The sequence below is a fragment of the Xiphophorus maculatus genome, chromosome 8 (genome assembly GCF_002775205.1).
Source record: "Xiphophorus maculatus strain JP 163 A chromosome 8, X_maculatus-5.0-male, whole genome shotgun sequence".
Lineage (NCBI taxonomy): Eukaryota > Metazoa > Chordata > Actinopteri > Cyprinodontiformes > Poeciliidae > Xiphophorus > Xiphophorus maculatus.
The window spans coordinates 26,089,733-26,231,633 of NC_036450.1; the positions used below are offsets into that span (position 1 = coordinate 26,089,733).

A 141,901-nucleotide genomic window follows, 5' to 3' on the forward strand; every position below is an offset into this window, starting at 1 on the left:
GGAGATCTCTGTGTGGTTCAGGAACCAGTTTGAAGGGATGAAAAACACAGATGGCCGATAAACTTTGGTCTCGCTTCCTTGAGTAAAATGTTTCTGTATGAAATGAACACATCTACTGTTGGTGCCCTGGGAAAGTAAGCAGGGAGGACAGCTTGGACAGTGGATAGATTCATCCCTTGGTCTTGGTAACGCCTGCATGGCGTGCAAACAGCAACACGTCATTATGGGCTGTTTGAGTCCACCTCTAAACTGTATGTTAGAACGCATCAGACAGGAGAAACACACATTGATATAAAAGTAATTGAGCTATAACAGCTGGTCAGATCAGTGGGGTGGAACTGTCTTCACTGCCACACTGGTCTCCGAAGGCGCTTCTTTGTATTTTTTTATTTTTCTAAGGTAATTTCTTCTTTGTGGCTTTAGTTTCTGCTGATTATGTTGAGATGTTGATGTGATTTTATGCATTTGATTGTTTGAATAAATTCTGGTTGATTGTGAAGTTGAACATTGTTGTCCTTGTGGTTTCACTTTTACACACGACATTAATGGACCTGATGAGACGAGAAAACGAGCAACAGGTAGCAATTATCTCGCTTTCTCAACAGGGGCGGTGGCAGCAGCAGGGAACACACAACCTTCACTGATCAGCATTTTTCCTTTTTAAAAAAATAAAGGATTGCAACCTGGATATGGGGCTGCACAGTTGGTAGAGCTGTTGCCTTGCAGCAAGAAGGTTCGATTCCCAGCCTGGGGTCTCCCTGTGCATGTGTGGGTTCTCTCAGGGTACTCCAGCTTCCTCCCACAGTCCAAAAGCATGACTGTTGGGTAAATTGGTCTCTCTAAATTCTCCCTCTGTGTGTGTGTGTGTGTGTGGTCTCTCTGTGTTGCCCTGTGACAGACTGGGTGACCCCACCTCTCGCCCGGAAAATTAGCTGGAGATAGACACCAGCACCTCCTGACCCCACTAGGGACAAGGGTGTACAGAAGATGGATGGATGGATGGAACCTTAAGTGATCGCTGCCCATGAGTGATCATGTCCTGTCACTGATTTAATACATTTTAAATGACAATTAAGTTGGGCTATTATTAAGTTATTAAGTTGGGACGATTTTTGCTTCAGTGTCATTAAAAATGTCTTTAGCAAGTTAGATTTCTAGAATGCAGATTTGTCCTCCCGACCACACGGTGGCAGCGATGCTCCAAGAAACCGGCAGCAACAGAACAAAGCAGAGGAAGAGCAGCGGTTTGTTTGTTTACATCGGTGAAGCTAATGCTAATGACGCAGCTATAGTTCCAGCTACAGCGGCTGCCTCGCTCTACCTGTCGCCTGAAAGCTGGACACTGTAGCGGTCTGTGTCTCCTGTTCCGGTTTGTCCAGCGGTTGTGAATAAAGTGCGGAGGATTACAGCAGCCATGGCTCAGCAGAGAGGAGTCAACAGCCTCCAGTTCAACCAGGACCAAAGTAAGCTTCACCCTGGTGCCACTTTAGTAAAAAAAAAAAAAAAAACTTCGTCAGTAAAGCGAAATTTTACAATCACACAAAAATATCCCGACTGCCGCAACTTCTGGACGTTTTCCAGTAGGAGAGCAGAATAAGAGAAACCACCGCAGACGAGGCTGCTGCTGTTTTACTCTCTACTTTAGCAGTTTTGGTTACATTGGAGCTGTCGGTGTTTGGAGGTTATTCATCGAATTGACACATTTTGATTCTGAAAATGAAAATATGCAATGTCCTTCCTGATTTTATTTGTTGGTCCAGCAAACGAGAGCAAGCACTAATGTCCACCTTCTATATTCCTTCTGATATTTGTTCTCCCATGATAGATCGTAAGGTAGTATTCCTTTCTGTTCATTTTTATTTATATAGCACCAACTTATAAATGTCTCAGGTGCTTTATAAGACAGACAGGTTTGATATAAATGACATACTTGACACTTTGAGCCATGAGAACTTTCTGTGGATAAGGAAAAAGTTCACAAAGCTAAAGAGAGCAATAGTTAAAGTAGTTTCTATAAGAGGGGAAATGCAGTAAAACATCAAATCTCTGAGCCACTGGTTTATCTGGAAATCAGACAAAAACAGACACTGATGAATAAAGGATCACTGAGCCACGTGCGTATTCTATTGAGAGGAAAATAAATATTTAAACTGTAATCCATAACAGAAGGAAATGTCCAATCAAGTTGGTATAATTAAACTTTATTTAAATATGTTTGTATTTTCTGGACTGAAATCTGACTTTTAGGGCTTAATGAGATTTATGTGAAAATGTTAAAAACCACATTATTTTTTACTGGATCTACCCAGCTTACCGTAGTTTTCCTTTTTAATCACAAAGATGAAAAGTGTTTGCAATAATAACAGCCAAGTCTTTGGGTAGTGCTCTCAGGTAAATAAAATATTTTTGCTGAACAAAACAATCTGTCTTCCTAAACATAATTTATCGTTCAGCAAAATTTCTTATTGTGACAGATCTACTAATTCATATACCTAAACAATGAATTTCTGTTTTTTTGTTAAGTTTTTTTGATGTATTGTGGATATAATCACAAATATTCTCAAACCTAAGGTGTAATTTAACTTAGCTGTATATATGTATATATTTTTTGAAGATTATATGTTACATTCTTCTGATCTAAATTAAAACTGTTATATGCAACATTAATGGACAATTCACACAAATGTCCATGTTTACGTCAAACCACTTCACATCAAGCCAGTGCCAATGTTATGTGATAAGTTGCCTATTTTTGACTCTCTTTACCTTCCGTAGAGGTCAACTCAGTTTGCTTTTGAATGATGTTGAGTGTTTAGAAACAGTATCAGCTTCAACATTTAATGGATCCATTGTGTGGACAGCTGAAGGCGCTCCCGACAGAAAACATGCAGCACTCACAAACAGATGAAGTTTGAGCTGTTTGTCGCCTGCAGGCTGTTTCTGCTGTGCGATGGAGACGGGGGTGAAAATCTACAACGTGGAGCCACTGATGGAGAAGGGCCACCTGGGTGAGTCCTGGTGGAGGCGGCCGATGAGCCGCCTGCCGTCACTGCGCCGCTTTAATGAGTTTTTAATCATCAAATCAACAAACCTCTGGAATGTTAGTGACTGGACATAAATGCTTTGCAGTAGATGTGGGCGACACGGCCTGGTCTGTATCACTGATGCTGATACTGATACTTTTTATTACTTAAGTTTGATATATCAGAGTTCTGACATTTAGCCATTTTTATGGTTTATCAATTTATTTTCCAGCAAAATTTATGACAGGCCTACATATTAACAACATAAACAAAAACAATAGAAAACCAAAACAAATTTGTCTACATTGTTTCCTAAATAAAGTACAAAAATATAGAATTTGAGAGACAAACACTTTTTTTTCTGCGTTAGAGTTGAGGAACTACAACATAGAAAGATGAAAGTTTGTAAGTGAATCTGTAACTAAAGTAAACATTTTTTTCCACAACATACTGTATCAATGTTTTGGATGGCTCCGCCCACCTCTGGCTTCCAGCTCAATGAAAATGTGATGCTGAACGCATGCCCGTGAGATGAAGACCTCTGTCGTCATGACAACTGTCCCAACACTGTTGCAAATCAGTGTATCGGCGCACATTGGTTTGTCCTGTTTGAGTGTTTGTGTTGTTGCAGACCATGAGCAGGTGGGCAGCGTGGCGCTGTGCTCCATGCTGCATCGCTCCAACCTGCTGGCCTTGGTTGGAGGAGGAGTCAATCCCAGATTCTCTGAAATCTCCGGTGCGTCGGCTTCTCCAGAATGTTCTTTTATTTTTTTATAATCAGCCTGACCTGTCTTTGTTTATATTGTACCTGCTGTAGATATTTAGAATATTTATTTGTTTGTAAAGGATCCGCACTAGTCCCTGCTGTAGCAGAGATTATTCTTCTTGGTTTCCACACCAAACATTACAATAATTACTGCACAAACTATTTCAGCCGTCCACCCATTATCAGACACCCTTGTGGGATCACCTGAAGCCTATCGGTCAATGGATGACGGTCATGTTTTTGGACTGTGGGAGTACCCGCACAGGGAGAACATGCAAACTCCATGCAGGAAGACCAGGGCTAGGAATCGAACCCACGGCCTTCTTGCTCCAAGGCAGCAGTGCTACCAACTCTGCCACTGTGCATTTTGATATGGCTACATCAGTCATATCAAAACTAAATAAAAAAACAAAGATAAAAATAAAAATATAGCAGACTGAAAACAGATTGAGGCATTCCATCAATTTCATGTTAATTTATTCTCTATTAAAATTTACATAATCAGCCATCAGTGTATTTTCAGAAGGCAAGATATTCTTTCAGTGTTGGTTCGAGGCAGAGGCACTGTAAGAGTACTGACAGAGTTGTGTCTGGTATTAAAAGCATGTCTGTTGTAGGTGGGTCACACCTACAGTGAGTATAGAACATGTGTTTCTCATTCATTAAATTCTTGAGCATCACCTGGATTTGCTCTCCTCTGGTTTAAGTTCTGATCTGGGACGATGCTCGAGAGTCCAGAGACCCCAAGGATAAGCTGGTGCTGGAGTTCACCTTCACCAAACCGGTTCTGGCCGTTCGCATGAGGCACGACAAGTGAGTTTCCTCTGACCACTGTTACCCGTCCAGCCGCACAGATCCACTGATCACGAGATCGCCTGTTGTCATAGGATCATCATCGTGTTGAAGAACAAGATCTTCGTTTACAGTTTCCCAGACAATCCCGTCAAGCTTTTTGAATTCGACACCAGAGACAACCCTAAAGGTGAAACTCTTTCTTATTCTGTAGCTTCTTTGTCTCTCCTCTTATTGTCTTACTTCTCTCTGTCCTGCAGGTATCTGTGATCTGTGTCCCAGTCTGGAGAAACAGCTGTTGGTATTCCCAGGTCACAAATGCGGCAGCTTGCAGCTGGTTGTAAGTTCCAAACTCGTGGGAGGACGAGTGCGTCTGGCTCTGTTGTTTTGGCCAACAAGCTGGCACGTCTTATCTCTTTCAGGACTTGTCCAACACCAAGCCCGGCACGTCGTCGGCGCCGTTTACCATCAACGCCCACCAGAGCGAGATCGCCTGCGTGGCGCTGAACCAGCCAGGCAGCGTTGCGGCGTCGGCGTCCCGCAAAGGAACCCTGATCCGACTGTTCGACACCACAACCAGAGACAAGCTGGTGGAGCTGCGTAGAGGCACCGACCCGGCCACGCTCTACTGGTGCTTACTGCAGCACACATCAGATCACATCACAACAGATCAGAGTGGATCTGGACCAAAGACCCAAAGTTTGGGTCTTTGGTCCAGATCTTCATTTAGTATTTTTACAGTCAGTGTCCTTCTGGAAGGAAACCCAAAACTTGGGTCAAAACGTTTGAACCAAAAATAATTCTGGTTAAAGAAAGAAACAAGAAATGCTTGGTTTGATTTATCTTCAGACAGTGAGATAAAGAAAATGTGTGTGTATTTATTGGATGTATGTAAATATCTGGTTTCAACTGTATCAACCATTTTCCTGTCCCTGTTGAAGAAAAGTATGATGCATGATGCTTCCACCATATTTCACAGGGGAGATGGTGTGTTCAGGGTCATTTCTGCCAGGACATTAAGAACACAAAAATCTAATTCGTTACAAGGTCTTATTCAATTCTAAACTGCTGGATTTGTCCAAAAGGGAAACAAAGTGGTATAACTCTTATCATTTAAATACCTTAAGAGTTATTGTTAGTTTTGCAATGAATCTGGAGAAGTTTCTGATTGACAGTTTGTCAACTTATATTAGGGCCATTGCAGACAGAAAAAATAAAGTAAATTTCTGCCAAAAAATTCTGAAATGTTGAGAATTTCACACATTTTCTAGAAAAAACACGGAGATGACTGAGTTTGAAAAGTTTTTTCCTGGAAAAAGTATGAGATTAATCTCAAAATTTCTAAGTTATTTCTAGCAATTTGTCCACCTTCTAAGCTCAGAAATGTCCTTGCTTTTTTTCCTCTAGAAAATTTATAAGACAAAATGAAAGTTTTTTGGTGGAAATTTGCTCTTTTTTTTTTAGAGATAATCATATTAGTCTCTAAAATGCACCATCGTACAAAGTAGGATTTTTTTTAGATTGTTAGGCAATTTTTGCAAAAGTAAACAACTCTGCGTTCAACGTAAAGTTAAGACGTATTAGCCATTGAAGCGTTTTCCCTCTTTCAGCATCAACTTCAGCCACGACTCGTCCTTCCTGTGTGCCTCCAGCGACAAAGGCACCGTCCACATCTTTGCTCTGAAGGACACCAAACTCAACCGACGCTCGGCGTAAGACCTCCGCCTGCTCACGTCCTCTCACTGCTGCTGCTGCTGCGAGCTTGAACGCGTCTCTCTCTCCCCTGCAGCCTGGCCCGTGTCGGGAAGGTGGGCCCTGTGATTGGTCAGTACGTGGACAGCCAGTGGTCGCTGGCCAGCTTCACCGTGCCTGCTGAGTGCGCCTGCATATGCGCTTTTGGAAAAAACACGTCCAAGAACGTGAACTCGGTCATCGGTGAGGAAACCTGCTGTTGTGCTTTGGCTGCATGTCAGGACGTTCGTAGACGCGGCGTTTCCTGCATGTTACATGATGCAGAGAAGCTGGAATGAAGCTCAGTAAATGTTATTGACAAAAATGGAGCAGTGTTGTAATAAGAAGATATACAATAAAATCTTTGTCGGTAGGATCTTATTTATATCAATCAGGGCTGCAGCTAACGATTATATTAGTAATGGAATTATTCTATTGATTATTCAGATGATTAATTGGTTAAAAAATTAGCCACGTTCTGTAGATTTTTTTATTTGACCATTTCAGCCTTTTTTATACAATATTAAAAATGCGTTAAAATATGTACATATAAAAATAATAGAATTTTAAGAAAATTAAAGATTTTATTGTCTAAAGTGCAATAACATAGCATTCCCTTAGTGGACACTTGATCACTTACAAAAATCGCGATTAATTTTTGTATTAACAACTAATAATTAGATGGCAAGAGGAGGCTAATAGATTTTGTTTTACACAATTTGAATCCGGTGAAGCTAAAACTATGACTTCATGAGTTCTGGGAAGAACATATTTGCAGACGAAGGATTTTTTTTTTTATTATCTTGAATGCAAATTTTACATATTTTTGTACAGTTTTGGCCTTATTACCACTCTGAGTGTGTTGTTCTTTCAGCAAATGTTCTTTTTTTGAGTCTGTATAATCCAGTGAAAGATTTATCAATTACTAAATGAGTAGAAGATTATTTCAATAATCGATTAATCACAATTAACCATTTCAGCCCTAATACAAATACTCCTATCCAGTAACCTGGAGCTTTTTACGCTTGGCATTAGTGAGCCTGACAGGGAGGAGGCGCTGTAACCTAATGCGGTCGCCATCTTTAAACACTTCTAGCAAAAGCCAGTCATCTTAGCTTTAGCGTCATCATCCTGTACTTCAGCTTCACTTCTACATCCTGACAGAAAAAACATGTATTACAAGTCCGTTTACTTCCTTCTCTAAGGTTATATTTCTCCAATAATTTTGAGCGTCACTATAGTTTTCTATCCTTGCCTTCTCGTGCCGTCTGTAAAGCCACCTCTCTGTTCTACAGCCATCTGTGTAGATGGGACCTTCCACAAGTACGTCTTCACACCGGATGGAAACTGCAATCGAGAAGCCTTCGACGTGTACCTGGACATCTGTGATGACGATGACTTCTGAGAGGAAGGCAGAGGGACGAGGCTGACCTGTAGAGACCGCTGTGGTCTGGAGATGGAAAAGATCACCGCACACCAACCAACTCAGCTGCAGCCTGTTTTATCAAGAGCCGCGTTTTAATCAGTTGTATTTACAGTGTGCAGCCCAGTCGGTCAAATGCAGCCCAACTTACCTGGATGATGAGTAACACATAACTAATGTACAGGATTTATGGAAGCCGACAGTGGAGTCTGTCTAAAATTAGAAATGTTTTATAAAAACTCTGTTTCTTTTATTGTAAGTAATAAATAGACCTTTTCTTTATATGTTGCTGCATAAGTTGCTGTTTATCATTTGGCATTTATGTTAAGATTTCGGGGTATATTTTGCATCTTTAATGCATCCCTTAGTTGCGGTGTATCAGAGGAATATTTTTGGATTTGTCAAAGTAAGGTTCTGTAGTATTTCCATACTATATTTCCACCAGAAAAGAAAAACTAAAACCCAGAAAGTCATAATTATGAGAATGAAAGCCATAACTTTGACTTTCTGAGTCCTACTTATGAGAAAAGTGTGACCTTGAAATTCACAATTATAACTCTTGTTATTATAATAACTTGTAATTATGACTTCCTTTTGGGCTTTTTTTTTCTTTCATGGCAGAAATGGGCTTCCGTACCATAGAGACCTTGTAGTAGCTAGCATGTTCCTGTGCAGGAAATGACCCTCCAGAGTCACAATCTCACCTGTAGTTTAAGTAAAAGGGCATAAAATGACTTTGAGCTTTACCTCATGCTACAATGTTATTCCCTCAGCAAAAACATACCTGAAGTGTTGCCTTGATTATTTCTTGCATGTTTGAGAAATCCTAAAATCTCCCATGGCAACCATTCGGTCTTACTGAGTTTCTCCTTTTCTACAAAGATCCTCCTCCAGCCGCGCCTCAGCGTCACAGAGCAGCCCGGCCCCACTCAGCTCCTTCAGACTAGCCAGCAGCAATTAGCAAATACCTACATTTACACAAACAGGTTTACAGCTCAAAACTTTGACATCAATAATGCAACAATCAGTAAAACATGAATGTAAGAATAACTACTGGTCAGAATCTATATCTAGCAGTGCAGTAGGTTACTTAGTTATAGCTTGTTCAGTTGTATTCATTAATCTGTTATATTTTCAAGAGTTAATGAGTCAAATGGTTTAGAGCCCCAAAGAACTGGAAAACGATATAAAGTCTTCAGATAAAACATCTTTAAAGGGGCAGTGTTATGTTTTTTCCAGGTATATAGTTAACTTCAGTTGGTATAAAAATGCTACATACGTATATATTAAACATGAAAAAATAAAAGCTGCCTGCGCAATTTGACACCTTGAAATCTTCTCTTTAATGAAGATTTTTATGTACAAAGTAATAGCAAAACAACATACAGAGAGGACTTTTACTACGACGTTTTATTAGAAAGAATGAAGCAGATAGATTAAGGTGACTCATTGTGTGGCAGAAAACGTGACAAACACTATGCAAGTCCATGTAAATATATTAAACCAAGAAAGATTTCAAACACATCGCCTCGCTTAAGTCTTATCATTATACATACAACTCACATTGTTGTTTTGATTACCTGAATTAGTGCTGCAGGGACAAGGAGACAACATAAAATCGACTTAGTCTGATTACTGTAAATGATAAATGTGGTGTTTTAGATATAAATAACAAGCAACTCAAAAAAATATTTGACCCAACCAAATTCATTCAAACTTACTTTCTTTACTGTGTAACTTCCTGCGGAATTTCACAAAAATATGCTGAACACAATCAGTTCAGAAGAGCACTACAATGAGCAAGAAATATCCAGAATATAGCGATTAATGTACAGGCGTCTGAATATGAAAAGATCCTAAAGTGGTTTCTTAACTGCAGTCTGCTGGAGCTGTTGTAAAGAACTGAAAGGCACGTCACATTTATCAAAGCTGATATTTAAACCAGATGTCCTTAAAACGAACAGAGTGTTTGACATGGTACACCGCATCAGCTTCAGAACCCTTCATGTCTTCATGCGTCGCCGTTGGAAACGTGGTCAGCTTAAGGCCACACTGCTCCTGTTCCAAGATGTCAGCTCAGTGACTGACATGGCAACTCCAGTCAGCTACAGACGTTCTCACTGGCACGATGCCAGCAAAAGCAAAACTGCAATAATCCTGCACTTTTACACATTTACATACATTACAAAAGATATCGATGTTATTTTGGTTACTAAAATGTTTGTTTCTCTGCTTTCTTAGTCATCGTCATTTTGGCTTCATCGAAGTTTTTTTTTTTTTTTTTTTGAAAGAGGCGCTGATCCATTTTTAGCCATTAGTAACTTCACTTCAGTTCTTAGCCGACCTCCGGCTCCATTAGTTTGTGTGTGTGTGTGTGTGTGAAGTTCTAGAGGAGGACTTGAATGATGAGGAAGAAACGGGTGAAGACAACATGCTTTGGTCCGTAAACGATCTTTCTTGGCAGTTATATATTTTAGAGAACGTGGCGGTAGCTCACAGACCAAACGTCCACAGTGTGACCTCTCCGTTTTACTAACCATTCTCCTTCCATAGAACTAAGTGAATGCTATGGTCGGGCATGCTGGTGGCAAATACCAGTCCAGAGTCATTGCCCCCATCCAGGCCGTTCAGCCAGGAGGTGACGCCTGCCAGGAAGCTGGATCCTCGTTTGGATTTCCTGTAGGCTGGAAGAGGCCAGTGGCCTGAGATAGACTCTGTCCTCAGGTCCATGACATACAGGAAGTGGTTGTCAAAAAGGAGAGCGAACACCTCACCGAAGCTTAGCAGGGACAGGTTGGCTGGGTCCTCCATCTTTATTACTCTGAGAAAAGGAGAACACAGTTGTAAGGATTAGTGACATCGGCTGAGTGTCCATTAACCACAGAGCTGAACAAGTTGAAAATAAATTTGCTTAAAGAAAATACACTAATTTGGAAAAAAACTCACAGTTTTCAATTAAGTTTTTGCGTTAGATTGAGGTGGTTTTCCAGCCGAATCGAAATACAAATATTCAGCAAAACTGCAATGAAAGCACTTTTTTTTTCCGTGTCACACGAGCTACATCATCAACAGCCAGATGTTACTACCAGCAAAAACGAAGAAGACAACATGGGTCAATGTGCTCCACCAGAGCTCTCACAGCATCACAGTTCATAAAAAGTTGTGCGTCATTCCAACATCTTGAGTCCAAAACTTTTCTGGAAAATCGCAGTCCACAATTTCCCCAAAAGTGTGGATACATAGCATGTACAGGCTTGACACTCCAACACCAAGGATTGGAACAACTTGCAAAAAAAACCCCACTAACACTCAGTACGCTAACTTTAATATCAACCATTATAAACTTAGTAATAACCATAGTACATGACTGATGTACCTGCTTTTAAACACTACTGACTAGGCATGAGTATTGCAGTATATTTAATCAGTGTGACTACTGTTATACATATTTTTCTGTTTTATGATATTCTTCTGTTTTTTGCTGTATGATATTCTGTTGTAAAATGTTTTAATGTTTTCTAAACAGGTCTCTGTTGAAAATGAGAATTTGTTCTCAATCAATTTAGCTGGATGAGTAAAGGTAGTCTTGAACTAACGTGATGGTCTGAACATTTTACCTCAGAATTTCAAAACTGGCAAAATCCCACTGATAGACCCCGAGGTCAGAGCTGCAGACGATGTAACGTCCATCAAACTGCAGGCGAGGCTGCAGGCTGATGCTGCGGTCCTCCGACACCGACAGCGTCTTCAAACACATGCAGTTGATTTCTCTTCCTAAAGGCCAAACCTGCAGAGCGAGCAAAACATTCAGTTTCATCCTGTGGAGCACTTCTCACGAGGATGAGAAAACCTCCAATGAAAAAATGATTTCTAGTAGGGTGAGAACTTTACCTTGATTTCATACTTATCAGCACTTAGCAGGATATAATCTCCAGGACTGTGTACCATGGATTCTACTTCACTCCTCTGCAATATCACCTGATGGGAGACCACACCAGGGAGAGAGCAAACAGTGAGAGTCGGCGTTACCAACCAAAAAACACCATCTGTCAGCATGCTGATCTCACCTTAGTGACCCACTCGGTGTGTCCAGTGAGAGTGTTGAGGCAGGCACCGGCAGACAGAGACCAGACCTTTACCGTGAAGTCTGCAGAACCGCTGACCAGCACATCCAGTTCATCATTGTAGTCCACACTAAAGACTGTACACACACACACACACACACATACAGAGACAGTAACCATGGTTGTGCATCACCCTGAGTCTCTTATACGTCAATGTAGTAAAAAAACGTGGAACATAATTGATCTACGTCAATGTCAGGGCAGGAGAGGTTTCCAAATCACTCAAACATTTTGTAGTTTCAGCATTTGTTCACATCAGCCATGTTTAGTCCACTTTAATCCAACTCCAGTCAGTTTGCCTAGAAAGTTCAGTTCATTTGCAGAAGTGCGATTGTGCAAATTCTCAAGTTTCTATTGCATTTTTTGAAGTAGTTATTTTCCCCCTCAATCACCTCAAAAGTATAAAACTAAACTAATGTCTAAGGCGTTGCAAACTCCAGATGGACATTTGGTCAGCCTTCATACTGACCTGCTCCAGTGTGGCCCCGGAACTGCTGGATTTTAGCTCCGGTGCTCCATTCCCAGCATGCAATAGTGTTATCAAAGGACCCAGTCACTAGCTTCTGTTCATCGAATTTCACTGTGGCACATGTGTGTGTCTGAATTCCATAAATACACTGTCCAGTTCGCACATCCCATAATTTGGCAGAGAGGTCATCAGAGCCTGCAAACAGAAGGAGACAAACATGACGACAGCAGGCAAGAGTCACGTTCTCCACAGAGTCACAGAGGAACTAACACAGTCAGAGTCAGAGCCAATGAAAAGTACCTGTGCAGAGCAGGCCGTCCTTGTAGTACAGGGCATAGACTCGGGCACTGTGGCCAATCAGGGACGACGTCTCAAAGGCCTCCTGGTCCTTCAGCTGCATCATACGCAGTTTAGCTTTTAGGTAGACACCCTTCCAGTGGGCTGCATCCTGAATGGATTCATCGATTCGCCAGCCTAGCTCCCGACACGCACTCTGCCATACCTCTGTGCACGAGCTGATCACCTACACACACACACACACACACCTAAATAGCTTTAATATTTGCTACTGGGAGTTAACTTGCTTCACAGAGAATTCAGCTAGTAAGATTCATGACAGATTTCATTACAGTTCTATGTAAATATTAACTTTGTATTGTTATCACCTGATGTTGAGTGACCCAGCACAAAGTAATGCAAGTTTCTGATCTGGCCAATTACCGATTTTGGAATTGATTAATTTTTATTTTTCTATTAATCAATTTATATTGACGAATAGTCCAGGAAGAAAAATGGCATATTCTGTAGATTTTTCATTAAACCCTTTTTGTACAATATTAGAAAGGATGCAAATAATTCGATTCCTTTAAATAAGAAAACATTTTATTGCCGAATCAGCTTTACTGCAGCTAAAAACAATCCTAACATCAACTTGTGAAAAGCTGAGCCCTTTCTGCTGGACTGAACATCAGTATGGTGTAGAGGTGATGTGTAGGTTATTTTTAGGACTAAATTAATAATAATTAGAGAGCAAAAGCTGGTTAGTAGACGACAATTATTGACTTTCTAATTTTTATTTTTTACAGAATTTGAAACCAATAAAGCTAAAACTGCCACTTGAGGAGCTTTGGGTAGGACAGATTTATAGGCAAAGAAATGTTGTTAACACTTTATTTGACGGGTTGTGAATAAGACTGTCATAACACCTGCCATGAACATGAGTATGTCTTCATGAATATTTATGATTGTTGTCATAAAGTGTCATTCGGTAAATCATGACACTTTTAATACAAAGTCGACATTATTCAAAATGTCTTTGTTATGACAACTTGACATTTACCAAGAATCCTGATCTGACATAGATTTGTTATAAAAATATTACTGATTAAACTTTAAAAATTATGTAGCTTTATGTAGTAATATGTTATTGCTCTGCCATTTTGTTTAGTCTTAAATTTCTTAATTTAATTGATCCTACAGTTTTACAGCAAGATGTCTACAAAGCACTTATGAACTTTGCATTTGAAACATTATTTAAGGCTGTTTTAAGTAGTGCAATACACCATCTCCACCAGTGAGTGGCAGCAGCGCACAAACAGGCGTGCAGTGTGTTGGTGAAGAAGAAATCTTCCATCTTGTGGAAAGTCTTTATTATTTATTATTAATTCTGGCATTACTGGAACCGTAAAATATACATTCCCTCACATAAGAACATACCTTTTCATTTTCTTAAGGAAGTAGAGCTAATTAAATGAGACAAACAAGACCTGAAAGTGATTCCAGTTTCACTTGATGGCCAACCTGTTGAAACTGTGGCAAATTTTAAATTCCTTGGGTCATTCCTGGACAGTCAGCTCAACTTTGCTGAAAACACTGTATCTTTAAGAACTGTAAACTCGATCTAGTGATCTTGAGGTACCCAACCTGAGGTTGTGTAACCCTCTACTTGACAACCTCTAGTTAGGTAGAGATTGTCAAGTTAAAATGTTAAAACTTAACATTCTAACTAGTTTTAACTCAACTCAAGTTAAAACAACATTTTAACTCAAGTTTTAACTTGTCATCTCTTCAGCTGGTTTGGTCACATGAGCTGCAGACTAACAGACAATCTTTTAAGAATACTTTCAATGGTGGGTAATAACAGCAGGTAAATAGTGGTGAAACCAAAAACAACTCTGTCTCAACTGTTTGCTGAAAGAACATGAAAGACGGAAAGACATATTTTAGCAGATAACATCCATCCTCGTTTTTGTCAGTTTGAACCTCTGAGCTCATGAAGGCGTTACTGTGGCAACTCTATTAGAAGTCATTTATTGACAGTGCAATAATTATTCTTAACCAAACTAAATGATAACATTTACCTGTAGCTTGCTAAGTGTATTTATGACATATGATTATTCAATGTATATTACAACTCAATGTTATTGCGGGCTGCGCAGTGGCGCAGCTGGTACCACTGTGGCAAGAAGGTCCTGGGTTCGATTCCCGGCCTGGGGTCTTTCTGCATGAAGTTTGCATGTTCTCCCTGTGCATGTGTGGGTTTTCTCCGGGTACTCCGGCTTCCTCCCACAGTCAAAAAACATTAGGTCTCTCTAAATTCTCCCTAGGTGTGAGTGTGTGTGTGCATGGTTTTTGTCCTGTATGTCTCTGTGTTGCCCTGCGACAGACTGGAGACCTGTCCAGGGTGTACCCCGCCTCTCGCCCAGAACGTTAGCTGGACATAGGCACCAGCAACCCTCCTGACCCCACTAGGGACAAGGGTATACAGAAAATGGATGGCTGTTATTGCTCCATTTACTGTGTTGGATTGCAGCCTGCCTGTTGTATTATGTTACACTAAATGAGCTCAGGACCTTTACCTTATTCCACTGTTTGCAGACCAAGCAGCAGGTGAGCAGGGTCTGAGGATCCAGCCACTGCAGCAGGTAGAAGGCCAGCTCGAGGGGAAGGAGGCGCAGGAAATCTCGTTTCAGCAGCGTCTCCAGGCCATTGGACAGGTGACGGAGCTGGGCGGCGCCGCTCAGAGAAATGAGCTGATCCAGACACTGGTTACGCTGCTGGTCACTAAGAGAAAGGAAGGTGGCAGAGACCGACTCCAGCCACCCCTCAAAGGCCGTTTTGTCCATGGGCACATGACCAGCAACACCTGCAAGAGCAAGGAGTCCAAAGCATGGCTTTCAGTTATGCGTTTAGTGAATTAAGGACTTAATTTGGCTCATGTGGAAAAAGCAGATACGTATGACTTTCTTTAGTAATTAAACTGAAACCAACAAGAGGACAGAATCTGAAATGTAAATGTTCAGTGTTGGAGCCGAGTTCTCAAACCCTCAGTTCACTGAGCCAGGTTCTGCTGGAGGTTTCTTCCTGTTAAAGGACAGCTTTTTCTTTCCACTGTTGCTACATGCAGGCTCAGTATGATTATGAAAAAATATCCTTATCCTTTCAACTTACTCTAATATTGTCAAAATACAACCACCACAACATTCAGATTTCAGGTTATCAACCAACACACACAAAAACAACAACTATGAACTGGGAGGAAAGTAGTACTTGGCTTTCCAAATGACAAATAAGAAATCTGAATAGTGTGGTGTGCACTTTTATTCAGTCGTGTTTACTCCAATAACACTAAATAAGGCATTTTAATGCAGTCGATTCCCTTCATAATTCACCCAATTAGTAAACAGAGTACATTTCAGTGGAAGAGCAGCAGTTCTCTGAAGGCCTCGGAGGTGAAGCTTTGCGCTGGGAGGATGCCACATCCAGTCCTGATCCAACATCCCCAGCGTTTTCTCTCAGCCGTCTCCCAGATTATTTGACATTTTCTATTCACTTCATATTCCAGCAGCAACTCTACGTTTTTGTTTGCAAGCAGAACATTTAAACTGCTGGATATCATAGCGTTTGCATCCAAATACATGAATAAAAACGACCAACTTCAGAGAAAATATTAAAGGAACCGGGGACTTCCCCTTTAAGCGTCTCCGTGGATACGAGGCGAGAGTAAAGCCGTTTTAAAAGATGTTAGCTGGTAAAGTTCAAATGTTTCTCTGCGGTTTTGTGTTCTGAGAAAGCCTGTCACAAGAAGCAATAAATCAATTCATCGCATAATAAATTAAAAGGAGCTTGATCATTTTCATTTGCACGATTGTTATTCTCCTGTTTCTCTCTTTCTACCAAAGTCTGGATGAGAAAGGCTTCAGTCGGCTCAACTAAACCTGCTAAGAAGGACAATGTTGACAGAGACAACAGTTTATCAGCTGGATACCTGGAGTGTCCAACAGAACTACACCAATAGTGCAAAAAATGTTAAAAAGGTTGTGACCTCTTAACATTAGTTCAACAAACCATGTGATCTTTCTCCTTCACTTTGCATAAACATGTATTCTTTCTTTATGTGACAGAATGGACATTAGGAATAATTACACCCTCTCCCTTTTTCTTACTGTATTTAAAGACTGTTGACTATACTCATAAGCTGCACTTTCCCTTGAACTGAGATGCATTAAACTGCAGTTACAGCAGTTCGCCACCAGTTGGCACATACAGCACGGTGAGAACTCCTGACTCAGCGAGCCAATTGCAATTTAGCGCAGTAACGGCTGGTTAGCGGAGGCGCTCACTGTCGCTCTTGTATGTTAACAGGTAAATATCAATTAGCGCTACTATTTATATAAATTCTCTTATAGGGGAAGTGAGCTAGAGTAAAGTAACGAGATATTTGGGTGTAAGTTTTGAATGAGTATTTGTTTGACCTATATTGTAAATATTTATCGACTCAGCGAGCCAACTGCAATTTAGCGCAGTAACGGCTGGTTAGCGGAGGCGCTCACTGTCAAGAGCTACAGTGAACGCTGTTAATAAACAAGAGCCTTTGTTAACAGCGTTCAACGAATAAAAGAACCTGCGAAAACCACTCTGACCAAATGTGTGCAACATTTAGGTAAAGGGAATGTTTTTCTCCTTTTTTCTAAATCCACAAAATAGAACCAATCATTATGTTTCTGTATTCTCCAGAAACATAATGATCCAAAATTAAAATAAAAATGTGCTTCAAAAGTTGCTCCAAAACAAATTAAAATGCTCTGCCAAAAAGAAAGTCAGACAGACAACAAAGTCACGGAGTAATAGTTTAGATAAGAGGAATTATCCTGTATGATATTTGACCTTGTTTGAGCTAGATTAGCCGAACGAGATCATCGATTTTTCAAAAGCTGTACAAGTTGTGAGGTCAACACTTTTATCAAAGAAGGACGGCTACAAAATAGCATGATCTTCCAATGACAGGTGTATCTGCGTTTAGCTTTAAATGTGTAAAGTGACGGCCAAGAAAGCCAAGAAGGTTCCGTAAAGTCCTGCCCATACAACGACATCTATTGTCATCACAGACAATAAATTAGATTATATTTCGCACAAACTGGGTTCTAAAGCAGCTTGCAGGAGACAGACTGCTGCAGCTGACAGGCTGGTCTCCTGGCAGGTAGCAGTGGAAGCTTAACGTAACTTCATTTCTGAATAAAATGCTCCTGGCACCGTCAGAGGAGCAAATTTACTCACCTTGACTGTCATGAAGGTGCATCGATACACTCAGTTTGTTCGGATTCTGCACCTGAAAAAACTTTATTGTCCATAAACGTTCTCAGCAACACTACACAAATAGCAACTTAGCAATGTCTGTTGCCGTCTTGCTCCTGTTATGTGCAAAATAATTATCATGGGTCGAATTGTCACTACAGTCAGTTTAATTACAACACGCAAAGGTTTAACATTTCCACCAACCTGTAAGTTGCAGGAAGCTTTTCTTCGCCTCTTTCCTTGTTTAGTCAGTAGCAGCGTTAGCTTCCATAAGCTAACCTGCCTAACTAATTACAGTGTCCACGTAACATAGCCTACCTTCTTCTGAGAGCTAGCCACCATACACAGTGCATTTGATTGTTTAATGCTTAAATGCAACGTTTTTGACCTAAACGTCTTATTCGCATTTTGAAAGCAAGAAAACCAGCAGGGAGTAGACAAGGATATCAGTATTTGACAGCATGAAAACCAGCCGATAATAGAAACGCATCATCCTGTCCAAAGTATTTATAGTGCCCTGCGCATTGTCTCAAAGGATGTATCTGAAGCAAACTACTCTCTAATAACAGAAATTAGATTGTAGTTTGTTAATTTTTTTGTACACTTTCATTTTATTTTTCATGGTCTAGTAAGAAACAATAGTAGCATTTCATTTTCTTGTATATTATTTGCCTGTACGACAAAACAACGGACATAATATAACATAGTTCGCAGGTCTCTGACTTCCGGTGTTACACAAATAGTGTAACGGAGTGAAATGTGGATGAAAAACATGACCGAAGTCCTTTTGTTAGGCTCCCACAAGTTGCTTTCTGTTGTGAGACAATCGATGCTTGATTAGAAAAGGCCTGTATAGGAACAGGGTACAGATATTTCTGACAACAGCCGCGTAGATACTATGTTTAAAAAAATCTTGATCTGAAAACTATTGCAGCAGGGCCGAGCACAATTTGAGCTTCATGTCTCAAAATGTGGGGGCTCACACCAGTCCAGAAATTGTTGAATGACACCTGCATTATTTTAAAGTTATTCAAAATTCAATTAAGTCAGTGCGTTTTTTCCAGTCCTCTGTCTCAACTAGAGGTTTTGAATGAATGTGGAATAAAAAGCACACACACTTTTCATTTGATTCTGCTGTAAAAATAAATAAACACAACAAAAAAGTAAATTGCTTGTGCTTGTATAACACTTTATCAAATCCGTAGGACTCCAAAGCATTTCATACCACAGTCAGTCATTCAGCAGTTTACATGCCAAAGGTGCCATAGGCTACTGGATAGTAGCCATAGCTGCCCTTGGAAAACCAGCAAGGAGTAGACAATGGGCAGCCTGACAGAGTTGAGGCTGTAATGAACCAGCGCCACCAGTCTTGTCTTGGCCAAGGACACACTGACAAAGGTGGATAGAGCGGGAATTGAACCGATATTCCACCAATCGAGGGATGAACTTCTACCGTCACCACCATTGTCCCAAACATAAAAGAACAAGAACAATTTAGAGTATGACAGGAAAAGTTATTTGGTAAATTAGATGTTGAGAATAGTTTTTGTAATATTTTAAAATAGCTAAATAATATATTTAAATATTTTTTTAGATCTGAATTTCTGCTTGACAGTCTTCTTTTTAACTAAGAGAAATCTGTTTCCCAGTCTAATTATTTTCTAAGTTGATATTGGTCTTTTTTTTACTATCAAATTTAAATATCCTGAAAACAAATTCATTTATTTTATGTTTTTGTGTCATTAGCCATGTGCCATATTCAGACTTCTATTTTTGCTTTCATGTTAGTTAAATGTTTCAGATCATCAAAAAATGTCAATATCAGACAAAGACAACCTGTACGCATACAAAACGCAACTTTCCAAATTATTTCACTAATCCATTAACCCATTCATTAATCTACAACTTATAGCAATCATTGGGCAAGAGGTACACCCTCACAACACAGAAAGACAACAGTCTCTCTCACACACACACACACGCACACACTCCTAAGGGCAATGTAGAGAAACCAGTTGACCTGAAGACGTTTTGTCTTTGGACTGTAGGAGCTAGCATGATTTCATTAAGGGGCTTAACAAGTTTCTAAGCAGATTTGTTTAATTGTTTCTCTTAAAAGAGGGTTTTTGAAGAATTTTTTTAGATATATAAATCTCAGAATGTATATTGTGATTTATGAAACTAGGCAGATTTTAGGACAACATTGTTGGTAGCAGTTATTACATATCTAGGAAGTGGGTGGACCTATCATGAAAAAAGTACAGAACTGGGTGTTGTTTTGATGTTTTGATGATCTAGTCACAAACCAGGAATAAATTATCTTATATCTTAAATTATCTAATGTCTTATTATAAAAGATTTCAGTAAGAATGACATTGTAGTGTGATACAATAAAGCGCTTTAGAAAATTCATTGAAACTGCTCATCTTACTTAAAGTGTTGTCTTTGTAGATGTCTGTGAATAACATTTTGATTTGTTGGCAAATACAATTTATGTGAGATTATGATGTCAGAACACATCTGCAGAGAACACGCAGACCCTGAGGTGTCAGGTCCAGATTGTGCAGACAAACGTTTCTGAGCACCTGCTGGTGGTGGAGGAAGGGAGACTGAGCAAGTGATAGATACCTGCTAATCTCTGTGGTGTAGGCAAGCCACTTAAACTTCTGTGGACACTAATGAGCTTGGAAGTAAATCCTGGCCCGGACTCACTGGAACGTATAAATTTATTATGTAGTAGTTGTTTGGCTACTTCATGCCAAACAGTCCAGCCTCTGGACAGAGTACAACATACTGGAGTGAGCTGCTTTTTATCCATATCTTCTATAATCCGTTAGCATTTTCTAGTGGGGGAACAGAAGATATTAAAAAAAAAAAAAGGAAGAAACAACTTTTTAAGACTGATTTTAAGTAAGCGACCAGATTGGTGGAATTTGAATATCAGTTGGACTAAAAATATCAACATATCTAAGTTTTATACATATGAAAAGGTTTTTCATTAGTGGGGCGTCACATGAGACACACCTGATGATGGCTGAAACACAAAGAGCTCTCAACCTCTTTGTGTTTTCAAACCATACTGATATCATTTTCGCAGAAATCAGCTGTAGCCAGATGCTCCTCACCAGGTTTCCAAAAGAGTCAAATGAATAACCTGAAGAGATGTCCAAGAGTCAAAGATCACAAACTGAGAGCTTCAGAAAGACATTTTTGTAGGTAGACATTTTTCCATTCAAATAATAAGTACCGGTAATCCACTCATCGGCATTGGGTTCTTTGCACATTTAATTCACAATGTTCCACTGCTGAAGAAAAAAAATCAGTTTTCTTCAGAACAATTGGGCAAGCCAAGAAAATACTGGTTTAAAAGGGATCTGGTCAACATGTCCAATATTGAACTTTTTGGGTGAAATTGCACAAATCATGTTTGGAGAAGAAATAGCGCTGCACTTCACCCCTAATTATTTGAGGATGTCTTCAGGGTTTCCCCCAGAGTTTTATAAGCCTGGCAGGCCACCAGGCTTGACTTATGCTCCCACCAGGCTAAGAATTGTTCTAACCACTGCCGATCTTTAGTGGTCTACATGCTAAGAACTTCAGCAAATAAAGTGACAAGTCACAAATAAGGGATAAACACATTTTGGAGACTTTAATTAGGATGAAATGACTGAAACAACAGTTTTTTTGTTTGCCTTTTTAAGACTCCACAGTTGGTGTTTAGTGCTAATAATATCTTCCAACAACACATAATTAACTAGTCATATTTTCAAATTTCCTGTCAACTTTAAAAAAAAAAAAAAGTAACTCAAAAACAAGGTGGGCAGCAGGATGACTACCACTGGGCTTAGCAAGTTTTCTGTGGGAAACCCTGTGTCATACTCATATGTGTGAATTTTACATTAATTTTTTTATTTTTTTTTTTTAAAAGATAGCTCCTTTAATTCCAAAAGTCCAATGAGAGAGTTCGTAGCAGCTCTTGCACAGGAGCAGGTGTTAGTCCACCTCATGTTTTCCTGACAGCTCTCTCTCTCTCTGATGGCTGATCGCTCTCCTTGTGACCAGGGGAGGCTGTCTATGGCCAGGCATGGAGGGTGGCTGTGGAGAAAGCCAGCCTCTAGACTGAGGCCAGCCAGGAGCAACATGTCGGGACTTTAACACTTGCCTTTTTACTTTGTTATTCTGATTTTTTTTTTTTTTTTCTTGAATGGACCTACATCTCCAGCTTTAGCATGGAGCTGGGAAAAGTTCATTTGAATTTAAAGACACTTCTGCTGACAATGATGATGTTCAAGTGGGGTGAGTGGAAGCTTTTAATCCTTCTGTTTAATGTGAAAGTCCCGATGGGAAACTTCAATAAAGAAAATCAACACAAAACAACTAAATTAAATAATACAGATTTACGTTAATCATTGTTCTACATGTAACATTTGTAGGAGTGAAAGTCTGTCAGAGAAGTGTTGTATGGGAAGGAATGTTATTGTGCCTCTTGATGATGGTGCTTCCCAAACAAGTGGCTGTCACAAAGTTCTGTGATGTAAGACCTCTTCTGAGCCTCAGCTATGTATAAAGAAGATGAAGCAATAAGGAGATGTTGTGTTTTGTCACCCTTAACAATTATTTTGAACTTTAATCGTATCCAGTAAAACTGAACAACAGTGAAAAGACCACAGGCACGATGAGGACAAATCATTTCAATCACCAACGTTGGAAACTTTCTCAGACTAATAACGTAAAGAGAGCGTTCTGAACTGGTGGGAGTTGAGTTAATCTGTGTCTGATTTGACACATGACTGACTCAGAATGAGACCACTCAGTCATGCAGACTCAAATCAGAGCAAACAATGGAGGAGTAGAGAAAGTTGGTTCATATCTTTCCATGCTTGAACGAAGCTGCAGAATGAGGTCACGTAATGTCCCGTTAGGTTATTTCATTTTCCACAAAGTTCTGGTTTATAACATTATGGTTGTCTACTGTGTCCCCAACCCAAAATAAGATCTGTTGTTTAAAGGTTCTGCATGAATGCTTATAGTGAACTCACAACCATGTCAAGGTCTTTACAGCAGAAAACTGACCAGCAAAAAAACCCTGTAATGTTAATGATGCAGTTTTTCTATATGCAACTTTGACATATTATTACTAACTAAGCATTTATCCTGTACATCTGTATATATATTTGTAACACATGGTTACATAAAATGACTTTAAAGACTTGAACTTGAAGTCCACCAAACATTTTTACAGGCTTTTTACCTCTAAAGTTTATTTTTATTATTTTATTACCATATTATTATTTCAAACTGTTTGTGGTGTTCTACAATGTATGCAAGTTCAAATAAGATCAATAAAATAAAAGCAGCTGCTGTTTTTCCTAACTAAAAAAGATGAATATAGATTTATACATGCTAACAGAACATTTTATAGCTATAAGTAACAAATAGGTGTACTAATTAACTAAACATAGAAACAATTAAACAATAAAAAAGTATATTTCTGCTATAATATTCATACAGCTCCTTTTTTTTCAGAAACTAATTAGTGTATAAATGTCCTTTGGCATGTATGAATTTAAACTGTGTAAAATGGCTTGTGGCAGATGACATCACAAAGATATGAAATAGTAGATGGCTTGTACTTGTATAGAACTTTATGAAAGGACCCCAAAGCAATTCACACTACACTCAGTCATTCACCTATTCACACACACACATATGCTGATGGTGGCAAGCTACTGGATAGAAGCGAGGTTCCTATGCAGGCCTCGGACCCCCACCAGCAGGCAAGGTGGGCGAAGGGTTTTGCCCAAGGACACAACAACAGAAGCGGGTGGAGCAAAGATCGACTCAGCAACCCAGCAGCTACCAAATAGGCTCTAAAATCAGATTTTATTGACTTTTATTTTTATTTTTATTAGGAAATGAGAAAGACATGTTATTGAAGCTGTGTTCCAATTGATTACACCACATCATAAGGATCCTTTGTTGTGTTTGTAATTACTGAGCTGATATAACAGGAAAGATTGCGTTAGGATGTATTTTAGCCCTTAATCACTAAGAAAACTTTTCCAACACTCCCCTGCCACTCTGGAGCAGCTTAGGCCAGGACTCAGGACACTTCTCATTCAGATTTGAGGCGGATTGTAATGTCACAGACACAGACCAGACTACAATGATCATACCTCCTTATATTTATCTCTAAACACCCAAAGAGTCACAACTCACAAAAGACAAAGGTGAACAGGAAGGATAGACGAAAGAATGAAGATTGAATCTTCTGGACTTAATCTGTCCAGGTATCGTGCCAGGAGATTAGAGGAGCAAGGGGGATTGTCCTCAAGATGCCAAAGGGATTACAACATGGGGAGGTTGGGGAGGTCAGGGTGGCTCTCAGAGCTGAGGTGAAGGAAAGAAGGATGATTTAAAAAGGGGATATGGAACATATCATAATACAGCATAAAAGAAAGTCAAATCAAATAATTTTTCCTGGTTGAAGAAATACCTCAACTCTGCTGGAAATAATGTTATTTTCTGAAAGAAATAACTTTGTCACAAAACAGTAAAATAATAATAAGAATAATATAGGCTAAACATTAGCTAAGTACATTTTAATGTATTTGGAAATAGAAATATATTTATTGTACTTAAAGAGCAGAATTTTAACAGGAAAAACACTTTCTCACTCGTTCATTACTTAAATTATCATTAATTATCAAATTTGTACACAAATTGTATAGTAATTATATATATATATATATATATATATATATATATATATATATATATATATATATATATATATATATATATATATATATATATATATATATATATATATATATATATATATATATATTAAATCAGTGATGGCATAGTTACTTTGAAAAAGTAACTTTAATTGGATTACTGATTACTCCTTGAAAAAGTAACTTAGTTAGATTACTGACTACTTGGTTTGGAAAGTAACTAAGTTACGTTAAAAGTAACTATTTTAGTTACTTTCAGCAGCTGCTAACAACAACACTGTGAAAATTACATTGAGCTTTGCCAATACTTAATTATAAGCTATTTTATAATGGAATCAACAATGTGTCTCCACTTATAAGGTTGAACTGAAGAGGAGATTCTTTAATGGTTACAATAGTACAAATAAAAAAACGTGATTAATTTGTTTTCCACTGTTGTCTGGAAACTCTAAGAAGGATTTTAAAGCCCCCATATTTCCCCCCAGCCTCCGAGTTCTGCGTTACGGCCCTGCGTTTGGTGTCAAAGCGCAGCGCACAGAGCTCCTCCTGCAGCTTCACAACTCAGATGGCTGCACAGATTTGTGACACTTATCTTAATATTAATAATTATAATCGCGTTAAGTTTACATTATAATTATTGGCAACTACGGACACGTTTATTCGTGGCTGTTTTCACGTTTATTTGTTCAAATTAGTCTCGATATTTGCAGTTTTCTGGAGCGCAACGCGAAGCTCGACGTCATTCAGAGGTAATATATTAACTTGACATTAACAAAGACACAGCGGGGCGGATCATCCGGGAAATGATGGACAGGGAGAGCCTGACTAAAACTACCTTAATGACGGACAAATTCTGGGATTTATTATGAGTCTCTGCTTATTTCCAAGCCCAACTTCACGTTCAAAAACGAGCCCAAAAAGGCTCAACCCGCCACTCATTACATTTGCTAGCGACTTAAAAAAAAAAAAAAATCCCAAAGCCGATTATAATAATCGGACTTGGCGACAGAAACTCAAAATAGTTCCAGATTTTCCACCAACAAAATGCGCATCTCCCTCCATTGTTTGCATTTCTGTCGCATAGAAACGTCGGTCACTCGACAAGACGCGTAGAGGAAATACGATCAAATAACAAAAGAAGATAGTAACGCAAAATAATTTCGATAAGTAACTGTAGTCTGACTACTGGATTTGAAATAGCAACGCGTTAGATTACTCGTTACTGAAAAAAGTGGTCCGACGTCAGTAACGCGTTACTTTGTAATGCGTTACTGACATCACTGATTTTAATGCACTGGGCTAGTTAAAATCTATTCCATAAATTCTTATCACTTTCTGTACTTGCTCATAGGTAGGTCTGAGTTTAAATTGTCTGGGGTTGCTTAGGTTTGTTGTGATGCTGCTCAGTGGCGCCCCCCCCCCCCTCCCACCACACACACACACACACACCACCTAGTAGCAATTCTTGCAGAGGTTCAATGAACTGGGTTTTGTAAAGATGTTTCCTCCACACAAATAGAATAGTGAGTATTCTGTGTTAAGCTCAAGTTCATGTTCAAGCTCCAGTAGTTGAAAGCCTGTCATGTTTTTCGTCATGTTTTTGATTCCATTTTGGACTTAGTTATTTTATGAAAACATCTCATATTTCAGATTGTCTGAGAAATGCTCCTTTGTTTTCCACACCAAGACTGTCCATGTTTACTGTGACTACAAAAAATCCCTGTCCCCATGGGAACATATTTCTAAAGAACCTCCACAAGAAAACTGGATTTTAGGGATCTTAATTATTTTTTCTTTTTCATGCGGATACTTAAAACACTTACTGTCCATATCAACCCAACATGACCTATTACCTCAAACATGTCATATATAACAACCACCATGTTTGTCCTCTGAGTTTACAATTACAATCCAACGTGACACAGAGAAGAAGCTCAACTTCATTATCAATCCACACAAAACATTCCACGCGCTCTCTAGCGGTTGGCATTTTATTCTTGACATGTTTTTTTGTATGAAGGCTTTAGGCCCAGGTCCAATACTCCATGTATAGCGCCACTTACAGGTTTGGAGGAGTTAAAATTGCGTTTTGAGACAATCTCTTGATTCTGTGTTGATGAAAAACGTTTCTGGAAACAGTCCAATGAGGAAGTGGCTGTTTTTGAAATGTTGCCTTTCGCATCATCTCTTAATAAAAGAACCTTCAACTTTAGGAACCACATGATGGGTCATCTTTCTTCATACTGGAAAAATCTCCATGTTTTGTAGTCTGGGGACACTTTATCCTGTACTTCTAGTGATTCTGTAAATTGAAGCGAAACACTAACTTTCAGGCTGGTAGTTCCTAACTCCCGAGCCAAAATGGTTGATCAATGCACTATGCCTTTTCCAGTGAGAAGCCCAATCACTTCCTCTCTTAAACATTCCTGATAGCCTTCTTACACCTTCTTACATGATTTGGATCTAATCTTAAAACTCCAGACAACCACATGTAATTCTGTTATGGTGCAGGTGGCTAACCCCCCCACTGAAGCCCACAGTAATCTGTGAAATTTCAAGCATAGTTAGTGTCTCCAGCTTAGACTAGAGGCAGGATGCATCTTAGCCAGAATTGGAAATGACATCATCCCTCTGTCATGAAGGAAGGCGGGGCTGTAGGGGTCACTCTCTTAAAGCAGATTTACAAGAAATGAATAAAAGTGATAAAATACAATCACAAATAAAGAGAGGAGACCGTGTCTGTTGCAAAAAATGTGCAGAATACACACTAGCGTCCACACAAAGAAAAAATGTTTCACAAGGACAGCTGGACCACTGACACTGGTTAAAGAGCTACCACTTTATCTTCCGCACAGACACCCCAGCTTACAGGGTAGCATGATTAACGAGGTGCACTAATAATCAGCTTGGTCCTTTATCGGCTGTGTGAGTTGCCGTGCATGACATCCATTCTGTCATGTAAAGGAGACACTGTTTCTTGCAGGTCCTTTAATCTGCCTGTCAAAGAGGCAAATCTACTAAATTAATCAGAAAAAGGAGAATCACCCAAGACAGGTTGGACATCAGAACCGACCCAGTCAAGAATCAGCCACACCGACAGCTGGTCTGAGTGCTTGGTCTTACTTCCTCGGTTTACTTAGCTCCGTCATGTGAATGCAAGAATAAAAACCAAAAGGAGAACAGAGAGATTAACATCCCATTAGAAAATAAATCTCCTTTCAGTTAAGTCATGTGGTGCAGTAAAAGTCCTCGATTAGGAATGAAGCAGATGGAACACTTAAAGGACAATCAAAAGTTAATCTATGCCAAATATATGTTTTCCTGTTGATTTTTCTCACGTATTTGTAGTATGATTTTTAGGGTGTACAAATAAACTCTAAAGTACAATGAAGATTAATATAGGAACAATAACACAGAGTGGAAAAACGTGGCACCCAAAGGAAGGTAAATTGGTGAAAAACAACTAGTAAGGGTGAATAAAGTATGGGTTTCTAAAATTATTTGTAACATTTCAGACATGGTAATGGTTTCACTGGTTAGACTTTAACTATCTTTAAACACATCCTTATAAAAAATCATGGCAACGAGAGAAGTAAGCAGTTTCATGAGATATATTCATAATTCAGCCATGGTGCTAACGCTCACAACCAATCAGAGAAGACTTTTGTATCTTATCAATTTTCAAAAAAACCCCTCATCCTAGTGTAAAAATGTTATATTGAAAAATCGTTTTTTTCCAAATTGGCATGTTTCTATTAAGCATATTCATTTTTGAAACGTCAAATTGCGCAATAATATGGTCAATGAAATGCAACTTTGGAGAATGTGAGGAGCCTGACCTTTCAAACATTTCAAAGTAATGATGCATTACAATATTTAATAAAGTTGTCAAAATTCATCATATACAGTTTATTTGAGAACATGGCAATGATGAAATATAACACATTGTCTGTCCAAAATTGCCATCACTCAGGTATCTATCATGTGTAGAGGCCTGATGGTTGCTGATGTTGCTTCAGATCTGGACGTCTAACAGGAACTTAGACGGCGGAGAATCGAGGAAGGCATGAAACTGTTTGCAGCCTGAAATGGGATCAAACCTCTTTATTAGTCTAACATTTTAAAAATGTTTTTCAAATTTTAGATGAAAATCCAGAACAACACCAAGACTGAGCAGTTTTCAGAAGATTTGATCACCATCACACGCCCTGTATGACAGATTGTTTTTTTGAGTCTTACATAATTTATTTTGACTTCGCTTTAGGAACTCTCTGCTCGGCCACATCAGAAAAATGCCTGTCTGCGCCTTGCCAGAACGGGGCCACCTGTGTGGACACCATGGATGATTATGCTTGTATCTGTACCAGAGAAGGTGTGCTGTACATGGGCAAAAACTGCGATGAACTTTACGATGGCTGCTCCTTTGTGCCGTGTGACGACTGCACCAGTACCCCGGGAACGAGGGAATACCACTGCATATGCCCGGATGGACTCACAGGAGACAACTGCACCGAGGAGGTGGACGAGTGTCGGAGCAACCCTTGCTCCGAGCCTCGTTCTCTGTGTGTGGACCAGCTGTACGGATACTTCTGCAGGTGTCCGGCTGGATACGGAGGTCAGGACTGCAGGACGCATGTGACCGACTGCATCGATAAACCTTGCATGAACAATGGTACCTGCGAGCTCCGACCAAATGGCTTTGAGTGCCGCTGTGCAGCAGGGTTCAGAGGGAGGACCTGTGAGGAAGACGTGAATGAGTGTTTATCGGAGCCCTGTCAGAACGGCGCCATCTGTATTGACGGAGTGGCAGAGTACCATTGTTTCTGTGTGCCCGGCTTTCAGGGCCACAACTGTGAAATAGACATTAATGAGTGTGCTTCTCAACCATGTGAGAACAATGCTACCTGCATCAACGAGAAGGACCACTATGAATGTGAGTGCATGGTGGGCTTCACAGGTAAGGTCCACAGTCGGCCCACGCGCACACACCCCTACACACACCCCCACCACACACACACATGCCCACCCCGAGACACACCGCAAGGTTTCCCCCAGAAAACTTGCTACACCCGGTGTTTGGGGCTCTAGGACAGTCATTCATCCAGAGGCCCACCATGTTTTTGAGGTAAAAAATGTTTCAAGTTGACAAGAAACTTGAAAATATCACTTGATAATTATGTGTTATTGGAAGGTTAACACCTGAACACCAACTATAAAGTCTTAAAAATGCAAATGTTTAAAAAAAAAACAAATTTGTGGATGACCTCAGAGGCAAGACAAAAACCTCTGATGTCATCCATCCAAGGACTGAAATTAGAGATGCAGCCTTGAGAGGGTTGTTTGGGTTGTGTGTTGCCTGTCTAACAGAACCATGACCTTTCAACTCTCATGGGCTCGGAAAGAGTTGATACAGTGTTTGTGTTGATTTACAAACAGCTTAATTGAATTCCAAACACTGACTCCTGTACATCCCATAGGAGTCAACTGTGAAACTGAATTAGACGAGTGCGACTCCCATCCCTGCCAAAATGGAGCCACCTGCCATGATTTGACTGGAATGTACTCTTGTGAGTGCCTGGCTGGGTTTGATGGTGTCAACTGTGAGGTTGATGTAGATGAGTGTGCCAGCCAGCCCTGTCAGAATGGAGCCTTCTGCCATGACATGGTAAACAGGTAAGTAGTTTCCATAACAATCATGCCCACCTTAAGCAGAAAAACAATGTTGTATCCACTTTATTGATATTAGACACTCATTACACTGTTGTAATGTGTGTCAGCTTTTTATTTTAATGGCAATAGATGACTTAATTCCATAGAAAAATAATACTCCCACATAGCCTTTTAAAACACTAAGTAAGTGTTTTAAAACTTACTTAGTAAGTAAGTTTTAAAGTTCTAATTAGCCTAACAGTCATGTTTTTGGACTGTGGGAGGAAGCTGGCGTACTCAGAGTTAACCCATACATGTACAGGGAGAACATGCAAACTGCACAGTGGTACAGTTGGTAGCAGTGTTGCCTTGCAGCAAGAAGATCCTGGGTTTGATTCCTGACCTGGAATCTTTCTGCATGGAATTTGCAAACTAACCTTCCTCTAATGATTATATACTTTTCTGTAAATCTTCCACACCTTTCTCATTTGTCACTGATGGACATCTGTTTTACAGAATCTAGAGTGTCTGAAAAATGAGCTCATGTAATGTCTTGAATGATCTCAGACTGCTGATCCTCTCCAGTCTAATCGCTAGTTTCTGTCTTTACCAGCTATGAATGTGACTGCAGTGACACAGGGTTTGAGGGCGAACACTGTGAAGTGGACATTGCTGAGTGTGCCTCAGATCCCTGCCAGCATGGTGCCACGTGTATAGAAGAAGTCAACGGATATGTTTGTCTTTGTTGGCCAGGTATGGAAAGACTGTCCCTTTCTCTGAACAAGACAAGATCCAGTATGGCGGACTCAAAGGGCCACTAGTCCCTGGATGTAGAATACTTAGGGCTCAGGAGGGGCTTGTGATCTGAAGTATTGTAAGATAATTTAAACTTACTTAAACATGCCTCTCCTAAGAGAGACAATTCCTTAGCAAAAAAAAAAGTAGGAGTAAGAATGATTTAGTAAAATAGACATTGTTAAGGATGAGGGACAATTATGTACTTAACTGTACTTACTGACACAAAACTGGTATCTGAGATTAGATAGAGAGAATTTGAATATATCCATCTGACTTTGATGTGGAGCTGTTTTGTATCAAGGAATTAATGCAGGAAAAAATTTTTTTTTTTTACAAATTCTACAAACTGTTAATTTTTTTCAATTTCTGCAAATTATGGATTGTTGCATATCCATCAGTATCCAGAGTGGAAAAAACTGGCAAATATGTTAATATTGTTTGCCTTTCTTTTCAGGTTATGAAGGAGCAAACTGTGAAGTTGACATTGATGAGTGTGCTGAGCAGCCCTGTCAGAACGGTGGCCAGTGTTTTGAGCGCTCAGATCCTTCTCACTGGGAGCTGGACTGGGAGCTCAGGTTTTCAGACGCAGCCGGCTACATCTGCCAGTGTCAGGGAGGTTTTGCAGGTTGGCAAAGAATGAATGAGAAACTAAACGATCTCTCACACTTCCGGTCTGATGATGCTGACTCTGATGTTTTTCTACATTTCAGGAGAAAACTGTTCCATCAATATAGATGAATGTGAATCTGAACCGTGTCAGAACGGAGGCGCTTGTGAGGATAAAGTCAATGGCTATGTCTGTGTGTGCCCTATTGGATTCTTAGGTAAAGTTTCTAATCTACAGCCAGCCAATCAGAGACAGGAGGAGGGGCTTAGAGCTTTCAGTTATATCATAACTGAAAGAAGCAAAGACGCATAATGGAGAAGCAGGAAAACTGTTTATTCACTGTCATTGGTGGCTATGCTAACTAGCCTATCATTCATGGCAGGCTCTGCTGTGGTGGAGGAGCTGTAGTAGAGCAGAGGAAAAGGGGGGAGATTGTGAGAGGTGTGTACACAAGCATGATTGACACTGCTAAGACCCTCCTCCTGGCTCTGACTGGTTGTTTCTGACCAATGAAGTAGCGTATTTCTGCAAGTAGCACTGGCAGAAGGCAGAGGAGCTCAATTTTTTTCACATATTATCCATCTCATATTATGCTGTCACACCATAGTGATAGTTTTAACAAATATGCCAGAACAATGTTACTGCCAAAACTTTAGCTTGTGACTTTACAACACAGAGCATATCACCTTATACATGCTGAATTTTGATATTTCATGTGGGTGCATGATTCCTTGTTCACAGCAGAATTCTACTACATTTTAATAGAGCAGAAACATATAATATTTAAATTATTAAATCCCCTCTTGTTATCGTGTTGTCTTGTTGTAACTTTCTGTTACAGATACCACATTTGCTGCGGTTTATGTCTAACATCCAGTGTTCTCTTTCTCTCCAGGTGAGCTGTGTGAGTTGAACATTGATGAATGCGAGAGCCAGCCCTGTCAAAATGGTGGCTGGTGTGAAGATGGCAGAGGATCGTACACCTGTCACTGTCCTGAAGCTGAGCCTGGCGACCTTCCATGGGGAGGTGACCACTGTGAGGTTAAACTCTACGGGTGTGTTGGCCACAAATGCCAGAATGGAGCCAGCTGTCTTCCAACTTTGGAAGAGGGAAAGCACAGCCACACGTGTTTATGTCCGCATGGCTTCTACGATGAACAATGCTCCACCAGAACAACGTTCTCACTGTCCACCCCTGGGTTCATTCATATCCAGATTGCTTTCAAAGAAAAAGTCCGCAGGGAGGTGGAGCACCGTGGTCACCAAGGTTTGGGGTTGCAGCTTCGCTTCCGGACAACCTTACCCAATATGTTGATCTTCTACAGAGGAGATCTGGATAACTATCTTTTCCTGGAGATTGTTAACGGTGGTCTTCATGCAAAAGCTTTTTCTGAAGAGTCTGAATTGGATGTTACATTTGCTGGCCTGGTGAGTGATGGAGCCTGGAGGGATGTTCATGTGTTTTTGGATAACGGAAGTCTATTCTTGACCCTAAAGGGTCCTGACTGTGACAGAGATGGATGCACAGTCAGTGATGGTGATGATGGGGAACTTCCTTTCCAGCCCTCTCAAGCCTTCACTGATGTTTACATAGGGGGAGCACCAAATTACCTTTTGGAGCTCTCTTTAAGTGGTGCAGGATTCCTTGGATGTATCGAAGACCTTATGATTGACTCGAAACCTATCCTACCCCAATCGCTTCCAGAGGATCAGGATTTTGAGTTGGGCTGTTCCAAGACGGAGTGGTGTAAACCAGATCCCTGTAATGGGCACGGCCACTGTGTGGATCTGTGGACTAGCTACCAGTGTGACTGTTTCCGTCCCTTCCATGGGGAGAGCTGCTCTGAAGGTAACTATTAAGCTCCAGCCAGGTTCCAACTTCCCAAACTTGGAAAGAATTTTTTTTACTGTAGTCTAAAGCTGTTTTTTGAGTGATTACATAATAGAGCTAGTGTATAAGGTATAAGGACCCAACCGTACCAGGTATGAGAATAAAGGTGTTACCTGATAGTCTGGTACTCGGTTTGATTGGGAACTAAAGTTGCAACATTTGTTAGATTTTCAGTTGGTGCAGCAGTTCTCTTTCACACTGCACCCGTCAAATGATCCAAACCCTTTGAGAAGCCGGTTCCCTTCCCTCGCCTGTGGTGGCGCTGCACCAAGAACCACTGAAGAAAATGACACAAAACTCTCTGATGATGTGACCCCAACTTTCTTCATTACAAAAAGTAAACAAAAATGAATTAGCGTCAGATTTCATTATAGCTATGTTTCCACAACATATGTGCTCAAATCTTTGTCTATATTCTGCTAATGTCAAAAAACACAATTTTACTGTTACAATGTTTCCATTAAATTAAAAAAATCATTTAAAAAGACCATGAACAACTACTCTGTATAGCATAACACTCTCATGTTTGTTTAGGATGTATTTACCCAGAATGCCCTGCGCTATACTCCGCTTCCTGCTTTTGAAGCCGTCTCAGGTCCGCTTAAATCCACATATGCATTCGAACTACGGCGGCTTTAACTTCAACCAAGACCGCAGTTTGTAGGCGGACTAGAGTTCACCTTTTTGGTCCACATTAGAGTTCGAATACACATTCACACCACTCCAAACTGACTTTATAGGCAAACGGACTGCAGTTCAAGTAAAATGGACCAGAAGGATTCACACCAGCCCTCATTGTCTTCTTCAGAGTGAAGGAAACTTCCTACAGTGGTTCTTGGTGCAGCGCCCCCACAGGCGAGGGGAGGAACAGGGTTTTGAATGGGTTTGGACTGTTTGACACAGTGCAGTGTAAAAGGGAACCACAGTAGCTGAAAATGGAACAAATGCTGCAGTTTTGGTCACCAATCGAACTGAGTCCATACTGGACCATCAGGTGTGAAAACACCCTAAGAATTACCATGCTACTACCACAAACTCTCATGTATGTACATCTTTGTATGCAGATAACCAGTAGGAATGCTCTCATATACTAACTTTATTTGAGTATGGAGTTAAATTCGTGTTGATTTCACCTTGTTGGTGGAAGAAAACACGTCAACCAGTGGCAGTAGGAGTGCTTTCTGTTCCTGTCAAAGAAGTTCCAGTGCTGATGCTAGATCTGTCTCCTAACATATTCTCAAAACCACACAAAAAACTGGGCTGTTTTTTTTTTAGCATTGCAGCTAGCTAATGCACTACACAATTTTCGTAGACAGATTTAGAACATGTTTTGAGTACACACCAACACACTTATTTGCCATTTTGTTGAGCTGTGTTGTTTGTTGTTTTCAAAGATGTACGTAGCTATTGATTAGCAAAGGGCTAACTTTAAATTAGCTAGCTTAAATTAGCATTGGCTTTTTAATTCATTCAAATGCTATCTGCTTTGTGTGTAATGGCTACTTATTTTCTGACTACTGAAAGGTGAGGTAAATCTTAACACTAATCTTCTTCTTGTCCCTTGACAGAATATCTTTCATGGACTTACAGCCACGAGGACACAGTGAGTTTTAGCTCCTATGATTTGGAAGAGAGCCATGGAAGTAACTTCAGAGTGTCGTTTTTGCTGAAGTCCTTAAAGACGGACGGGCTGCTGTTCCAGCTGAGAAGACCCCATGCAGAAGATGAGGGGGAGGCCTACTTTTCCATCTACCTGAGGATGGGGAGGGTTTTCGTCAGCTCTCTGCCTGACAGCTCCCCGCTGACAGCTCCTGTGTTTGTGACCACCGGGGAGAAGCAGCTTCTCTCTGTGGAAGTCAAACACACGCACGTGATGTTCGATCATGCAGGGCTTAACTACGGAATAGGAGAGATCTCTGAGGTGGCTGTCCGGAGCGGAGATAAGGCTTATGTTGGAGGGCTTCCAGAAGGCTGGGACGCTGCTGAGTGGGGGGGGCATTTTAAAGGCTGCCTCCAGGACTTTCGTCTAGACGATGCACATTTGGATCCGGGTGGCTGGAGCAGCCCTGATGAAATAGTTTATATATCAAGTGAAACTGGAAATTGGAAGGAGGGCTGCATCAGTGATGATGCCTGCAAGGTAAGACAGACCTTCCTTTTTTACTTTGTTGCTGTAATTAACTAACAGAAATATCTTTGTACATTTTTCCATGAGTAACATCACTTTATTTTGCTCTTTCTTATTAGATGGGAATCTCAATGAAATTAATTCTAGACTTTGATTAGACCACAACAAAACTTTTATCTTGTTTTTTTGCTTGGTTTTGATTTTTCTGGCCCTTCAGAAATGGACCTGCTGATATGAGGTAGATTCAGATGTAGTTTAGTTTATGATTATGAGCTGAAGGTGGGACATTCCCCTTCAGGGTTTTCCACTCAATAGTCCATCAGTTACAATAAGTCAAGTGGTGATCGTCAACCCTACCACCATCATGTCTGGCAGTCAGGATGAAGTTGTTTTCCTGAAATGCTGTGTTAGTCACAGGTCGGACAGAACACACACCCTGGGCCGGATTGACAAAGATTTTGACCTCTGGGCTGCAGCCGGGTTTGGTTCCCGTTACAACAGGGAAAATTCTTCTACTAAGGCAAATTACAGTACATTAATAGGTAGTCCTATAAGTCAGCAGGTATGAATTAATGCATTGTAGGTTTAATACATCGTCTAATAACTCCATGTTGTTCCCAAAGAATCTATTATCACTTCATCATGTTCCAGTACTTAAATATTGTTTATATTCCTAAAAAGCCAGAATATTAATACAGCTCACCTAATTTGGGCCAATGAGTTTTATACAAAGTGCAATATTTGTAAAACATGCATTAAAAAAAAAACTAGAAAGAAAAGAAAAATCTTTGGTGCCCCCTCAAAAGTTGGGGCCCTGGGCTGCTGCCATGTTAGCCCTTTCTGAAGTCTATTATCCCCCAACATTCCTGGGGAACATCAAGATGTCTCCATTTCCTACAGTTGTCCTGTTTGTGCTGTGATAGTTGGACCTAACCAAGTCAGTCAGCATGTTTCCTGTTACAGACCAAACCATGTCAGAATGGAGGGGAGTGCACCGTCACCTTCAACGACTTCACCTGTTCTTGTTCAGAGGAATACACAGGAAAGAACTGCCAAACACGAGTTTGGTGTGTCAGCAATCCATGCGCCCACGGCGGCTTGTGCGTGGACCTTCCTAACGGATATGAATGTAAGAAATGTTTTTAAGCAAGTTATTCATCTATTTGTTGGATTAAAGCAGCTGCTTGTATTTTCGCCTGGACAAGTCTTCTATTTATCGTCTCCAGTTAGTACAAAATGCTGCTGCTTGTCTGCTGACTGGCACAAAGTGGAAGGAGCATGTTGGCTTCCCTTCACTGGCCCCCTGTCTATTTCAGGATCCAAACTAAAGTTCTTTGTTTTTAAATCATTGCTTGGTCTTGTCCCTTCCTACTTGTCAGAGCAACCCTCTATTCATGCTTATACCTTTTTTTTTGTGCCCCGCAAGGGGTCTGCTTATACCTTTTGATGTCTTTCAGCATTTAGTTAGTTTTTTTCTTTTAAAGCACAATAATTTGACCTTGACTTTGACGTGTGGGGTTGCATAGAAATAATATAACCATTCAGTTTTGCAAAACGCCTGGGTGGACATAGCCTGGACTTTGAGACACAGCTCCTCACCAGAGCTGCAGGGTCCAGGCCTCTGAACTTCCACCTCTCAGAGCAGCCCTTTCCAGCAACTCCCCCACTCAGCTCCTTCAGACTAGCCAGCAGCAATTAGCAAACACCTGGTGGAACTGTGGATCTGCTCAACTCACTACAGCAGCTACTTCTAAGTGCAACACTGGTAAAAAAAAAAAACATTGTTAAAGGGTTAATAGTGGAGCCATGTTGTGATGACTTCCTGAAGGCAGAGTTTAAGAAAGAGCAGGAGTTTTTAAACAAGCAGACACCCTATTTCAAGCCAATGAATTATGAAGTCAACTTTCTTTTAAGTTATATTTAATATATATAGCATTTTTAGAACAATTTTAGTTAACATAGTTATTTGGTTGTGCTGTAAAATGGCACTATGTGCCTTGGAACTGACATTGGTGAACTTTGACTTTGCTAGTTGTGAGTTAGTTGCAACTAGCAACTAAAGGTTAGTTGCTAACAAACTTGAATTAAAAGCAACAGGAGAGAAAATGCTGGTGTATTTTTGTACGCTTTGAGAAAGAGAAAGTTCACAGCATGACTTGTCATTTGACGAATAACATATGAATACTTGAACAGTAGCAATGTTTCCTCCATGTTCACTGCTAGGTTTGCACAACGCCACGTTTGAGAGCAACCCAGTGCAGTACAGTCCTGGAGGCTCCCTGGCTGGACCCATCGCTGACATCTACATGGAGCTGCGGACCCGATCAGAGAACGCTGTGCTCCTGAGGGCCTCCTGGGGCTCCAATCTGCTGGTGGTGGGCATCCTGGATTCCTCAGTCTGGGTGGAGATCCAGACGGACAGCAGCATCAAGTCGCTGACCCTTAAAGGACTCCGTCACGTGACTGACGGACGCTGGCACCGCGTCAACGTCTCCATGGCAGACTGGAAGCGCAAATCCTCCCCCTGGGTCATCACTGTCGATGGAATCACAGATGCCACCAGCAAACAAGAGCGCACAGGAAGTCTGAGCTTCCTCAACAAGAAAGGAGCGATGCTGGCTGTTGCGGACAGCTTCACTGGCTGTTTGGGTGCAGTGAGGCTTGGCGGGATTTATCTCCCCTTCGCAGATGACCATAAAGCTCCACAGCCCTCTCAGTTTCACATAGTTGGAAAACCCAACGTGCATCTGGGCTGCAGCAGCGCACCGGTTTGCGATTCTGGTCCCTGTCTGAACGGAGCCACGTGTGAAGACTTGTTCAATAAATTTGGTTGTGTGTGTGACACGGGTTGGGAGGGAGAGTTGTGTGAGACGGACACTGACGACTGCGCATCTCAGCCCTGTGTCTACGGCAGCTGCAAGGACTACCTGGCTAGCTATGAGTGCCGCTGTGACCCAGGTTACACCGGAACGCTGTGTGACGGAGATACTGACGAGTGTGCTCTTCATCCCTGTGAACATGGAGGAACCTGTCAGGATGGGGTTAACATGTACACCTGTGTGTGCCCCACGGACTACAGCGGCCCCCGCTGCCAGTGAGTGCTCATTCTTTTTTCTATACTACATCCCTTCTATTGACAGAGTCATGAGGTATTTCTTATCTTTGAAATATTACAAACCATGAGAGAGATCACCCAAACTGTTGATTTTGTTATGAAAAAGTGGTGTGTCTCCTATCGCCAATTAAATATTTTGGCTCTGGACAAGATGATTGTCCAGAGCCAAAATATTTAAGTGGCGTTTAATGGATTTACTATATAATGAAGGCAAGGTGTAGATCCAGTATCCACTTTTGAAATTCCTTTTATAACCTTTTTGCTTTTTGTTTTTTAGGTGGGACTATCCCCCATTACAATGTGACACAGATGTCCAATGTGCAAACGATGGAATATGCAGAGATGGGCTCTGGGGAGCTAACTGCACATGCATGCCAGGTTTCACAGGCAGCAGGTAAAATAACCTGAACATTTGCAGTATGTAGTTTTTTACTTTTGACAAAAATGTGTTTTTTTTCTATATTTGTTAAAACTGTCAGATAATACTGTCTCATCTCTAAACTAAGCTCTTCCACCTGCTCCCTGAGCTGCTATTGCCATCTGCAAAAATGGTCCACTCCTAGAAAAAAAAAAAAACAACCAATCACAGCAAGGAGGAGGTTCTTAGCGCTGTCAATCAACATGTTCATGCGCTGCTCAATGTGCTAAGAGCAGAGAAACAACTTACCGTTACAGAAAAACTGCTTATCTGCTGTCATGAATGCTAAAGCCATGTTAATTAGCCTTAGCATTTGTGACAGGATAGTGGTCATGAGCATATCTGGTGGCATGAAGTCATATAAACCATGATTAACATGTAATGCATTAAACAAGTATTGCTTAATGCTGAGTCAGGTGGAAATGCTTATATACAGTGATGTGTCTGTTGGGTGTAATAACATCGTTAACTGTGTGGGGAACTCCACTGGCTTGACTGATTTAAATGGATTTCACACAAACACTCTTCCATCAGTTATCTGTGACAAGCAGACCAAGACAAAGCTCAATTCTAGAATAAATATGAAGAACAAACTGCTTTTCACATGACAAAAACACAAGATATTCCCAAGTACTTTTGTCTAGTTTCTAGTTCAAATATTTTAGTGTATGAAATAAGACAATATTAAATTAAAAGTAAGTTTTCAGCAAGATAAACACACTCAATAAATCATGAATATAGAAAAAAATAATATGTTTTTTTCTGTTTTATGTGAAAAAATCTGCCAGTGGAACTGGTGCTTGGTATTAGTATTATTCTATAATAGTTCTTCATGTTTTGTTTGCCTTGTCTGTGGATTTGTAAAGGGGGTTTCCAGCCAGGTGTTAACTTTAGGGGGTGGCATGTAAAGTTTGTGAATCCTCCTTCAGCAGATTCTGATGATGGAATCTGCTCCTCAGTACGCCACCCAGGACGCTGGGCCCTGGAGCCCAGGCCTGACCATCACTGCCTGCTACATGACATCATTTCCTCTTTTCCTTAGGTGTGAACTGGAGCTTGATGAATGTAACTCCAACCCTTGTCGGAATGGCGGCTCCTGTTTGGATCGCTTCAACATGTTTGTATGTGAATGCCCGGCGGGGTACAGCGGCCCGCTCTGTGATGTCAACGTACGTTTCCTCCGTTGGTCTTGTTCTCATATTTTCTGGGTGTATGGATGTCTGGGATGTGTGTAAGCCAAAGACTGCAGCTAAAACAAAACAAAGAAAGAAGAAAGGCCCCGCATCATTGCTAGTGTTTGTTTTCCTGTGTGTTTGCAGAAGGAGGCCCATAAACAGGGGATCCCGTGGCTGATGGTGGTTATCCCGCTGCTCTGCCTCTGTGTGGTGGTCCTGCTCATCGGCGCCACCTTCATGCTGCTCACAGCCAGGAAGAAGCGCCAGTCAGAGGGGGCTTATAGTCCCAGCGCTCAGGAGCTGGCCGGAGCCCGGCTGGAGATGGACAGCATGCTGAAGGTCCCACCAGAGGAGCGACTCATCTGACCGCCGGCTGCTGGGTGGAGGGAGTTCCATCTGATCGGAGCGCTGCGGGATGAGCTGGGCGCTCTGACGCATCACAAGGCGCCGCCTCCGTGTGGAGGCCGACGCTTCCTAATCCCGTAAACGTTGTTTGTGGCGGAGCCTTAACGCTAGTTTCCTACCAACTGCCACTTATGTGGACTGTATGTGTGTGTGTGTGTGCAGCGTCACAGTCCTCTGGCTCTGCACCTGCGTTAATGGATTACAGCATGTACTGTACTGGACCTATGACTTAAATCTCTGGCTTAACTTGTTTTCCTTGTGACACTGGGTCGCTCAGATCCCAGCTGGAGGGAAACGTCCAGCAGCGCCTCTGACCTCTGCAGCTCCTCTCGTGGCGCGGGAATTAGTGGAGAACTTCACAGAAGTTTGATGTCATCAATTGTGTTGTCTCCATTAAATAAAGTAGATTTTTACCCATATGCTGATTTTAATTTGTGTACAAATTAACATCAGCATATGGGTATGCTGATGCCTTGCAAAAGTATTCAAACCCGTCAGCCTTTGTGGAGGAGTAACAAGAAGGAAGCTGGTGTTGAAAGAAAATCATAAGAAGTTCTGTCTGCATTTTACCAAAAGTCATGAAGAGGACACAGCAGGAAGGTGGTGTGGTAAACACAAGGGTTGCTTTACTTTAACAGAGCCAGAGAAGTTAGCCGGAAGGTGGATGAAGCTGAGTCCAGAACAGTCCTGGAAGAAAACATGTTTTCTACAAACACGCCTTGAAACTGAGGCACTGACTCACCTTCCAGCAGGACAACATTTAAATGAAGGATTGGACTAGATCAAATCATCTTTGTGTGTTTCAATGGCTGAGTCAAAGTCAGGATCTGAATCCACTGGAAGCACTATAGAAATATCTGTAAGTTCTATTTCTAGAAGCTCTGTTGCCAATTTTAAGTTTGAGCTTCTCTGCTGCCAGAAAGACTGAGCAGAACTCTCAGTCCAGACGGATCATACTGGTAGAGATGAACCCCAGAAAGGTGCTCAATGAATTATTAACTCAGGGAAGTTGAATATAAATGTGTGACATATTTTTTAAGATGTTTCATCGCCTTGTATAATTTTCCTTCCACTTGACCATAACGCTTTATTTCTTCTCGTGATGAATCCCAATGACTTACAATGAAATTTCCGGTTCCAGTGTGAGAAACTGGAAAAGGTGCAAGGGATGCAAATACTTTTGTGAGGCACTGCAGCCTGAGTCAGAAAGGGTCTGGACTCTCAACACCACGCTGACATTTTTATTTGACAAAATCACTCAGAAACTAAATGTGAATGAAGTAGGGGGGCTTAAAACAGTTCTGTTTTTAGTCTGCATGTTCTGATGCTGTTTAAAACGACGGTCAGAACGTCAGACATGTTATGCATGTCATGCACAGCAGAACTCTGTATAAAGCCTTTAGCTGCTGCCTTGTTCATACTGATGTTGTATTGAATTTTCTACAAAGAACTATTTTTCAAACCAGTTCAGATTATTTATACAGTATTAATTCAGTCATCTCAAGGAGAAAAATCTAGTCGGAAATCCCAACTCAGGTCCAGTTACACACTCCAATCAGTCCCTAATACAGACCCATCCAATACACTGTAATATTATTCAAACAGCTAATAAGAACATGACATTTAACATGATTATGTTCCACATGCTAGGTCATTACCACAGGCCCTGCACTCTGTGCTGTAAATAACTACAGATTACTATGGTAACGTGTGTAATACAAAAATGTAAGAGTTTAATGAAATAGTGTGTATATCTCCCGTTGTACTTGTTGGGAGTTCTTTGATTTTTCCAAGCTGGGTGAAACGTGTCGTCCACTGTAGGATTACAGACCCAAACTAATACAAACCCAAGAGTCGCAGAAATGTATGCAAATAGTTCTAGGTTTACACAGAAAACTTATGTTGCAAGATCGTTGTTGGTAAGTGAAGGGCGTTTATTATTCATGAGTCGGAAATTACAACTCTGCAAAATGTACTGTTACACTTTTGGTAGTGATGTGACCGAGTATTTGGTTTCCTTTTGCTTTTTGTCACAAAGGTTTTAGATCGTCAAACACGACTGATTAAATACGGAATGCAGTTTGGTTTAAAAAGGTAATCTCTCCCTCAACATAATTTGTGGTTGTTCAACTCTTGGCAGCAACAAGCGTTTTAGGTGACAAGCAACGAGTCGCATTAGCATAAATGACCTGTTTGAAACAATATGGCAATTCTAAACCTTCATTGTTTTCCGTCAGTCGGAGGTGACTTTATCTGGACATTTTCTTATAGGCATGGAAACACTTTTTTTAAAACGTCTCAAGTCATGTGATCAACAACCGGCTGTTACTACTGGCAAAAACGTTGAAGAAGACCACAGGAAGTAGTAGGAGGATGGTGTTTTGGGGTTTTTTCTGACCGTGTGCAGCTGGCTCCACCTGAGCTCTCACTGCATCTGGAACTCTTCTGTAAAATTTCAAACTATTTTCCCAAAATAGCTTCTCCCAATTAAGTATAAGGGGTTTGATGCTCCAACGCTGCCAATTTCCAATAGTTAATCTACCACAGGTCAGCTGCTCCCTGGGCAGATAGCTGCACTGCTACAGGGCAGCAGAGGACACACACACACACACACACACACACACACACACACACACACACACACACACACACACACACACACACACACACACACACACACACCTGCGCCTCAAAGCCATGTAGAGACCAATTAACCTAACAGGAGGGAGGAAGTCAGTGAACTTACGTAACCTGGACACACAAACGCACAGCGAGAACATGCAAACACCACATAGAGCAAACAGCTGCATCACCATGCAACCTCAATAGCAAGTTTAGAAGAAGCCTGTCCTTATTATGTATTTTTTATTTATTCATTTGGTCAAATTTGCTCTGTATGATTTCACTCCTTCTCTAATACTTTGAACCCCAGCAGGTATTTTCTGTATTTGTGACAGTTGTTTATTTATCCTGTCCCCCAAAACCTACAGACTTCATTTCCTTTCACACTGCTCACCCGTTCAGGTTGATCCTGTTTGGTTGGAATACACCGACACTCTATGATGGCATATTGGTGCCATTGTATGTAGAAAAAAGAAGTACATCTCTGCCAAAAAGCTCAGGAATTTTGAAATTCATTTTCAGAACATTTCTAGAAAACATTAACGTTTTTTGACAGAAGTTTCTTTTTTCCCCCGTCCACAGTGGCCCCAATATGCCGTTGTACCATTATGTTCGAAAGAAACAAAAACTGACCTAAAATCTCTTTCAGCAGCTATTCCAGTTTTACATTACCACGATACACTGCTGTTTTTGTGTTTCTGATGCGAATAGTTTCAGAGTACAGTAATTCTGTGACATTATGTAAGCAGCACAAAAACAATGAAAAATGGTGCATATGTGAAAAGAAAGCCAAGTTTTCTCCTCTTGCTGCACTTGAATCCTTATTGCTGCCAGTGTTTACATCAATGCTGATGCATGTATACATGTAAATAAGTTTATGTGAAAAATAAAATATGGAGTTTTTTTTTGTTTCGTCAGTCTTTGTCATTCCTTTCAGCTATGAGTGCTTGAATATTAGAGGTTATTTCAGGAAATGTAATGAATATGTCAAAGGTCAATTAGACAAAGTAATCCACAACATAGTGATGCTTTGCAGACACTTTATTACACAAATACAATAGTTACTGAAAATAGTACTCTTGTACTTAAACCGGTGTCACAGCTAATACAAGGTAGGCCACATGTGACAGCGTAGCTAAATATCTATGGCATGCGGTTAGGAAAGCAAACTATGAGCAGCGGCAGAAAACATGGAATACAATTTTAGAAATTATCGAAAAACTGATCTACTAACGTAAAACCTGACATTACAGAAGGTGACTTAACAGATCATTAATTTTTTTTATTTTTTTTTAAAGATGCAATTTACTAAATTATTCACTTGAATTCTGCTGTAATAAAATATCTGAACAGCGGTTAAATGAAAAATAAATTCTCTTTCCACGTGGAACTGAATGCAGTTCCGGATAAATGTGCTGCTTTTAGTGAACTCTGGAAGTGAACAGAGGAAATTGTTTTGTTTAAATTAGCTGGACAAAGAAAAAAAAAGCACAGTGGGTTCAGATTAGCCTTTGACAACAAGCAGAAAGCTGCAGCAGCATGAAGTCTGCTCCCCACATGTTAAATAGTTAGCCATGCCACACTACAAGATCTGGGCTATTTGCCTGGAAGAAAACAAACCAGCAGAAGGCACAGAATTACAAGTGAAATGATAGTCGACCAAATACAATGATGATGCTGAAATGTCATAAAGAACATCAAATGACATCTATAATCCCGACTGCAGCAACAAATGTCAGGATTCTCCTCTGAAATCCTCATTCATCTCATCCCTAAACTGACACTGAAACACTGTAAGTTTAATCTGAGAAAACATTCAGATTGAGCATCAGCATTAATAATCTGTGACAGGAGCTGCAGGAGACAAACATGGCTGACAACAGCCCCACCTAGTGGTACTGTAGGCACTACAGTCACAGGGCTGCAGGATTTTATGAAAACGATTAAAAAGTGAGAGCTAAGAAATGAAAAGAAAATAATACAATTAAAAAAGATAAATAATAAAAATCACATGAACATTTTTTCTACATAATAATGCATTTGCAGATTTTCTTAGACTTTTTAAGGCTAAACCTGATATTAGTGGACGGTTGTTTTTGGGGACTGTGCTGATAGTTTTACCATAAAGGCAATTTGTTTTATATAAAGAAAAAATATAAATATAATCATTTTGTCTCCAAGATTTTGTCAAGATGACAATAAAATGAATTTTATATACAAGAACACATTTAAATATATACATTAAATAGCAATATTGGCAGCTGACAACGGTTACAAAAACGGTGAATTAGCACATGTGAGAAATCTAAGCTGTGTTTGGAGGGGGGGGGGGCTGCCTAAGAGGAGGACTGAGGAGGAGGAGGGCGAGGAGGAGGAGCAGAGTACTCCTCTGTGTCCGAGTCGCTGCTGTCCTCCACGTTCCTCTCCTGGTCGCTGCCCTCAGTGCTCAGCTGGTCGAAGCCCTGGCGACTGTAACCTTTATGAGACGCAAAGAATTTCCCCAGGTTCAGAGTTCCCACTGCTTTACCTGACGGGGAGGAACAAGGGGAGTTACTTCCTGCTGGAGTTCAGGATCAATCTATAGGACATGTAACACAGCCACAGTCCAGAAATGCTTTTTTTTGTGTGTGTGTGTGTGTGTGTGTGTGTGTCTTACCTCGAATTTTACCCAAGACTCCTCCCACAGAGCGAGGCTCCATTTTAATCTCATTTCTCTCTGAAAACAGTCAGTAAACAGAAAATGAGTGCAGGCCGCACAGCAGAACTAACTTAGTTATGGTTAGCATAACTTAGAACACCTCGTCTGTCTGGATGTGCAGGCATAGAGGTTTAATGTCCATCAGCAGCTGACCAGAACTGGACAATTTTCAAGCTGTATTGATGTTTTATTAGTGCCCATGAATTAATAGACACTAATAATATCCATTAATTAATTTTTTAATGATCAAAAATACTCAAGAATGTTAACATAAAACTCGGCAACACTTCAATACAAAGTGGACAGTAAAACTGTAATCACAATAATTACATCCCATGACTACGTTCACACTGTAGGTTTACATGCTCAATTCAGATTTTTTGATAAAATATGATTTATTTTTTTTGCATTGTTCATGTGACTGAAATCAGACAGTGTGCAGTCTGATGGGACGTGTAGTCAGAGTGGTGGGCCTGTGATGTGATGCACTGACAGACTGTTTCATAAGTTCACAATTTCCACAATGATAATCAGCCAAAATTTACTTTTAAGAGTATTTTTACTATCTTGTACTTTTTCTTTTACTTGAGTAATTTTATTATGAAATATTTCTACTCTTACTTGTAAAAAATGTTTACCCACTGAATGAAGAACAAACTTGTTTACAGCAAAAATTCACCAGACACAGACCTGCAGTTTTTGTTAAAGTTTCAAAAGTTTTAGGTTGAAAAATTTACGGTGGCCGACAGGTGCAAATGCGCAGCAAAAGAGAAAACATGCGAACAAAAAAGAAGACACCCCCGAATGAAATGCAGCAAACAAAAAGAGAGACGCAAACACCCCCGAATGAAATGCAGCAAATAAAAAGAGAGACGCAAACACCCCCGAATGAAATGCAGCAAATAAAAAGAGAGACGCAAACACCCCCGAATGAAATGCAGCAAACAAAAAGTGTTGAAAACGGAAGTGCTCCAGACCACTAGGGGGAGTCAAAGAAAATAGTATTCATTTCTATGGGACCAGATGCAAGATTCAGAGAAAGAAATTTGAAAGAAAGTAAAGGTATCTCTCTGAATCTTGCATCTGGAAAGTGTGATTATTGTGAGAAGTCTGAAACAATAGAGCATGTTATTTTAGAGTGTTGTAAGTATGAAGAAGAGAGAAGATGCATGCTGAGAGAGTGTGTAGGTATTAAAGAAAGGTTTAATTTAATAGAATTTTTGAGGAGAGATTTCGGGAGTAGACATATTCAAATAATTATTCGGTATCTTAAAAAAACAAAGCTATTTCATAGGATATGAGTAGAGCAAGTTGGGTGTGAATGTGTAAAGAATATCAAAGAGGGGTATATAAAGTTATAAGCAAGTTGGATAATATAAGCAGGTGTGTATGTGTGGGGGTATGTTTAATCAGGAGTTAATGGAGGGAAAAGGTAGAAAGTGAAAGTTTATAGACCATCTCGAACCACACTCCATACTGGTAAGTGGCGGTAATGCTACTGTAAGTTTGTTGCCAACCGCCAATAAATACCAAGAAGAAGAAGAAGAAGAATCTTGCATCTGGTCCCATAGAAATGAATACTATTTTCTTTGACTCCCCCTAGTGGTCTGGAGCACTTCCGTTTTCAACACTTTTTGTTTGCTGCATTTCATTCGGGGGTGTTTGCGTCTCTCTTTTTATTTGCTGCATTTCATTCGGGGGTGTTTGCGTCTCTCTTTTTATTTGCTGCATTTCATTCGGGGGTGTTTGCGTCTCTCTTTTTATTTGCTGCATTTCATTCGGGGGTGTCTTCTTTTTTGTTTGCATGTTTTCTCTTTTGCTGCGCATTTGCACCTGTCGGCCACCGTAAAAATTGATTTGGAAAAAAAAAAACAACCGTTGCCTGATTTTTTCATTTTCCGTTACTTAAATGAATTATTGCCATTTTGGTGATTAAAATATCAAAATTTTCACTTAACTTTAAATTTTGGTCCATTTGTTGATGTAACTGTTAAATACTAAATGATTGATCATTTGATCAGTCACTCAGGACTTGAGTAGACTTTTTACAAAATACTTTTTTACTCTTACTTGAGTCATTTCTTCTTTTATGTTTACTTGAGTAAAAATATATTGAAGTAGTGCTATTCTTACTTGAGTATAACTTTTGGGTACTCATCCCCGTTCTGATGGTAAAGCACTCTGGCAGTCTGGCTGGCTGCTTTTTAAAGGTTTACATAAACCAATAAATGATTGACAAAGTGAAGGAAGTGTTTTCAGTCGTAGCCGCACAAACACAAATGTGCAGATATTTGTTAGGTCTTAGAGAGAGTCGGTGCATGAAGTGAGATTAGTCGTCCTGTTTTCTCGTCATACATACTGTTTTTCATCCAGCACATGAAGACTCCCAGGAAGACGATGACCAGCAGAAAGACGAGGAGCAGCGAGACAACAACAGCAGGGAGGACGCTGTTCTCTTTCTTTGACTTCGGTGCGCTTTTCCTTGGTTCCACTTCTACCAGCGGATGGCTCTTCTCTGCCACGGTTTGCTTCTCCTTGACAGGCGCAGTCTTTGAAATGTTGGGATGTGGCTTCAGCTTGGCTTGGACGAACGCCTCCACTTCTAAACAGAGAGCAGGACGGATGAAGCTGGGATCTGATGGAGCAGTCAGGCATTACAAATGGAACTTAGTCTGCTTACCTTCAAGTTCCTGGACCTCGATTCCGGCTTTCTTCACAGAACGGTGCAACTCTGAAAAGTGGAGGCAGGAAAGTTTCTCATTAAAAACTAATGTATGCAGCTTGTAACCAACAAATCTGTGACTGGATTACTCAGAACTACGGTGGCCGACAGGTGCAAATGCGCAGCAAAAGAGAAAACATGCAAACAAAAAAGAAGACACCCCCGAATGAAATGCAGCAAATAAAAAGAGAGACGCAAACACCCCCGAATGAAATGCAGCAAATAAAAAGAGAGACGCAAACACCCCCGAATGAAATGCAGCAAATAAAAAGAGAGACGCAAACACCCCCGAATGAAATGCAGCAAATAAAAAGAGAGACGCAAACACCCCCGAATGAAATGCAGCAAATAAAAAGTGAGACGCAAACACCCCCGAATGAAATGCAGCAAATAAAAAGTGTTGAAAACGGAAGTGCTCCAGACCACTAGGGGGAGTCAAAGAAAATAGTATTCATTTCTATGGGACCAGATGCAAGATTCAGAGAAAGAAATTTGAAAGAAAGTAAAGGTATCTCTCTGAATCTTGCATCTGGAAAGTGTGATTATTGTGAGAAGTCTGAAACAATAGAGCATGTTATTTTAGAGTGTTGTAAGTATGAAGAAGAGAGAAGATGCATGCTGAGAGAGTGTGTAGGTATTAAAGAAAGGTTTAATTTAATAGAATTTTTGAGGAGAGATTTCGGGAGTAGACATATTCAAATAATTATTCGGTATCTTAAAAAAACAAAGCTATTTCATAGGATATGAGTAGAGCAAGTTGGGTGTGAATGTGTAAAGAATATCAAAGAGGGGTATATAAAGTTATAAGCAAGTTGGATAATATAAGCAGGTGTGTATGTGTGGGGGTATGTTTAATCAGGAGTTAATGGAGGGAAAAGGTAGAAAGTGAAAGTTTATAGACCATCTCGAACCACACTCCATACTGGTAAGTGGCGGTAATGCTACTGTAAGTTTGTTGCCAACCGCCAATAAATACCAAGAAGAAGAAGAAGAAAAATCTTGCATCTGGTCCCATAGAAATGAATACTATTTTCTTTGACTCCCCCTAGTGGTCTGGAGCACTTCCGTTTTCAACACTTTTTATTTGCTGCATTTCATTCGGGGGTGTTTGCGTCTCTCTTTTTGTTTGCTGCATTTCATTCGGGGGTGTTTGCGTCTCTCTTTTTGTTTGCTGCATTTCATTCGGGGGTGTTTGCGTCTCTCTTTTTATTTGCTGCATTTCATTCGGGGGTGTCTTCTTTTTTGTTTGCATGTTTTCTCTTTTGCTGCGCATTTGCACCTGTCGGCCACCGTACAGAACAGCCCCACAGACACAATCAAATGTGTTGGATAAGCTGAATTTGAACCCAGGTGAACAAGATAAAACACATTTATTGGAACATTTAGCATAGTGTCATAATGAGAATGAACTTACTTTCTGCAGTAAACTTAAAGACTGAATTGCTTCCTGCGTCTCCGACAAAAACACTTCCATCCTTAGTTACGACAATGTCATGAGGCATTTTAAACTCCTGTAGAAAGGAAAACACAAAAGTAACCATGTTATTAACATACTGTACCTTTCAAAAGTATTCACACCTTTGTCACATTTGTCACTTTATTTTCACAAACTTCAATGAATTTTAGTGGGATTTTACGTGATAGATAACCATACAGTAATGCATGATTGTGAAGGCGAAGAAAAATTAGATTGTTTTGACTTTTATTTAGAACTAAAAAACTGAGAGATGAACTTATTTTCTAACAATATTTCAACCCAGCCACTAACGATGAATGTTACAGCGTTTGAACTCCCAAACATCAGTGGAGAAATTGAATTAAAGGTGACCCTATTATGCTTTCTTGAACAGGTCAGGATAGATCTGTGGGTGATACAAAACATGTTCATAACATTTTTTGCACAAAATCATTCTTACAAAATGAGATTCCAGTCTGCTCTGCTATGTTTCAGAATGAGTTGTTTTAGGGCCTCTGTTACTTTAAAATCCAAATAAGCTGCTTCTGGCCACGCTCAACATTTACACCTTAAAATGACATATGCGCAAGTATACAACTATACATCTTTGAAAAGCAGAAGTGGAGCCTCCTACACAACCAACAAACATGCAGCAAGTGGTTTTTGGATGGGAGGTCAAAAACACTTGTCTTTTCCAGCAGCCATTGTACGGCGCATACAGTGGTAAAACCAACTGACCGAAAGTGATGGAGCTTGACAGGGGTTGCTAGGTAACAGGCCGGGCGCCGTTACCTGCTAGGTGAGGGACAGTACCTGCTGATATGCGACGTTAGATTCAGAAGGTTTTTGAAACGACTCATTTTTCAGACACAGAAAAACATCAACTTGCTGCCAAAAACTGGCTGGGTGTTTTTAAACACTTTGGCTGTTTTTAGAAGCAGCTGAGACTCAAATGAAAGTACAAAACATACAAAATGTGAATTTTGTATGAAACATTCCCTTTAAAGAAAGCACCAACTTCCACATCAGCATTTCCTCAAATAGGAAAAGAAAGAAAAACACTCAGAGCTTTTTTTCCTGAGCTTTAAAAAGATAAAATATTTTTAAGTGTTTGTGTTCTGAGATTCAAAATAAATTGATCACAACTGTACAAGATTGCTGATTATTCACTAATTCTTAGTTTGAAAGGAGCAGAAGCTTTAAGATACAAACAGTCTTTAGTTCTTCAGCTTTGATGAGGGATGATTTTCATTACATCATGATTAAAACATTACATACCAAAAACGTTGATTTTAAATAATAACCTTGCCTCCTCTCTTAAGTTCTCCACAACAGGAAAATCCAACAAGACATCAGTATCAATTACATCATCACATCTGCAAAATTATTATTTTTAAAAAGCCAACTTGACTGCATTAAACTGATTAAACAATCTGGCATGAAATTACAATTGCCCATCCTAATGTAAGGATCTTTTATGGCAAACCTTTATGAGAGTTTCTAAGTGAGTTTCTAGTGTCAATAAGATATACAACTCATAGAGGAATCCAGAAATGGATTTTAAAAAAGTCACAAATATCTAATAATGAAGTTCCGGCTACCACTTTTGTTTCTTCTCTAGTAAGCATCGGTTTTTAGGGAAAGATCCGTCAGTGAATGCCAGCGTGTTTACCTTCTGGGTGGGGCTGAAGGAATCCAGAATTTGTTTGGTTGAATAATCTAGAACAAACCCTCTGAGTGGAGCTGAGTGGTAGGGCGAGTCTCCGTTCACTGCAAAGATCAGGCCGTCTTCAGGGCGGAGAAGACAGGAAGGAGATTCATTAAAAACAACTAAAATGACACATATTCACAATTTAAAAAACCCTCAACAAAAGATGTTGAAACTAAATCATCTGATGTCTGAAATGAAGAAGGATATGAACAAAACCTAACTTTGGACCAACAGTGCCAGTGTACTCACTTCCAGCAGGGCTGTAGGTGATGGCAAACACTTCTCCTCCAAACTCTTCGTTCTTTATCTCTTTGACAAACTCGCCGGTCTCAGCGATGAAGCACTGGATTCGGCCGTTTTCCCTGTCAGCCACACACACTTCCTTCCTTTCAGGAAGGAGAACCAAGCTGTGGGGGATCCGGAACGGCGTGCGCCTCCTTCTGTCTGACGAGCCTTTACCCAGAACGTAGAGATGAGAAGGTGAATTTCTGATCCATCAGTGTTAGTGATGTGTAACCACAGTGAATTATACTGTCATTGTTGCTCTGACTGCACAGAAACTGGGTTCCTGAAGAATAAGTTTGGCTACATTGATTAAATTTGCACTCTGATATTTGCCACTAAAGTGTAAACTGAGGAATACCTTGACGTTTCATGAATTTCCTGAACCAAAAACAATTGGTTTCATTACAATGCTTAGGAATAAAACTAAAACCTCTAGGTTTTAGGGCTTTAACACTCCAAGTATTTATGTGTACTTTGCGCTGGCTACCTGCTCCCCACTGAGTTAAGTATGTGCCATCGGCAGCAAACTTCAGGATCCTGGCGTTGCAGTAGCCGTCAGACACAAAGACGTTCCTGGTTTCAGGGTCGACGGCCACGTCCGTCGGCTGGCAGAAGTGCTCGGTGTCGCTACCCGGAGTGAAAGCCTCTCCCAGGACCAGCAGGGTTCTGTCCCTGCCGTCACCGCTCACTTTTAACACCTGAGGAACAGCAACGCACAAAACAGCTGAAGGAGACTTCACTGCCACTGTCAGGGTGGGAATTTATCCTATTGTTTATCAGTTACCGTGATAAATCTCTTATCATGCTAAGAATTTTGACTGATCGCTGCCACAATAAATTGCCTGGCCTCATACTGTGGGGAACTTACAAAAGCATGCTGAGATGGGCAAAAAGTTGGTCGCATTTTATGGATTTTTTCCTTTTTTTGCAGCTTTTCTGTCTGTAGAGTGAAGCTATGACTGAACATCACTTCAATCACAGCCCAAAAACTGAAATACCGCTCTTAACACATTTTTAATGAAGAACAACTGATCACTCCAGACATTAAATGGTGCATTTTTATCACTAAACAGAACTACGTTACGCTTTCAGGGTTTGCATACATAATCATGTCAAATTTATTCTTCTGATAGCAAAACTATTTTCACACAAAAACAGTACATTTTTTGTTTAGTATTGCCCATTATTATTGCATGCTTTTTTTTCTAATTCAGGATTATGCCCTACTATGTATCGGTCCAACACATAACAGCCAAATACTGAAGTTTGTTTTTGACAAAATGTGAAAAATGTTGAAGAGGTCTGAACACTTCATTTGTGCCGAATTCTTCAAAAACACAGTTTATCTTTAAAAAATAAAAGATAGCAAAATATCATTTCATTTTGAGAAACAAAAGCAATTTTGAAGGTGTAACTTTTATCTCAGACACACACGGACAAGAACATGTCAGTTTTTATCACCACTTGTTTCTAGGTTAGCTTGATGCTACTACAAACTGTGGGTTTGTGTAAAGGCTACGTCGCTCCAGTGTGGTTAGCGCTCGCGCTCCAGCTCACCTGATGTAAAGCCACATCAGTCACCCAGTAGTTATTCTCCTGGTCTGTCGTTATTCCATGAGGCAAATAAAACCTGCAAGAACAGAAAACGATCTGAAGTTAATAAAAACAGACCCAACTCTGCAGGGCTTCAAATCGTATCCCAGCATTATAACCCTTACATTTATAACCAGGAAACATTTTCTCACACACTCACATGTTCCGGCCTGAAGCCTTCAGGATTCTGCCGTTGGCCGGGTCCACAACCAGGATAGTAGACTGCTGGATGGGCCCCAGGGACCGCTGCTGGTACCGAGCCTGGCTGTTGAAAGAACTAAGCAAACACACAAGAGAGAACATTTACTGTGCGTAACCTTGGAAACTGCAGCTCCGGCGAGGAGCTGTGCCTTGAAGGCGGAGCTAGGTCCATCCAGGTGTTTTTGGACAGCTAAATGGTTGCCATGGAGATTAAAGGATTTCTCAAACATGCATGAAAGAATCAAGGCAACACTACAGGTATGTCTTTGATGAGGAATTAACATTATAACATGATGTAAAGACCTAAAACATCTATTTGACATAATACTGCCCCTTTAAGCTGAGCAGAAAGGGCTGGGCGTCTCACATGTTGATGTTAGAAGGATTTCTTAGCTGCAGATGAATACTTTGCTACAAATGATCAAATCTACACCAAAGTAAAGTTGTTGTTGTATTTGGAGCTCAAATGAAGCAAATGTGCTTCATTTGTAAGAATGTGCAAAAACTGGAGATGAAAAAGCTGCATGTGAGATCTCCAAATAATTTCTTAGTAGTAGCGGTTTTGATGAAAACAACAGACATTAAAGTGCTTATGCAACATTTGTTAACTACATAACTATGTGAAAAGTGAAAGCAACCCACTCTGCCCCCCAGTGGTGGTCGCCTCTGTGAAAAATGACCAGGTTGGAATCAGAGTCCAGGGCGAGTCCTGACACCTGGCCCAGCTGAAGAGAACTCTGCGGCCATGCTGACACCTGCTCCAAATGAGAATCTGCAACCACACCATGAATACACACACACACACACACACACACACACACACACACGCACACACACACACACACACACACACCCACACACACACATTTCCATATGAGTCGAAGAATTCTCCACGGTTCTTCCTCATAAATGTTTATTTTCACAAAGCCAATTGGGAAACAATAACCACTTTTTACTAGAACCCAGTCAACCTTTCCAGCTTTGCTGTTCACTTTGCTGTTTATATTGTTGAAATTAAGACTATTGTTCAATATTAGATTACATACAGTTACATACTGCTACTTCCACTAATATGTTTTTTTTTTTTTTTAACATTTCAGCATCTGCTTTATTACCTATAAGCTGGTCATGTCATGTTCACATAGTTCACATTTGATTCACTATAACTCACCCTGATCCAGAACCAGCTCTGCTTTGTTAGCATTCATCGGCTGTTTGTCATCTTGATTGAGAAATACAGAAAAAAAAAAAATCAGATGCAACTTTGGGATGAAAAACAACTAAATGAACCGATAAAGACAATTCTATTCAAAAATACTTTATGTTACACATCTATGAGATTTGTAACAAGCAGCCTTTATTAAAACCTTTGTACTTTTCTTGAGTTATTTATATATATATATATATATATTGTATGTTTTGGACTCAGACCTGACACTTAAGGACAGTTATAAAGTCAATTTACATTACAGAATTGTATGCACAAAGCTATTTTTGTTTAAATATAACCTATTTGAATTTCACACAGTATGGAATTGGTTTAATGAATGTTCTGTTTACAATGTCTTTTCCTTTTGTTCCATAATTTAAACAGAATCTCTAGATAGTTTGAATAGAAAAATTGGTTTTTGAATTAAAAATCATTACTGAATCTAATCGCTAAACGGTGAAAGTTTTGCATCTCTACTTTGAAGAACCTTGTTACTGAAATGTACGACACAAATAAACTGGACTTCACTTTTCTAAGTCACGTAGAGATGAACAGGATGTTGTCCTCACACAATTGTCACTTGCTGCCCTGTAAGTTACTTCACTTCAGTTACCATGGAGACTGCTGTATCATCAGCGAACAGAAATGGTAAATGGCCTGTACTTGCTTACAGGCCTTAGAGGACCTCTAAGCGCTTCACTCTACATTCAGTCTAGAGAAGCAGAGCTTTGCAGCTGCAGGTTCTTTCTGTCTAAACAAGGTTTCAGGCTCCATCAGAGAAAGCTGTGGAAGACTGTGTTTAGTTTTCTAAAGTATTGATCAACTCAAGAGGGAGTGCTGCTCAATTACTAAGAAAAAAAAGAAAGTCCCACATACATTACATAATTTTAATGGATAACGATTAACTGGAAAGCCTATTATCTGGCTTTTAGTTCATGCTGGCTTCACAACAACGCCTGATGGACTCACTTTCATTAAATCACTTTCACACAACATAAAGGATAATGATAGTCTGCAATGAGCCTAGATTTTAGTGAACGATTAAGTTCTACATCTCTCCTCTCATCTGTCCTCATTCAAGCCATTTTGCCGTCACTCATTTGACGCATTACAAGGACACACAGAGTAAATCATTTACTTACTGACAGTAAATAAATGAGGAGGATTTTTTACAGAACAATGAGGGAGTAGAAGGAATCATTTAAAAAACGGTCAACTGATTTAGTAATTGATTAATTGTTAACTATAGCATAAAGACAAAAAAAAGGTAATTTACTAAAATAATAACATTCAGAGCAGTAATTAAGTCAAAACTGTATGAACGACAAAAACAGTCTTAAGATAAATGAAGCCTTTGTCTGTAAATATGTTCTACCTAGATCTCCCATTACGCCCCTTCTGCAATCCAATTAATAATTGGTTAATCAAAAAGATAATAAACAGATCAGATCACTGCACTGATGTTAAAGTCGAGCAGGAAGGACAGAATCTTTTACGTTATTTTATCTGCAGATGCATTATTTTCTACAAATGATCGAGCTTTCACTGAAGGAATGCTGTTTTTCACTTTAGGCAGCCAAAATGTTTGTTTTTGAATTATGTGCCTAATTGCATTTTTAATGCATTAATAATCATGTATAAAAATAGGCTTGAGTGGTTAAATGAAAAAACTCTAGAATTTGCTAAAATTTCTTTCCCCCGATTAATTGATTAATCGTCAGGATAATCGATTACTAAAATAATTAAAAACTGCAGTGCTTATAAAGGAGACTTGATAAAGAAAACATGTGGTTAAGTTGACAAGCTAACTGCACAGATGCTGTAAAACTTCTGTGAGTAGTTTCTGTAGAACTGTTGCTTTACCACAAGCTAAAAGCCGTTATCACACGTGGAGAATGATGAAGCAGCAGCATGGATTGGACATGACACTGCAGTACTATCACCTTCAAAAGGCACTGAGCTGAACATGACTCGCTTATCTGGCTGAAGTAACACAAACCACAAGACCAAAACACACAGCTCTCCTCCCTGAAGCCTGAGCAGGACGGTGAAAGAAACTAAGGCGCTTTAATTGCTTTGGCTGGCAGAGAGTCCAATGAGCACAGAAGATATTTATACAGGATATTTATTGGCAATGTTGCTCACTCAGTCAACAGTTTGTTAAAAAAAAAAACAACAAAAAAAACTGGCAGCTGATGGAGAGAGGGCCATGGCCCCCTGAATCATCTTCAGGTCACAGAAAGTCATATAGATTCATCTTTAATTACAACGTAAATGTAAAGCACAATAAATAAACAAATGATAAAATTCTAAATAATAATCAAAATTAAATAAATCATGCTTTACTGCCCTGGTCTGGCCATGCCTATAAAAGTTTTTCAATGGCGCCACTGTCACCATGTTTTAACATTTCAGATTAAAATCATTGTTTTAACTAAATGCTGGCAAAACACACTGTTCTTTATAGTGTAGCGTGTCTGCCGGGACATCATTTCTAAATCTAAATTTTATTTTATTTTACTAGATTATAAAAAAAATTTAAAAACATGTAGAATGCCCCTTTTAACAAGTTTCGGATTTCTTTGACCAAATTCAAAGTTTATGCCAGATTTGAGACAGACGTAGATGAGGTAGATTTATGTACCTGTAGCGTTTCCCATTGGCATCATGGCGTGCATGTGACCTGGACTCACAGCGATGGGAACATTTGCCTCTGCTGGAATATGTCGAAAGAGTTCTTTAGAGCCCGTCTCCATGCAGCTCATGAAGGGAACGGCATGTTTGCTGTCCATGTAGTACATCATATAGAAGTTGCACATTTCATCATTTGAAGTACCACTGCAGAAAAAAAAAGGATTACGATAATTAAAGCCAGAAGCAGCACTGATTGGTGCTGCTACCTCAAAGCCACTTCAGTCTGCATCAACCAGCAGGTGCTGCGAACCTGATGGTTGGCATGGAAACTTTGACAATGCTTCACAAGGTTATTTGTGGGCACAATCACTAAATTACAAAGGTGGGAGAATAAATAAGAAGTTCAAATGAAGTTAAATTGAAGAAATATGCATCATTCTATTTCCTAAACCATTGGAAAAGTTCAATGAAAATTTGAAATATAGTACTTACAGTATATTAATATCATAGTCTTACATTCCACAAACAGATGAATTAGACCAAAATCTCCATCAAAATCATCCAAAGAGAATCGTATAAAGATTTCAAATGTGTGTTTGGATTACGTCTAATCGGTCACTCAGCAATATTTGGCAGTGATCTGTGAAACTCACCCGATGTACGTTTTGGAGATCCGGCCCTCCCCACTAAAAACACATCTGGCAGCCATGGTGTCACCGTATCGCACAGTCACATCCTTGTTAGCAGGGTAGAAAGCCTGGAATGGAAACATTCATTAATGAGCAAAGAACAGTGTGTGAAAATAAGTTCATCTCTCAGTTTTTTAGTTCTCCTTCCTTCATGAAACTATGATCATAGTTCCATAATAAACACACAGCCATGAACCTTTCACATCATTTAAGATGACACACCAACATCACAGGCTGTGTGTGTTTTCAGGTTGCTTAGCTGGGACTGCAGAATCAAAGCAGAGGACCAGCTCTGTCTCTCAGTCCTCATACAAGCTGACTAAATACATTCAGGGCTCTGAATACCAGCAACGTTGCTGTGCACCATCATCACCATGTGACTATCTGCCTCAGGTTGGATCAATGGATAATCAATGGATTCCTCAGATTGGACAGACACTGGACAACCTGAAGACAATACTGCTGTCTTTGTTTTCACCCCAAACTGATTTAGATTGCTTTTTACATTCTACTCTGAGTGGAAGACAGTAGCCATGGTTCCATCAATGTATTTTTATGCACATTTTGAAGTATCACACTAGATGAGACTGATGGAAACATCAAAATCTGAAATATCTTCCTCAATTTTGCAAAAAATATTTTTATGGTCACTTGAGGTTTTTGGCTTTTCTTAATTAGAGTTAATGTGCATAATGGGAGATGGAAACACATATTACATATGAAATAAGAGTTTGATAAAAACACCTTGACATCTTTTTATGAATGCACCGTTCAAAGTGGGGATTTTTATACGGAAAGAAAATGTGAAAAATTGCAGTCAACTATCTTCCAAACAGACAGCAGTGACTTTTGAGAGAAAAATTAGATATCTCTCTCAGAAAAACAACAGTTGTATACAACTGATGTCTCAGTGGTTATCTACCTGTGGTAGCTGAGGGGACTGTCTCCCAATCAGACTCCATTTCCCATCACGAATCCTGTAACCGCTGACCACTTTGCCTGTGAAAGAAATGATCATGAAGGACTAAGGATGTAACTCCAGGAGACACAGAAGCAGGAAATGACCCGACTCCTCACCGAGGCTGTGTGTGTGGGTCCTGAAGGCAAACGGGTAGATCGGGTAGGAATCATAGTCACAAGCAACATCTGCATTTGTAACTGAAAGAACAAAAAACAACAACAATGAACTGCATTTTCTGTCAATGCATTTTTGCTTTATCTCCTACAGGAGGTGTTAGAACATATGTGGCTCTCTAAATCTTTGTTTGTTATTGTTACAGATCCTATTCTAGATGATGTTATAAAAATTTAACTTGGGGCCAAAATCTGACTGCATAATTAAGTTACTGAAGTACGTATAACTAGTAGCTACTTTGAATAGTAAGGCTTAGTGCACAAGTTCCCTTTTTAAAAAATGACTTGCTCAAAGTAAAGTTCATAAAAAAACCTCATTGTCATAGTTCCCCATGTGGAACGTCTTATCTCATCATCACACACTCACACAGCAACACACTTCATCTGCATGATCAACCTGCTCTCTGCTGCTTCCCTTTTCTGTTTGCCTGCACAAATGTGTCACATCTTACAGACAGCTTTATGCTGACATTTACATCTGTTAGTCGTCTGAAATCAGTAAAACCTTTTACTGTTTACTGTGGAGAAACGGAACCAGATTGTGTTCTGGTTACAGATTGTAGTGATTGGAGACAATTTACTCACTCAAAAAATATATATATATGTATATGACCAATCCCAGCATCCCTGCCAATAGCTCAGGAGGTTATTAGTTCTGTTTTAAATAACAATCCCTGCTTGTGAACGCTCTACAATCCTGATCAGCTTTAATCAGCTGTGAAAGCAGCTGATTAAAGCTGACAGGTGATTTCAGAATAAACTGCAGGAAAATTAGCGACATTCTATTATTCTGATGTTAATGTGACATTTTCAAATCGTTGAAGCATAATGTCTCCTCTTTCCTGTAGTGGATCTGAAGCCGGTTTACTGGGTTGCGGCTGGAGTTTGTCTCTTTGAATTCTCCTGCTCTTTCTAAACTTTGCTTTCAAGAAATCATCACAACATGGCTCCTCTATTAACCCTTTAACATTGTTTTTACCAGCATTTAGAAGTAGCTCCTATAATGAGCTCAGCTGATGCTCAGTTCCACCAGATGTTTGCTAATTTCTGCTGGCTAGCTCTTGAAAAACATTCTGTTTGTATTCTATTTCTTCAGTGTACCAGTCACAAAGAAGAGGGATTTCATCACTAAACTGTTCACAGCAACGACATTAATCAGTCAAGAAAATAGTAATACTAACAATACAGTCAGTTTTGGAGAGTTTTTACCAGCATTACGGTACTTGAAATTTATCATGACAAGAAATTCATCACAACAAATGACCACCGCTATACTGGAGCTACACAGATTAATAATATTGTCTGAGAATCTATAAGCAGGTAAGCCATCATCTAATGTTACAGTGCTCCACATGATTACACTACTTGATAAAGTTTATGAATCAACAGCCAGTCAGAGAATAATACAGCGACTTTGAGGTTTATCAAGTTAAAGCTTCAGAAACAACAAATGTACCTTTTTTTCCTGGAAGGATGACCGTATCCACAGACATTAGCAGGTAGATGCCCGCAATGAAGGGCTGCCTTTAATGGAGAAACAAAGAACAGAGGAAGCTCTTACTTTCTCCATGTTAACTCAGTTATTGAATTGAACAAACAGGCAGTACCAGCCAACAGGCCAGACCTTCCTTGATTTCACACACAGCTTTAGTGGAAGGTGTTTTATGTTTGTTATCCAAGTTACTGCAGGCAGGTACAACCTCTTTAATATGGCAACTTAAGGAATGTTTTCATTTTATCTCTGCTTTCCTATCCCTTCAAAAATGGCCGTCAGTACCTTCACTATCTGCATGTGGCATACTTTCCCCAGCTAAACCAAAATGTTGCAGTATTTTTTCATCTTTGTCTTTAAGAAAACAAAAATCCTACTTTATTATTTATCTGAATGTATTGAAGAGTCAGTAATCTGGACTGGATGCTAACTGCAGTGCCAGTGAGTGGACTTACGGTTTTAAAGTCATTCTTAAAGTTAGTCCAGAGCAATCTCTGTGATGATCTGGAAAAGAGGACAAAAAAACGATTATTAATAATGTTACTAACATCATCCAGTCTCCAAGTCCTACGGATGTAGCCATGGTCTGCTCATGGCCCAGAAAACGTTCTTCTTTTCTGGCTCAGAATGGCACAATGTGGAAGTGACTGTAAATGCTGGATGTCTGATGGAGCTAAGCAACAATCCAACAACTCAATTAGTCTTCAGTGAACTTATATGAGCTCTGGAGCAAATGATAAAGATATGGATCCAATTTAAAGCTGATAACATTCACTGGAGATTCAACAAAGCTAACCATTTCTAATTTAAGAGTAATGACCAAAAACCTACAACTTATCAGTTACTGAAAAGAGATTCAGACACCCGTACCTGAAATTGCATTTTAGTTATTTAACAAATCTCTGTTAGCAATTTTTCTAAATAGCTTTTGCCATCTTTGACTTTTTGGTCACCTTACTTAAAGGGTTGGTTAGCAACACCTGCTACTGCTGCAGAGAAGTGAAATGTGGATGCTTTTGCTGGGCTGGAATATTTTCACGCATGTCTGTCTGTAGATGTGTTCAAGGTTGTTCAGTCTGTTTCTCAACAGCTTATCAACCAGGCTTTTCAACATGTGTGGGAGTTTCTTTATCACAAGAAAAAGACTCAAAAGTATTTAGAAAGTAAAGTGTAAAAATATTTAGTCCTTTTTTGATTTGTGAAGAGATACAGGAAGAAAGCCCAACAAAGTATTCTGAATTGAACTGAAGGTGGATCGGGTGTGTACTACTGATGGATGACTCCAACGGCCTGATTCATTTCACTTGATCGCAAAACGTGATTAAGTGAAATGATGTTCTGAAACCGTTTACAACTTTTTTCCCCATTTTGTCCTCTGCATTAACTAATAAATTGCAACAACTTGGATCTTTTCAGAAGTTTGGGGAGTTTGATTGAAAGGTTAAGAAACACGATGGCACTCACCTCTGAAGGCACTGACGTCTCCATAATGTATCTGCAGCACAAAGTAGGACATTCCTGAATTTCTTCCGACTTTAAAGCCAACATCTGATGGAAGAAGAGGAATACAAATCAGCAAAAAACAGACAGCCGGAAAACACAAAAACGTCTCTCTTTTCTGTCTGAATGCAGGTGTAAAAGTAGCTAACCAACTATTTACTGAATAAAGAATGAATTCTGAATATTGTATCCGCAGCTATTTATATTCACCTGAACCTTTCCTAAAACTGTTTTTGTTAACGTTTCTCCTAATAAAGTGGTTTAATACCTGTTAAAAAAAAATACATAAGTTGAAACGATGCAAATTGTTTACCTTGAGTGTGTGACTTACCTTTAGGTAATTTTGTTGGAGGAGCGTTTCGAGCCCAGGCATACATAATGGAAGACTCGTCTTCACAAGTTCCCTGTACGCTGCCACAGTCCCTGAACAGAGAAGGGATAAAACCAATGCCATGAAAAGACATGCAACCTTTTTTATAGACTTAAATTAAATCCAACTAAACTTTTCCTTTTTTAGGTCATTTAGGATCAGCAAAATTATTTCTATTTGCTAAATGCCAGAATGATGGGAGGTTTACAAATATTTTCCTGGCATCTCTCCTGTTCCCAACCAGCTACTGTACATGCGCCACCAGGGGGTCAACTGCAATCTCTCATATCATGATGGGACATTTTAACTGATCAGAAGGCGTAAAAATAATGAGAAAAAAATTATGAAGATTATGGATCAAACGTTTGGTGAAACACAGCATTCACAACTGAGCTCCAGCTTGTAAAAATAATTCTCTTCATACTATTTTGACATGCGGTTCTTACCAGTAGCTGCTGGTGGAGACGGGAGTCTGGCAGCCAAAAAGCAGCATGTGGTGAACAGTGTCCATACTGGCATGAGGTAGGAAGTCCACTGAGGGGGGAAACACACTGTGCTTAATGGAAACATTTTCAACAAAATCAACAGAGTTTTGCCAATTTTTCAAGATTTCCATATGAATTTAACATTAATGTAAGTAACTTTTAGAATTGTGTTTACAATTATTACTCCTGTCACTATTCCTGACAGCATAAGATAAGACAGATAATCTTTAAAAAAAAAAAAGAATAAAAAAATATCGAGATCCCCTGCCTCTTCCTTGTTGCCCTACTGCCATCTGCTTCCAGTCAGAAACAACCAATCAGAGCCAGGAGGAGAATCGTAATGCTGTCAATCATCTTGTGCACGCGCTGCCTGCACACTCTCCTGCACAGCACTCATGAGCTCCAGCTGTTCCAATGGTAGGCAAACAACCTAACATTACAGGAAAACTGCCATTGGTGGCTGATTGACAGCGCTAAGACCCTCCCCTGGCTCTGATTGGTTGTTTCTGACAGGAAGTGGTGTATTTCTGCAGATTGCTGTAAGACCATATTGAGGAGGCAAAGATTACCCGTCTCATTTTGTACTGTCAATTTGAACAAATATGATAAAATCATATTTTTCGAAATGTTTCATACTGAAGCTTTAATTCAAACAGACCATGTTGTTTTCTCATGGTGAATAAAAACATGGCCTTACCAAACATCTGTATATTTACAACAGCTATTTCATTCAGGAAAAGTGAAGGCTTGCTCACCAATATATGAATCACGACTAGTTGGCACAGGAAAGGCCATGCACAGGTAAGTGTCCGACTGAAACAACAAGAGGATGAGACTCATCACTTTATTTCAACCAAACACAAATGTTCTGCGCAACATTCATATGAAGGTGAACCAAAAACTCATCATAATTTTCTTAAATTAGCAGTAGATTTAGGATAGTAAAAAATGAAAAGACTCACCTCAGTTGGCAAAACCCCAGGCATTCGAAGATCCACTGTGAAATTCTGAGAGTTAAAGAGCTGCGGCGGCCTGACTCTGGACACACAGTCACTGGGATTTAAGACATCTTCCCAAACCCTTAGGAATGACAACAACATACACTCCATTACTAACATATACACTCCTCCTTTATTTATTTAAAGTAGATCTGTTCTGTTTGTCATTACTGGGAGTACATTCAGCAGGAAACACAGAATTCACACCTCAGTCAATATAAACGGCATGTAGATATTTAAGCTAGAATCTTTTAGTGAATAAAAGGTTCTGAGTTGAATTTCAGGAGTTCCTTACCTCTTCGACCCATACAGGGAGGGCTGCAGTTCCACACTGTGACTGTGATGGAGGAACGCTACCACCAAACTGACCACCAGGAGTCCCATCACACCTACAGGTTTCACTCTGCCGTTCACTACCAGGCTGCAAATGGGAAAACAAGCCACTAGAACATAAAGATAACTAAAATACACAATGTTGAGTTCCTGTATCAGAATCAAAATTCTTTTATTTTCATTATACAACAAAGCAGATAAATAGACCCTGATCTTATACTTCTATTTATTCTATATATTTCTTTATGTAATTTTACAGGCCAGAACTTTTTGCCCAGGGGGGAATAATTGGCAAATTTTTACTACTGACAGGCCACAAAATTCATTAAATAAAATGCAAAAATGTGTTTATTGTTATTATTTTTTTTGTTTGTTTTACCTGCTCAACAATAAACAAAACTTCTTTGGAATCTGTATATCATTAGAAATCCAAAACACACTTGCTTCTGATTGCTGCCTTATTAAAAGAAAAAACAGATCATTCTCAAATTTTGGGGGTCATGAATCGTCTCCTATTTTGTTGGCCAAATTTTTGATCATTCTTGATTTGTGGTCAGGGGCCGAACAAAATCCTATCCAGAGCCAAAAATGGCCCACGGACCACACTTTGACCTTTACATTAAATTACTGTAATATCTGACTAAATCCAAGTAAAGCTCCTAAATAAATGACTGTCAAATTTATTGCAACAGCAGCACAGGTTATGGACACGTTCTGGATTCTCAAGTAGTGTAATAACTTGTAATAGATCATTTTCAAGCAGTTCAATAGAACCACTGATAATTGAGCCTTGTCCTCAGGCCACTGACACATTTCTAACCTAAAAAAGATAGAAATTGGTTGTGAGCTTTACTGACAACAATAAGCACTTTACCAAACTGATGTGTCTAATTATGTTCATGAACACATTTCAAACATTTTCTTTGTTATCCACAAATTGGAAAATTATTTTGATACTCCAGTATTTTGTCACCATAGTTACGCTTGCCGCTTGTCCTTAAAGTTCGGTTGTAGCTACAGTACGTTCTGTGACACCAGTGAAAACACGCTACATTGTTTCTTCTGAAACACTGAATGTCTGTTCCTTGAAATGCTATAGTTACAAACATGGCCTCTGGCTAAACAACATTTCATCTAACCACCATTTATTGTAACCACTAAAAAGGCAGATAATAATCATTTCATCCCAATACCTGAAACATTTTTTTGAACATCAAGTGTTTTTCTGCTGATGCTGGGTTCAAAACTTTTCACAGATTTTAATGAAAATTAAGGGACAAAAATTCAGCTTTGCAAAATTACTGCAACAAACTTCGTTTTCAACCTGCACACATGACCTTGGTGCCATTTGAAAGATTTTTATTGCTCTCTCTGGCATTATGGTGGATGATGCCATCATCGTCCCCTCTCTCACCTGGACACTGTGAGAATCTTGTTTTATCAGCTTCTCCAGTTACTTCAACACCATCTGACCCACAATTCTGAGAGACAAGCAGGAGAAGAAAGGAGTGGACCACCAGCTCGCCTCGTGGACCCTGGACTACCTCACACACCGAGGTCAGGGCTGTGTTTCAGACGGTACCGGAGCACCACTGGGAACGGTTCTGGCAACGCCACAAACTGCTTTCTACAAACGTTTTCTGATGACTCCACAAGCACAATCCTGCTATAGACTTGGTAGTTTTCTGTTGATACGCAATATATCTACGAGTGTAATTATGAACACATACATGTCTGTGGGTGCATGTGTATATGTATATGTACGTATATATGCATGTGTGTGTGCATGCAACTGCGGTTTTGTAAATGTAAATTTGTGTGTGTACATTTTTATACATGCATCCTTTATATACTTATATTGCCATTTTCATATTTATGTTTCTATTTCATCTTGTATGCTTCTACTCTGTACCGTTCGTTCATTTCTGTTACTCTTTTGTTCTGTCATGGCAGCTTAAATTCTCCGCTTGTCGGACAAATAAAATAAATAAATTGCTTGTTTCAACATACAACTATTGAAAATGTGGGGAACATTCCTACTTACAGCCACTGCAAAGCTCAGTGATATTCTCCTCTGCGTCAGAGTGTGGAAGCAGCTGTTTGTATCATTGAACTTTAAATTTAGAGGATGCTTTTCAGTGTTAAAACTCATTGAAATGCTCTGCTTTCCTGATGACTCACCGCTGTTGACAGAGCATGGTGGATCCAACTGAGGAAAGAAGGCTGAAGGTCAGCGCTGTGCTAACATGACAACCCTCTGAGAGCAAAAAGGAAACTATGGAAACGAGACTCTTCCCACACACGGAGTACGTGATAAACCGTCAACCACATTACATCTATACGCAGTGTTGATATGAACATTTATACAACTGTGTAGACTCGCAAGAACGAATGTAGAATCATTTTAAATTCCCACTGATGTGGTAAACAGGACTTCTTAGGCGACAGCTGGTTGAGGCCAAGCAGGGATAAGAAATGTGTTAAATATAGGAGGTTCTTACGATTAGCATGTAGGAACTTAACGTTCTCACTTGGTGGCGTTTTTTCATTTGGTGTGCTAAAATATGTTTGGTCCAAATCTAAAAGATAGCTAAAACATTGACGGCGAGCCTGAATCAGACCAAAACATGTCACCATTATGTTTCCCGACTACCGGCGTGTTACACCTGCTCAAAATGGCTAAAATAGAGCTCAGTGTAGCTAATGAGCGCTGGAACGATACACCTTCGCTGTAGAGATGCTCTAACATTGTTAGCTAATGTGGCTAATAGGGTTTTAACAGTAATATCTATGAGCTCCATATGCTAAAGACGGTTGTCTGCATTGTAACCGACTTCTATTAAACCGCCACCAAACAAGAGAAAACCATTCGCAAAGATACGGCTAGTATTTTTCATCAAAGGAACACAATACCTGCTGGTGGCCGCAGCACGTCTTTCCAGATGACGATTGTTTTCCCGTTTTTTTTTTTTTTTAATTGATAAGAAGTCACGTCTGCACTTCCCCTTTCAGAGTAAAAGCACCAAATAGCTCATGATTGACCATAATAGTCCACGGGAGGCATAGACAGCATACGTAGACGCCGAAGTGACGTATGACCTTATTGGATCGTTACGTCAGCGCGTCTGACGTTTAGCCGTAAAATCAATCAATCAATCAATCAATCAACAGGAAACTGATGTTCTGCTCATGAGACAATTAATACTGTAATAGAAAAAAAACTATCATAATACCAATTATGAATGCTTGGTTTTTCTTCCTATGCTATTTAAATATATTTATGTTCTGCATTATAAGCCGATGTTTTCTTGAACTATAACACATTAAAGTCCTTTTAATGCACTGGCGTCATTCAAAGGATTCCAGTGCATTAAACTGACAGCACTGACATGAAAACCTGTAACTAAGATTTTTATGTTTTTCGTTTGTTTGTTTTTTTACATTACAAACAACATTTAGTGACTGTTTCTTCCGTCCATCCTCAGTCAGATTGGATGGTCTACCTTTGCTGACCCATTCTAACAGAATATAATAGAATAGAATAGAATAGAATAGAATAGAATAGAATAGAATAGAATAGAATAGAATTTTAATAGAATTGTTTTAATCCCAGAGTGGACAAATTCAGTTGTTACAGCAGAACATATTAGGGAGAAGCAGGACAGAAGCGTGAAAATTTGAATCTGATAATAACAACAATAATAATAAAAATTATAAAGACAATAATTCAAAATAATATGATTTGACCTAAACCAGTTCATTGTAGCTATGGTTGTATGTTGAGGATCATTGTCCTACTGTACATCTCAAGTTCTTTTGCGACGTCCCACAGCATCATGCTGCTTCCATCATGTTTCACAGACAGAGACAGGGCGGTTTTCTTTGGGCTGCAACATTTTGCATGCAGCCTGAAAAAAAAAAGAAGTTCCATTTTAGCTGAACAGGGCTTCTCTTTCCAGGTTTGCTGTTTCCCTCACATGAACTCCTGTGGTTTGCTTAAAACATTGACTTTCTTCTTGCTAGTTTTTTAGGAAGCCCAAATTTATTAGGAGCAAGACAAATAGTTGCTTTGCCAAAAACCTCTTTAATAAGCTGCAGATTGCTGTAATCTTTCTGAAATAAAAACAAAATAATTGGAATTAGTTTTTTATTTGCCATCCCCCCTCATGCATTACTTTGTTTACATATCATTCCAAAAAATACATTGAAGCATGGAATTACATTTTAGTAGTAACTCACTTCAAATGTAACCTCAAGATGTTTTGCAAGATAAGCAACTCTAGCTTATATCAACTGAGTTGAGAACAGTCCGAAGTACAAAATGTCAGTTTTTCATGTCATGTCAAGAGAGATTGAACAATAACAGAAAATGTTGAAGCAAGAACAAAATACTTGATAATTAAAATAAAGAGAGATGAAATAAATTCATCCACCAGATGGCAGTAATACAGCTCTGCAGTCGCAAGCTGCGTCAATATATCTCGAGGAAGAAGAAGCAGCTGAGGGGGAAAATGAAGACGCTGAACTGTCAGATTAGAAGGTTTGTACGTAAAAACTGATGTTCAGGATCAGCTGGTGAGATTCTGTGATTGAAGCTGGATTTGAAAGAGACTTGGTGGCTGCGCTGATGCCTGATAAACGGAGTGTAGAGAAATAACACACAATATTCTCGGTTTTTAGCACATTAAACATTTGTGCTTCGTTAGACAATCTTTGTCTGTTTATAATAGCATGTTGTGAAAATGAACGGTGTCACAGTGAGAGAGACTGGCATGTTTTTAATCCTTTTTGCTCATTGTTAAACTGTAACAAACAGACATGATCTCACAGGCATGGTCATGTTTACTGGAGCGTCTTATGGGGATGAGAAGTTTGGTTCAGTCCATTGGTGTCAAACTCTAGTCCTCAAGGGCCGCAGTCCTGCAGTTTTTAGATGTGCAACAGGTACAAAACACTGGAATGAAATGGCTTAATTACTTCCTCCTTGTGTAGATCAGTTTTCCAGAGTCTTAATGACCTAATTATTCTATACAGGTGTGGAGCAGCAGAGGCACATCCAACAGTTGCAGGACTGCGGCACTTGAGGACTGGAGTTTGACACCCTAAACTAGGGTGTCCAAAGTGTGGCCCAGGGGCAACTTAATATTACTCAAGCAATATTCCAAATTTCCGAGAACCTCAAAACAATAAAAAAAATATTTCATTTTCAAAATGTTTTCGTTTGCTGTAAGCCGTAATCATGTAGACAAACAGAAAAAACTGTGGATAGAAATGAGTGAATGTGAGTTCAATGGTTTTGAATTGATATATTGAACTTTTTCCTGTACTGAAGTATTTTATATTTCTTAAATTTATATTATTGAATAGAAAAGCCATTGGAAACATCTCAATTTTATTTCATTGTAATTTAGAGCTTTTAATGATTTGGACACATTTTTGGATGGAATTATGAAAACAGAATTTTGAATCTTTTCTAACAAGTTTATTCTAGATTTCCTCAAATCTGGACAGGATCAAAATTAGTACACAAAGATTTAAATACATACTCATCCAATAATATCTGGTTAAATGTCCTTTAGTAAGCTGCACTGCAAACACAAATGTATGTTTGGGTTCCTTCACCCAGGATATTATGATGCAGATGTTATATAGAGCGAGGATGATAATTATTTGATCACCTGCACATTTTATATTTTTTACCCACTTTATATGTCCTATAATATTTTGCTTTCTCCTTCACCTGCAGAGTAGCATGGGTCACCACAGCAGCAGCATTAATTCCCTTGTGTTTCCTGTTGTGATTGGATGCCTTGCTGCTTTAATGCTCAGCAGTGCCTTGATATACCTGTACCTGGATGCCGTGTATCAGTCGGAGGAGCAGCTGGTGAAAACACACTCTGGCTGTCTCCCTCAACACTTTAAACTGCCGGTCATGAAGAACTGTAGCCCCTGGCTCCAGTGCTCACAGATTGAAGCAGAAGTACACAAGATAAAGCTGATTGGCCTGGGAGCTGTGAAGAAGGTGTGTGTACCTTTAAATTAATAGATGGGTTAAAAGATATGAATGAGACCAAAACAAACTTAGGTAATTACTAAATACAAAAGCACATACAAAGTGCTATTATACAGCCTTTTCATACCTTTTAACAGAATGGAAGTAGAAGGAGACACCATAGGGGCATTTGGTTATGAAATAAGGTTATGAATTAGCAAATGAGTGATGATTTTTTTTTGTTGTTGCTTTTTTGTTTTTTTGTTGTCATTCTCATTGGTTGCTAATCATTCCCCCAGTTTTCAATTTCATAGCAGTGCAGTTTTGGTGTGTCATCTCATTAATCTGCATTTTGTAATACTGAAGTGTGCAACTTTTCCTATTAATCTTATGTATTAACACATTAACATTGGCAACCCTAATTTAAATATAACTGGAATGTTCTATGTTTTCTTTCCTCAGGTCTATCTGGCAGAATGGAGAGGTCATAAGGTGGCTCTGTCTGAGCTGGCTTCTCTGGAATACCGAGAAGATTTTCTCCATGGACTGTCGATGTTACTGGACCTTCAGGGCCCACAGGTGGTGCAGTTGGTGGGATTTTGCCTTGAAGATGACATTATAGTTACCCAGCACCATCCACACGGCTCGCTGCTAAACCTAGAAGACGTTCTGGCACAGCAGAAGTACCAGCATCTAAACACTTGGCACCTCCGGCTGAGACTGGCCACAGACTACGTCTCCATTCTCCACTACCTCCACAACAGCCCTGCCGGGCGGCGGGTGATGTGTGACTCCAACAGCCTGGAGAAAACCCTTTCACAGATCCTGCTGACGAATGACTTCCACCTGGTGGTGAACGACCTAGACGCTCTGCCTGAAGTAGACGCATCTAAGGGCGCCTTGGTAAAATGCGGCAGCCGAGAGCTCACTGGAGACTTTGTGGCCCCAGAGCAGCTTTGGCCTTTCAGAGACAGTGGACAGCCATTTTCAGACGATCTCATGCCACCGTACGATGAACAGACAGATATCTGGAAGATTCCAGATTTGACACAGTTCATAATGGGAAGGACTCCAGGTGGAGATTTAGTTCATTTTCACCTTTTTCAGATCCATAAGGAATGCAAAGATGTGGACCCTAAACTCCGGCCTTCTGCTCTTGATGTTTTGAAGGCATACAAATTGGTCTACAGTGCAATTGTACGAGAAACATCTGGACACAGAGATATGCTGTAGGGTCACTCTCTGAGTAATGTTTAGCTGAGTAGAAGGAAAAGACAACATAAAATTTGATGGTTACAAAAACTTCAGAACTGTGGTTTAAAGGTGTCTGTTTAGACTAAAGGTGTTTTCACAACTTATAGATTCAGTTTGATTTGGAACCAAAATTACAACATTTGTCACAGTTGGTGCGGCTTGCGTTCTTCCATTGAAAAACCTGTTCACCTCCTTGCCTGTGTGGGCGCTGCACCAAAACCCACTGAAAAAGATATTGAGCGCAACTACCTTCTTCACAAAATGTAACCAAAAAGGGAGTGGCGTCAGATTTTAGCGGTTGTAGTATTTCTCTTTTGTTGTTCTCATTTTGTTTACATTTCATGAAGAAGGAAGTTGCACTCATGTCTTTTCTGAGGTTTTCATGTTGTTGCTTCAGTGGTTCTTGGTGCAGCAGACAGGTGAGGGGGGAACAGGTTGCTGGATCATTTGACACAGTGCAGTGAGAAAGAGAACCACAGCAGCTGGAAATGAAACAAATGTTGCAATTTTTGTCCCCAACTGAAATGAGTTTATGGGACTATCGGGTGTGAAAACAATCTAAATTCGGATTGGGCCTGTGAGTTCAAAAAGTTCACTTTTCACTGTATTTTTCTAGCCTCAGTAAAGGCATCTGGTAAAAAGATGTTCATGAATGTTCAGTGTTTGGGGGAAGATGGTTCCAGACAGACCGTCATTATAAAAATACTCAAGTTAGAGGATGGAGGAAACTGATTTGCTATCACATGTAATGTTTGTATGTTTACTAAAATAAACTTTAGTAAAAGTCTGGTCAGTCATTTTCAACACTCAGCAAGTCGCTTCCACTAAATGGGACCTTATCTGATGTAGACAGAAGTGAGTTTGCAGAAATAGACAATAGTATGTAATGGAGGAAGTTTCATAATTAGCCCAACTAGAGCGTCCAATAAAACTGCTTTAAACTAATATAAAAAGAAAACTCAAACTTTCTTCTTACTTTGAAAACAGAATATAAGCTGTGAGTCTCTACATGTTTAAGCCATTGCTTACTTTATTGCTATTGTCTGAGCCAAAGAACCAAGTGATTTGATCTGCCTCATCAACTAAGAATTATCATCCTGACTGTATTATTTCAGAACAACTAAAATTCAGTAATAGTTGTTGATTACTGCTTCCTTCACTACTTAATATGCTTCAGAAAAATCTGAATTAACACCAACTGTGTGTTGTCAAATCGAAAATAAAATTAAAAGTATTGTGAGAGCAAAACTGTTGTGGTGAGACTATTGTCTCACTGATAGTTATAATTTCATTTCAAGGTCATTAAAACTGCAGTATGTTACAGTTTTTTCAGAATATTTTTCACTGCCAGGAGTCAGGAGAAAAATAAAAGAAGATACCGTACTTGGGTCCTTACATAACAAACTAAATTGGAAGCCAAAGATTGGAAACTGCTGACCTGCTTTCTGTGAGCACAAAGGCACTAAACAAAGGTACTGAAGTGTTTTTCTTCAGGTCTGAGCTGCTCGGTGCTGTGTGCTTGTGTCCGGAAGGGGACTGAAAAAGCCCAGATGATGACCTCATTAAGAAATGGTTTTGGATTTTAACTGCAGCAAAAAAAGAAACAAACATATGATCTTGCCTTTAATTATAGCCAGATAACATCAAACACCTGCATATGGATAGTCTGAAGCATCAGCGTAGATTTTACTTGAAGATAACCAAAACGCATATTTTCTATCTTATTTTCCCTCAAGATGAAATTACATTTGTACTGACTTCTGGAAAAGTACAGCTTGGATAAATACACAAGCAAAAATTAATTAAGAAATAGTGGTGTTATTTCTTTCTCTTACCCATCATCTTAAAGTTCCAAGAATTTAAAAGCCTCTGCAATGGTTTATTAAGAATGATGTATTCACTACTCTGTAAATCATTTAAAGCTGTTGAACTTACATTGGGCAACACTAAAATAGAACAGTTAAAACATGTAAGCATGTTTTAAAATCAAATTTAAGGTTTTCATTTTGCGGCATTGTTATTCTATTCATTTCAAATTGAAGTACATAGCCTCAAGGAGGACAGCATTTTTATTTTTTTTGCTGTAATTCATAATAACAGACACAAAGAAGGAGATTACCGGATTGTATTTAAATATGTTTCAGATGTAAACACGTGGTTCATGTTTTGGGATGTTGCTGACTGGCAGTGCGGCCAGGCAAAGTCTCTCTGTAAACTTGTGGAGTGATGCTGAGGAACTGGCTTCTAGAGTGGTACGCCTGCTTTTGGCACAGCCCCATCCGACTGAACAGCATCAGGATGTCTCTGTGAAACGCCTTGGTCAAGATGGCGTAAAAAAACGGGTGTGCACAAGAGTTCAGTGGGTAGAAGACCACAAGCAGCACCTGCGGAGAAAATACAAGTTTGTTATTATTTTAATAAAAATTAAAAAAATCTGAATTTAAACTATAGTGGACCCCTAGTAGTTATGTGGACTAGGAAACACAAGTGTGCACAAATAGCTGTAGTCCATGAACACTTCAGACTGGAGATCTCCTCTAAAAACGTTCAATATGAAATGTGAGTATTCACCTCCTTGGATGTTTTGTCCTTTTTATTGCTTTTACAAATCAATAATGAGTAATAGTGATGTTCTAGCACCAAATATACCTCAACATACATTAACACACACGATAGCACAAAAGCTGGTGTCATGGTGGTTGACACTAGCTTGGTGCAAGCTAGTGTCAACCATTAGCTAATGCTAGCAGAACTCCCAAGCTGCTCTTGGGGGTTCAGCCAATCAGTGCTAACGAAAATAAATGGAGGTTTTGGATTGGGTCCTTTGCAAACGTCAGACAATAGCAGCATTGCTTCTAGGTATTACAGCGTCCCAAGCTGCATTTTCTTTAGAATATTGCAGATATGCTCTATGGAAAAATAATCAGCAGATAGCCAGATTTTCCCTGAATAGCTTGGAGTCACATTCCAGAGAGAAATCAAATAAGTTGATCAACGAATACCAAACAGCCAATAGACAGGGGTCCACTGTCCAGAGAAAAATGCAAACCTTAGAATCTGTGATGGTCATCAGTGGCTGGTGGAACACTGCCGCCAAGCCATAGAAACAAATAGGAGCCAGACACAGGAAGTTGGTAAAGATAAGAACAGCCATCCGCTTGGCCATGCTGGTGTCACATCGGCTGGAATCATGCTGGGGATTGTGCACCATGCAGTAGATGTGCAGGTAACACAGACATACTACTATAAAAGCCATTATGTTTAGAATTAGAACAGAAACTATATAAAACTGGGCAACGACTGTCTCGGTGTCCATGGGCAGACAAATGCTCACTCTCTGGTACGTGTTCACACCAAGCACTGGCAAAAAGGCCACTGTCCCACAAAGTAGCCATCCACTGAGCATCAGCACGGCCGCATGCCGTAGCCTCATCTGTCTGTCCGGCCTCATGGCGTTGAAGATCGCTTGCCAGCGCTGGAAGCTGATTGCAGTCAACGTGTACACAGATAATTCACTGGCAAACAGCGATAAAATCCCTGCCAGCTGACAGCCACTTCCTGTTTGCCAGGAAATAGCATAATGGTAGTAGTTAGAATGCGTGTAGTAATCGACTGACGCTATCAGCAGCAAGTACATCCCCATACAGCTGTCGGCAAAAGCCAGGTGGCCCAAAAGGAAACGGGTGACAGACAGCTTCTGTTGAGATGTCAACAGGATGAAGAGCACCAGCGAGTTAGCGGAGATGGCTAACAAGCTAACGACCCAGACCAACACCCGCAGGAAGCCCTGGCTCATCACATCCTCACAGGGGTTCAGCGCATCAGGCAGAGGCGTGCATAATGGTACAGTATCTTGGTGGAGATCATCACACGGAGCAAAGTCCAACTCTTCCCCTCGCTCCTCTGAGGATAAATACACAACAAACAAGCCCTCATCCTTAGCCTGTTCGTCCAGACACCGAATGCCAGGGTTGTTTAGATGGTAAGTTTGGGTCTGGGAGTTGTTTTTCAGATGGTGGGGCAGATCATTTCCCAGAACTGTAAAGGATTCCTGCAGCTGTGCGACAGCAGCCCTGGTTTGGTTGCAGAAATGTTCCTCTCTGTTTGGAGAGACAAAACACAAGAATGTTTTTATTGTTGCAAACCATCCTCAGGTGTCACGATATGGTTCACGTTCAGTCACATCTTATGAAAATGTCTGTCTGTCTGGATACTTCAGGTCAGTCACTAGCTACCTTTGCATTAACCGTAAAATTACGCAAATTGAAATTACAAAAATAAATTAGCTTAACAGAAACAAAGCAATTTTGAAAAGATATGTTTTTAATGAAACATTTTTGCGCTAGGATGAGGTGGCTTTTCTGTCATAACGAATCACATGAGTCACGTGATAAACAACCGGATGTTACTAATGGTGAAAATGACAAAGAAGACAGGAAGTAGTTGGAGGATGATGATTTGTTTTAGGTTTTTTTTTTTTTTTTTCGGACAATGTGCAGCTGGCTCCACCAGAGCTCTCACAGCATCACAGTTCATAAAAAGTTGAGTCATTCCAATGATCTGAATCCATAGCTCTTCTGCAAAATGGCTGACTACAATTTCTCCAAAATGCTGCATTCAAAGCCGCTCCCAAGTAAGCAGGGCTAGTCAAGACGCCAACTTCTCCTCTGATTGGCTGGTAGATGTTTAGCACTATGGCTGAATTATGAATATATCCCAGCAACTGTTTACATCTTGTCATTGCCATGATTTTTAATGACTTATCATGTGAACAAGATTATTGACATGTGATTTTAATCTCCACTCTTATTTAATAGAAACACTGCAAAGGTTTTTTTTGACATTTTATCAGACAGATTTGTAATGGAAATGAAGCAATTGTTCCTATAAACTTTTATATTCATTAAAACATGTTACAATCCGAAACTTAGCTAATAGGTCCTCAAAATCAAAAATCATGGTTGGTTGGCCAATTTAATCAACCCTAACGTCTCTTCAACCAATTTTAAACATCACTGTACCTTTTACTTTTTAAGCAGAAGGTAAAGTCATAAACAAGTCTTGTATCATTATTTATCTATAACAAATAATATTCTAACGTTGCAACTCGTGTCTTCACATGAACTTGTTGCATTGTGAGAACTGGAGTTGATTGGAATGTGAGGAACGTGGGAACCGTTTCCAGCACTTGTTGTTTTCTTACTCACCTTCTCCATCTCTTGAGCATTTTAAGGCCGCAGCAATGGCTTGCGAAGGTCATGTGAGCACTCTGCAAATGAAGAAAAGCACCAAAAGGAGGCAGAGCTTTGAGTGCCCATGTTTTACGAACTTGAAGGATCTCAATGCTGCTCATGCCCATTGAAGGCAGAGAGTGTACTTTGGTTTCTGAAAGGTCTCTGGAATGATAGAAGCAGAGATAAGAGTAAGGAATTCACTCACATTGGCATTTTATATTTAACTTAGACTTAAAACCATGCAATGATTTGATGTCAGAATTTTTATGTGAAAAAGCATTTGCCCCCTTTATCAAACACGTGCTAACATCAAAGATCAATGGAGTAAATTCAAAATGTAATTTTCGAACGATGATCTAACTTATTAATTGAAAATAGGCTATCGGAATCACAAGCACCCTTGATCAATCATGAATTAAAAATAGTTTTATGGTTAATTTGGTTGAACTTATGTGATTATCCGCATTTTAATGTTTAGTTTCTTTAGCCACACTCAGGCTTGATTACTGCCTGATTACAAAAACATTGAAACAGAAATAAAATATTTATAAAAGGAAATCATCAAGTCCTGATTTAAAGAATTATCATAACAGATAATAATTGCTACAAGGTTGATAACATCTATCAATCTGGAAAAGTCATTTCTAAGACTTTGTGAGTCCAGCCAAGCACAACGAGTGTTATTATCCACAAACAGAGAAAACATGGAACAGTGGTGAACTTTCACTGAGGTCATCTAAAGAGCCCAGAGTGACATCTGAAGCGCTGCAGGCTGTACCTGCTTTAATAAAGCTCAGTGTTTATGATTCAACACAAAAAAGAGAGACTGATGAAAAATCATATCCATGGGAAAGTTTCAGGATAAAGAAACCTGGTGAACAAAAAAAAGAAAACAAAGATCGACTTCACACCTTACTGACTCAAAAAATGAGGCAATAAGGTGCCTTACAGTCTGGAGTCAAACTCATGTGACATGACTGTAAACAGGTCAATGATTCTAGAAGAGACATCCAACCAGATGCAGTTTCAAATGAAATCATTTGAAATCTAAATCTGCTTGGGGAATTAATAACTTTGCCCTTGACTGTTGTTTAAACATTTTTGGTACAATTAAATAAAGGGTAAACACACATACTGTATGTTCTATAAGTAAGTTGAGACAACATGAATCAACACACATTGAGTTATTAATAAACTTACAAGTGAGTGGGGCCAAGAATCACCCCATAAAATGCATATTCTGCGATATGTTCCAAATCCATATTCCTGTGAAGGTATCTGGAATTACAAAGAGAGAGTTTTTAAAAAGTGATCAATCAATTTTTTGTTTTTTCTTTTTGAAAGAGTTATGCCAACATTTCAGACAATGTGGTTTTAGCAGAAAAAACAGGGAGCTAATTTTTAAACATGTAACATGGGCTCCCAAAAAAAAAACTAAAATGGTGTGCTAATATAACAGTAATGACTTCTATATAGTGTTATTCCTTTGAGTTCTCAATATTTTAATATTTGTTTTATTATTAATTCAAAAGGCCTCACACTTCTTCCAGCTGGCTGCCATTGAACGCGTAGTCCTGGATCTCTGTCAAACCGTTTCCGTTAAGCATGCTGCGAGACAAAGAATGCTGTAGACATGTTGTGACACCAAAAACATCTCATAACTCTACGGTGATCCAGATAAATAATGAAATGCTCAAAGTCTCAATTACAGGGCCAACTAGCATGATGTAAACTTCACAGACAGCGACTACCAAGCTGTCCTACTTATGTAAATATGTGCTAAAAAACAGCGCTAGCCGGCAGCAAGCTGCAGCTAACTGGTTAGCATAGCAACCGATGACAGTGCATAAATGGTTTTCCTGTAACAGTTGTTTCTCCACCATTAGCTCATTGAGCAACGAGTACATGAGTTTGATTGACAGAGCTAAGCCCCTCCTCCTGGCTCTTATTGGCTGTTTTTGGTCAGCAGTGGTGTGTTTCTTCAGACGGCAATAGCAGCTCAGGGAGGATGTGGAGGAGATTAGATTTTTTCACAGATTATTTGTCTCGGATTGCGCTGTCACAACAAGGTGATAGTTTGGAGAAATATGGAGAAAATATACATTTTTAGGAAAATGACATACTGCAGCTTTAATCTGTCATGTTTTTCACTTACTGAATGGAATCACTGAAATAAATAAACGTTTTCTAAAATACCCAAATTAATTGAATGTGACTGTGATGTTTGATGCTTAAAAGGGTTTGCTGTGCTCAAAGTGCCTAATTAGTTCAGGAAAATGACTGGAAATGACTAGTTTGCTATTTTTTAATTGCCTTAGCTGACTTCAACTAACTCCAACTTACACTGTCAAAGCGTTCTCAGATACTCCAGTGAAGGAGTTGGCAGGGATCACTCGTAGGAAGACATTTTCCACTATTTCCCTGAATAAACAGACAAAATGACTAAAATTATTCACACCAGGTAAAACACGTTGAGGTTTCTCTTGACTAGCAAAGTTTGCTTACACCTCTAGAATACATACAAAATGAAATCCTCCTGTCTTGACTGAATGTATTGTAAAACAGGAAATGATGTCAGACCCGTGTTGGTGATCCCACTGCAATGAGACACATCCAAGTCAGTAACTGCTGAATGGGAAAGTAATAAAACGTTTACAGTGGATCCTCACCTGTTATAGGTTAATATTTGAAGATTTTTCTGTAGAACATTAACTCTAAATTATTTTTGCCTATTTGTGAGTTTTTTCAGAGGACATATCTAAAATATCTGATAGAAAATGCATCTTGGGAATCTGAATCTAAATCTACTTGACACTCTATTGGCTGGTGTTTACAAAGCAGCCAATCCAGGAGCACCATTAATTTTCCTTGCAACTGATTAGTCTAGTAGAGAAGGTGTCAAGTGTTCAAGGATTCTAGTTATTTGCAGGAGGTTGTTGTTCCTAATCCCTTGAATTCCAGGGGAACACTGTAATCATAGGATTTTCATTTACTCTCTTAAAAAACAAATACTCTTAAACGCTAAACATATAAACAAAGACTTACAGATATTTTAAATTTGGAAGTTCCTTGAATGCCTCTGGATCAATGTATGACAGTGTTTTGATGCTGTGCAGCTCTCTGTGGGACACACAGACACAACCATCATGTGTACACACATCACATGCACACAAGCAGATCTGACACTAAGAACAAATGCTGTTTTTGGTCTTTCATGCATTTTTGTCTTGAAAATAATCTTCTAATGTAGCTTATTTAACTGAATCCTTATGTGATACACTGGGGTCCAATGAGAAGTTATTGGTATTCAAATTAATTAACAAATGTTAATTTGTCAAATTAACATTTGTGACAATAAAGGAAGACAACTCAAGCTGTTTAAAGTTGACAGCTCACCTACATGTGCATGATGCTGGACAGATTGTAAAAAGAATGTCTCTCAAGAGATCTTAAGGCATTGTCATCAGAGATGTATCTGTAAAAAAAAAAGAAGCAAAAAAACAGAACCTTTATTATTCACATAGTATTTTAACTGATTTGAAAAACAAAGCATTTATTTTTGCTTCTTGAGATAATAACTTGAGTGAACCAGAACGGTGTCTTGAGTAAATCCTGGTACAAAACATTATTCATCCAAACGCTCATGCAATGTTACTCTTGTTATTAACAGAAGTGAACTTTTGCTTCAGTAGCTCTTCAAGGTAGATTCATTTTATCCACTCAGTTTTGCTCATATATGGTAAGGTAAGCTTTACTTATATGGCTCCTTCCACAGGATAAAACCACCAAGTGATTAAGAAACACAATCATCACAGAAAAATAAAACATCAAAACATCATATATATAATACCACCCATTTAATCCTGCCTTAAGATTTTCCAGGGAGGCCCCCTGGTGGCCCCCACTTTCAAAAACCCTGTGTTCAACTGTTCTCTTTCTTTAATGCTTTTGTCTTTACTTTTGTCTCTCCATCTTTGTGTTGGCCAGACTGTCTTCACGCTGACTCACCACTGCAGCACACACAAGTCACCCCATCTTGAAGGCATCAGGCATCCAGAAAACTTATTCTGTCAAACCGTTTTGTTTATGTTTCACAGCAATGTAGGCCCTCAGGGCTCCCAACATGCACTGAAGCAATCCATGCAATGAACAGACAAAACGTGCATCCAGTTTAACATTTCTAACTGGCAGAAAAAGATTGTTTAGTTTAAAGAGCATGTATCAAACTCACGTATCACTGTTTCAGACATAAAGACAGAATTTTTTTTAAAGGGTCAAGACAAATTTTGTGAGATAAAAAACATAACAAGCAGTTGTTTTAGTTTAAACGGTTTAGCTAATAAATGGGATCATTTTCAGTTTCCTCAATGACATTAAAAGTTGCCTTGAGTTTCACTACAATTACAATAAACTAGCTTAGAGAGACTAGCTTACAAATAATAATTCGTAAGCTAGTTTTACACATTTCAGAGAAACATTAACGTTGATGAAAATAAAAATCTTACATGTGAGAAATGTTGGGCAAACTAGCAAAAGTATTTTGAGGAATGAAAGCAAGCTTTGTCCTCACGAGCCACCTAAAACACAAGTAAGAAACGCATTAGTCATCACCACTTGCTGACTGACATTTGAGTCAAAAACCTAATTACTTACACCTCCTGGAAGGACAAATGGAAAACAGGCACAAGTTCAACTCCAGTGCACGACACACGTTTGGTTTTCCAATCGCACTGGCAGCGGGGAGGACAGCCGTCCACAGGGAGAGACAGTCCGACGAGGAGGAGGATGACAGAAGGAGGCTTCAGGTCAGGCTTCATTGTGAATGTGGCGATGCAGGCAGAAGGCTTCAAACCACTGAACTCAAGAGTCTTTACTAAACACTTCTAGTCAAGACCTTCAAAATAACATTTTCAACTCAGACCCTTCAAAATAAAAACCATCATGTAATTTTAGTTCAACATATTTGTCTCTAGAAACGTTTTACAAATACCGGTAGCACGTTATTTGAAGAGGTGTGCATAAGACTGACAATGACACTGTCATAAATATGACACAACGCCGGTTATGAACATGAAGGAGTCTTCATGAATGTTTATGACTGTTGTCAGTAAATGTCATTCTGCAAATAAAGACACGTTTAGTGCAAAGTTGATTCTTTTATTGGACTTTTAATGCAAGTTTTAGTGCATTAAAATTCAGCTTTGCAATCAAAATGCCATTATTTACAGAATGACAGTTCATGATAACAGTCATAACTACTTCATGTTTATGACAGTGTCATGTCAGTCTCATGCACACCCATCAAAGAAAGTTTTAGCCAAACACTCCATGAGAAATTAAAGGAAAACAAAAGACAGAGTTGATCAGCTTTTATTTACATTTCTTAAATCTCATTTGACAGCCTGTTGGATTGAGTACAATTTTTAATGGCTTGAACATTTACGAGCAATATTATTTTCATAACAGCAGCACAGTGGGAGCGGTGAAGCCGTCATCATATCGGAAGCTCGTCTCGGCCCTCAGGCTGCTAACATTTACAGAGTCCAGCTGCTCCTCACATTCTGGTTTCTTCTGGTGGGAGGCTCATGTAGTCCTGAAGGACCTGCTGAAATGGCCTCCACTTCTTTATGGAGGCTTTGATGGCTAAAATCCATCTGGTAGAGCACAAACAAAACCGTCATAAAATCACTGAGGTTGCATGTCAGACATTGAAGCTGATCAGCAGGGGCTGATACTGCAGGCTGCATACTTTCTGAGGTGTATGCGAACATGTCATCCCCCCCCCCCTCCTCTCCCGCCCCCTGACATAAACTTGCACAACTCATTTTTAATTAAAGTATCAATAATATTAAATGTACATATATGTGAATAAATTGTTGCCCTCAGGGCAATTAAAGGAGAATGAAACAAAAACAGGGCAGTATTTCATAACTTAATATAACTCATACCTAATTTAATCATTTAATTTAATATTCAGTCTGTTCTACAGAATAGATCTGCTCCAAACAGCACCTCTACTGGCTTATCACAGACTGAGTTATTCTGACTGTCAGACATGCGTCCTGCTGTTGAAGCCTGTACAGAGCATCAAAGAGCCAACTCCTTACCGTTTATTTTCAGCTGAATTATCGGCACAGAAGTAAAACGTCTTGAACTCATCAGACAGAGGTTTCAGTTCAATTGTGGACTTTTTGGATCCATTGGCCTGCTCCCGCACCACGTAGCCCTGAAGGTAAATCCCACCTGAAAGCAGAGACAACATGGTGTTCTGATAAATATATTAGTAAATCATTTCAGAAATGAAAAATGTAATCTCTCTGAGGAAACAAGGACTAACAACTGACTGCTTATATCTTTATCAGATGTTTGGATTTTCGTAGCTAGTCAGATGGCTCAGTCAGTCACACACTGACCAGTTCCTCCAGGAAGTTGTGATGTTGTGATTGCACCCAATAACACAGATTGACTGACCATTCACAAAGTTTGCATGGACAGGCAACTTTCAGCAGTCACTTTCCACATCTGGTCACCTGGGTCAGATTATCTCATATCTCTGAAATAACCTTATCTATGATATGTTTTCCTTCTTTTCTGACCAATCACTGCAACTTGGATGAATTTTGACCAATCCTTTTTTCCCCTTCTAATTGAACTTCCTGTTTTACAAACCTGCATGATGGAATCATGAGTGACACTGAAAAGTACCTCTTTTTTTGGCAAAAGCCATTCTGAGATGTTCTGTAGGATTTGCTTGTACTGTGTCTACAATTCATATTAATTTGAATGACCAATATGAAATTCTTATTTTGCACTTTGACCCCTCCTGATTTGATTTGTATTAGAGCTTACAAAAAAAATTGCAACTTTGACTTAAACCTTTTTGAAAAAGGCGATCAGTCAAAATAACTCATTTTGAGCTGCAATAATCACAAAAAGAAAAGAAAAAACAACACAACATCCTGGAGAGACTGATGCTAATTCATGACGGCCCCAGTCTCTGAAACTTGGTGTAATGCACATTAATACATTCATTCTGCTTAAAGATATAGGAAGCAAATTATAATGTATAATAAAACAATTAAATATATGACAGCATTTAACACCAACACTACATCTGCTGACAAGGCTTCAACAGCTTCACCTGGCACAGATTCCTACCATGTGAGTGGGTGGAGCGGATGCCGCTGTACAAGTAGAGACAAGCATCTTTCAGAATGCAGTAGTGCTGGACCCACGTGTCTTTACTCCTGTCCAGTTTGTTGAGCAGTCCCAGACAGTCCGGGTTTTTCACAGCCAGCGGCGGCACGTTGGAGTTGTGTCTCGTGACGTCAACCCACACATGGTTCTGAAACAGAAAGAGTTTATGTAAAACATGATATTGTGATAAGTATAAACGTCAGAGAAATTTGCGATTCAAAAGCTTTAATAATAAAAACAAGGTGGTTTTTTTGACAGACTTTGGTGTACCTGTGTAATGGGATGAACAGCTCTTTCCATAGCTTCACACCATCTAGTCACAAAGGAATCAAGATCAAAACATTATTCAGTAACATATTGATGAAATATGAATGAAACTGAAACACGTTTCAGACTTAAATTCATGCTGCTTTAAATTAGAGTCTGAAGAACAAACTTTATAAACCTATTTGATTTATTTGGTCCTACGCTACCTTTTCATTTCCTGATTGGAAGTGGCGCAGAGAGAGTACACCCGACTGCCAAACTGAGGGCGACACTTGAAAACAAACGGCTTTCCCAGGGAATCATCCGGCCCCACCTCAGCGCCTTCCAGCTTCACTGAGGATAACGGCTGCCGCTTGCCTTCATCCTGGATTACAAATGGAGTCATGTTCATCAGAGGCATTTTATTTTTCTATAGACGTTCATCTTCAGAGCGAGCATTCCTCTGCCTATACTCACTCGTTTGTTTTTGAAGTAGTACAGACAGCAGTCGTGTGTGAGAACAAACCACCTCTTCCTCCAGCCTTTGATTAGACCAGACTGGGTTCGCTTATGGAGGTAACCACGGCATGGTGGTCTGGGTGTGTTAGGACCCCGAGCAATGTCTGATCCAATGGTCAATGTTAGAATATCTGGACCTACAATAAATATTACAACTTTGATCAGTGTCAAGTTTCAGCTTAACAGCTGTGACAAAATAATAGCTTAACTAAGGTCATGCTTTGCTGTGCAGACGCTTTGTCTGCACTGATGAAGATTCACTCCCCTTAATACATAGATAGATATTTAGATAAATATTTATTTTTCGGTCATTTTTGACCTGTTTATACACAAGAAAAAAAAGAAAAAAGCACATACTGCTGAATAACAATAAAACATCAGAAAAAGAAAGACAGAAACAGTTAAACAATATTCAATTTCCTGTCAATGGCAAGAACACCAAGTGTAGTCTGAAAAAAGTGTAAGTAGAAGCACAAGCTTATTACACCTTCACTTTGTTACACATAAAGCATCATCAAACTCAAAGGAGCAGAATCTTTTCAGAATGTCTCAAATGTTTCTGTGTTTAACCTGACAGAACTTCTTACCTTGTCTGGCTAAATTAGCTGCCTCCGAATGAGGAATGCTGGTAACGTCAATTCCATTAACAGCAAGGACGTAGTCGCCCACTATTAGCCCGGCTTCCTCTGCTGCTCCATCTGAAAGCAAACAGATCACATGTATGATCCTACAAAGAAAAAAATAAACAGAGCCACACAATATCCTGTGGACAAGAAAATTATATTCTGTCAATTGGTAAGTTTTAGTTTAGAAAATGAATGAGCCATTGTAATAACATTGACTTGGTTTAATTATCTCAAAACACAAAACTACATGTTTGTTCACTTTTCTGCAGAAGAAATACACTCAACATTAGCGTACCCAAAATCTGGAAAAGATTCAGTTTACATTTGACTAATCACTTCTCTATGAGTTGTTCTGCTAACTCAAAAAAATTAATCACTTAGAATTACTCATCACTTACTTGTGTCAACTTCAGTTACAACAATGGGTTTGGAAAACTGTATTCGAAAGCCCCAGGGATATTCTCCTGCCCCTTTGCTGATTCGAACAGTCCTCTCTCGAACTGGGAAGAGAATTTAGACAAAACATTCAAACCCGTCCTGCATTCATGATACTCAAAGCATTTTGTTTCAACAAAGACCATTGTAAAAACTCCAGAATAAATAAGTTTTCTTATAGAGTTTCAACATCAGCTTACTTGAGACAGCACGCGTTCTGACTGTGAGATTGGGACCGATGGCGCCTGAGTTTATGTTGTCTCCTTGGTAAATCCACGCTGAAGAGTGGAATGTCTCTGTGTAAAACCCCCTGTCTTCATTGTCTTGAACTGTCACATTTGTAGAAAGCGTATCCTCTGATACTAGAAAAAGACGTATGAAATGTCAGCACTAAATGCAGTAAAGAACTAAAACAGACAATGTGGGCCTGTTGAGTTGTAGTAACAGTGGATTGGCCACCTTACCACTAAGCACAATACAGAGAGACAACCTCTCAGCTTCAGTCAAGATGTGTGTGTTGTTAATTTCATTAAAATAATATCCTGTTGCGGTGCTATAATGGAGCCCATATTTTGGTACCAGAACTAGGTGGATGCAGCACGATGGGCTTGAGCTCAGTTCAAATGTGAATAATTGTTCCAGTGAGTCTCTTTTAACCCTGTGATGAAATAGCAATCTGTGAAAGCCCAGTTCAGTACGATTTTTTCAGTTGCACTTAATCTAAATTCTGTGATAGTGATCAGTCCAGTCCACTGTCCTCCACTGGTCTAAGAACAGGTTGCAGGTGTAACTGTTCTGAGACCAAGACCAAGACATCCTTCTCCCCACAATCCCAACATGATCCCAGGTCAGATGGGAAATATGGTTACCTTCAGCACTTTCTGCCCAAAGGTCACCTTCCTTGGGAACATGTACATAAAAACCTCAAGAATGAGGACCTTAGGAAGATCCTGATTAGATGTAAGAACCAGATAAACGGTCAACTTTCAAAGTGGAGGAGAAGCTGCTTTACTCCAGGCTCTTCCTGGATGATGGAGGCCATCTCCCAGTTTCCAACCGCCTACATCCTGGATCTTGTTCTTTTCATCATGATCCATTTCTTTTTACCACAGGTGACAGTGAAAAATAAATTGCTTGAAGACATTAAATAGTACACGAGTACATAATTATGTGTGTTTTTACTAAGGTTGAAAGAGCATGAACAAAATTCCTTCTGGTCAAGACCGAAGAAGCTAGTGAAGTTATTTCACAAAACCTGCAGAAGTTTCGGGAAGACCCTGTAAGTCCCTTCTATTGCAGCATTTGTGTAGTCAGACCACAAGAAAAACATTTTGCTTGGAAGATATGTGAAGAACATGTTGCATGAAATCCCAAACCAGCTCGCACTTATAGAAGAGAGAACAAATGTCTCCATTCTTGTGAAGTAAGTACAGACTTTTGACTTTTTAGCTCAACTCTTTCTTGACCATGACAGACCAAATGACTGCAGACAGGGTCTCAAACTATCTGTCCATCTCTTGTCTCATACTACCGTCACTTGGGAACAAAATTCTTGAATTCCTCCATGTCATTCAAAGACAAAGGCCCACTATGAAAGGAGCATGTTACCATTTTCTATTAGAAATGTGCGACTTCAGTCTTTGAGGCTCAGTTTAATCCAATTATAACTATTAGTTACCTGATTCCTCTGTGATGTCGCTGGTAATTGAACTTCCACCAGCAGAGCTCCACTGCTTGCTCTCCTTGAAGAGTTTTCTCTTCCTGGCCCAGTGGTCTGTGCCGTCTCTGTCTTTGTGAGATCCAGGCTTCAGATGCTCTCTAGCCTCGGAGTTAGCTGGAAATAGTCATAACGGGTCACGCCAGATCAGTTTTATTCTGGACAGTTTTAGTCGACTGATAAAAAAAGATGAAACTGCAACTTACATCTGTACACAGCGGGTTTCTCTGCCTTGCCGACTTTAACAGGCAGCTCCTTTGCATGGAGCACTACGTCTATAGATGGTTTTACAACACATAATAAACCGTCTGCTGCTTTGTTGGTGTCTTCTGAATGCCTTTTTTTAGCCGCCTCCTTATCATTCAGCTCATCAGTAACAAGAAGAAGTGGAAGGCTACTAACTGACTTTTCAGTTGGGTTGGACTCGATTTCCATGGCAACATTGTGTTTTTTTAGGGAATCCATGTATGGCTCCTCAGATGTTGACCTGGACAGGACGTTGTGCTGAACAGCATCAACATGTGCCGTCATGACTGAACATTCTGATAAAGTGGAATCAGAATTGCTTTGCGTGGAACTTCTGTCATCTTTGTCCTTGGCAAATACCTTGGGAATCGTCTGTAGGATTTGTTCCTCTGAACCACTGCAGGATGGAGGGATGACTTGTATAGCAAGGCCTCCTTGAATAATCTCTTCCACATAAAGTTTTGGGCTCATTTCTCTGTCAGGCTCCATGCCTGTAAGTTCTCCGGTAGTTTCTGAACTGTCTGAGCAAGTTTTAGAACTCTCTCTGCTTTGTGAAGAAAATTTTTTTCTCACATATGTAGAAAATATGTCATCCAACTGTTTGCTTTTTTCCAGCCTCTCAGTTTGGAAAGGAAGAGAGCACATGACGAACGAAGAGACTGATTCTTGGTACGGGAGCAGAACATCCTCATGAATCAGTTCTTGATCAAACGACGTCCCAGGGAACGTCTGCCGTCTTTTCCTCATTAACAGACACTCCTTGCGCTCCACGGTGGCGATGCTGTTGTTTCTGATCCAGGACTTTCTCTTCTGGCAGTAGATGAAATCTTTGACAAAGCTGGACCTGTTGGTAGACACAGAGGGCCGAATGGACATCGGCTCGTAGTTATCTGATTCTGACAGCTGATCAAAGGAACGGGTCATATCTTCTCTTTCCTTCTCCAGTGAAGAAAATGGGGATGCTAATTCTGCTGATGCTCCTATCCTAAAGGAAGCTAGGTCATTTGTCAGGTCTTCTAAAGTGCTGCTGCATTTAATGTCATCAAAGACTCGTTGTGTTGAGATGTGGAAGAAACCATCCCTGTTCAAGGCGTCTTGCTTCTTCCCCTGAATATTATCATCTAGCAGTGATGGTGGACCCAATAAATGTTTAGCCAGGTTTTGTTGGATGTAATCACTGCAACAACGACAGTAACTCGGATCTCCACGTACATTTGATGAGCAGACTGATCTTGACTCACTTTGTTCCTTTGTTTGTTCATTTATGCTGCCAAACGTAAACCTATAATTTATATCCTGGTTGTGACTGGTCACGTGTTTTGGGAGCTGCTCCAAAGGCTGATGGTCAGGGATTTGCATCCCCTCATATTCCTGGTTAATAATGACCTCAGAAGCCTTGTTTTCATTCATAAAAACACAAGTGGTCTTAATGCCATAAGGATTCCCCTGTCGAACTTCTTGGATTTCCACTTTCACGTGTGACCCAGTGCAGCTGACATTGAAGATGTTTGTTACGGGTGTAGATGAGTTGGTTGGATCGTCATTTAAAGACTCATGTGACTGTTGGATTTTCACAGTTTGGGACTTTTCCATGTCATTTTTGGACACTGATGTTACTATCTTCACTCCTTGCTCTTCAAGCTCCGTTGTTTTTGTGTACACACTCCTTTGTTCCTGAAATGCTGCCATGTTAAAGTCTTGTTTACATCTTTTTTGGCTGGGTGGAGTGTGATCATGTTGGTGATCTTCAAATCCAATCAGAACATTTTCTTTTTGAAGAGAGTTTTCTTCATGCTTTCCAGCTAGGTCCTTCTTATCGCTGACAGTTGTACTGCGGCTCTGGTTTTGAAAGAGAAAGGCGGAGGAACTTTCTGAAATAAAAGAAAAGATATGTTTGCTAATTTTATAAATTCTTCTGCTTTCTCCCAGTGCTGGCTAGAAACAACCAATCAGAGCCAGGAGGCGGATCTTAAGGCTGTGAATCACAACATGAAGCACTGCTCTTACCACCTTCATCTCCCCCACTTACTGTCTAGTACGCTGCAGCTAGCAGATCCTGTAGTGAATTATAAGGCTAAATGGAGGTGGATAAACAGTTTTCTTGTACCAGCAAGTCATTTTTCTGCTATTAGCATATTTAGTAGCGAGTATATGAGCATGATTAACAGTGCTAAGCCCCTCCTCCTGGCTCCAATTGGTTATTTTTAGTTGGGAGCGGTGCATTTCTTCAGGCAGCAATAGCAGCTGAATAGGAGGAAGTGGAGGAGGAGGAGGTCCATCTGCTCACACATCTGTCTCATAACATACTGTCACGACACAATGACTGTTTATATGTAAAACAACAAAACATACTCTTTATAAGAGTTACATACTGCAGCTTTAAACACTCAGACTAGATAGCATGAACAGCTTCTCCAGAAGAATGGGACTGACTACCTGCAGGAAATACAGATAATCTGTAGGAAAATTGATTTCAGTTCAAAAATTCTAAATAACTTTATTAATCCCAAAGGGAAATTAGTAACTGATATTAATTTTAAAAAAAAAAGCTCAAATAATTATTGCAGATGATGATGTGGGCATAAAGGATCTCATGTAGCGGTCTGTATTACAACGAATTTGAACACTGTCTTCTGACTGAAGACAGTGGTTTTCTATGGCAGTATCATGAAGACGACGCTCAGGGCTGTTCATAAGTTTCTTGATTTTATTTAACATTCTTCTTGGAATCATCATCTCCAGAGGTTCCAGTTGATGTGTGAAGGGATCGCCCAAAGTAAGCTACTGAAAACCTTTTATAGAGCTCTCACTGATACAATATTAGCTGAATAACCACTGTGTTGGTCAATGATGAAAAATTGTAAGATAATACATTGATACATTGTATTTAAATACAATGTATCTTCAAATACATTGATTAGAACCACAAGTTTGGGGTTGTAACATAAAGACATGTTAGAAACGTTTAAGGGGTGTGAATACTTTTCCACTGTAAGTTCATGACTTTTAAGTGTAAATGTACTTATTGTCGTATTCTAAAACTCATGAAACTTAAAAAATGTAAAGAGAAAACAGATTTGTGATCACATTGAATCATTTCTACTAGAGAGTTGTTGGCTATGTATCAACATTATGAGGTTAATAGATTAAAACTTCCATTTATGTCAATTTTATGGGTTTTATAACTGGGAATTTGGGAGTTAAAAATGTCCAAATTTGATCAATGTCTCAATATGTTACTATGAAGTTGAACTGAGAATTTTTTTGTTTAGAATTTGTTCAGTTGACATTCATTTAACACAGAAGAATTTTTGTATTTCTACAATGTCAGAAAATCTGTGTCTATAACATCTGGTTCATGATCTTCACATATTTGGAACTACAGGCAATTTACAGCAAAACTCTGAACCTGCTGCTCAGCAGGATGTATTGAGAGCCAATAAGAGCTCATGTTACTCCTTTCCAAGATGGAGGAAGTCCAAGTATGAGACTTTTCTGCTCAATTCAAAGCTTGCAGGTGCACAGAAAACGTGAGCGAGTTAAGCACATGATTAATCTGATGGAGCTGCTCCCACTCACGTTTGCTGCTGCTGGAGCTCTTCCTCCTCCTGCTGCTCCGTCTCCTCCCCCTTTTGCTCATTCTTAAATCCAACAGCAACACGTCAGCTGGAAGATGAATCACAGACAGCATCAAGCTTTTGCATTTTCCCTAGGCTGCAAGTATCTAAAATCCAAACACAGGTATTTTGTTGTGATTTGGCACAAAAATAAAACAATAGAAATACAGTTTAGGCATGTTACAAAGGTTCTTGGATGCGCTACAAGTTCTACTGTCCTTGTATTCCTCACACAGTATAAAGACATATCCAGATTTCAGATGTCTTTCGATTAAAGGTTGAGTCATTATAATTCAATAATAGTTACATCTGAAGGACCTTGAACGTGTATGGAGATAAATAATGTTCTGTCAAATGATTATAACACTACTAGTAAAATGCCAAAAATGTATAGGCAAATGCAAATTTTCCTCAACAGAAGTTAAAACAAAGTGAGTCTAATGCTGGGGAACCGATAGCAGATAGGACACAGTGCTTCTAATGACGGCACTTTTAAATGTACGACATAAAGAAAAGACAGACTTACATGTTGCTGTGAAGTCCTGCGGGAGTGAATTAAATGAGAAGGTAAGAGACGGTTCCAGACAGCGCGGCAGCAGCCTCTCTGTCTGCAGCTCTCAGACTGCTCCACTTCTTATTGTTGCTATTCTCAACATAAAGCAGCTTACTACGTTTAATCTCATCAGTCGTGTGCGTGATGCTGTTGTGGACCTTGTTTATTCAGCCATTTCCACTGGCTACCGGCCACTGAGGACGTGCACTTAATGCTCTCTCTCCTCCTCTCATGTGTATTTACTTTAACTCCTGTTCATGATGGGAGAATAGAGGTAGATGTTAGTTGTTGGGTTTTATGTTTCAGGACAAATCAACAACGGTCTGGTCACCATCTGTCAGGTTATATCAATTTAAACTTGAATGTACAAAACCAAAGAACATTTTCAATACTGTTAGTGTTTTTTGTAAAATAGCAATAAAGCAAAAACGGGAACATTATCTCCAAATTATGTGTTCCAATCTCCTCTAAAACCCATTTGATTGACAATATCCAATTGATTCGTGTTTCCAGATGTTTCTGAACAACTCACTGAAGGTCCAACCTCACATTCAGTTGGGTTAGGGTTTGTACTTTGACTGGGCACCTTAACTTTGTTCTTCATCAGTCATTCCGTTACAGTACATATAGCTTGTGTGTTTGGGAACATCGTCCAGTTGCCTGACCCATTTGGGCCCAGCTTCAGCTGTCGGACAGATGGCCTCATGTCACACTAGAATATTCTGGTCCTCAGTGCATGTCCTCAATATATATATATATATATATATATATATATATATATATATATATATATATATATATATATATATATATATATATATATATATATATATATATATATATATATATATCTTCAATTTGACTTATAATCATAAAGTAATTTATTTTCTGTATGTCCATTGTCTTGCCAGTTCCATTTAGAGCCACATAAATCAGCCACAAACCCAAACCAAGCACAATAGAAGACCGTTTGGCCCTTCACATTAGCAACATTTGACCTTAAATAACCCCGTCCCCCTTCAGACAGACTCAGAACACAAAATGAAATACGCCCCCTTGTGGCGATAAACAAAAAAAGATAAACGGCTTCTACAAACACAAGAGGTGCTTGTGAGCTGGCTGGACTAAGTGAAAAGTGAAAACTTTGTAAGGGAAAACTTTTATTTTGAAGGGCCAGGCCGGAGGCAGGTGTGTGATGAAACGCACAGGCCCGTCCCCGTGGCTCGCGCTGTGTTGGGTTACAGGGGTGTGGCGCCACCATCAGCCATCATTTCCTAATTCACCCGCATCGCAGAAGGAGGAAGCGCAGCCATGGCGCAGGGTCTCAAGGAGAGATTTGACAAGTTCCTTCATGAGAAGAACCTCATGACAGATGCTCTAGCGAAAGTCGAAGCCAGAACTGGAGTAAACCGGACGTATATCGCTGCCGGTGAGTGATTTTAGGAGATGCAAGCGTGGAGGAAAAAGACAGAACAGAAACGGGACGTCATCGTGGTTTTGTTACATATTTCATTGTCTTCTCGTGTATTTAGTACAATAGAGTCGTTACAGTCGCGATACCTCTGTCCAATAATGTTAATTTTGCGAGGAAGAGTGTTTGTGATGTGATGTCTTCTTTCTCCTCTTCCTCCCCGATAGGAGTCGCAGCGGTGGTCGCAGTTTACCTCGTCATTGGTTACGGAGCCTCCCTGCTGTGTAACCTCATCGGCTTTCTGTATCCAGCCTATATATCGTAAGAATTTGATTATCTAACTACCGTTCTGGCCAGCAGCCCCTCCCAGTATAAACACACCCTGTAAACCCTGAATAAATAGTGCCACCATACGTCATCATATTTCCAGCGCGTTTCTAGACTTTTGGCTCCTCTCTGAGCCCGTTATTCTGAGCGTGACTCCACAAAAACAAAACGACGTACAGTATGTACGACGGCTTATTCTGGCCATAGTGGATAGAAAATGACGCAGCAGATTTCCGCCAAAAAATCTGGGAAATTATCTACATGACCGTAGATGGATATCTAGAGCATTTCTGATATTAATCTTGTTTTTGTTGTTGTTTTTCAAGCATATTTTTGACCTTTCAAGCTCAGAAACGTCCTTTTTTCTAGGAACTGTCAGAGATTATTCTGAAAAGTTGTGAGTTTATTGGTGGAAATTTACTCTTTTTTTTCTACTTAAAATCAGGCCGATTTATTGGCCTGATTTTATCACAAATATAACAATATATCACACTACGTCACAATAGTGTGATACACAATAGGCTGTTATAAGAGGAGCAGAGATGGAGGGAAATTTGTGCAAAAAGTTAAATTTCTTAGCATCTCCAATGCTTACCTGACAAAATGTTCAAACTTCAATGTATGTATGCAAGTTTTCTTAAAGCCGCCATACTTTTTAGGAAAGTATGGGGTATGCAATCTCATGTTGCAAAGTCTCCTAAACATGAAAAGTAGTGATTTTCAAACTTTGAATTTTTCACAGTATTTTATTTTTTTCTATACAACTATAAACACAAAATATGCAAACACAGAGGTCAAATTTCTATAGAAAAGAGAGCTGTGAAACAGATGTACATGTGAAACATACAATATATAATATTGTTATATATATTCTAAATGTTGATGGTTTACCTGTAGATTTTTTTTCTGTATTTTCAGCAATGAAAACAGGATATGGGTCGCTTGTTCTGCAGAAACCTGTCTTTTATCTAGCTGGGTTTACTAAACGGGTTCAACAGAGTCGGCCTTTTGTGTAAAAGCCACCAAATGTTTGTGGTCCCCTATAGTATGAGGCTGAATTAAAGGGGCAGTATTATGTAAAGTTGACTTTTTTAGATATACATCATGTGATGATGTTTTTCTCTCATCAAAACCATACCTGGTGTGTTGCCTTGATTCTTTCATGCATGTTTGAGAAATCCTTTAATCTCCATGACAACTGCATCAGTCTCCAACCTTGAGCAGAAAAATCAAGTTTGTGTCATTTTTGTGTTGCGGTCAAAGCTCACACATAATTCCTTTTAGCGTCGCAAATGGTCCCCGGGTCACACTTTGGAGACCCCTGTTTTAAAATATTCCAAACAAAGTGTCTTTTATTTTGAAACAGTGTAAGAACAACAACAAAAAAAAGTCTGAAAAAAAAGCATTGTACCCAAGTATAGTCTTGAAAACACATAAGGAACAAAATATCTAAACAAGTTTCCTTTTGGTTGATATTGCAAAAATTAACTTACAAAACATTAACTTAAATCTTTTGTTTTGAAAGGCTGTGTAGCTTTTGTGGCTTTAAACAGATTTTTATTCGCTGGACTGAAGGAATATACAAGATTGTGAAGGTCAAATCTTTTTGTATAGAACATTTCAAAGTGCTGTGCATCATAACAAAATCATACAGACATCAATTATGAAACAAGCAATTACATTTTGTCAAATGCCATCATCAAAGTCATCAAGCAAATACACGTCAAATATCTTGATCAGTGTTTCACTTACTACTGATCAAAGGCAACTCTAAACAGGTGGGATTTTAGCCCTGATTTACATGAACAGTGTTTCAGCTGAGAGGTCTGGAAGGTTGATACAACAACAGCAGACCTTTAAACCATTCAGTGATTTATAAACTAAGTATTTTAAAGTCTATTCTCTCAGTGGAAGGACTGTAACTGGCTGATGTTCTCTATCTTCCTGGCTTTAGTCAGAACTCCAGCAGCAGCGTTTTGGATCAGGTGCAGCTGGAGGATTGATTTGTTAGTCAGACCTGTGAAGACACTGTTGCAGTAATCAATGTGACTAAAGATAAACACATGGATGAGTTTCTCTAGATCTTGCTGAGAGTCCTTAATCCTGGAAATGATGATGATGATAGAAGGCTTCAGGTGATAGAAGGCCAACTTTGTAACGTATCTTTATGCAACTCTGAAGGTTAAGGTCACTGACCCCTGTACTAGATTGACCTCAACTCTGTTATGAACAGAACAACTATCAAAAGGCTGCAGTTGAGGTGTACCTGACTGAGAGGTGTTATTATTAATATTAAAAGTTGTTCCCAATTATTATCTGAGCTTTTTTTATATAATAATTGCTTCATCTAGTCAAAAAGATTCTAATAAATTCTTCTTATATATTTATGCTCATGAAATCTATTAAATGTAGTCTCAGTTCTGTGATGTGGAAATATTACAAAGATTTATCTTCAGCTTAAGCCAAACACATTTCCAGTGATCTTTGCCTGAAATATCAGGTGAATATGGATGTGTCAGAACTTGTTTCTGAGACATTCAGGTTCAATGTGGCAATGTCGTTTTTTGAGGAAGGGCACGTCCCTACCGGTCATACGAGTTCCTCAGTCCATGGTAAACTAGAACCAAATCACGCCTGGCATCCTCATCCTATTTCTGTCACTTCAGTTCTGTTCAGTTTTTATTCATATCCCATGGGGTAATTGGTTTGCATCAAGCATAAGAAATACAAAAGATAGAAAAAAAACATCCACTTAAGACACCGCATTCATTCTGTTAGTACCTCACAACTACACATATTAGGAGAATTACCTCATGCCATTGTGCATAAAAGTACATTGAGCTCTCAAGATAACATGAATATAAAAAATGTATTTCAGAAACCTAATAAGTGGTCTGGGTATTGCAGTCTAAACCAGGGAGAATTAGCTCATAATGGCTCCAGGAATGAAAGAAACCCCACTGAGCCAGGTACTGATCCCAGGCGTCCTAAAGCGGCGGCCAGATGGAACAAGGTCAAACTCTCTGTAGAGTGTATGTTCAGGATGTTTGAGAATCAGTTTGGTCCAGGTCTGACATGCTTGGAGTTTATATGTTGGAGTTGGACTTGCTTCACTCCAACTACATTGTTTGCCAGATTAGTGAGCCTCATCAACCTCTTTCTGCTTTACGAGGTAAGAAAAGGAAACAACACCACACAATTCACTGGGAAAATAAAAAGGCCTTATTGATGCTGTCAACTTTCTGTTATGCAAACATGTAAACAGAGAGCAGGCAAGGAGAGCATTCATTCAGTATAGTGACATACACTGCCTGGCCAAAAAAAAAGTCGCCATCAAAAAATGGTCACACTCTCTAATATTTTGTTGGACCGCCTTTAGCTTTGATTACAGCCCACATTCGCTGTGGCATTGTTTCAATAAGCTTCTGCAGGGTCACAAGATTTATTTCCATCCAGTGTTGCATTAATCTTTCACCAAGATCTTGTATTGATGATGGGAGAGTCTGACCACTGCTCAAAGCCTTCTCCAGCACATCCCAAAGATTCTCAATGGGGTTAAGGTCTGGACTCTGTGGTGGCCAATCCATGTGTGAAAAAGATGTCTCATGCTCCCTGAACCACTGTTTCACAATGTGAGCCCCATGAATCCTGGCATTGTCATCTTGGAATATGCCCGTTCCATTTGGGAAGACAAAATCCATTGATGGAATAACCTGGTCATTCAGTATATTCAGGTAGTCAGCTGACCTCATTCTTTGGGCCACAATGTTGCTGAACCTAGACCTGACCAACTGCAGCAACCCCAGATCATAGCACTGCCCCCACAGGCTTGTACAGTAGGCACTAGGCATGATGGGTGCATCACTTCACCTGCCTCTCTTCTTACCCTGATGCGCCCATCACTCTGGAACAGGGTAAATCTGGACTCATCAGACCACATGACCCTCTTCCATTCCTCCAGAGTCCAATCTTTATGCTCCCTAGCAAACTGAAGCTTTTTTTCTGGTTAGCTTTACTGATTAGAGGTTTTCTTACAGCTACACAGCTGTTCAATCCCAACCCCTTGAGTTCCCTTCGCATTGTGCGTGTGGAAATGCTTTTGCGTTCACAATTAAACATACTCCTGAGTTCTGCTGTTGTTTTTTCTTCGATTTGATTTGACCAAACATTTAAGTAATCGCCGATCACGATCATTCAGGATTTTTTTCCGACCACATTTCTTCCTGGAAGACGATCGTTCCCCACCATCCTTCCAGTTTTTAATGATGCGTTGGACAGTTCTTAACCCAATTCTAGTAGTTTCTGCAATCTCCTTAGATGTTTTCTCTGCTTGATGCATGCCAATGATTTGACCCTTCTTAAACAGACTAACGTCTTTTCCACGACCACAGGATGTGTCTTTTGCCATGGTTGTTTAAGAAATGAGGAGTTACTCATTGCATCAGCTGGGGTTAAATAACTTGTTGCCAGCTGAAAGATAATCGTCTATGCAGTACTTATCCAATAGGAGGCTTGTACCTATTTGCTTAGTTAAATCCAGGTGGCAACTTTTTTTTTGGCCAGGCAGTGTACTAACTTAGCCATGGAGGAGGTGCAAAGATCCACAGCTATTTGTTAATCTGGTTGTTATGGAAGAGTGTCGAGATTAAATCCATAAGTATTGCTCTTTGAGGTTTACACGAGCCATGCAGGAGACACTGCAAGCAGGAGGAAGGAGTCCAATGTGTGGCCCAGTTAAAGTGCAGACCAGAGTCCACATGACAGTTTAAGATGAAATTTGGAAAATGATCATCACAGATGTTCTCTATCCAATTTGATGCAGCTTGAGCCATTTCGCAAAGAAGAATTGGGGTAAAAAAAAAATCCTGAATCCAAAACTGATAAAGAAATGCTCTGAAAGACGTGTAGCTGTAATTCCCACAAGAATTTTCCCCATTAAGAGTTGACTCAACTGATGTTTTGTATAAATTTATGCCATATTTTCCAAATTTGTATTTATTAAAAGAAAAATACTAATCACTTTCTAACTGCTTTTATGTACAATTATGCACCATTTTCTCTTGGTCTATCACATAAAATCCTAAGAAAATATATTAAAGATTGAGGTTACACATGGAAAAATGTATAAAAGTTCAGTAGATCTGAATTATTTCTCAATCCACTGCACCTATTGCATTTATATTCATATTTGTATATGCACATATAGCAATTGCAGACACTGTGCTAAACAAGAGACACAGGTTTCTTGTAAGTGATTCATAACATGATGCTCCTGGGTAAAGAATCGGTAAGAAAACAGAGTAATATGTTTTGATATGTAATGGAGGTTAACTGACCACAAATGTCACTGTGGTGGAGAGAAACAACTAGAAGAATGTAGTCACAAGTTGTTGGTCAGGCAACAGGCTGTAGCTAATGAACATTTCAAAAGGAGCTCTGACAAATATAATACCAGGAATGCTTGATTATTCAACATAATTATGCACATAAGCTTTTTGACAAATGACTATCAGTTAGTAGAATATATACCAAAGGCTCTTTCAGATCATAGTTCTGCAGTAAACATAAAACCATGAACCTCTCTTCAGATGATGCGAGCCGGTCCATCAGACCACTGAGCCTGTGTTCTTTCAGAGGGCGATGTCGAGATTACGGAGCCAAAAAGGCGTGGCTTTACCAGAGCTGGGGCGGGAAATGTTGGGTGCTAAATTTCACCAAGGGTTTTTAAAGGATTTTGTAAAAAGAATAATTTATTCTGTTCTACCTTGTTTCATTGTTTCTTTTAAAATGTTGCGGATGAAAAGAATCAAAGTAATAATAATCAAAATGCACCTTGAAAACAAATGTGGCTGTCTTCTTTGGACACCGCTGGTCTTTATTATTCCTGCATAGTTGAAATTGTTTTAATAATGCAGGCTTTCAAATCCATTCAGTGCTTGAAATTTTAATTTTATGCATATCTGCTTATTGATCTAAAATACAATCTAAATAAGGAGAATCAAACAGATGAGAGAACATTTTGATCTCAGGAATTGCTTGTTGACGTCTCTTGGCAGGATCAAGGCGATTGAAAGTGCGGCGAAAGACGATGACACAAAGTGGCTGACCTACTGGGTGGTCTACGGATTATTCAGTGTGGCAGAGTTCTTTGCTGATATCTTCCTCTCCTGGTTCCCTTTCTACTATATTGGAAAGGTCATTGAATGCCTCCCATTCTTTTGTCTTTTTAGTTACCATCAATACGTCCCATCTACTGGTTGATAAGGCAACCTCTGTCTCTGTTCGCAGTGTGTCTTCTTGGTGTGGTGCATGGCTCCCACTCCTTCTAACGGCTCAATCCTGATCTACCAACGGGTCATTCGACCGTTCTTCCTCAAGAATGAGGGCAAGATTGACGACGCAGTGAAAAACATCAAGGACAAGGCGTCAGAGGCAGCTGACAAAATCAAAGACGAGGGTAAGTACGGATTACTGTTGCTGCTTATTAAACCCTATATAACTCAATTGGCTTTTTACTCGTTTCTTCTGGGTTTTTTTTTTTATCATTCCTCAAGTATTAGTTTTTTTGCATCAGATTTTCTTATTTGCAGTATAAAAACACCATCTTCTCTATCACATAATCAAACAGTTAAATCCTGTACTATAGCTGTCTGGCCATAGTAAGATCTGATAAACACAGGGTTTCATGTACCTGGATGCTAATGTCACTGAGTGTTTGGTTGCTTGATGGTCATGAGAACCAGCAGTACTTTCACTTCATTTTCTAAAATATTGATACAGTTCTCTGCTGGTGTCTTAATACCCATTGGACTGTTCTACATTTTGTGACGTTACAACCACACACTGAAATGTATTTGACTGGGATTCTATAGCTGCGTTTCCATTACAAATGTATGGAAATCTTTGTCAATCTGCTAATGTGAAAACAAAACCTAATTTTTCAATTTGAGTGTTTCAATTAAACAAGAAATGACATTAAAATCACTCGTGAACAAGCGTATTCACGTGATAAGTCATTAAAAAACTGCAACAGATGTAAACAGTTGCATGAAATGTATTCATAATTTAGCCATGTGTTAGCATTTTTACAGATTGTCTTGTTCTGTCACAGCATGGTGAAGGTTTTAACACATATGTAAAAAAAATAAAAATAAAACCTACTTCAAGTTGTTACTCTATTATTGTATTGAGCTAAAAATCATTATCAATATTAACTCCCTTGATAAGAACTGTGTTGTTTAAATCATTATATTTCCAATTCCTCCACAGCTAAGAAAGCCACAGCGAACATGATCTTCGAGGAGAAGAAAAACTTCTAAGACTGATGCCTTCGCACACCGCCGGCTCCGGACCCGACTGTGGTACAGAAGCTAAATGTTTTTAGGTCATCACAACTGTTGGCTTGAGCTACATGCTGGATGTGTCTCATTTAAATCAGTCTTGCATTTATTAAAGTTGTTTCACATATCTATTAGCCTGTATATGTATTCATCGGCGTGTGCTTCATGACCCAAATAAAAGAGACACATTGAAGTTGTTTTCTCGTTCTTCAGTTTTTTGCCTGATTTGTTGTGTAAAGCAGCAACAGATGAACAATAAGCAGGCAGGTGTTTGTCTGCAGTGGTTACTGGGCGAGATTCAGGTACACACTGGACAGACCACCAGTCTGTCACAGAGCAACACACACCTAATGAGCAATTTTAGAAAGGTCAAGCTTTTGGTTATGGGAGGAAGTAAAAATACCCAGAGAGAACACATGCATGTACTAGGAGAACACACAGACTGCAGGGGAACAGTGCTAACATCTGCTCCACTCTGAATCCCCACCACTGTCTGCTTGGTACATTATAGGATTTTAAAGGGCATACTATAGCAAGCTTTAGGCAGGCTGACGTTGCTGAAAAGTGATGTTGCCAAATTAAATACAACTAAACTCCTGGCAAATTTACAAACAACAAATTTACAACAAGATGTTGTAGTTTTGTTGCTGGTGATCAGCATTTACTCTTCTCACAAAAATGAGGACGTTTACTGATGAGTCGTGCAGCGTTTAGCAGTAGTGAATGGAAGCAGCTGAAAGTTTCACTTTCCACCTTAAAACCACCACAGGACTGGAGCTGTCCAAGCGCTGAGGTTGAGATGTTTTAAAGAGACGGTGTTATGCAGAATCAGCTCTTTTGTAGCTTTACATCATGTTATAATGCCATTCCTTCTTCACAAACACACCTGGAGTGTTGCCTTGATTCTTTCATGAAAGTTTGAAAAAAAAAAAAAATCTCCATGGCAACCATTCAACTGTGTAAAACACGTAGGTGGATGTAGCTCCTCCTCAGAGCTGTAGTTTTCAAGTTTCCAAGCTTCCTCTTCACAGAGCAGTGCTCACACACTCAGCTCCTTCAGACTAGCCAGCAGCGATTAGCATCTGATAGAACTGTGCATTATCTGAAGTTAACATGGTTACTTGATTGTTCTATAAAACGGCCATATGTGCAGTAGAAACATAATGCTGCCCCTTTAACGTGATAAAATGTTGCTCATATTTTATTGCAAAGTGGTGACAGTGTAACTCCGCTACACCTACAGACTGTGATGAAATGAGACTTAATGTTTGTACATAAGCCTTGTAATGGTGTTTTCTATCTGGGTTCAGGCAAATGTACGATGAACATTATTAATGTAAACAGTACTCACCCTCCTTTGTTGTTTGATCCTACTGTTGCTTTTATAATTGATCAACAAGATTGGACTTTTTTGATAACAAACCAAAGTTCACAAAAAAACCTCTTAATGTTAAAATGAAAACTGATTTCTATAAAACAATAACAAATAATAATGAAACACAGAATAAGTGCTTGCGTAAATAACACCCCCTTGTGACCGACCTCATTCAACAGAGGTCTGGCCAGTTAGTGCTAGTTGAAGTTGGACTGTTGCTTTTACCAAAATGAGATCTCAAGGGTTTTACTTCAGGATAGCATGTCGATATTGTTAGCAGTTAAGAATGTAGCCATTCTAGTATAAACTTGATTTGGTCTCCTGTAGGAAGAAACCTCTTCTTCACTACTTTTATCCCGGTTGTGTGCCGTCTCACTGAGCTAATGGACTCTCACTGCTGTGAACAAAACCATGTGATCACTCTCCCTCCTGGAGGAGCAGCATTTGTTTTTCCCCCTGAGGGAAGTGATCCTGTCTCATGACCCAGAATGAGGGGATAAGAAAAGCATGCAGCATTAAGCCACCATATCAAAGGCAGACTGGTGGAGCAGCATGCAGGCATGGAGCTGGATAAAACCTCTGTTTACTGTTAGTTTCTGTTTGGAAAGTTTATTTCAACTGCATGTTTCTCAGAAGAAAATGACAAAATGTAAGGAATAAATCAAATTATTCCAAACAACACACCTCAAAACCTTACTAACTCTTAGCTAAACATCCAACTAAAAGGTAATTTTCATTATAATAGTCATTATTATTGTTGTTGTTATTATTATTATTTACAATAAAAGCCAACACAAAAACAATAGAAAAAAACAGACAGACAATTATAAATAGCAATGCACAATACAAAATTTTTATTACATGAGCCAAAATCTTTAACTTAAAAGAATTTGGGAGTCAAAATGAAATATCTTTTTAAGAAACTGGAAGAAAAATAAACAAACAACTGTATTTTAGTTTTGAGAAACCAAAAAGTAATACGTCTATTCCCCAACAACAGACAAGGTTTATTATTTTTATTAAACAAATACAGTAGTTATACTTTTTTTTATTACTGAAAGTGAATGCTGCAAATCCAAAGCTGAAAAGTGGTTTTGCACATTTGCAAACTGTTACTTAAACAACATAATTTGCACCCAGTTCACAAATTCTGCAAAAAGACAAACAAAAAACTCCAAAACAAAATAAAACAAACAAAAAAAAAGAACAAAGGTGGTTTTAAAAGACAAAAACTATATGTCATACCCAAAGATAATCATAAGAACATGTAAAGTAAAGTTTTCGGTGCTAATTTTGCACTAATTAAATGTTTTATGCTCCAGTTGCATCACCTTGGTGTGCTGGCTGGCCCTGGGACGTTCCAAACAGGTGAGTTTGAGTCTGGATTTAAAGAAGGAGAGGGAGTCAATGTTACAGAAAATACAACTGGAGATCGGACCAGCTGAAAGTTCTGCTTCCCATAGTGCTGAGGTGTGAGGAAGATACAGTGACATGGGTGGAGGTGGTGATATAGAGTTTGATACTGTAGATTTTGGAGAACTTCAGTTTATCATCTTTAATCTTTAATTTTTACTTAAGACAGTAAGTAAAATCTGTCTTACTGTTTTAAGACAGATTTAAAACAGGTGAGTCTCAACTGACTCAGTCTCAACTGAGGTGAGACTCAGTTGGGGGTCTCACCAACCGAGATGGTGAGAGATGGGGGTGGGAGAGTATAGCTAGGTTTGCTAGAGAGGCAGAGCTGGGTTTCCTCTGCAAGACAGTGGAAGAGGATGTTAAAGTTAAGGAAAATATTGTCGAGGGAGATGTAAGTGATGAAGAGGAGGAGCCCCAGGACAGAGCCCTGGGGAACACCAGAGGTGATGGGAAAGTTGAGATCTGAACGACTTGAATGAGAGATAAAACTGGAACCAGGTTAGGTGGTGCTAATGGAGATTAATAGAGGATAATCTGTTGAGGAAGATGGAGTGAGTAATATGTCCAAAGGCTGCACTTAGAGCGAGGAAGATGAGAATAGAGTAAACCGGAATCAGCTGCAGGGGATCACTGTGATTTTCAGTAGAAGTTATTATGACGAGGACGGAAACCGGACTGGAACCTTTCATACAGACTATTGTAGCAGCAACGTTTTGTACACAGCGCCATCTGCTGGCCTTCCACCATACCACAAGAAAAGACAAAAAGATACTTTTCATCCTCTCTCTCAGATAAGAGAGAGAAAATATTTGTATAGTTTATGCTTTTTACAGTAAAAATTTAAAGAGTCCACAAGAATAAAAAGAAACCAACAGACAGATAAAAATGGGTGTTGAATCAGTTTTTTAATTGACTTCAAGCCACTTGGATCAAACATTATTGCTTTATACTTTTCATCTGTAACATACACCATGACTCAGCGCAGAATTGACTATTTATGATCTGAAGAAGAAAAAGTCCAGTATTAAAACTCACCTCTGAGACAAATCTCCAGAAGGTTTTACTGGACCAGCAGATTTGGGTGTGAGATTTCCCAGCTGATTAATCTGAGGTCTGCTGACCTTCCTTAATTATTCCTAGAATAAACGTGATCTGTTCTAGCTTCCAATGACTAAATGATAGGTTGGTTCAGATGTAACGTTTGAACATTACATTGGTTCTAAAACGGGTACAGAGGGTGAAATAAGAAATAAAACCCTGATAGAATTTTCTCCATCTTGAATATAATTGCTGCATGCTTTTCATGTGATGCTTTGTTCCTCTCTGTTTAACCAGGAGTTATTGAGAAATGTAACTGAATCAGAGTCAGAGTATTAGTTTAATATTAGAGTTATTACACCTCTATTGCAGTTTTATCTGCAGTGAAGTCATTTTTTTATCAGAGGAGTGTACTCTTTTGGATGAAGCCCTATCTCCCCTCATAGAGCTGCCATTACAACAACATTCTACGAGTCATTTATAGATTTTATTTAGAATCCACAAAATACAAAATGATTTTTTTTTTTTAGAAAGTTGACAACATACAGCAACACAGGAAGTCTGACCTCTACAAGAAAATAATTCAAGTGAAAAACAAATATTCTCCTCAGGATCCTGCAGTGCTTTCTTGTTAAAAGACATGAAAATAAATACTCCCCGAAAGACTGGTGAATGGTCGATCTGGAAGTCAGATCATACAGTTTGTTCTCCTCATATCTAAAAATCCCAACAGCGCCATCTTGTGCTTGTGTTCTATCTGTTCGTCCCAGAGCCATGTGTGCTGTGTATCAAAGGTCGACAGGAGGGCCGAACAGTTCCATGGTCTCCACGACGAGCGACAGGTGGTCCAGGAAGGAGTTGACGGACACTCTGAGGATCCGCGCTTCGTCTGCGCTCCACCTCCTGAAACACAGACACAGATGGTCAGAGAGGAGGCGGCAGGCCGACCGGCGGCTGAACACAGACACAAACGCTCCGATCGCTCACACAGACAGCGTGCTGCCAGACACGCTCAGACGCTTGCTGATGACACCTCTCCTCGGCTCCCGGTCTGGGGACAGGGACCTCAGGGCCACGGTGGCCTCACGAGACGATGGGAAGGGGACGTCCAGGATGCTGCAGGGCAGTCAAGGAAGACTGGCCGAGTTGTCTATGTTGCTACTTGGTAAAGTTTAGAGCAAGTACTACAGCATGTTTTTGCTCCCAATCCTTGCTTCTACCTTCCACTCAACTTTCCATGAACACGCTTGAATACCACACTCTGTAACCAACCACCTTCTTTAGCAAGTACCATTTGCCGGTTTTTGGGTCATGTGATTAAGATGTGTCCAATATTTTACTTTTTAGAAATATTTTTTAAGAGAATATTTTTGTTATTCATTTCATATGAATAACAACATTTTCACATGAATAACAAAAATATTATTTTTTAGATGTACCTCATCCCAGGTGTGTGTGCCTCGTGCCAACTAAAATGTTGTGAACTAACCAATCAGAAGCCTACAAAGCAAAGACCGTGTCATGTCGGATTCTCCAGACAGTAATCACTGTATATACAGTATATCATATACTTTCCACTCTATTATTGGGATATTTCGAAAATATAAATAACTTCGACAGTCCTAACCGACCGAAACCAGGCAAAGTTTAATGTCAGGCAGTGAGAAAAAGCTCCTCCACTCCTAAAAATCTCCAAAGAACCACCAACACCAGAACAGAACTCTTCATTAATAGAACCAGAACCGAACCGAGCTTCAAGCAAGCAGACCTGAAATCTAAATCCTGACATTTCAGTTGAAGCGCACCGCCACTATAGTCCGCATGTGAAATAAAAGGATACAACTCCAGCTTGCCGGTTTCTTGGTTTGTTTCTGTCGCCATTGCTGTTGTTTTGAAGGGACTGAACTGTACGAAGAAGAAGAAGAAGAAGAAGCGTTTTCCACGTGAATGGCGGTGTGCTCCTGCCCCCTGTGGCGAGGCGCAGTAGCACAACAGCAAATGCGGGCAGAAAACCAACTTACAGCCGAAATATTTAAGCAGAAAACGTATAAATTTATCCTTTGTGGGATAAAATGTCAGATTTTTAAAAAAGCAGTTGTATGTGCGTTTTTTCTACATTATAGAATATAGACAAAGATTTGCGGACATTTGTGATGGAGATGCAGCTATTGTTATGCAAGCTGAACACTGACAACTTTACACAAAGTGTCACATTTCAGTACTTCCTATGAAAATATTAAAAAAACATATTTACAAAAATGTGAGAAATGCACGTCACGCTTGTGAGATACTCTATGTAGTTAATCATAATTCATCATTTGACAAGGAAAGATTAGTTTTTAAATTGGGATAGCTTTTATCCCTTAATAACTAAATGTATACTTTGAAAACTTGATTTTGTATTTACTCAGATTATCTGTGATGATAAATCAAAGGTAACAAAACAGTGAAAACAACAGAACTTTTCCCAGCACTGAAAATTGGATCTATCTTGATTAAAAACAGAGCCAGTCTGCGGAAACGTAGCAGGCTCTGAACACTCGGGTGTTTTTCCGTGGACCTGGCTGAGGAGATGGGAGCAGAGGGGGTGGATGTGGGTGATGCTTATCAGCGCCCTGTGACCTCTGGGCTTCCTAAGGCTCACAACTTCCTGTGGTCAAAGCAGGCTGCATGTGGAAAAGTCAGCTCCTCCGCCAAGTCTCACACTTCACTGATATCTGACCCTCAGATAAGACACACACTATTTTCCACATCTCACATACAAAAACAACAGTCCTGCATCGGTTCCTGAAGCAGATTATAGAGGAAGTCAGGGGGTCAAATGGGACCTGAGGGGTCCTGATCCTCACTTCAAAAAAAAAAAAAAAAACTTTAATAGTCTGAAAAACAGCAATTAAATAGAAATCATTTTACAGTCATGATTCATAAAGGTGAAAAAAGTTCATAAAGATAAAGAACAGCCCTTCTACCATCATTAGATCTCCTTTACTTAACTATTCATCTGATGATGTTTTTAAATATTAAATGACTGATGTTTTGATCAGTTCTTCAGTAGCCTTTTTTTTTTTTTTTTTTTTTTTTTTTTTACCAAAGCCTTGTTTCGTGTAAGAATATGTCGAAGTAGTGCAATTCTTATTGGGTACAATTTCTGGCTCTTCCATCCACCTCCTGCTTCCATCCCTCATGAACGTCACGTCTTCTTGTGACGCACCTCACAGGAAACACGGGGAACGTGACAGGAATCAGATCCACCAACTGAAGTGAAAAAAAAACTGTTTTATGTAAATTAAGCTCCATGGCTCAAGTGAGATTTATCCGTTTTAATGACTTCCCTATCGTGATTTATTTGGGGTTTTTTTTAAATGTAGAGAACATGTTTAAGTATTTTATGAAGCGCAAAGACCGAAGAAAGTTTACCGTAACTCGTGCTGTGTGGTGGAAATATCCAATTAACCATGTGTGGTTAAGATTCCACACATGAATAAACCACGAGCTGACCGCCGCGTGGAAACGGCGCGCTGTGATTGGTTCCCTCAGAACGGGCTCTGTATAAATACCCGCTGTGGAGTTAGAGGAGTCACGAAGACCGAGCATCTGGAACCAGCTGTGAACCACACACCGCCTCCTCATCCTCATCTTCATCTTCAACTTCATCAGCAGCGTAGAAGAAGAAGATGCTGCGCCGCTCCGCTCCGCTCCTCCTCCTCTGCTCCCTCTGCCTCGCCTCCGGCTTCCAGATGCCGCCGGAGGAGGCCGCTCCCCGCCGGGCACGCTTCTCCTCCAGCAGCCCGAGTGAGTGTCTGCTCTACCCGCTGCCTCTGGCTGTTCTTCCCGTTCTCCTATTGTTCACTCATTGTTTTGACATTTGTTTTAAAGTTTATATCACAGCCTGGAGAAGTCCACCTTTTACTTGTAAATAATTTTAAGAGCATTATTTTCTAATTAGGAGGACGTCGTCAGGTATGGGTCTAATAAGATGAAGCTCTGCAGTCAAATAAGATATATCATAATATATCTTATCTTATGTTATTCTAAGAAATCTACTACATTATCTCTCTGTAATGCAGTGGAAATAATTTCAAGGTCTTATAAGATATAATATAAATAAAGACAATAGTTGTAACAACCATGATGAGCACCTTCAGAGTTACTTGCATCTTTTGTTTATCCATTACTTATTTTTAAGCGCTTCAGTGAAAAGAGATCACTTTGAGTGTTCTGCTCAGTGTTAACTTCCACACTGAAATACATTGGATGATTTTTGCTGTGTATCTTTATACAATTAAACAGAAAAACACTGTTTTACATTCTTTAATTTTTAAGCTCATATGAAAAAAATTGGCGTTTTGAAAATGTAACCCAAAGAAAAATATTGAATTTCAGTCATAACGTAATGTTTTATACGAAATGTAGCAGCAGTTAGCAGATGAAAAATGAAGCCTGAAGTTCATCTTTGTCTGGAAATGTTTTTCATTATGTCCACCTTTACTTGATTAGTCTGCTTATTTAGAATATCCACAGTCGCCGTGGAACCACATAGCATTTAAAGTGGAGTGTGTTTGTCATGTGAAACGTTTTCCTGTAAAACGTCTCCTCTGAACGTGTCGCTGCAGCCGATGTGGCCAGATGTTTGAACGGCGCCGTGGCTGTGGGCTGTGGATTCTTCTCCTGCCTTGAAAACTCCACCTGCGACACGGACGGGATGCACGAGATCTGCGAGCTGTTCCTTCACGCTGCGGCCACCTTCAACACAGAAGTGAGTCCTTCCACCCGTTCTGCCAGTTCACCCAGCTGGGTCTCAGTCTGACTCCTGTTGCTGTTCTTCAGGGTAAAACTTTCGTGAAGAAGAGTCTGCAGTGCATTTCCCAGGGCATCTCTAGCAAAGTCTTCCAGGCCATCCGCCGCTGTAACGTCTTCCAGACGATGATCGCTGAGGTTCGTAGGCCCAGAAATGTTCATGTAGATGTGAGATTGTCCTCTGAATCATGACTCTGGTTTTTATCATCATAGGTAAATCACTGGCAGTCATACAAAATCTTACCTTTCTTTTCATTATGTTCCTCTATTTTTATTTACTTTGCTGCTTTGCTTGTAAGTTACAGGCTGCTGGCTTTGCCACATTCGCAAGATATGTTGCCTCTTTGCTCAGCATGTTAGATATAAACTGTCACTTTTAATTTGGATGCTGCATCTTAACCTGGTTAATAGTGGATATATCATGTCTTTAAATCCCTCCGTTTCACACGTAAATCATTCATTTATGGTCTACATAAAATAAAACTGCACTGGTGCAGTTTTTAAATGTGATTGAGACATTTAACGCACCGACTCCCCTCCAGGTCACAGAGCGGTCCACTCCACCACATTCGGCCATTTTTGTAGTTTGATAGCAGTGATATGATTATCTACCAGCAGAGAAACTTTTTATTCCAAAGTTTATCAAACATGTCAACAACAGAAGACTAGTCCATCCAACATTACATGTTGGAGCCAAAGTCTGACCCAGAGCAGGAGGATGAAGACAGCCAACCTGCAGAACCACGTATTCAGATAAAAGCATCACAGTGGAGTTATTACTATATTGACATCCATATCAACTACCTGCAGTATGGAGTGTAGTTTAACTACAGTGTCCATGCATGACAGATAATAATAATAATAATAATAATAATAATAATAATAATAATAATAATAATAATAATAATAATAAAAATGAATTTTTTATGCTATGAAGTAAACAAAGCCTCGACATAAATAAGGAGCTACTGTAGCTATGGGAACGTCAAGAAAGTCACTGAATCCATTTAGGTCATTTTTGTTCCCCAAGACAAAAAATGGCAAAAACTAAACCAAATAATTATAATCAGAACATACAGTTATAGTACAGTTATAACGTTAAGGAGGCAGCTAAAAGCTAGCACACCGCGCTAACAGAAGCAGAAGGCTCAATGCTGCTATCATTCTGTGCTAGTTAAAGTTTGAGTGATATTGTGGTCAATTATACAAACTCATGAATGACATTGAAAGTCCTGAAACTATGTTGTGTTGCGACTTCAGTCATGGAATCAGGCCCATTTTTATACTTCTGTACTACAGTGGGGTTTTTTTAATCACTCTGTTCCCACCTCGTCAAAGGTTCAAGAGGAATGTTACACCAGTCTGGACATCTGCACTGTGGCTCGGACAAACCCCGATGCCATCGGAGAGGTGGTGCAGGTTCCCACTCACTTCCCCAACAGGTGAGCTCAGACATCCGTCAGTAAGACATAATGAAGCCACAACTGTAACAATACTGAGCAAAACTTAGTTATCTGATATCTTACCCCAGACTCATGTAAGTCAAACAGATTCCACATGTCAATTTTTTTTATCTTCTTTTGTTGCATGACTGTCAGTTTTATTTACATTACGTAGCATTAAGAGTTACAGGAGTTTACATAAGCAGAGAGTTCTCTGACTATTCCAATGTGTGCCTGGCAACAGAAAAGACCAACTACAAAACTAAATCACACCAACACACATCTGAGGAGCGCCATTTTGGTTGTAGCCAGTTGGGGTCACTGTTTGCACAGTTTGTCTGAGCATCATCCAAGATCCATATGAACAACAGACTGCAAACAACAGAACAACTCAGAGAAATATGGCAGGGGGGAATGAAACTGTGAAAAATGTAATACAATGAACATGTTTTCTACTTGACATATTTACAAAATACTTTCTGCTGTGTTTTATGCTTAAGTTTCTGCTAGTTAAGCTCACTAGCAAAAACATTTAAATGTTGTCTTTAAAGCAACATTTAAAGTTGCTTTAAACTTTAAATGTTGCTGAAAAGACAACATTTAAAGCTGCAGTGTAAGGCTTTTATAAAGCAATATATTACTGTAATTATTACTGTATTTGTTGAAACAAGTATGGTGTGAGACAGACACAATATTGACACAATATTCATATTTTCAGTTTATTCAAAAACTTTTGAAAACCAGGCATCTTTTTAGCTCCACTTCACAATTTTGCTCTACTTTATGTCGGTGTGACTAATAAAACGCCTGATACAGTGAAGTTCACATTTGCAACCTGACAAACTGTGGAAGAGTTGAATGGGCATGAAGACTTTTTGCAAACCACCTCGTGACCCTGAGTCTGCATTGTCTGCTGAAACCATAGGTACTACAGCACGCTGCTGCAGACGCTGCAGGCCTGCGACGAGCAGACGGTGTCAGCGGTGAGGACCGGGGTCATGACCCGCCTGGGGCCCGACATGGAGAGCTTCCTGCAGCTCGTCCAGAACAAGCCCTGCACCCCCAGCTCCGACTCCGCAGCATTCAGCAACCCGGCCAGCTGGAAGAACATGCCCGTGTTCAACATCCAGCCCGGCTTCAGGGGTCGCGACCCCACCCACCTGTTTGCCAAGAGATCAGCGGACACCCAGGGGAATGAGGGAGGGGCCCACGCTGACGAGTAGATGGCAAAGATCAGAACAAAAAAGATTGTTGTGTTGTAATTTGGGGGATTTTTTTGACTCTCTTAGGTCATCCACCAGGTAACTGATGTGATCTTGTTACATCATAATACTCTTATTACAATTGATATTTATTGTCCTAAATTAATTTATTAGGCTGCCATGGTGGTATGTTTAAATTAGCCAGAGGATAAGAAGCAGGGTGAGGCGTTCATGCTGGTCATGGAGCTTTTCACTGCCTCGTTTTACTGCTCTACAAATCACTTTACAAGCTGTTTGTTATGTTGAAAAAATGTTTAAATGTCCATCAAAATGTGGGATTCAAGTTGGTTTGTTGGAAAATTAGAAATAAATGCGCTGATATAAATTTGACTGGATTATTTCCACTGAATGTTTTTCATAACATTCACACTGGCAAAAAAAAAAGAACCGTATGTTTATAAGAAGTTTATTATTTTTCTATGTCAGCCATGTTTGGGCTAAAACAGGTTGATAAGAGCACAACGTCCACACATTTACCTGCATTTTCTAATTATACAGAATTCACACTTAAAAACATGTAGCAACTTAGTTTTACCAGAAAATGTGCAGAAATATTTCTGAATCCAGGCAGATTTATGCTCTTACAACATTCTCAGCTATTGTATAAACGCTTTTCTTTTACTATCAAAGAAGCTAAGCTAATCTCATGTACTTGCGGACATCTGCCACCAGGTGACGTACAAACTGTTTCACTGTCAGTCATTGCACGTCCTATTCATTGTTTTCTTCATTAAAATGAGGTATTAACAGACGTGCTGAGTTGGCAGATCTCAGGATTCTCTGTGATGAAAAAAATCACAGGTTTTAAGGCCCAGGCTGTTGGTAAATATAAATGATCTCTATAACATCTAGAGCACATGTGTCAAACTCAAGGCCCGTGGGCCAAATCCGGCCCGCCATAGCTTTTTATGTGGCCCTCTAGATTCTAGACTAAACACTGCGTGTGCTTAAATATTATGTTTTCAATCAAATCAATGTAGTTTTTATCTGTTTACTGCCAAATTATATCAATCAGTCACTCCAGTGTTTTGAGAATTATCATGAAAATTCACACAAAATCAACAAATCCCCACTTTTTTGTGCTAATACATAATTTGCAGATTATGTATGCCTCAGTCTTAATTGATGTCAGATTATAGACCATAATCGACACAGCAAGTAATAAAAAGTCGCATTTATTGTTATAAATAAGTGCAAATATTGCAAATATTTCCAAATTAGTACCACAAACACTTTGATCTTTATTACAAAAATCACAAAAAGAATCACGGAATCCTGGAGGGACTGGAAAGATGTTCAATAATATTATTTAATTTTAAGAATTAATTGATATTTTAACAGTTTGTGTATGGGTTTTATCAATACATTCTGGCACAACAGGCCCTTTTAGAGCATTCATGATCTTGATTTGGCCCAAAACGAAAATGAGTTTGACACCGCTGATCTAGAGCAATATTAGCCTCCTGTATTAATAAAGCAAAAGTTAAACAACAATTTCCATTTTCAGGAAGGACTGATGTACAAACACATATCATTATACCTCTTCTGATTTTACACTTCTGACATTGTTCAAGTCAACTTCCTCTGTAGAAAATTCTAAAAATATATAATCAGAAATCACTATATATATAAATATACAAACAAATTATATGAAAGACATTTATAGGACAACGATTAAGCCAAAGTGAAAAAAATTGATTCACTTTGGAATCACTTCATGTAGAAATGACTCAGCAACTTTTTGCTGTCTGATTTTTTTTTTCATTTCTCTGTTAAAATATGTGGAGGTTCTTATTTAAGGACGCCTGTACGTCACAGACTCTGTCAGCCTTTTATTTAAACATTGGAACTGCTTTAAAAGTGTCTCTGCAGCCTGCTGGGAACACCAGAACATTGAAAAGAAATGAAAATATTGTGTAAAAGTGCAATATTTTTAGCCAGTCATTTCAGAAATTGAAAATGTCATTTGATAGAGATTCATTAAAGAGTAAAATATTCCTTTTTTTTTCATTTTAGCGATTATGACTGACAGGTAAAGAAAACCCAAAATTCAGTGTCTCAGAAAGTAAGAATATCACATCAAACACAGAAAAATATATGTAGATGAACATTTATAACATTTCTCACAAATGAATTTAACCGAATCCATAAAGAAATGCAGCTGCCCTGACAGTGACATGTGTGAAGAAGAAATATGTGACACCTCTGTCCAGGCAGGTTTGGCGCTCAACTGAAGGTGCAAACTGACCCCACGCCGGCGCTCACTCAGCCATCGGTTGCCGTAGGCAACAACTGACCCATGATGGCTTCTCACCACCATGTTATGGCCCATTACCCCCCTCTCTTCCCTGGGGGGGCGTCCATCTTTCCTTCCATACCTTGGGCCAGGGCTTGCTGACAGGAAGGTGGGCAGCCGCGTTTCCAGGAATCCCATCAGTGTAACAGCAGGCTGCTCTGTGTGTTCACTGAAGCGATGGGAGCCACAGCATCACTAATGAAGCAGAGTTCAGGCTGCGGGGACGCTGAGCTGTTCCAGTTAAAGTGTAACTCAGCTCAATAGCATCATGGAGCCAGCTAAAGCTTCCTGATTTCACTGGAATCAAAGCCTGGAGGAGACATCTCCCATTTTACTCTGACTTCCTCAGGGCAGCAGGCCCTTTAAACCTGCAGTATGTAACTTTCATAAAAATATGTTGTTTTTTCCCACATACTGTCACCACATCCTCACCGTTTAATAAGAGATGAATAATCCATGAAAAGATCATTGTCCTCCACCTCCTCCCTGAGCTGCTACTGTCATCTGAAGACCAAAAGCCACCAATCAGGGCCAGGATGAGGGTCTTAGTGTTGTCGATCAATCTCATGTACTTGCTACTAAATGTGCTAATGGTGGAGAAACAACTTACTGTTACAGAAAAACCGTCGGTCTCCAAGCTAACTAGCCTGACCTCTGGGAGAAGGCAGAGGAGCTTTATTGTTTAGCTTTAGTCCTTGTCTTTATTCAGGCACCACTTGCTCTCTGCCATACATGGAAACTTCATTGCTGTGAAACGTATTTGCCCACTACTGATTTTTTTTGTTTGTTTTGGGGAGTTTTGTCACTGACTGTATTTCCATTCACCATAAAATTGCACAAAGTCTGGACCTGCAGTCAGCTGACAATCTATGGCAAGTGCCAATGAAAAACCAAACAACAAAACCTACTCAACTTGCAACGTGATGAAATGTGAAAAAGTTCAAAACTTTTCAGGGGACAAAACTATGAAACACTGTGAAATAAACAAAAAATGAAATATTTGTCTTGCAGAGGTAAAACTAACTAGAAATTCCCATGAATAAATAAGATCTTCCCAGTTCATGCTAAGACACCTTGCTGTACTAGTATTAAAACACATGGACATTGCACAAACTTCAGCCGTTAATTTCGCTATTTTTACTATTTTACTCTGAATTCCTACATGTCTCAGTTTTATAGTTTGCTGAGGTTCCTGCCACAGCACTTCCTCTGGTAGTAACTCAGCCTTTCATGGCAGTCTGAGAGCTCTGAGGGATGAAATTGATGCCAGGACTGCAGCAAACAGGAAGAAGAGCTCAGCATGAGGCTGCAGCTTAACACACACAGCAGTGGACTGTCAGGCCGGGGGGCTGCAGAGGAAATAAAATGTCACAGACTGGAGCACATGATGGACGATCTCCCACGTTCCTCTTTATGGGAGAAAAGAAAGTGTGGAGCTACAAAAAGGCTATTTAACAATCATCGGGGAGAAGAAGCAGAGCAGTAGAGCAGTTAGATAAAAAAAAAAACGGACTGTGTGACAGTGGAACTCTGCTTCTTGCAGTTTGCCTTCTTGGAGCCGACACACACATTGAGAGAGTTTCTGCTGAGGGTAAAAAGCCCTCAAAGTTTATTCCTGAGAATCACACCCACACTACAAATAGCAGCTTGTACAACAATCATCAGTGTTTCCATCACAAACGTGCCGTCTATATTCTCACAAAAAAAAAAAAACACACACACACACCCATAAGCTTGTTTACACAAGTCACTAAAAATCATGGCAGCGACGGATGTAAACAGTTACTTGAAATATCTTCATAATTCAGCCATGGTGCCAGCACTGGAGCAACAAGCCCCGGCTCCTTGGGAGCTGCACTTTTTGGAAATTGTAGTCTGCGATTTTACAGAGGAATTATGGATTCAACAAGTTAGAGTGACACATAACTTTTTATGAACTGTGAGTTGCTGTGAGAGCTCTGGTGGAACCAGCTGCACGTTATTTGAATAATTAAGTAATTAAATAAATAAACAAACTATCACTTTCCTGCCATTCCTCATTGTAGTTTTCTCCAGTAGTAACATCCGGCTGTTGATCATGTGACTCCTGTAATGCAAATAAAAATGTTCCCATTGCAGTCTTGCTAAGTACATCTACTTTAATACGGCTAAAAAAAAACCATCTCCTCCTACCACAAATCTATTATATATGTGAGTTCTTTTTAAATTGGCGTGTTTTCATTAAGCAAACTGATTTTCGTAATGCCAATTGGAGCAATTCTATGTTTGTTTTCTGCTTGCAGGAGACACCATAATCATGGTCCAAGACTTGAGGACAAGACTTGGCTAAACCGTATTGATAAAAGGAAACTTAAGCCGAAACTTACAAAAATATTCAGATGATATTCAGTCCTTATGAAAGACGGACAAGAGGCAGAGATCTGGTGGAGCGCTTTGAGTCGTGGTGCGAGATCAATCATCTCAGCCTCAATGTGAAGAAAACAGGAGATGATTGTAAACTTCTAGAGAAATATAAGGAATATAAATACTGCGGTGTTCATCTGGACAACAGACTGGACTGGACAACTGTGAAGCATCAACAAGAAGGAACAGAGCAGGCTGTACTGGGGAAACTTTAGGTGCTTCAGTGTTTGCAGCAGTTGGTGTAGCAGCATCAAGCCAGGGACGTTAGGTGTATCAACACCAGCTCTGCTTAGTCTACTTTAACCTAACTCCAGTCCGTTTGGCTGGATTCTGGTCACCATCCTGAACTCTTGTGTGGTTCGAATGCGTATGTGAACACCGTGTGATCGGTAGAGGTGGGCAAATTGATACAAAACATCGACAATACCAATACCAAGTCGGTATCGGTATCAGATCGATCCTCGCGTGGTGAGATTAATACTTTAGTTCCGGGTTTCTAATTTGTAATTTACTTTATTTTTAGTACTTTTTATCAAATCGACCTAAAAATAAAAATAAAAAAGTTTTGTTTTGATTTATTCTGTCTCACACCATACTTGTTTCTCTAACAAGAGAAATGGCTCATGATCTTTTATCAAAGACAAAAGAGAAATCCTACAACCGCTAAAATCTGACATCACTCCATTGTTGTTTACATTTTGCAAAGGAAGTTGGGGGTCAGTGTCTTCTTCAGAGGTTTTTGTGTTGTTTCCTTCGGTGGTTTTGGTGCAGCGCCACCACAGACTGAGAGAGGAGTAACAGGTTTTCAATGGTTTTGGTTTGTTTGATACAGGAAAGAGAACCAGAGCAGCTGGAAATGGAACAGATGTTGCACATTTAGTCTCCAGTTGAGCAAAATCTACATAAACCAGGTCAATAGACAAAAATTAAATGAAATTAAAGAAAAAAATGTTTTGGTATTTGAGAGGAAATGACTCCAATGACTCATATTTAGCTTTAGGTTAAAACGAATGTTAGAATAATTATGTTTTGTTATCATTCTTACATAAGTAGTTACCAGTTTGTTTTTCATTTAAAGGTTTAGTATTCACACCCCAGAGAGGAGGAATTTGTTAAACCGTGTGAAAGACAAAACTTGCTTTTTCCCTAAACCTTGAAGCTGCAGCTGCTTCTTATCTTAGGATACTCCTTAAACTGCTTGTGTGTAGAATGTAGTTCTTCCTTGTTTCAGAATAGCCATTCTTTGATTTATCACTCTCCCACATTTCACTCTTGACTCCCTTCTTTCTCCTGCTTAATAAAAAGACAGGCTCTGCTGCAGGGAGGCAGAAGGCACGGTAACCACCTTGGAGAAGTGGTTTCTATGTTTTCTCCTTCTGTAGAAGCTTGGTTGAAAACTCATAAATGTTGTCTGTGGTTTTTTCTTTGTATTTAGGTAAACAAAATACCTATCAACGAACAAAAATGAAAACAAGACATGCTTTTCAACATTGGTTTGACATCTTTTTAATATTGTTTTTAATACTGTCCTTTAGTTATTTTACATCCAACTTAAAGCTCATTGTTTAACAGTAGCAGCCCATGGAGAATAAGTGCAATATGTATTATTTTGTTTTTTACAGAAAAACAAACAGAATAAATCAAAAAAGTATGTTTCTGAGAGTATTTTATGCGTGATGAGTTATTCTGCTGAGGAGCAGGAATCCAACTGTACAAATAAAGAATAATAACTACACAGATTTATCAAAACATGTTGCTGTCCACTTTTCTATCCATTCCACTTTATGTCACTGTAACACAACCAGACAGATACTCAACATGAAACAGACTAATGTGTACAATATTCACACAAAGTACATTATTATAGACACACGGGACAAATGTCCTCCTTCAGTGTCTGAGGTACGTCTTCTCCTTCTGTCCAAGCCGGACGCTGCGTTTCCTGTCTGAGGGAGTCCAGTTCAGTCCAGCTGGTCTTTACATCACACAGCAGTGAAACGGTTCGTCTGAGCTCCGTCGGTCACTCTGCCCGGCGGCCTCATCTGAGGCTGGACCGGGCTGCACAGGAAACAGGAAGTAAACGTTCCCAGGACGACGCCGTCGAGGTACGGTGAGCCTAGGCAGAGCCACAGACCGATGTGTACTGGACCAGAGGGACGGCCAGGTCCAGGTACTCCTGCAAGGTTACGGAGAAAGAGTTAGAGCTGGCCTTCAACTTTAATAAGGTGACACATTAAAGCGCATTAGCATCATGCAAGTGGCTGGTTTACAAACGGAAAATGAGCTCCATTACATTCTGCCTTGACTGTCAGATAAACTGACCAATCAGAACAGGCTGCGTTGAAATGGATGAAGTAAAGATGAAGAAACTGAAGGTAAACATTTTAAGTTATTGTCACCACTTTGTACATTAATACCTACAGAAAAACACTTCACCTCCACCAGGAGGAGAATGGAGAACTGTAATTTATCGACAAAAATCCATCAGTTCACAAAGCTAATAAACAGATTAATAAACACAAAAACACAGTACATAAAAAAATATCATTTCAGTATGTTTTAGTTAGTTTTATAAATGCACAATATAGTTCCGGTTATTTATAGTTTTCCCCCATTAATTACTGTTTTTATTTATTTTACTTATTGAAAATATTTTTAAAATTTTAATTTTTGTTATTTTGTTAGCTATGACCAACTTTTCTAATACTAAAAAAACATTTACAGATCTCTGATCTTTGACAAGTTATTAGAACATTCCTGTCTTTGGGGCCATTGGTCGACTTGGTGACTGATATCAAACAGTTCCTGTTGTGTTTGCGAAGAGAAACGACGAGTCGCATCCAATCATGATTATCAACCACAAAGTTAAAAGTTCTTTTCCCTTATCAGGTTAAAATATTCTCTAAAACCTTTAGTGCACGTCACAAAACAATTTAGGTGAATTTATGTTCTATTTGAGGCTGCATATGTAATTTTGACTGAGTGTGGATTCAATAAAGAAAAGTTTACACCCAAGTGTTACATTTAGAAATCATTGAAACTAAATGCTGTGTAATCATCCCCATCCTGGAAAAAAGAGCCATTCAAATAAATCCGACTGCAGCTGAATATAAACAACAATTCCTCCAAAGTTGTAAGTTTGTTACCTGGTTGGCCATATTGGAAAGCGTTCGATCCAAGTCTTCTACAAGCTGCTGGAAGGTGGGTCTCCGTGCTGGAACAGCATGCCAGCATTCCCTCATCATCAGATACCTGAAATATTAAAAATCATAAAGACAGCTGTTTTAGGACATCTGCAGATGGAGTTAAGGAGGAGGGAAGTCAATGTGTGTATGTACTCACAGCTCCTGAGTGCATGCGGAGGGTTTTTCCATACGGTGTCCCTCCTTCAGCAGCTTAAAGAGCTCCTCCACCGGCACGCCGGGGTAAGGGGAGCCTCCCAGGGTAAAAATCTCCCACAGCAGGACGCCAAAGGACCACCTGCAGCGGCAGCACATAGGATCAATGAGTAGAATGTGGAGATTGAACTGCAAACAGAAGTCCAGGTTTAGAAAAGTGTAACCCTGGAGAGAAACTATCTGATGGAAAAATAATGCTGGGCAAACATAGAATAAAATTGCATAATGACTGAATGCAATTTTAGGCATTTACCTTATTCCTTTTTCTTAGTTTCTTTTAAGTAGTTACTGCGGACAAGTTTTCTTACCACATTATGTCTTGCAGGACGTGTTTAGTGTGAAACAGACTACGGACCAATTCAGTCCTTTCACTCCTGTTCTTCATCGACTCAACAAGAGAATCTGAACGTTGCCTTAAGAGTGGTGGTGGTTTTTATGTCCTCCTCTTGTAATTTAACCAGTGGTGGGAGTCCATTTATTTTTGAAATTGATTTAGTTAATTACAGGGGAAAATTAATTAATCGATAAAATATGCTAAATTTTAAATTCAAAAATCCTTTATTGTGCTAAATTATTGAATAAATAAACAATAACAGCAAAGATATTTATTGTTGTTATTCATTCAGTTTTCTAGAGTTTCAGGAAGTTCTGATCATTCATGAAGCCTCTTTAGGAAAGTGGACTGTGGATGCTGACATTAGCATTAGCTGCTACACGTTTAGCATTGAGATGCTGTTTTAGGCTTGAATAGTTTTGCTGATAAGCTAGCTTTTTAGAGCAAAACTTGAACACAACTATAGGCTTTTCCAGTTTCCAATCAGACAAATATTAACCCCCAGTGGCCCAAGAGTCGTGGCTTTGCTTGTCCATCCCTGCTGTTTGCGGATGTTGCTTGTGCAGCAGAATCATGTCGTACCAGAAACACGTATACAAAGCTCTGGATTTTTGGAGGTACTAAAAAACAAAAACAAGCAGTTATTTGTGTTAACTTTTTAATGGGTGACTATCCAAGTAATGACTTAACTTAAGTTCCAACCCCAACTTTCACACAACTGTACCTTTAGAAGTCCAAGCAGTAACCAGCCTTACAGAGATTTGTGTCAGTCTCCTGCTCAATTTTTGAGCTTTAAGAAGCTTGAAAGCACCGATACTTATGACTAACTTCAAAGATGGTATAAAACAAACAAACAAAAAACTAGGAGTAGATAACTCACACATCACTTTGGTGTGTGTATATCCGATCGAACAACGCTTCAGGAGCCATCCATTTCACGGGTAACCGGCCCTGCAGGCACATTAGCATCCGGTCATACTGTTAATAAATCTACAACAAGCTTCCTTAAAACAGTCAGGCTTACATTAGTGGTCTTCTTGTAGTAGTCAATGTGATGGATGTCTCGAGCCAGGCCGAAGTCGGCAATCTTCATCACGTTGTCCTCAGTGACCAGCACATTCCTGGCAGCTAAGTCTCTGTGAATACACTGAAACAAAACAGAACCAGTGAATGAATGCTGAAATCGCAAGTTTTATTTTATTATTTTATGAAATCATTAAGACAAAGAGGGAAAGAGAAAGTGTGATCCTTCAGAACCCGACTTTATAAGCTAAGCTCACAGGTTTGTTAGCCAACAAAGCTAACAGAGGCACAAAAACCGACAGGAAGTCGGTTCTGTCTGTCTGCTGCATTTTATCCCTTACTTTGTCTGACCAAGTTGGATGTTTTATGTAATGCAATTGTAAAAACTTGTAGGACTCTATCAGTTTTTACTCAACAAAACCAAATGACCAAACATAACAGCCTACAGATTACAGCAAAAAACTGAACTAGACAAATTCTAAGGTTATTTTATTTGTTTGTTTGTGTTGTGTGATTTTCCAGTAGAGCTTTTTAGTGGTTAGACATGTACAATATCTGACACTGGGGGGGGAGGGGGGGGGGTCTGACCTTTTTTGAGGCAAGGTAAGACATTCCTCGAGCCACTTGGTAAGCAGCAGAGACCAGCTCCCTGATCTCCAGACTGCCCAGACTAGCCTGCCGTAGGCCGCTCCAGTATTCCAGCCCGGCGGGCCGGCGAGCGCGCAGATACTCCCTCAGATTCCCCTGAGACGCGTACTCCACCACCACATACAGAGGGCCTGGTCCAGGGCACGGTGGCACATCCGGGGGAGAACACATTGGTGAATGAGCAGAACTCTCCCCACGCAACCCAGCCGTTTAAAAACTTCAGCACTCACCGCCCTGAGTGCAGGCGCCCAAGAGGTTAATGATGTTTTTGTGTTTCCCTATCATCTTCATCATCTCCATTTCAGAGATCAGGTCAGACAAGTCCTTCTCTGTGGCGTCCGCTGAGCACAACAACGTGTCAATGATTAGAACATCTGCTGCCGCCGGGGGCAGAACAGATCAGCTGTGGTGAAGCACAGCTAAAGTTACTGCAGGATGTAACTTTTATTGAAAAAAGTTTTTTTTACATATTTGTTAAAATTATAATTATGTTTTAACACTATAATATAAAACAGACAATCTATGGAGAAAAAAAGAATTGAGCTCCTCTGCCTTTTCCCAGTGCTCCCAGTACTAACTGCACCACTCAGTGTAGTGGTGCAGTAACAACCAATCAGAGCCAGGAGGAGGGTCTTACCGCTGTCAATCACTCTCATGCTCACCCCCAGCCACTTTGCTCTCTGAGGAATACTCCACCACCACATACAGAGGGCCTGATCCAGGGCACGGTGGTGTGCAGCTACAGCTGCTTCACCACAACGTACTCTGTCACAAATGCTAAGGTTAGTTAGCATGAACAACGATGAAGGAAGACAAACTGTTTTCCTTTAACAGTGAGCTCTGATTGGTTGTTTTTGGTCGGGAGTGGTGTATTTCTTCAGATGGCAATAGTAGCTCAGGGAGAAGGTAGAGGAGATCGATCTTTTCACAGATTGCCTGTCTCATATTATACTGTCACAACACTGACAGTTTTAATAAATACAAAAAAGAACAACAACATACTTTTGTAAAAGTTACATACTGCAGCTTTCATGAACAAAAATATATAAAAAAGAATAGCTTCTGTCATCTCTCACCTTTGAGCATCTTTACAGCCACTTTGGTTAGACGTGTGGGTTTGTTCTTGTCGACCCCGATAGCCTCAGCCAGCACCACCTGACCAAAGCAGCCCTCTCCCAACGGCTTCCCCAGGGTAAGCCTGAAACAAATGCAGATTTGCCAATAGCTTAGCAGAAAGTCATGAAAGCAAGTCCAACCCTCTGTAGACAACGAGTTGGACACCAATAAGACCTGCAGTGTTTCAGTGCATTTAGACTTTTTGCCACAAAGGACCAATGATGAATCTTCTCTAAGGTTGAGGATGATTCTTAAGGGTTACGGTTTTAAGGTCTAGTTCTTAAGGACATTGACTTTATTAATTACATTGTGTTCCGTCTCCATAAGTGGCTCTTCAGCCCATGTCAGTATAAGACTGGATAATGTCTAGATAATGTTTCACTTTAAACACTAAACAACCACATTTTCCAATCACAAAACCTCAATATATTTGTTTTTCTTGAACAGACCAACAGAAAGCAAAGAATAACTGTGAGTGGGAGGAGGATATAATAATTTTAAATTTGGTTTTGTAAAATGCCTCAGTTTCAGGTTGGAGCACCTGACCATCAAATTTCCCAAGTCTTTCCAAAGATCCTCAAATGGTGATCTGCAGATTTAGGTCTGAGCCAGACCTAAATCTGGTCTGGTTCAGACCTAAATCTGCAGATCACCAGCAGATTAACTCCTTCCACCTTTTTGTTTAGTCCCATACATGTGACGTGGTAAACTGCCGGTGCTTTTTGTAAAATGAAACTTTTGTGGGGTTGGACTGCTTTTGGAGACATTGGGTAAAGACATACCGTTCACGTGGCAGCTCCCATCCAGGATCGTATGGAAGTTCGTACTCCGACACTCCAGCAAGGATGGTGGTGGCAGCACAGGAGAGACGCGACTGATGCATCAAACACATTCCTGACTGCTGGGAGGTCGAGGATTCAACTGAAACCTGCAGAGATAGACGGGTCATGTGAGAGTCTTAGTATCAGATCAGGAAGACAATGAAGAGGTGATCTGAACGCTCACTGCCAGCCAGCCTCACCTGTCTCCTCAGAGGAATGCTCTTGGCTAACTTCTGCACTGCCAGCTGGCTGTTAAAGTCCCTTTTCTTCTGGGCGCAGCAGAGCCTACACATGACTGCAGAGACCGTCAGAATGATGATGATGAAAAACCCCAGGCAGTAGATGAAGATCTCCAAGTATGTCTGCGAGGGCACCGGTGAGGGCAGTAACTCTGAGGAGAGAGAAGTCATGGTGACCGGAGAGGAGAGAGTCTGAATTATGGTGTGCATGGGGTTCCATGTAAACATACCATCGACCACAGTGAGCCACGCCGAGTGGTAAGACACTCCGATGGAGTTCTCTGCCAGGCAGGTGTACTCTCCAGCATCATCCAGGGAGACATTCTTCAGAGTCAAAACCTCCATTTCTTTTTCTGTGGTGTTCAAACCTGCAGCCTGACGGCAACATAGATATTAAAACTCCAGATCAGAAACAAACACAGAATGTTGTATGTCTGAAACAGACATACAAACAGCAGCATTCACAGCAGGGGTCTCAAACTCCAGTCCTCGAGGGCCGCAGTCCTGCAGTTTTTAGATGTGCCACAGGTACAAAACACTGGAATGAAATGGCTTAATTACCTCCTCCTTGTGTAGATCAGTTTTCCAGAGTCTTGCTAATGACCTAATTATTCTATTCAGGTGTGGTGCAGCAGAGGCACATCTAAAAGTTGCAGGACTGCGGCCCTCGAGGACTGGAGTTTGAGAGCCCTGATTCACAGGGTACGCAGGTGGATGTTAACTCTTTAAATTAAAACCTACAGATTACTCAGGAACACAGACACATTTCTCAGAGTTGGTATGGTTAGCTCTACTCTGCTAAAAGAATAGTACAAATCTCAATCTTCAACTTGACTGGTAAATAAATCTTCTGTAATTGAAAAAGAGGCTGAAGTGTTTCTCCTCATTATCCCACCACTTCCTACAAACCCAATCTGACTGTCTGCTGACCAGAGAAAGAAAAATGAGACCAGTGCCATGCAGCAGAAACCTGCTCGGCCACCACTACAGTAAATCATTACAGCCCACTGGCATACAAATCCTTTTCTGCACACTGACTGTAACAACAGTGTTATGCTCAGCTTCCACAGAGGGGTAAGTCATGGGCCGGTGCGGTTTGGAGTTCTATTTTATGGTCTGGAGTATTCAGGAGAGCGGCTCCAGCAGCAGTTGGACTCTCACTGGACAGATGGGGTCAAACCCAAATCCTTCAACTTGCCGTCTAATGCAACAACAAACGTGATGCATTTGTATGCTTCATGTCTGTCGAAAGCAAAAACATTTTTCCGTCCCCCAGTCAATAGAATTTGTTGTGTGACATCAGTGGCTCCACCATAACCATACAATTATCTTATAGACCTGTAGCCAGTGCTGCCAAGTCTTCTTATCATCAGCGACTGTATGCTATTTTTTTTCCTAAAGTTATTTGCAAATTTAATGAGGTTTCTGGGTTTGTTATTTTTTGAGGGCTGGAATGTTGCAGTCCCTTGAGTAAGCTGGGTGGGGCTGGGGGTGGCATGATGACCCCCACAAGATGCCACCCTAGACAGTTGCCCATGTCACTCGGTGTAGACTCAGTGGAAAACTGAAAGCTCCATCTAATGGCTTGGTTCTCTCTTCACCTCAAGAGACCAATACAGCTTCACCAAATCCACCAAACACTTTCATCGATACACTTAGGGTATCAATGTCTTTGCTAAGCTAAGACATTGATATCCAGCTTTTTCAGTCTGATAAAGCTCAGACTGAAATTTGCTTAATTTCAATTGATTGAAACTAAATTTACAAAAAACACCACCTGTGTGCTTTGCGTACCTTGAGAACCATGACGAATGGGTGTCCGTCTGCTCCCTGTTTGCTGCCATTGACGGTTATGTGTTTGAACCACTGGATGTGAGGCTGCGGGTCACTGAACACTTTGCACACAAACTCCACATTGGTTCCAACAACAGCTGTCTGATTGGCCGGCAGGCCCGCCTGCAGTATGGGCCTGTGAGGAGAACGCTCTGCAGCAGAGACATTTGGACAAACGTCAGAAGAAGGTCAAAAGCTGCACTTAGTAGCACACTTCAAAACGTCCAGTACACTAAAGAATAAAAACTCTATTGGATATAAAAGTAAATATGCTAGGATCAGGAATGTCCTGTGTTGTATTTGCCTAAATCTTTGGAAAGGAAGGCTATTTTCACGCCTAAGGTGTTGGAGGAAGAAAAGTGGAAGATCAGAAGAGATTGGATGAAGGACAGGAGGATATGCAGAAAATTGGTGTGACACAGGAGGGCACTCGGTACAGAAGGGTCATTCTGATGCCCAGAACATCAACATATCTCACCGATTACGTCCAGAAGGAAGGTATGTTTCAGGCTGCCATGTACATTCTCCACCACACAGGTGTAGTTCCCTCTATCAGAAGGAACCACTGACTCCATTATGAGCATGTGTTCTCTGAACTGTTAAAGAGCATAAGATTTAATACATCTCTTTAAAACCAGATATGCTGTTCCTACTGTAGCTGCGTTTCCATTGACTGTATAATTGCTCAATTTGACAATTTGCAAATAAGTTCGCTTAGGTTTTTTTGAAACATGCCAATTTAAAAAAAAGAGAAAAGATAAGATTTAGTGTTAGGATGAATTTGTTGTTTGCCCTTATCAAAATTTGCTTTCTTTGCTACATGGAAGCACTTTTTTCACATAACACGAGTCACATGATCAACAACCGGATGTCGGCACTGACTCAAAACACAAAGAAGAAGAAGACAGGAAGTAGTTGGTGGGATGACGGCGCGGCATGTTTTTTAATGACTTACCACGTGAATAAACTTTTATTGACAAAGTTTTGTGCACGTTTGCAATGGAAACGCAGCTGCTGATGTCAGACAGACCTTGAACCCTCCGATTCGCTGGTCTTTCCTGAACTCCTTCCCGTTCTTGTACCAGCGCAGGCTGGGCGGTGGGTTCCCGGTTGCTTGACAGCGGAACTTGACAGTCCTGCTGGCAGGCACAGCATGGAGCTGCTTTTCCATCTTCTCTGGCATCACCCACTGCGGCGCCAGCGCTAATGAGTAAGACACCACAACATAAACACGATAAGATCAGCCATTCACAGCTCAACTGCTTTCAGGCAAAGGTTCGGGAGTCCTAACACCATTGAGGGAATTACGTTGGAGCTTTTCGTTGCTGGTTGACATTTCGTTGGACAGTTTATTTTCCTCTGAGGATGACTCTTCATCTTCTTCGTCTTCAGAAGACTTTGCTGCATCTGTTTTAAAAGAGATTTAGAATAGATTTCTTTAATGAAGAAGTAGGAGAAACAGCCATAAAGGTGTTTTAAGAGAAATAAAAGCAGCTTGAGGATCCACCTCTGACCTCAGTGCAAAGAAACTGTCAGTGCTTCTGCTCAGGCTGCTGCAGCAGACATACGGGCGCTATCGCCAAGCACAGTTACACCCCAACCACTTCACAGAGATCCTCCCCATTAATCTGGACCATAACCAACAAGCTTAAAACACACACATCCTTTCAGCCGGGGGAGAGAGGCCATATTATATGTTTAAGATGGTGTCAGTACTCCTTTAAATCACCTTGATGATGTTGCATGTCAGAAGAAAAGGCAAAAACTGAAATTGGAAGAAGTGTGCAAGTTGATTGGTTACCAAGCAGAAAGAATGCAGACTGGAGAACATCCTTACCCAGTTGTGTTTTGATTCATTACAGCAATGTCTTCATCATGTGGGCATTGCTGCATTGAATTTCATTGTACATTTTTAATACAAATTAAGCATAATATTATGACGTGCATGGAGTCCCTTACACAACAGACTGTGTATCCTGACACCTTTCAGTTACCTTTTCAGACATTTGGGTTGCAGTAATGTTGGGTTGAACACCCCTGTTCTCCTCAAGACACCTCGGCTCCCATCCTGCAGCTGGTTGTTCCTTCCTTGGGACATTTCTGAATAACTTCTGATAGATAATTGTAGCAGTAGTAACATTATAATGTATCGTCTGCAGTCATACTGGTCTGAGTAGAAGCCAACTTTTCCAATTGAATTCTGACTTCAGAAGGCTTTGCCCTTAATTTTCTTCAAAGGGGGAAGTTTTATGTATTTTCCAGACACATAGTGCCATTTTATTGCACAATCAAGTAACTTTGTTTCCTTCAGTTGTTATGAAAATCTTATTTATATCAAATATGACTTAAAAGAAAATTGACTTTGCAATTTAACACCTTGAAATTGTGTCTCTATTTTAAAACTCCTTCTCTTTCTGAAACTCCGCCTACAGGAACATGGCTCCTCTATTAACCCTTTAATGTTTTTACCAGCATTGCTCTGAGAGGTATCTCCTATAATGAGCTCAGCAAATGCTCAGTTCCACCAGGTGTTTGCTAATTGCTGCTGGCTAGTCTGAAGGAGCTCTGTGAGGCAGAAGTTTGGAAGCTGCAGCTCCTGAGGAGGAGCTTTGTCCTTGAAGGCGGGGCTAGGTCCGCACAGACATTTGGACAGCTGAATGGTTGCCATGGGACATTCAGGGATTTCATAAACATGCATGAAAGAATCAAAGCAACAGTCCAGGTATGTTTGTGATGAAGGGATAACATTATAACATGATGTAAAACTCCAAAAAGTAGATTTTCCATAATACTGCCCTTATAATAGAAACTCTCTTTCTGAGACCAATGTGGTCAATCTCACATTGGTCTCTGCTACAGTCAGCTGGAGCCCAGATGGTCACCAACACTGACCATAGTCACAAATATGCTGCTGAGGTTCTAACACTGACCACTTTCTAGGCATGACCAGAACTTCTGTTTCCCTCTGAATTCAGAGAAGTGGTGTGATTTCAGAAAGCACGCAGCAGAGCAGAGGGAGCTGGGAAATTGAAAGCAGGCCTTGTTTATAAAAGGGGGTTGGAGCAGAGAGACGAGATCTGATGGATTCTTGACTGAGATGAAAACAAGAGTTTACAATGGTGCTACAGACAGTCAGCTGGAGCCCAGATGGTTGGTGAAACACAACCAAATACACACAGGCACGCTAGACGTATACATGCATATTCATAAACAAAGGGAGAGAGGAAGGAGCATAAATGGTGCCTGAAAGTGCAGCTTTATGCTAAGCCGGTTGGCACAGTGAACCCAAAAGAGAGAGCGACAGGGTGCATGTGTTCCTGTGTTCCTGTGTCTGGGCGGAATCTACAGACCATAACCAGCACCCACAGAGCCAAACCATGGTTACGCCATAAAAAAAAGAGAAGAAAAAAAAAGAAAGAAAAATTCCTTTAACCATTTTCAGATGCCTCTGCGCCAAAATCAGCCAAACCTAGAAAAAGTCACCATCCTGTTAAAGAATTCACTCTTTTGGAAGGTTTTTTAGCCCTTTATATAAGAGCACAAACTGGAATACATACAACCACAGCTGAGATCAGACAGGAAAACAAATGAGAGCAGGAACGAGACGAGAGCCAAACGGTTCGTAAGGAAGCCGAGACCACTTTCAAAAAGAGCTGACTTCAGGCCTTCAGTGAGCAGAGGAGCATGGGAAACCAGTTTCAGTGGTGTGAATCCAGAACATGAGGAGATGATTACATTCAATTTGAATTTTATTTTGTCAGACAGCAGAAAGACGATTCAGTTTTCGTCTCAGATTAGTTTAATTGTCCGTCTCTTCCTACATACAGGTTGAATGGTCAAAGAGGGTCAGCAAAGTAGCTAACTAGTTGGTCCCTGAAATGATTATATATACTGGTAAGTTTTTAAAATCTTTTATGTTGTGACACCACTCAGTTCCTTCAGGCAGTTGTGAGGTTCTGATGTCAACTATTAATGCAAATTAACTCATCATTCGCAAATTTTGCGCAAACTTGCAGTTTTCATCAGTCATGACAACTTTTCCGTAAATCTGACCAATCACCTTAACATTTTCAGTATTTCCTTATTTTCTGACCAATCACTGAAACTCAGCAGAATTTTGACCAATCTCCTTCGCCCCCTTCTAATTTAACTTCCTGTTTCACAACATCTCTTGAAAAGAGATGAAAGCATGAGTGGCGCTAAAGAGCAACATTAATCTTTATAACATTAATCTGAGATGTTCTGAAGGATTGACTTCTACTGTGTCTACAGTTCATGTTAACCTGGCTGAGACAATATGGAATTATTCTTTTGAACTTTGACCTCTCCTCAGGACAGGATTTGATTTGTGTAAAGCTGCTATGTCAAGATGGACCCTGAAAATGTTCACTTTAATCACGAACCATGTTAAAATCCTGTGTCTTTTTTGGGAAGGTCATGTGCAGCGATTTCAACTTTTTGAAAGACGGCGAAAATAAGACTTTAAAGAATTCACCACTTTGGCAAATCAGTAGTTTTAAGGCAACAATAATCACAAAAAACCATCCCGACATCCTGGAGGAACTGAGTAAGCCTAACTGTTGCTCAGCTCAGAGCCTTTATGGAGAACAGCGAAGCCATGCAAAACAACTCAATTGGGACTGAATGGTTCATGGAAAAAAACAAAAACTGGTCAAGGTTTGGGACACAGTGAGCTCTGTAATGTGATGCATTTCTGCACCAGTTCCACAGTGAGAGCAGAGCAGCAGGCAGGCCGGTCATGGGAATGCTAAGCAGTAAACACAAAGTGGCCTCAGCAGCAGCCTGCTGTCTGCCAGCGTTTCAGATGCTCTAGTACCGACGTGTGCCTTCAAACAGATTTCCTCTCCTGTTGCTTTTCATGTTGCGCTGAAATGTCTCAGAACTTTAAACACGTCTTAAATCAGACAAAGAAAACCTGAGTGAAGGCAAAATTTGGTTTAAAAATGCTAAATTCTCTTATGAAGGACTGAAGCTATCCCAGCCAGCTTAGCCCTGTGCTTCTAGCTGAACGGTTTTAATTCAGTCACACTGTGCAGAGCAGCATGTCTGAGGCCATGACACAGCATCTATATCAGATTTAATTCCAGACTTCGACTAGGCCGGTCCGTAACCTACATTTTAGTTTTTGATCCATTCACTGGTTGATTTGGGCTTCAGATGATTGTCACTAGTATCAGGTTGCTTAACTGCTGATGTCATTTTTTTGAAATGCCGTGTTGGTGTCACACCGTCTATGCATATAACAGGATGCACACCTAAAAAGAGTTCCTCTCTTGTCTCGCCAGTCAACAGAATATTTTCCTAAAATACAATTTTTTGGAGAATATGAAATAAGCATTTTTGTTCTTTTGGGTCTGCAGAAATCTTCAGCCTTGGAACCCTTCTATGACTCATAAATATGAACCTTAGCAGAAGCAGTGAGGCCTGCAGAGCTTTAGATATTCTGGGCTTGTTTGTGTAGAATCATACCTTCAATATGAGACTCCTGTCTGTGTTTGGGTCCATTTCTGCCACAAACTGTCACACAGTTTGTGGCAGAACTAACAGTTTGTACAAAACTAACTTTTCTGTGTGAAATAAAAGAAATCTGTTTTGGTAAAGCTGCAATAGGTAACATTTCTAAAAGTATTTATTTTTTACATATTTGTTCAAACTGTCCCTGTGTGTCCTGGCAGCATGGTATGAGACAGATAATCGGTGAAAAGAATTGAGCTCCTGTGCCTCCTCCCTGTGGCCCTCCGGCTCAGAAACAACCAGAAACAATCATAAGGTCACAGCATAGTGACAGCTGGAACAAATATGTCAAACAAATACATATGTATTTCTGTAAAAGTGACCTACTGCAGCTGTAACAATAGCAAGAAAGAGCTGAATGAGACTGTGACCATGTGCAAACACATGTGGTGCACATGTGGTTTATGCTAGCAGCAACGCATCCAGCATGTTGTCTCATCCATCAAAACATCCCTGCAAAAGTGTTCAACAGCCTGTTAGAAAAATAAGCAGGACCTCCCAGTTACTGTTGTTTACAGAGCAGAACAAAACCACGAGCCTGGAACTAAGAACCCGACAGAACTCTGGTTTTTATGGCCAACTTTGTTTTTCTCTGAGTTTTACCCTCAATCTTTAACTAAACTCCATCACGTCAAACAGACAGCTGAATTACTTTATCAGCTGTGGTTTCTGTGCGATAAAGCACACAAAGGCTCTGACCTGTGTCCTTGTCTTCTGTGGCTGGTCTGGACTGGACCTGAACCAGCAGCAGCACCAGGACGCACGGAAGCAGGAAGCAGCGCCGGGAACTCATCACATACGACTGCATCAACTTACTGGGACTTTTGTGCTGCAGAGAGAGGAAAGAGATGATGAAATTAGATCACAATGAGATTCAATGTTCCTACTTTCTGCAGATTTTTCCAGTCTTGAGGCACAATGGGGTTTTTCAAAAACTTTAGGAACTCCTTTCGTTTTATGGAACAATGAAAATCTCATTTAGGTTGTGCAACACACAGACTTCTTCTGATTCTTTCAAGAAACGCTCAGATGCTCAAATGTCTCTGAGTCAATTCCCAGTAAAACCATTAAAACCAGAGGGTCTGTAGCTCAGCTGGTGCTGGTCAAGTATAAACTAATAGTGCATCAGCTGTTCATTTAGAATTTAAGTGCAAATTCTTAATGTCATTATTTATCTGGAGTAACTGTGACCACAGTCAGTGGTTTTTGTCACTATGGAAAAAAAGTTAGTCATTCACCATCTATGCACCATCATTCACCATCTATGCACCACAAATTTGGAACAAACTTCCAGAAAACTGTAAAACAGCTGAAACACTGACTTCCTTTAAATCTAGACTAAAAACCCACCTGTTTAGGATTGTATTTGAAATGTAATCAATTACAAATTTAATGATGGAACTTGACTTAATGTCATGGTCTGATTGTTGATTCTATATTGAAATTGCACAAAAATCCGTGAGGGACGATGGAGTCCCAGAGCGAAATTCCATGAAAGAGATGTATGGAGCCTCGTGCCAGAAGGCCATTAAAATGCTGTCTACATCGTTTTAAACTGTGTGATTGTGAGTGAGAATAAAAACAGCAACAGGTATTTTGTTCCATATAACACAGTAGGAGTGTAACAGGTAAACCTTTTATGGATGCAAACTCCACTAAAAACCCACCTGTTTAGGATTGTACTTGAAATGTAATCAATTACAAATTTTATGATGGAACTTGACTCAATGTCGTGTTTTGATTGTTGATTCTATGTTGCATTGTGTTTCTGTGTTTGAAACACACAGAAATACAAAAGAACGAATATACTGGCTGCATCAACACAGGGCAGGATAATATCTTGAATAGCATGAAATGCAATACAGTGAGATGATACAGTACTGAAAGCTCTTTCTACATAGATTTAATGGATCTATATGCACTGGATCATAACATACTTGATCGCATCTGCTTTCAGCACTGGGAACTCGTTAACATTGGATGATTTTAAATCTGGGAGAATATGGTTCACAAAGAATTCAGTCAGATTCACCAGTTCATTGGCTTGTGTTATACCATGCTTCTGTGTCTGGGCTTTGGATGCCAACGATGTGACTAGATAGGTGGCTGCATCTTTGTGTTTCCAGTTCTGTCCAGGGTTCTTGGCATATTCTGACAGCATCGAGTTCACATAGCCAGAGAAGATGTAAAGCACTTTGAAATGCCTTGCTGCTGAAATGTGCTGCTATACAAATAAAATGTGATTGATCGATAAAAGCTGCCCGGTCCCAGTGGGCTAATAGGACACAAACACATCAATAACATCCTTTACACATAAAGGGTCCTCTCTGGAAGAGCTTCTGAAACATACTGAGCTAATTGAAACACACAATCCTCAGTTTGTCTTCATCACCAGACTAAAAGAAATCTGAATAAACATCAAGAACTTTACCAAGCAATTATTTAACAAAATATATCCATTATAGAAGTCCCAACAGAAAATGTGTTTTGTGAATCTGTGATCCGACATTTTATTAAACCTGTTCCATAATCTCACCATATCTCCAATATATCTGACCTCACACGGTTCCCATCCACATCTCCACATAAGGCCGGTTTAGGAATGTTTCTGGTCATACTTAGGAAATAGCTCAGCACTCTATACTGGACTTTCTCACTATAGGGTTGCGGACAATAAAAGTGGAGCGTCTTACAGGATATAGTGAGACAAGACGTCATGTTGCCACGATGTTTTTTAAGGAATCGCTTTTCCTCAGGATGTCATTCTGGCATTAAAGTTTTCAAAATAAATGATGAAAAATTCTAAAAAAAAAAAACAAAAAAAAAACATCCAGACAGATGTGCTTTATTTTATTATTTTGACAGATGTCCTTTCAGCGTCATGAAACAAATCCCAGGGTTCACACAGATTTTGTTCAGAACTGAAGAAATCCCAGCAGGAAACAGGCAGAGAGTGAAGAAAGCTCTGTTTACGCCGTGAACAGAGCTGGTAGAGGCTGCAGAAGGGGGACAGTGAATGACATTCATCATCTTATGAGGCTCATAAACAAAATGAGGACTGTTTGGCCGCCCTCGCCCGAGCGTCTCATTACAGCGTCTGCGCCCGGCGCGCTGCTGCGTGCATGCAGAGCACATGCATGTGGTTGAGGGTGGAGTGTGATGAGCAGAGCAGCGGAGGATGCCAGCTTCATGCAGACATAATTAATACGCTCAACACACACATACACACAGACAGACGCCTGTTTAATTACTGTTGAGTCTTTGTTGTGTCACACAGAAGATTCACAAGTGATCAGGCACCACAGCAGACGCCTTCATTCACGTATTCAGTAAATGCAACTTGCTGCCACCAACTGAAAGCCGGAGCTGTTTGGATCAAACTCCATGGTAACTAGAACGCTACTGTTGTTGTTGCCTGTTTTACATCCCTTGTTAGTTAGTTAATGCCAGGAATAAACCCAATCATTTTTCACTTCAGTACAGAACTTGTGTTCACTGTTGCTTTCCACATGATTAAATGAAATCTTAAAAGACATTATACAACCACACTATAAAAAACTGGTAAACGTACTGTAGAAATGCAAAGAAATTTTATGATTTTTTTTACAGTTTTTTTTTCTGTGATTTGTCCTTTACACTTTGCATCATAGGAACAAGAACCTTTAGACAACATTAGCAGCTATCGCTAACCAAAACCAGGAGCATCGACCATTTGGAGCTAGATTTAAGAGTTGGATTAACCTTTTGGGCACATTTTTGGTAATGTAAAATAAATGGCAAATTTGTTTCTGAGTAAAATATTTTGAAATATTAGTAGTTAGTTGACTTTGAGAGACTCACGTCAGCAAGTACAGTATAATATAGAAAACATATTTTCTAATTTTATTTTGACAGGACTTCATGGCTCTAGTTTTGGTCTTTACTTCTTGGGTCACACGCTCTTTCCACAGGACCCGTTTTTTAGTTTTTAGTTTCAGTTTTACTCAAAAAAAAGTTAGAGCTTAACATGTCATTTTAAAATGCTGTGTTTGCTCGTGGTTGTAAAAGTAAGATGCGGTGACCGCAGCATTTGTTTTTCAAACTCCAAACACCATCTGCCGTCGTCTCATGATGAGTTACACTTGCTAGCTAGATTTTATTTGACCACCTTAAGAAGAATATTTGCCACGTAACTCCCAATAATAAGAGGACTGTGTTGTGGAAAAAAAAAACTGTTCAACTGTGACCACAACATTTTGGAAGAGCTGCTGCAAAATAAGTAATTTTATGCCACAACAATCATAAAAAAAACAACATTGAAGCATCCTGGAGGCACTGATCATCTATACCAGCAGAAGAAGATTGAATAAAAGGTCTTGTTAAAAATGCCGGGTCGTGGTAATGTATTAAAACCTAGACGATAATACATCATTTTATTCTTTTTTTATTGCACCTTTAACATCACCAATAACCTGGACATCCCAGCTTAAAACAAGCTTCAGTGTTTTATAGAAATACTTTAAAAACCCAGTCCAAATAAAAGCCAGCAGATCTAGTGGATATATTCCAAGCTCCACCTTTGACCAAAAAGCCCCGTCCTCCGCTTTCTACAGCATCGGAGGGATTTCAATTTAAAGCAACATGCATATTACCAAGAACTGGATGTCCCTCCAAAACTGACAAAAAGGTACAGGAAGTGTGTAACACGCACACGCCCACACAGCTTACCCCACATCATGCCTGGGATGTGGAGTGAGTTGGCAAGATGGAGGCGTTTCCTCAGGATGAAAACATCCAGACCCCATTAAGGTTGACATACTGTTATTTTGAAGTAAAAAGGGAAGTAGTTCCCGCATTATATTGATGATGTATGTATGACAATCTTGGAGGAAAACGTGTTAGGAGCTGAAATATTCTGAAGACTGTTGTTGGGTTCTGTTGATGGTTTCTACATGCTTCTATATCTTTCAAGTCTTTAATGGGATTTTCTGCTGGTTTTATTGACATTCAAGTACATAACATTTACCTTCTTTAGGTTTATTGTTGTTTATAAGTCAACAACTGAAACACTGATAGAGCTGGCTTGTGGTTTTGGTATTGGACATCTGAACCAACGTGGATTCACTCAAAACTTGGACTGCATTCTGCTGGATTACATAGAGATTATTCAAATCCTAGTTCATACACACAGATGCATTTATTTCATGAAATGCCTTCATTGCATAAAAATGAATTGGAAATAGGATTTTTAATGCTATTTTCAAACCATTGAAATTCAATTTCAATGCTTTTTTGTAATCTAAATCAAATCCAGTTCATGAACCTTTGGTCCAATTGTTAAAATCTAAAAAAAATTATATATTTGTGAGTAAAAAGAAACTCATTACAATGGATGTGATCTTTGAGTGTATTAATAACTGAAAAGGCCAAAGTGATCTATAAGCTGGACAGAAACTCGAGCTGTGATGAGGCAAACTACAGATAATCATAATATACTTTTAAATCAAAGTGCGTTGTGTTGACTGCAAATCTCCAGCAGAATGAAACCTTTTGCACTGTATAAACACGTCGATTTCCTGCGTGTCAGACCAAGCACAGTGACACAGCTGTCAGAGCTGCTGCCTCGGAGCCAGAAGGTCCTGGGTTGAAATGTGGGCCGGGCCGAGGCCTTTCTGGTGGACCTGATCCAACTCTCCAGACAAGCACATGAAAAGAGTCGGAGCGGAAAGAAGCAATTTGGACTGAAAAGAACTTCCCCGGCTGCACAGTACCAAAAAAAAAAAAAAACCTGCATGGAAAACCTTCTGAGGATTCAGGAGAATTACACAGGCCTAAAAATCTGACGGAGGTAAACAGAAGTCTGACCCCGTCAGTGTCTGTAGGTCCTTGTGTTTTCTCATCTGGGTCCTAAAAGTCTCCATCCTGGTGTAACTCAGTCTGAGCCGGAGCCCTCACCTACACACCAGATTCTGCAGCCGGCTGGCAGCTCCACATAGCTCTCATACTAACATACCAGCTGCTCATGGCTCTCATCCATCCAGGCTGGAAAATATACACACAAGTGCCAAACAGGAAGTGAGGCAGAAGGCTGTAAACCTTCCACAGACTTTGTTTAAACCATCACAGAGAAGAGAGCAAGTCAAGTTTAAAGGGGAAAATGGTCCAGGTTTGTTTTGCTTCAGACCCAAAATTCTTTTAGAGGAAAAGTGACTCACCTGTATCATGCAAACTCCACATATTACAGTTCAGCATGAAAAGTGATGATTTAGCATCCTGAAATATGGTTATATTTATCTATGTTTAGGAACACAGCCAGTGTTAATAATCAGCTGCAGTTCTGCAGCAGTAAAGCAGGGCTGTTCAAGCATGTCGCAAACATGGACCATAAAATAAAATAAAAAAAACATTTTTAAAAACTAAAATTTACACAAAGTTTTGAGATTTTTTTTTCTGCTCAACAATAAACTAGCATGTAGTATTTTGATTACACAAAGAAAGTAGATTTCTTTTTGTAGGAAAGGAATTTGTAAATCATTGTAGATCCAAAATTCAAAAGGTTTTCACATGTTTTCCTTAAAGAAGAAAAGGCAAAACCTTTATTCATTTATTTTAAGATTTAGTCCACTCTGCAACAAAAACAAGATTTAGGTCAGCTTTGTTTAGAAAGTTTTAATAACGTAATTAAAAGCAGATTTTGGAGCTCTAAAGTCTGCTTCAGTGTAGAAATCAATGAATAGATGTGATCCAATCTACAAAGAAATTAAAGGGAAAGCAGGAAGTTTGGCTGTTAAAGGGGAAGTATTATGTAAAATCTGCTTTTTTGAGCTTTACACAATATTATAATGTTATTTCCTCATCTAAGATTTACCTGGACCGTTGCCTTGATACTTTCATGCGTATTTAAGAAATCCTTTAATCTCCATGGCAACCATTCAGCTGTGCAAAACATCTGGGTTTACCTAACCCCGCCTTCAAGATGCAGCTCCTCCTTTATAAGTTTCTGAGCTTCTGCCTCACAGAGCAGCCCTCCCCCATTCAGCTCCTTCAGACTAGCCAGCAGCAATCAGCAAACACCTGGTGGAACTGAGCATCTGCTGAGCTCATCATAGGAGCAACGCTGCTAAAAATGTTATTAAAGGGTTAATAGAGGAGCCATGTTTTGACGACTTCCTGAAGGCGGAGTTTCAGAAAGAGCAGGAGATTTTAAAGAGACAGAGGCCCAATTTCAAAACATTAAATTATAAAGTCCATTTTTTAAAGTAATATTTGATTAAAAAATAGCACAATACCTTCAGCAGCAACTGAAGGTATTGTGCACAAGATGCCTGCAAGATACATAATACTGCTGCTTTAAAATACAAATAAAATAAAAATAAAATAAATCAAATAAAAAAGCTGACATTTTTGTAAGAAGATTTTAATTTTTGATCATTGTTTTGTTCTAATTAGAAAAAAAACTTTCCATGTGCATCAACCACCTGCACTGCTGGGATTAATTTAAGTCATTCAGGGGCCACACAAAATCAGTCATGGGACCATAAATGGCCCCTGGCCCACACTTTGGACACCTCTACTCTAGAGTCAAATATAGCATATCAAAATATTCATGTTAAATATTGAAGAACATGACAGTAGCATTGCCACAATGCTTCACACGTGTCTCTGTGTTTAGCTAAAGCATTCACCCTGTTTTCATTTTTTTTTTTTCCTAAAAACATCAGATCATTTTATGGAGACTTAACAGATTGACACAGAGTAGCAGAGCAGGGAAGTGGAAGGAGTTTAATAATAAACAAAAATAAAAACCTAAAGAGTGTGGAAGACATTTGCAGCCATTTCCCCTTTACTCTGATGCTAGAATAAAAATCCAACTCATTACCGGGCCAAGACATGGCCGAAAAAAAGAGCATTTCTATACAGAAGCAGCCGTGGTAACCATGGTAACCATGGAGGAGCAGCAGAGATTCACAGCTGTTTCCAGCCAGCTCTCAGACACACATCTGAGCTTCAGCAGAATAAGAGCAACAAGGAAGATATGGTTGGAAAAACGAGCAAGAAGTTCTAAAGCTAAGGAAAAGTAGAAGAAATATAATGGAGGCAGCATCATGCTGTGGGTAGGATCTTCTGACTGAAGGTGATGAGACGGATGATACCAGGAAAAAAAACCTGCTGGAGGAAGCCAAAGAACAAAGACTGGGGCAGATCTGTCACTTCCAGCAGGACAACACAAGTACAGAGCCAGAGCTGCAGTGGAAGAGTTCAGATCAAAGCATAAACAACTGCTAAAATGGCATAATCAAAGTCCAGACCTAAACCCAACTGAGTCTGACAAAACAGCTCCCCATCCAATCTGATTGAGCTGCTCTGAAAAGAGGACTGGCCAACTGTCAGTTTGATGTGTGAAGCTGATGGAGTCATTTGATCTGCAGTGGAGCTGGTTTTTATTGTTATGATCCTGATTTATAAAAATATATTCACATACATGGAAAAGCAAAGCATGCACACTTTCCACTTCAGGACTCTGCAATACTTTGTTGGTCTGTCAGATAAAATCCAAGAAAGCACACAAAGGGTTCTGGTTATGACGAGAGATGATTATTTCAGATGTAATACAGCATATTATAATATGTAAGATATAATATAATATAGCTTCATTACCGCCTCTTCCATTTATACTGCGGGACGTTTACTGAAACCAATCTGTCGGTTTTGAGCTGATAAAGTTATTCCCTGAACATCTGGACACTTTTCTGCTCCAGTGGCTCAGATCCATCCGCTCCACCACGGCCCTCCTGCCCGCCTGCAGCCGGCAGTCAGAACCCACTGAGGTCCAAAGATCTCCGGACTGACAGAGGAAGTGATCCGGTCCGCCGAGACAGACCTACCTGTACGAGACGGTCCAGTTGGCAGGATCCGGAGCCCAACACCGAGTTCGTCCGTCCGTACAACCATGAAGTATCAACTTTCCAGAACTACTGCGGAAGTCTTGCGGCGGTCCGGACGGGCTTTGTGACCTCCAGCTGGCGGTAAATCCCGGCGGGGTGAGTCCGAGCCAGCCGCTCTTCTAACTCTGGAGAAAAACGTGGGAAAGGCGCCACTGGTAGACAGAGTTGTCTCAATAAATAATGGAACCCAGAAGAAACGCCCACAGTGGGAGTTTCCTCTGGTCAGCGCCCCCCACCCACGCCTCCCAACACGCACACACACGCACACCCCTCCATTATTTCTACCGGGGCCTCCCTCCCAAGAGCCCCTCGCTTCGGGTTTCCTG

General features: G+C 39.8%; 11 protein-coding genes across 12 annotated transcripts; 5 read left to right on the top strand and 6 right to left on the bottom strand.

Moving 5' to 3' along the window:
• The first annotated feature begins 1,216 nt into the window (after positions 1-1,216).
• On the top strand, positions 1,217-8,017 carry wdr45 (WD repeat domain 45). The gene is made up of 10 exons (XM_005811493.3): positions 1,217-1,463; positions 2,934-3,008; positions 3,655-3,759; positions 4,497-4,602; positions 4,677-4,771; positions 4,842-4,921; positions 5,004-5,212; positions 6,192-6,293; positions 6,371-6,516; positions 7,608-8,017. The coding sequence occupies exons 1-10, from the start codon at positions 1,415-1,417 to the stop codon at positions 7,715-7,717; spliced, it is 1,077 nt and encodes a 358-aa protein (XP_005811550.1). The 5' UTR covers positions 1,217-1,414; the 3' UTR covers positions 7,718-8,017.
• Positions 8,018-9,130: 1,113 nt separating this feature from the next.
• Positions 9,131-18,391, bottom strand: fbxw2 (F-box and WD repeat domain containing 2). Of its 2 annotated transcripts, XM_023338212.1 has the most exons (9): positions 18,107-18,391; positions 17,885-17,936; positions 15,187-15,473; positions 12,629-12,851; positions 12,329-12,523; positions 11,803-11,936; positions 11,627-11,713; positions 11,353-11,522; positions 9,131-10,556 (listed from the first exon to the last, which is right to left on the bottom strand). In XM_023338212.1, exons 2-9 carry the CDS (start codon positions 17,904-17,906, stop codon positions 10,268-10,270), a joined length of 1,407 nt encoding a protein of 468 aa, XP_023193980.1. In that variant the 5' UTR covers positions 17,907-17,936; positions 18,107-18,391; the 3' UTR covers positions 9,131-10,267. The 2 variants fall into 2 exon arrangements, with proteins under 2 accessions (XP_023193980.1, XP_005811551.1); XM_005811494.2 differs by lacking the exon at positions 17,885-17,936.
• A 3,661-nt stretch (positions 18,392-22,052) lies between these two features.
• On the top strand, positions 22,053-41,074 carry LOC102224869 (protein crumbs homolog 2-like). Its single transcript, XM_014473495.2, has 13 exons — positions 22,053-22,198; positions 28,907-29,599; positions 30,120-30,315; positions 30,905-31,044; positions 31,544-31,714; positions 31,800-31,913; positions 32,592-33,545; positions 35,156-35,727; positions 36,679-36,844; positions 37,939-38,809; positions 39,108-39,224; positions 40,291-40,417; positions 40,568-41,074. Exons 1-13 carry the CDS (start codon positions 22,132-22,134, stop codon positions 40,787-40,789), a joined length of 4,410 nt encoding a protein of 1,469 aa, XP_014328981.2. The 5' UTR covers positions 22,053-22,131; the 3' UTR covers positions 40,790-41,074.
• A 3,399-nt stretch (positions 41,075-44,473) lies between these two features.
• On the bottom strand, positions 44,474-67,977 carry pam (peptidylglycine alpha-amidating monooxygenase). The gene is made up of 25 exons (XM_023338475.1): positions 67,875-67,977; positions 64,924-65,049; positions 64,593-64,710; positions 64,386-64,443; positions 63,592-63,679; positions 63,107-63,198; positions 62,740-62,823; positions 61,731-61,779; positions 61,240-61,307; positions 59,727-59,807; positions 59,572-59,648; positions 58,614-58,717; positions 57,971-58,164; positions 55,288-55,338; positions 54,759-54,888; positions 54,076-54,192; positions 53,880-53,952; positions 52,810-53,020; positions 52,287-52,490; positions 51,999-52,114; positions 50,285-50,381; positions 48,829-48,879; positions 48,508-48,750; positions 46,107-46,166; positions 44,474-45,977 (listed from the first exon to the last, which is right to left on the bottom strand). The coding sequence occupies exons 2-25, from the start codon at positions 65,010-65,012 to the stop codon at positions 45,787-45,789; spliced, it is 2,646 nt and encodes an 881-aa protein (XP_023194243.1). The 5' UTR covers positions 65,013-65,049; positions 67,875-67,977; the 3' UTR covers positions 44,474-45,786.
• A 1,472-nt stretch (positions 67,978-69,449) lies between these two features.
• On the top strand, positions 69,450-72,531 carry pomk (protein-O-mannose kinase). Its single transcript, XM_023338821.1, has 3 exons — positions 69,450-69,501; positions 70,708-70,983; positions 71,416-72,531. The coding sequence occupies exons 2-3, from the start codon at positions 70,714-70,716 to the stop codon at positions 72,184-72,186; spliced, it is 1,041 nt and encodes a 346-aa protein (XP_023194589.1). The 5' UTR covers positions 69,450-69,501; positions 70,708-70,713; the 3' UTR covers positions 72,187-72,531.
• Positions 72,532-74,331: 1,800 nt separating this feature from the next.
• On the bottom strand, positions 74,332-82,258 carry LOC102227717 (thyrotropin receptor-like). Its single transcript, XM_014473491.2, has 11 exons — positions 82,095-82,258; positions 81,947-82,018; positions 80,842-80,916; positions 80,487-80,561; positions 79,964-80,038; positions 79,785-79,862; positions 78,981-79,049; positions 78,642-78,719; positions 77,415-77,603; positions 75,257-76,307; positions 74,332-74,591 (listed from the first exon to the last, which is right to left on the bottom strand). Exons 1-11 carry the CDS (start codon positions 82,256-82,258, stop codon positions 74,367-74,369), a joined length of 2,151 nt encoding a protein of 716 aa, XP_014328977.1. The 3' UTR covers positions 74,332-74,366.
• Positions 82,259-82,795: 537 nt separating this feature from the next.
• On the bottom strand, positions 82,796-93,057 carry LOC111609586. The gene is made up of 13 exons (XM_023338820.1): positions 92,571-93,057; positions 92,007-92,093; positions 88,388-90,298; positions 88,143-88,298; positions 86,665-86,826; positions 86,428-86,529; positions 85,991-86,101; positions 85,362-85,540; positions 85,112-85,269; positions 84,909-84,951; positions 84,600-84,786; positions 83,549-83,684; positions 82,796-83,095 (listed from the first exon to the last, which is right to left on the bottom strand). Exons 2-13 carry the CDS (start codon positions 92,065-92,067, stop codon positions 82,996-82,998), a joined length of 3,306 nt encoding a protein of 1,101 aa, XP_023194588.1. The 5' UTR covers positions 92,068-92,093; positions 92,571-93,057; the 3' UTR covers positions 82,796-82,995.
• Positions 93,058-93,834: 777 nt separating this feature from the next.
• Positions 93,835-101,872, top strand: LOC102225128 (receptor expression-enhancing protein 5-like). Its single transcript, XM_005811495.2, has 5 exons — positions 93,835-94,026; positions 94,236-94,329; positions 100,392-100,530; positions 100,624-100,792; positions 101,605-101,872. Exons 1-5 carry the CDS (start codon positions 93,909-93,911, stop codon positions 101,652-101,654), a joined length of 570 nt encoding a protein of 189 aa, XP_005811552.1. The 5' UTR covers positions 93,835-93,908; the 3' UTR covers positions 101,655-101,872.
• Positions 101,873-105,352: 3,480 nt separating this feature from the next.
• On the bottom strand, positions 105,353-107,411 carry lage3 (L antigen family member 3). The gene is made up of 3 exons (XM_005811496.3): positions 107,345-107,411; positions 106,492-106,620; positions 105,353-106,407 (listed from the first exon to the last, which is right to left on the bottom strand). Exons 1-3 carry the CDS (start codon positions 107,383-107,385, stop codon positions 106,293-106,295), a joined length of 285 nt encoding a protein of 94 aa, XP_005811553.1. The 5' UTR covers positions 107,386-107,411; the 3' UTR covers positions 105,353-106,292.
• Positions 107,412-109,088: 1,677 nt separating this feature from the next.
• On the top strand, positions 109,089-113,330 carry LOC102227978 (stanniocalcin-like). The gene is made up of 5 exons (XM_005811505.3): positions 109,089-109,296; positions 110,118-110,260; positions 110,332-110,439; positions 111,640-111,743; positions 112,669-113,330. The coding sequence occupies exons 1-5, from the start codon at positions 109,179-109,181 to the stop codon at positions 112,964-112,966; spliced, it is 771 nt and encodes a 256-aa protein (XP_005811562.1). The 5' UTR covers positions 109,089-109,178; the 3' UTR covers positions 112,967-113,330.
• A 5,864-nt stretch (positions 113,331-119,194) lies between these two features.
• On the bottom strand, positions 119,195-141,766 carry LOC102225656 (fibroblast growth factor receptor 1-A-like). The gene is made up of 17 exons (XM_014473492.2): positions 141,516-141,766; positions 133,351-133,480; positions 128,425-128,523; positions 128,147-128,319; positions 127,595-127,712; positions 127,078-127,268; positions 125,514-125,658; positions 125,245-125,435; positions 125,006-125,151; positions 124,184-124,305; positions 123,338-123,448; positions 123,048-123,238; positions 122,461-122,583; positions 122,317-122,387; positions 121,047-121,184; positions 120,851-120,956; positions 119,195-119,880 (listed from the first exon to the last, which is right to left on the bottom strand). The coding sequence occupies exons 2-17, from the start codon at positions 133,457-133,459 to the stop codon at positions 119,821-119,823; spliced, it is 2,094 nt and encodes a 697-aa protein (XP_014328978.1). The 5' UTR covers positions 133,460-133,480; positions 141,516-141,766; the 3' UTR covers positions 119,195-119,820.
• Positions 141,767-141,901: the final 135 nt, after the last annotated feature.

Coding starts and splice junctions, on each gene's coding strand:
- wdr45 (XM_005811493.3), top strand. CDS start 1,415: ATGGCTCAGCAGAGAGGAGTCAACAGCCTCCAGTTCAACCAGGACCAA. Junction 3,009..3,654: donor GATGGAGAAGGGCCACCTGG/GTGAGTCCTGGT, acceptor GTGTTGTTGCAG/ACCATGAGCAGGTGGGCAGC. Junction 4,772..4,841: donor CACCAGAGACAACCCTAAAG/GTGAAACTCTTT, acceptor TCTGTCCTGCAG/GTATCTGTGATCTGTGTCCC.
- fbxw2 (XM_023338212.1), bottom strand. CDS start 17,906: ATGCACCTTCATGACAGTCAAG. Junction 12,524..12,628: donor GGACGGCCTGCTCTGCACAG/GTACTTTTCATT, acceptor TTCTGTTTGCAG/GCTCTGATGACCTCTCTGCC. Junction 11,714..11,802: donor ACACCGAGTGGGTCACTAAG/GTGAGATCAGCA, acceptor GTCTCCCATCAG/GTGATATTGCAGAGGAGTGA.
- LOC102224869 (XM_014473495.2), top strand. CDS start 22,132: ATGGAGCTGGGAAAAGTTCATTTGAATTTAAAGACACTTCTGCTGACA. Junction 22,199..28,906: donor AATGATGATGTTCAAGTGGG/GTGAGTGGAAGC, acceptor ACTTCGCTTTAG/GAACTCTCTGCTCGGCCACA. Junction 39,225..40,290: donor CCAGGTTTCACAGGCAGCAG/GTAAAATAACCT, acceptor TCTTTTCCTTAG/GTGTGAACTGGAGCTTGATG.
- pam (XM_023338475.1), bottom strand. CDS start 65,012: ATGGGACTCCTGGTGGTCAGTTTGGTGGTAGCGTTCCTCCATCACAGT. Junction 63,199..63,591: donor GTCTCCACCAGCAGCTACTG/GTAAGAACCGCA, acceptor TTCTCTGTTCAG/GGACTGTGGCAGCGTACAGG. Junction 52,115..52,286: donor CACCTACAGCCCTGCTGGAA/GTGAGTACACTG, acceptor TCCGCCCTGAAG/ACGGCCTGATCTTTGCAGTG.
- pomk (XM_023338821.1), top strand. CDS start 70,714: ATGGGTCACCACAGCAGCAGCATTAATTCCCTTGTGTTTCCTGTTGTG. Junction 70,984..71,415: donor GCCTGGGAGCTGTGAAGAAG/GTGTGTGTACCT, acceptor TTCTTTCCTCAG/GTCTATCTGGCAGAATGGAG.
- LOC102227717 (XM_014473491.2), bottom strand. CDS start 82,258: ATGAAGCCTGACCTGAAGCCTCCTTCTGTCATCCTCCTCCTCGTCGGA. Junction 82,019..82,094: donor CATTTGTCCTTCCAGGAGGT/GTAAGTAATTAG, acceptor CTTGTGTTTTAG/GTGGCTCGTGAGGACAAAGC. Junction 77,604..78,641: donor ATTCTTGGCCCCACTCACTT/GTAAGTTTATTA, acceptor CTATCATTCCAG/AGACCTTTCAGAAACCAAAG.
- LOC111609586 (XM_023338820.1), bottom strand. CDS start 92,067: ATGAGCAAAAGGGGGAGGAGACGGAGCAGCAGGAGGAGGAAGAGCTCC. Junction 86,102..86,427: donor TGTAACTGAAGTTGACACAA/GTAAGTGATGAG, acceptor GTTTGCTTTCAG/ATGGAGCAGCAGAGGAAGCC. Junction 84,787..84,908: donor CTGTTCATCCCATTACACAG/GTACACCAAAGT, acceptor TTTCTGTTTCAG/AACCATGTGTGGGTTGACGT.
- LOC102225128 (XM_005811495.2), top strand. CDS start 93,909: ATGGCGCAGGGTCTCAAGGAGAGATTTGACAAGTTCCTTCATGAGAAG. Junction 94,027..94,235: donor CCGGACGTATATCGCTGCCG/GTGAGTGATTTT, acceptor CCTCCCCGATAG/GAGTCGCAGCGGTGGTCGCA. Junction 94,330..100,391: donor CTGTATCCAGCCTATATATC/GTAAGAATTTGA, acceptor GTCTCTTGGCAG/GATCAAGGCGATTGAAAGTG.
- lage3 (XM_005811496.3), bottom strand. CDS start 107,385: ATGGCGACAGAAACAAACCAAGAAACCGGCAAGCTGGAGTT. Junction 106,621..107,344: donor GAAACCGGCAAGCTGGAGTT/GTATCCTTTTAT, acceptor ACTGCCCTGCAG/CATCCTGGACGTCCCCTTCC. Junction 106,408..106,491: donor TCTGGCAGCACGCTGTCTGT/GTGAGCGATCGG, acceptor TCTGTGTTTCAG/GAGGTGGAGCGCAGACGAAG.
- LOC102227978 (XM_005811505.3), top strand. CDS start 109,179: ATGCTGCGCCGCTCCGCTCCGCTCCTCCTCCTCTGCTCCCTCTGCCTC. Junction 109,297..110,117: donor CTTCTCCTCCAGCAGCCCGA/GTGAGTGTCTGC, acceptor GTGTCGCTGCAG/CCGATGTGGCCAGATGTTTG. Junction 110,440..111,639: donor TCCAGACGATGATCGCTGAG/GTTCGTAGGCCC, acceptor ACCTCGTCAAAG/GTTCAAGAGGAATGTTACAC.
- LOC102225656 (XM_014473492.2), bottom strand. CDS start 133,459: ATGCAGTCGTATGTGATGAGTTCCCGGCGCTGCTTCCTGCTTCCGTGC. Junction 127,269..127,594: donor CTTCCTTCTGGACGTAATCG/GTGAGATATGTT, acceptor TCTCTGCTGCAG/AGCGTTCTCCTCACAGGCCC. Junction 125,436..125,513: donor GTGGCTCACTGTGGTCGATG/GTATGTTTACAT, acceptor CTCTCTCCTCAG/AGTTACTGCCCTCACCGGTG.